Source organism: Copadichromis virginalis, linkage group LG3 (assembly GCF_057382275.1).
Source record: "Copadichromis virginalis isolate Kocher_CV1m ecotype Utaka linkage group LG3, C_Virginalis_male_GT1.1, whole genome shotgun sequence".
In the NCBI taxonomy this organism is placed as follows: domain Eukaryota; kingdom Metazoa; phylum Chordata; class Actinopteri; order Cichliformes; family Cichlidae; genus Copadichromis; species Copadichromis virginalis.
Genome location: NC_140620.1, coordinates 9,275,368 through 9,383,642, shown reverse-complemented (window position 1 = coordinate 9,383,642; position 108,275 = coordinate 9,275,368). Strand labels below are relative to the sequence as shown.

The following is a 108,275-nucleotide window of genomic DNA, read 5'->3' as shown; positions in this document are numbered from 1 at the left end:
TAATATCCATTGTTTCATAATGATTTCTCTTTCTTAATGGGATGTTTCCAAACTCTCCACATGCTCTTACTGTTTCACTCATTGTTGGAAGCTCATCATTTGAAAATGTTTAAGCCATATAAGCGGGAAATATTGGCTTAATAGTGTTGAATGCAGTTCTAAGCAGAATCTGATTGTATCATAATGCATGTGGCTTATCTAATAAACAGCAAAGGTCTTGTGTTTTTCAGATATTTTCAACAGTAATATTTTGCAGTGTGTTGGAAACAGCTTTGTTTGAATGTTCTTAGAAATGTGTAAACATTCCTATATAGCATTGCATATGTTCTGTATCACATTGTTTCGTTAAAAAGTTTGTCCACTGTGCTGAATCGATGTGCTAAATAATGAACATCGACTTTTATTAATCATTTCTTTTCTTTGTGTTTGTCATTTTTGATGTCAAATAAACTTGGTTGCTTTCTCAGTGTTGTGTTCATATGTTACACAGATATTGCACAGACTATTTTTTATTGTATTTTTTATATGGCTGTTTTGTTTTTGTTTTTTTTTAAACTGTAATCTTGTCAGTGAGCTTCTGACAGTCTGTCCTGATATGTGTTGTGGTGAAGTGACTAAAGTATGGTGGTGGTGTGTTGACAGTGTAACAGCACCACTGGCATGGCGTGAGAGTCCAGCTTCAGCCTATGTTTATGTTGGACACTAAGATCCATATATATATATATATATATATATATATATATATATATATATATATATATATATATATATATATATATATATATATCAGCAATATCAGGAAGAAGGAACACGAGAAGCTGGAGAAATACCAAGGGCTCAGAGAAGAGCTCGAGAGGATGTGGAGGGTGAAGGTAATGGTGGTCCCCGTGGTAATCGGAGCACTAGGTGCGGTGACTCCCAAGCTAGGCGAGTGGCTCCAGCAGATCCCGGGAATAACATCGGAGATCTCTGTCCAGAAGAGCGCAGTCCTGGGAACAGCTAAGATACTGCGCAGGACCCTCAAGCTCCCAGGCCTCTGGTAGAGGACCCGAGCTTGAAGGATAAACCGCCCACAGGGGCGTGCTGGGTGTTTTATTTTTATATATATATATATATATATATATATATATATATATATATATATATATATATAATAAAAAATAAATAGAAAAATAGTAAACAGCAAAATATTAATAAGATGTAGTAAAGGAAAAAAGAGATTTTCAGTTAACTGACTGAATATAAATATATGTACACACTAGTGATTAAATAAAGAAAATCTTAAATAGGAATGTGTGTGTGTGTGTGGGGGGGGGGGGGGCAGATTGGATGTTGCACAGGAATGAGCAGCAGTACAAACTAAACAGTACAAAAAAGTTTTTTTGTTTCTTTAGTGGCAGTTATTACAGTATTGCACTTTTTAAAATATAAATATCAATAAAGTGGAGTGACCAGTGCAGATTATAGAGAGTATTTGTGAAGCTGCAGGGTAGCTTCTGAGTGCGTCCTGTGGAGTGTGTGGTGTGTGTTTAAGTGTTGTGGTTGAGGTGTCGTATGGCTTGGTGGTAAAAACTGTTCTTGAGTCTTGTAGTCCGAGCAGACAGGCTCCTGTAACGTCTGCCAGATGCTAACAAGGAGAACAGCTGATGTGCGGGGTGGCTGTGGGCCTTGATGATGCTGTGAGCTTTACGGAGCCAAACTTCTTCAGCCTCCTCAGGAAGTAAAGCCGCTGGCGAGCTTTCCTGATAGCAGTGTCTGTGTGAAGGGTCCAGGAGAAGTCTCGGTGATGTTGACTCCAAGGAACTTGAAGCTGCTGACCCTTTCGACCTTGACACTGTTGATGTGGATGGGCTGGTGTTCTCTGACTGGTCGTTTCCGGTAGTCCACTATCATTTCTCTAGTTTTGCTGATGTCAGGTTATTTCCAGGCACCACTCGTACAGCGCCATCACCTCCTCTCTATAGGCCATCTCATCGTTGTCTGTGATGAGGCCTATGATGGTTGTGTCATCCGCAAACTTGATGATGATGTTGGACTCTTGTTTAGCAACACAGTCGTGTGTGAACAGGGAATATAGGAGGGGGCTAAGCACACAACCCTGTGGCGTACCTGTGTTTAGGATGAGTGATGAGGAGGTGTGCTTACCAACTCTCACCACCTGGGGCCTGTTTGTGAGGAAGTTTAGAATCCATCTGCAGATGGATGAGCTTTGAGGCAAGTTTTGAGGGGACGATGGTGTTAAATGCCGAGCTGCAGTCGATGAAGAGCATCCTTGCATATGTATTCCCTTTTTCCAGGTGAGTGAGGGTGGTGTGCGTTGCCAGGGCGATGGCATCCTCTGTGGCTCTGTTTGTCCGATAGGCGAACTGGAGAGGGTCCGGTGTGTCAGGGAGGGAGGAGCAGATGTGACCTTTGACCAGCCGCTCCAGGCACTTCATGATGACGGATGTCAGTGCAACAGAAAAATGACAGATGCCACCACAGAGTCATAGAAGGTCTTTAAAAGCGCTCCCTGGACTCCAAATGACCTCAGCCGCCTCAGCAGGTAGAGTCTGCTCTGACCCTTCCTGTAAAGAGCATCGGTGTTGTGGCTGCAGTCCAGTTTATTATTCAGGTGAACACCGAGGTACCTATAAGAGTCCACTATCTCAATGTCCACTCCCTGGATGTTCACCGGTGTCAGTGTGGTGGGTCTGCGTCTCCGGAAGTCCACCAACTCCTTGGTTTTCCCGGCGTTGATCAGCAGGTGGTTCTGCTGACACCAGTCCACAAAGTCCAGAGTCCACTGTCTGTGCTCTGAGTCGTCCTCACCTGTGATGAGGCGACTATGGCAGAGTCGTCAGAGAACTTCTGTAGGTGGCAGCGTGGGGAGTTGATGGAGAAGTCTGCAGTGTAGAGGGTGAAGAGGAACGGTGCCAGCACAGTTCCCTGTGGGGCCCCTGTACTGCAGACCAGCGTATCAGAGACACAGCCCTGTGTCCTCACATACTGTGGGCATTCTGTGAGGTAGTCCAGTATCCACTGGGACATGTGGTGGTCCACTCCCGATATCTCCGGCTTGTCTCTCAGAAGTCGTGGCTGGATGGTGTTGAAAGCACTGGAGAAATCAAAGAACATGATCCTCACAGAGCTTCCAGGCTTCTCCAGGTGAGTCAGAGCTCGGTGCAGGAGGTAGATGATGGCGTCCTCCACCCTGATGCCAGGCTGGTAAGCAAACTGCAGCGGATCCAATGAACTCCTCGCCAGGGGGCGCAGAAGATTTAGAACCAATCTCTTGAGGGTCTTCATCAGATGTGGCGTCAGGGCTACCAGCCTGTAGCTGCTGAGGTCCTTGGGATGGGAGGTCTTTGGTACCGATACCACACAGGAGGTCTTCCACAGCTGTGGTACTTTCCCCAGTGACAGTCTCAGGTTGAACAGATAACCTAGGATGCCACACAGTTCATGTGCGCAGCATCTCAGGAGCCTGGAGCTGACGTCATCTGGACCTGCAACCTTACGCAATCTTGCCTTCATATATTGTCTTCAGCTTCACCTGCACAACAGCTGTCGTGCCAAGGTAGGTGTCCCCAAAAGAATTGGTTTGCCCTGCGTCAGGAGCACACACTGGGCTCTCCAAATCACAGACAAACAGTATTCCCCATTTTTGATTTTTAGTTCACAAACACTTCTTAGAACGACCAACTAATCCTGAAACTTTGGAGGTTTTAGCTCTCTGTACAGGGAAGTTACAGGAGGATAAAAATAATTATCAGGCAAAATGTCATTCGTTTGTTAAAATAATCCCGTCTGATACCACGTGAGAACAATAAATATATAATTTTCTATTGTCACCCTAAAACTGAATGGTAATGTAACGATTATTATTATCATTATTGTCATAGGTTTTGGATGGTTCTTGTGACATATTAACATCACCTGATGCGAGATGTATGTCGGGTTTTAGGCACCTGGGAAGGATCTCAAAGCTGGGTTAATTCTGCTCTAGACTTCAGGGTAACATCAGGATCCTGAATCTAAAACGATGAATTACAACACAGTTTGGTTTTCATGAGGCAGTTTCTCAAAAGAGAAGTCAAAGGAAGTGAAAGAGCTGCTGCAGCTATTAAAAATATCTTTCATTAGTAGGAATCATTTCAACACTTGTTCATGACCCATCATTTTGAAGTCAGAAGCTGTGAAGAAGTGCTGATGAAGCAGGACATGAAGAAACTCTGTAAGTGAAGGCAGTGACTCTCTGAAAGGCCGTTAAACATGACACTCTCACACATGCTCAGCAGTTTTCCTCACAGTATCCAACAGTTACAGTTTCTCAGCAGACATCAAATTAATTCTCCGTGAAGCCATTTATTTCTTTAGAAGTCTGAACACTGTACACATTTCACAGCAGTCAGTGTGTAAACAGCTGGAACCTGAAAGTCCATCAGGAGTTTCTTTTTCTTTAGAACATTAAAGATCTGGATGAGTTCAACTCTGATGTTGCTGTGTCCTCTGAAGAAATGAATTTAGTCTGAACACAACTCGTTTCTTTAAATGTTCAGAGGTTTTGTAAAAGCTCATCATTCACTTCCTGACTCCATCAAAAAGCTGCTAAGATGACAACGACTCAGGTCAAGAAATGTCATCTCAGAGTTCCTCACCTGCTTCCGTCATGTCCATCACGAAGATCCCAGTAGAAGCTGAATGCATGAAGGTCAGTTTGTGAAGTAAAATAAAAACTGAAGGCTCTGCCTCCCATTCTACTTGTGAAGATGATGTCAGATTTTTTCAAAACATTTAAATGTTACAGTGTTTCAATTTAGTTCAGTTTTATTTAAACAGTGCACCTCAAGGTGTTTTGAACATCACTACTGGGTAGTAATGCAACCTTGGTCTGCTCACCATCATGACCCGACACACAGTCCTGGAGATGAATTGCGATTCCCGATAATATCGTCCGTGGCTCTTCCCACTGCAGGAAGCAACAGTTTGATACCAGTTAAAGATGGGGAACATGAATACAAATCAAATCATTAAAAATAATATCAAACTTTCCCTCCTTCATACCAAACTTCTCACTTTCCCTTCAGGAACCTAAAAAGAATCCAAATTGACCTGGACTGGTGGGGCAGGTGCTGGGTTCAAACTAGATAGAGGCTCAATGTAGTCTTAAGAAACTGATCAGACACAAATCTTAAAACCAGTCCTTTTGTTTAAACTTGCTTCATGGGTTTAGTAGTAATGTGGCAGCTGTGAAAGACAGCACAGAGGCACTAATCATGGCAGCACAGGAACAAGCTCTGAGCACAAGATCCAAGGAGGCTGGGGTCTATCACACCAGGCAAGACCCCAGGTGCAGGCTGTGTAAAGATGCCCCTGAGACAATCCAGCACATAACAGCAGGGTGCAAGATGCTAGCAGGCAGAATTATTGCGCTAGGATCCTGTGAGACTTCCAGATACAGAAGGACAAACTGGTGATTGTAACCAGCTGGACATAGTGGTGTTGGACAAGCAGAGGAAGATAGACATAGTGATGGATATAGCTGTACCAAGCAGCAGACTTTATATTGCATATCCTGCCATAAATTGTGTATGGTATGATTTATTAAGGTATGATGGAGTGCCTTCTTTCACATTCAGACATGGATTGATCTTGAGCTAGGCGGATGCAGGCCCCCAGTCTGCGTATTGCCTGGTGCATAGAGTTCAGAGCTATAATACAGAGTTCCAATGTGGAGAGTCTTCAGTGTGTATCAACGTCAGCACCACCAAAACTGGACTATTTCAGAGACACAGATGTTTAAACTTTTGGTCTGTTAAGTTTGGCCTTCAGCAGGAACCAAGGGCAGTGATAAGCACCCGCTTTACACGTGTAGCTGTACATGTGTCTGCAGCAGAGTCCCTCTGTGCTGGTCCTGGGCTTTCTGTTCAAACTTAAACATTTAGATCCTGAATGACCTTGTGTGTCCTTGCTTGAACGAGCATTTGTATCAGTTAGTGGGACTGACAGCAAAGGATTATAATGAAATTTATTTTTGAATTATTGATAATTATGTGATTCTCAAACTAGAAACCCTGGATGACCAGCCAGATCCGCACACTTCTCAAAGCCCAGGATGCTGCCTTCAGGTCGGGCGACTGAGTTCTGTACAGGTCTGCTCAACCTGATCTGAAAGAAGCTAAGACGGACCATAAAAGTAGCATAGAGTCCCACCTGTCCAGCAACAACACACGGGGGGTGTGGTTGGGCATACAAGACATCCGAAACCAAAGAGGCTGCACTGTGAAAACAGGAAACTTAAGTGCGCCACTGCTGAAGGAGATAAACACCACAACAGCAGCACCCTGCTCCCATCCTCATCCTCACCTGGTTCCTGCACCGCTCCATTTACTGTAATGGAACACGATGTCAGACGTGTGCTGCTCATGGGGGATGTTAGCTCGCTCGGCGGTAGGCAGAACAGTGGAGCCCCTGAGGGCTAACAGCTGATCCCTGCTGTAAATAATGGGAGGTCAGACCTCCATGTGCTCTCCGGACACAGATGCCGTAAAAATGTGATAAAAAACATGATTGATCCATAAAATTCTGAGATCCATTATGGAGTAGTACAGTCCACAATTTAAAAAACAATAACGAGAAACACAATAACAACAAAGAAAGAGAAAAAAGGACTTCGTCAGGTCGGAGCTGCTGATACTGGCTGCCAGCTCGGAGCGGCGCTGGAAGTAGAAGTACTGAGCATCTCCATCATAGTCAGCAATGGCAGTGAAAACAGGTATTTTTTACAGATATTCAGATAAAAAACAAACAAAAAAAACATTTCAGATTAATATCTCTGAGAAATCAAACTTCACCTTCATTTTTCATTGATATATTTAATCCATATGTAGCTACCGACAGTCCACACAGTGCTCAAATGTGTTTTTATTCATTAATATACAACAGATTTTTTTTTTTTAATTCATGTTTAGCTCAGTTGATCATCATGTGAATGCAGAGAAGCAGGAAAGGAGGAGGGCTGAAACTGCACGTCAGAGATGATTTCACAATTGTACTGATGCTGTTGTGTGTATAAAGAACGATCAGCAGCTTTCAGCCAGCCAAACGCTGTCTATACACACGTAAGTATACAACTGCTCACACAGCATCTCTGTTTGCTCTTTACGTTCCTTTAAATTTGGCAAAAAATTACCCTTTTTTACCCATCTTGAGGTAATCAATTAAAAATCATTTCTCGGTCCAGCATGTTGTACAGTGCGTTCCCAGACAAGTTTCTTGGGGAGGCAGAGAGCATAAAATCTTTATGAGTAGTTCAATTTACAGGTACCTTAATGTGTTTGTGGTTTAAGGAGGAAGAGATGGAGACTATGAAGACTCTGCTGAAGGTTTATCTGCTGCTGCTGATCGGACCTCCCTTCACTCTGGTAACGCTTCGTATTCTCTTTTGTGTCCAGTCTGTGTGAAAATGTGCTCTCTGCAGCTTTTCAGTTTTTCACACATTTATTTCATCGTGTGGGGTCAAACTTACTTTTTAGCATAAAATACAAAAACATTCAGAACAATTCAAATTTAATTAGCTACACATTTTAAAAAAAAACAACTAACGATCTGTTTAGTAGCAAAATCATGTCATTTTATTATATCTCAGAAAAAACTGTAAATGTAGACAAAGTAGTAATGCTACAGCAGTTTCAGCTGCCATGCACATTCCTGATTTCAAACTTTTAAAACAGTTTTTAAATCTTTCTGTTTACTCATTAATCTTTTAACTTTGACGCAGCAACAAACAGTGGGCAAGTACATCACCGAGCTCCAGGTGTCTCTGGATGAAGCTGAAGAGGCGTGTCTTAGCAGTCAAGGTTTCAGCAAAATCGATGTTGATCTGAACAAAGGAGCTGAAGGAAAATACATCTACCTTTGGTACAAAACAGGCAGCAGCTCACCAATCACCAAATTCATGTCTCTATAGAAGCAAGGGAGGAAGCCCTGATGTTCGCATTTGGATGGGAGAGACTGGCCTGTGATCTGAACCGGAAAGCTAGAGGAAAATGGATCTACCTGTGGGTGAAGAGGGAGAGACCAACATACATCTGTGACATCACTGCCAATGCTGACTATGATGGAGATGCTGACTACTTCCGGAACGGCTACATCAGAGTGGACGAAGATACCAACAGAGGTGCAGGAGGATCCTTTGTCTTCATCTGGTACCGTCAGACCAATAACTCTCAAAGAGCCATCACAGATCTGCAGATCTCCATTAATGATATAGAGAAGATGTTGTTTCCGTATATGGGCTTTACAAGGGTAACTACTGATCTAAGCAAGGGGGCAGGAGGAAGTTACGTGTACCTGTGGTACAACAAAGGCTCCAGTCGTCCCATTCGGGCGGTCTCTGTGATCGTCAACACAGCAGCTGTGGAGGCGTACAGCAATCCCAGGGTCTTCATTAGACAAAAAAACCTCAACAGTGGGAACGAAGGTAATACACTGTACCTGACCTTCAGTTCGTTTTAGTAACAGGAATGCTCACTGGGCAGAAACCAAAGAGTCTATGGTGTTCCTATTCAACCAGTTTGATTGTTTTTCTTTCCTTTCTGAAATGATTTGACTCCAACAATGATCATTGATCCTACAGTCAATCTGTTCGATTAGCTCTGTCTCGCTGTATTCTGATGATTGTCACTGTTTCAATAAAGTCTGTTCAGAATATGAAATATCTTTGTGTCATGTGTAAAACCTCGGTTCATGTCAAGAGAATCTGAAGAAGTGAGAGAAGAGAGCAGCTCAGCAGGATCACTGCATGACTTCATTTAGCAGAAACTTTACTGTGTGGACATCACGAGTTTACTTCTCATTATTCTCTGTGTCAGGGTAACAGGACAGCTAAAGAATGATTCACAGGTACCAGCCCCAGAAACACCGCCCCGAGGCAGCCACCACCCTGAAAGGAAGAGTAGCCAATCACCGATACTCAGAACTCTGTATTACTGGAGCTGTTACTGTATGTTTTACTGATATTTTACTTTTTATTAACATGAGTATTATTGGTAGCAGTAGTTGTAGAATTAGCAGTGTCGGGTAATTTCCTATAAAAACCAGTTCAAAACAGGGTGCACGTTAAGAACAGTTACCACATGAACCATTATACACACTCCAATATATATAATGTTCTAACGCATGACAAAACTTCAATTTATTTTTTTTATTTTTTTAACTTTTTATTTGGTACTTTTCCAAATTTATAGTACATGCAAACAAAAATATGAAAAAGGAACACAAAAGAAACAAATAAAAGGTATAAAGCACACCTAATCTGTGGGGAAAAGAAAACAAAGAATAATTTTACACCTATATATAGAGATGGGGCCAGGGAATACCCAAAGCAGGGGCGATTTTAACCCATTTGGAGGGTGCTTCAGCACCCCCAAAAATGAATCAAAGCACCCCCAAAGATTTCTTGCTTGTTTTTTATACTTTTTCGACAATATTTGCTGTTTGTGTGACATACTACTAAAAATATAAAAAGCATACAGTACTTGGTTGAGACCAATGTTCCCTCGAAGCTACGCACGTGCGCAATTGCGCACTGCTGGCATGGTCTCTGTGCACAGAAAATCTGTGTTGCGCACAAAAAAAAAAAAAAAATGACAGTACCTGAATTGAAATTCAAAATTAAAACTTTAACAATTCTGTTTTCCAGTGTTAGTCAGTGAGTGACTGGCTGCTCCTGTATGGGATTAGAACGATGCCACCTTATCCCATAGTCCAGCCAATGATGCGATTCACATTCGTATATACGCAGCTAATCAACGTGGTTGACAGGCTATGACAGCGTCCTTATGTGCCGACCCCGTTGTTTTAGCGAGCAAAGCGGCTGATGTGGAGTGAAGCCACGTTAATGACAACGTGTACAACCATTGGAGATGTGAGCAGGACAGACGGAACAACTGACGGACAAAGTGTGGACTTTATACCAGTTTTTAAATTGTGTTGATCGGCCACGTAAAACCAGCGTTATGATAAAAATATCTGCAATGTTTGGTTTTCTTCCTGAATACTGTCGTTGTTTATATTTACTGCGGGAAGAAACGATAAAAACGGCATTTTATAAGAAAAAAAGCTCGAAAGCCTGTGAGAAAAGACAAAACCCCCCGCTTCCACTTTCATATTCGTCCAAAAAAAGTACCATGTCGACCAATCAAAAAATGATATGGCAACGATGCATCTAGTTGTTAAGAAACGGGGGAAGTTTTAGGAGTGACGGTGGTGTTTTGAGATGTGAGAGATTTGCGATGTTTAGCACAAATCTTGTGTAGTTAGTGTGTAGTTAGTGTGTAGTTAGTGTGTAGTGTAGTCAATAGTTTTGTTGTGTGTGTCAGAACAATGAGGCGACTGCTGAATGTTACAGGTGTTACAGCAGTGATACATCTGCTGCTGTCAGGCCTGCAGGTATCAGGCTGTTGTTCTCCTTCATCTCATAGTGGACAGAAATTAGTTTTTGGAGTGGCACAAATAATTTGTGTGGCATCAGATTTGATGCAGAACAGCTGATTGTTCTGTAAATAGTTTGAAATGTTTGTTTTAAAAAAAAAACGCCTTGGCTGCATTTAAAATAATAGCTGCAAAAAATCCTGTTGTTTGCATAACTGAGTAACTTTTTTGAAGAAGTAACTATATGATTAATTGTCCAGCATTGGTCATTATTTACTGTATTTTGCAGACAGAGTTACAGACTCTCTCCCAGACCACAGACTCATAATACAAGTCAGAGCTTTATATAAAAAAAAAGTTGTGTTTTCAAAATTGGAGTTTAAGTTATTTTTACTTCCAATAGTCTTAACAAGGTCAATGACTAGATTTTTTTTAACATTTTCATTGTAAGTGGGCTAAAGCAGTTAATTAAAGGTAGTCTAACATAAATGTAAATGCTGTAATTTGGTTTTATTTTTAATAAACATGTAACTTGGGTGGATTCGATGCTGGCGTGACCATAGTGCACACGTCTGATGTCGCAGTGGTCCAATGGACCGCTCAGGGAGTTTGCGTGTTCACTCAGACGCATGAAAAATTAGAGGGAACATTGGTTGAGATGTAACATTTTAACAACAAAAGTATAGATACTCCCCCCTCCCAAAATGTTTTCTTCCAGCTCACCTCTCCCCTACTCTGACTCTAGCACTGTCTGCCAGAGGGATGGTGGCTGAGACGCAGCGGAGCGGAGGTGTAAGTGCCTGGCTTAAAACAGGACATATTAGCTGCATTTAACCTTCAGGTACTCTTTAAATAGTTGGGTAGGGATCAGACCATGTTTCTTTTAAGCTGAAAAACATTACACCAGGTAACCTGCAGTGTTGAAAACTTGTTTTTCTACGATGTTTGCTACCCTACAATCCGTCCTGCTCTCTAGTAAAATCAGCGACATTTGGCCGTCCTGTTGCTCCCATTGAAATTTATAAAGTAGCCTGCTGTTCTTACCACTGTCCTGTTTGAAATGGATATCCTTTATTAGATGTTCATGTGGTTTGGTTATTTGCCTTTTGGTCTAAAATACACTGAGAGAGGACTTTTTGTTAGTGATCTTAATAGAATTTTTTCATATTAATGTAATTTATCATCTAATTGAATACAATCTACTTGTGTATGATTGTCAGTCCAAAGAGGGAGAGAGGAAAGAGGGAACGTGAGGAGAAAGTACAAGGTCAGGAAGAACCAGGTAAGCAAACAGACAGAGAACAGTGACGGGCAGAAACTGTTGAACTGACAAAGAGAAAAAACCTGATTTTACTCACAATCTGAAGTTGTGTTCTCTCTATATTAAAGCTGCTGTACAGAATCTGCTAAACAAACTGGGTTGAAACATTTTGAGCCTCTTTAACAACTTTCCAACATAACATTATCATTGATCGGGGAGATTGAAATTCATGATATATTTTTATGTGGTTCAGCCACAACTCTACTGAAACCTCAGTCAGTAATCGCCAACTTTTGGACCGTCCAGTTGTCTGTATGACTGCTGCAGTACTTACATCACATTTGCTCACTATCAGAAATGCCAAACAGCCCTGGTGGAGTGAGGAGCTGTAAAGAGAAGCAGAAGCTCTGTTTCTAAAAATGTTTTAAGCTTGTTTCAAAGATTCTGTACAGCAGCTTTAAATGTTTTCCAAAAGCACACATACACTTGTCAGTGTTTCTCACTTTTGTGTTTCAACTTTTTACAGTATGTACCAAGGACCACTATGAAAGCATGAAACTCATAAATCTTACAACACAAAATTAGTTTCTGCAGTAAAGATTTTTTTTTTTATGTATCCAAAAAATGCCCTCAGTTTACTTTTTACTCACTATGAGCATCATTCATTATTCTCCCCCAGTAATGAAGGTTAGGATATGTATTTTTTATTCCAATCCATTCTTCTTTAGCAGCATTTAAATAACCTTTATCAGATTTGATGGTTTTGTTACAGACTTTAAAAAAAGTGTTTTGCTTTTCTTTCACAAATGTGGGATTAAATTGTGTTAAAATGTACAAAACAGTGATGTCATGTTTTGTGACGAGGACCCAGGCACAGAGAGACTTGATGAATTTAAGAATCTTATGATTTAATAAAGAAATTTGCAGACTTGCACAGAGATGGTAAAATTATTATGACTGATAACGGAGATGGAGATGAAGACAACAGACGATGAGGACAGGGAGGAACAGGGGTTTAAATGCACCAAGGAGACAGTCACAGGGAACTCGGGACAACTGGAGACATTTAAGGATGCAGGGACTGACAGAGACAGTCTCATCGTGGCGAGTAAAGTTTATCTTGCCTGGCTGGGCAGCTCTCTGGGTGCTCAGCACCCCCAAAGCTCTGATCCTAGAATCGCCCCTGATTAGCACTAAGGTGACATTGGATGTCCTGGTGGTTTTTGTCCATAAAACTACTCATCTAAGATTAACACAAAATTATTATTATTATGTGCTTGATGTGCCTCACCTTTGGCCCTGGCTTTTCCCGTCTGACTGCACTAGGACATATTGCCACCTGATAAAATAACACATTGATTCCTGCCATATAAAAAGTCAGACTTGGCAATTCAGATTCTTTGTCAAATGTTCACTAATGAATCAATTTACATCAGCAATGGGATGGGTTTAAGGGGAACAGGTGGCACCATCTGATCAGTCTTACCCACAATCTGGAAAATCCTGCATGTTTTACAATCTGGCGACATCTTTCTTCAGACCTTCAGACCAAAATGCTGAAGAATGTTGACATTGGTTTTAGTGATTCCTAAATGACCTGACCAGATGGTGATCATGCTCAAGCTGCAATGTGCCACCACAATATCCCTCAGGAAGGACTACTTGGTGTACCACCTTCCAACCTTCATCCCGGTGAATGCAACCTTCCTGCTCTAAAGGTCTTGAGACCTATTTCTTTAGCAGTAACCCATGCTCAATATAAAACTTGTGCCTTTTTATTGTTTAGATTTTAGATTTAAGTATTTATTGTCATTGTCAGGAACAATGAAATTGCGTTTGGGGCTTCCATACAACCCATAAATACAATAATGAAGAAAATAATAAATACCACTTAAAACCCAAGTGTAAAAATTTAACCCAGTGTGACTCCAGTGCAATAAGACAATCCTTAGCAACAACATGAGAAAATGACAAGTAATGTTCATAAGAAATTCAGACAAAGACCTGAGAAACGTGACAAAGTACAACAATGCAACCCATTCAATATTATTGTACTGTGAGATATGATGTCAGATATGATAGTTATCTATTTAAGAAAGAGGGGGGGGGGGGGGGGGGGAGCAGGAGGGGGGAAAGAGAATAAAGATATGATGCACCAATGCAGACCAGTTCAGTGCTATTAAGAAGTTGGATATGGTTATTGTCCGTGAGAGGGCGGCAGAGAGTTCAGGAGCCTCACAGCCTGTGGATACAGGCTGTTGGCCAGTCTGGATGTTCTGGCCTGTATAGACCTGTACCTTCTCCCTGAGGGCAGCAGATGGAAAAGGTGGCGTGCAGGGTGATGTTGGTCCCGCAGGATACTGTGCACCCTCCTCAGACAGCGAGTGGGGAAGATATTACTAATCTCTGGCAGACTTGTTCCAATAATTCTGCCAGCTTCTTTCACCACCCGCTGGAGTGCTTGCTGATCGGCCTTGGTGCAGCTGGGGAACCACACTAGAAATCCATACGTCAGAACGCTGCTGATGGCACAGTTGTAGAAGTTCAGCATCAGAGATCTGGGAATGTGTGCGCGCCGCAGTCTCCTCAGGTAGTAGAGGCGCTGTTGGGCCTTCCGTGCAGCTGAGGTGATATGGTTGCCCCAGGACAGGTCCTCGGTCACAGTTACCCCCAAGAATTTAAAACTGCTCACCCTCTCCACTGCCTCACTGCCAATGAAGAGAGGCAGATGGTTGTTATGACCCTTCTTCCGGAAATCTACAATGATCTCCTTGGTCTTTTTGGTGTTTAAGACCAAGTTATTGTCGTGGCACCATGACTCTAGTTGTTGCACCTCTGTCCTATAGTTTGTCTCATCATTGTTGGATATAAGTCCGAGCACTGTAGTGTCATCTGCAAACTTAACAATGAGATTGGACGCGCAGGAGGAAATACAGTCATGGGTGAAGAGAGTGTATAGCAGAGGGCTCAGAAGACACCCCTGAGGGGCACCGGTGTTGACCACAAGGGTGGAAGAGGTGTTCTTACCCACTCTGACACTCTGTCTACGGTTAGTGAGGAAGTCCACAATCCAGTTGCACAGAGAGGAGTTAAGTCCCAGTTGGTGGAGTTTGGGACGGAGTTTGTATGGCCGGATGGTATTAAAAGCCGAGCTGTAGTCTATAAAGAGGAGCCGTGCATAGGTGTTCCTGTGTTCCAAGTGCTTCAGTAATGTGTGCAGCACTGTGGCGATCGCATCCTCGGTTGACCGGTTCTCCTTGTATGCAAACTGGTGCGGGTCCAGGGATGGTGGAAGAGCAGCTCTGATGTGTTTAATGACCAGTCTCTCCAGGCATTTGGCGGGAATGGGGGTGAGTGCCACAGGTCTGAAATCGTTCAGACATGTGACATTTGACTGTTTTGGGATGGGAACGATGGTTGCTGCTTTGAAACAGGATGGCACCAGTGAACAGGACAACGAGGTGTTATATATAGAGGTGAAGACATCCGCCAGGTCCGCAGCACAGTCTTTTAGCACCCGGCCCAGCACTCCATCCGGCCCGGCCGCCTTCCTGGTGTTAATGCTCCGGAACACACGCCTCAGCTCATGAGTGCTCAGGACTGGAGCAGGGTCGGTTGAGGGGAGAGGGGGCAGGACAGGGTCGGTGTTCTCCCTATCAAAACGGGCATAAAAGAGATTTAGATCCTCAGCCAGAGTAGAACTTTCGGCTGAGGGTGATGGTGTTCTCCTTTTGTAGTCCGTGATAGCCCTGATGCCCTCCCAGACCTGCCTTGGGTTTGTGTTGTTCTCAAACCTGGCCTCGATCCGCCTCCTGTGCTGCTGCTTGGCAGTCTTGATGCCTCTTCTCAGGTTGGCCCTGGCAGCACTGTATGCCTCCTGGTCCCCGGATTTGAAAGCGTTGTTCCTCGTTCGAATAAGTTGTCGAACTCCGTGTGTCATCCAGGGTGGATTATTAGGGAACACACGGAGTCGTTTCCAAGTTGTTACATTGTCCACACAGAAACAGATGTAGTCCAAGACAGTGGAGGTGTAACTGTCCAATGCGACACGATTGTCAGTGTCCTGCACCTTGAATACATCCCAGTCTGTGCAGTGGAAGCAGTCCTGAAGCATCGGAATAGCATCCTGCGGCCATGTTCTCACGGTTTTGGTTGTAATCCCAGTGCTCTTGATCTTTTGTGTGTATATTGGGTGTAGCAGAAGGGAGAGATGGTCTGACAGACCCAGGTGGGGATAAGCCTGGGCTCTGTATGCATTCGCCATGTTGGTGTACACCTGGTCCAACGTTCTATCTCCTCTGGTAGCACACTTCACATTACGGTGGAAATTGTGAAGTACAGATTTCAGGTCCGCGTGGTTAAAATCCCCAGCCGCAATAAAGACACTGTCCGGGTGTGCTACCAGGCTGTTATTGATGCTGCTGCTCAATTGTGCTAACGCTAGCTTAGCATTAGCATCTGGTGGAATGTAAACAGCGCAGATGTAAACGGCAGAAAATTCCCGAGGGAGATAGAATGGACGGCACTTTAACACCAACAGTTCTATCTCTGTACTGCACAGTCTTTCCGTTACCGTGACGTTCGTGCACCAAAAGTTGTTAATATAGATGCACAGCCCCCCGCCGGTCTTCTTGCCCGAGTCCGCAGACCTGTCGGCTTGATAGGCGGTGCGGCCTGCTAGATCAATAGCCGCATCGGGAATGGCGCTGTCCAGCCAGGTTTCAGTGAAAATCATGCACGAACAGTTATTAAAAGTCCGTCGAGTGGCGATCTGCAGTCGTATTTCATCCAGTTTGTAACGGATTGAACGGGCATTGGAGAGGAATATGGTCGGGAGTGGTGGTTTAAACGGACTAGTCTTTAGCCGTGCCCACAGGCCTCCCCGCCTGCCTCTCTTCTGCCTCCGCTCGCAAAAATGGCGCCGGTGAGGTCGGCTGCCGTGCTGGATGCTCTGCCCTAACTTCTCCACTTTTTGCAGTTTTTTCGTCACTTTTTGCTATATCTGCGATAATCTTGCATGGGCATCATGCAAAACACACAAATCCGCTACAGTAGAGACACTTTGGTTTCTATTGGTCTGCAATACACGAACATTTCACCATGTTTAACTCCGGACCCAACCTGGCCAAAGGAGATCCTGAGAGAGAACAAAGGACGCAACCCTAAGCGACGGCCTCGAGGTAAAAGAGCCGGCATCAGGAACAGGCTACGGGCTCGCGCACACCGCGCACCCATGCCCAGTATCCTGCTAGCCAATGTTCAATCCATCGAGAACAAGCTTGATGACCTCAGAGCCAGAATCAAGTTCCAGAGAGACATTCGGGACTGCAACCTCCTCTGCTTCACCGAGACTTGGCTGAACCCAGCAATACCAGACCACGCTGTGCAGCCGACGGGGTTCTTTTCGGTTTACCGCATGGACAGGACAATGGAGTCGGGGAAGAAAAGAGGTGGTGGAGTGTGTTTGATGGTGAACAACAGATGGTGCGACAGCACAAACATCTCCCCACTCACACGCTCTTGCTCGCCCAATCTGGAGCTTTTGATCGTTAAGTGTCGCCCTTTCTATCTCCCTCGGGAATTCACTGCGGTCATTGCCTGCACTGTTTACATTCCGCCTCACGCGGACTCGGACACTGCCTTATGTGAGCTACATGAGGCTCTCACACATCAACAAACACTTCACCGAGATGCCGCACTCATTGTTATGGGAGATTTTAACAGAGTGAATCTCAAAAGGACATTTCACAACCTTCACCAGCACATCAACTGCCCCACCCGGGGCACGAGGACATTAGACCACTGCTACACCCCGTTCAAGAACTGTTATAAGGCTCAACCCCTGCCGGCATTTGGAAAATCGGACCATTCCGCCATCTTCCTCATACCTGCTTACAAACAAAGGCTAAAGCAGCAACCACCAATCAGGAGGGAGGTCGCTCGCTGGACGGACCAATCGGTGGCCGCGTTGCAGGACGCACTGGATGACGCAGACTGGGACATGTTTTGGCGCAGCTCTGATGACATCAACATGTTTACGAAAGCGGTTGTGGGATTTATCGGGAAACTAGCGGACGACACAGCAGAAAGAACTATCATCCGAACGTTTCCCAACCAGAAGCCGTGGGTGGATAAAAACATCCGCGACGCTCTGAGATCACGCACCGCTGCCTACAATGAAGGGCTCATCTCCGGTAATATGGACCTATACAAGGCTGCATCCTACAATGTGCGCAGCGCGGTCAGAAAGGCAAAGCGGAGCTATGGGGAAAAACTAGAGTCACAGCTACGACAGTGCGACTCTAGGAGCCTGTGGAAAGGACTGCGGACTATAACGGACTATAAACGACCAGCTTCTTCAATGATGAATGCAGATGCTTCACTGGCTGATGAGCTGAACACGTTTTATGCTCGCTTCGACGCCGCAGCAATTAAAACAACAAACGGCTGCGCGCGCTCGGAGTGCACCAGTGAAGAAAATGCATTCGTCATCACAGAGCATGCCGCGAGGAACACCTTCAGGAGGGTGAACACCAGGAAGGCAGCAGGACCAGATGCAATCCCTGGCCGGGTCCTGAGAGCCTGCACTGACCAGCTAGCACCAGTGTTCACGGAGATCTTCAACCTCTCCCTGGCCCAAGCTGTGGTTCCCACGTGCTTCAAACGGTCCATTATTGTCCCTGTTCCAAAGAAACAACAGCCCGCTTGCCACAATGACTACCGTCCAGTAGCACTGACTTCAATTGTGATGAAGTGTTTTGAAAGACTGATGAGAGATCACATCACTTCTTCACTTCCTGCCACCATCGACTCACTTCAGTTTGCTTACCGGACTAATCGTTCCACAGACGATGCCATATCTCACCTGCTCCACACATCCCTGAGTCACCTGGACACTGGCAGAGGGAATTATGTTAGGATGCTGTTCGTGGACTACAGTTCAGCATTCAACACAATAATTCCCTCTAAGCTTTTCACCAAGTTGACGGATCTAGGACTCAGCTCATCACTGTGTCAGTGGATCCTCAACTTCCTCACAGACAGACCCCAATCAGTGAGGGTGGGAAAACAAGTCTCCCCCTCCATCTCACTCAGCACTGGAGTGCCTCAGGGCTGTGTTTTAAGCCCTCTGCTGTACTCACTGTATACTTATGACTGTGTAGCCACATCAGACACCACCTCCATTGTCAAGTTTGCTGACGACACTGCTGTTGTGGGCCTGATCTCAGACAACATCGAGATGGCCTACCTGGAGGAGATTAGGAACCTGGAGACCTGGTGCCAGGAGAATAACCTCCACCTAAACATCAGCAAGACTAAGGAGCTGATCGTGGACTTCACTACAAAGCAGGCGAGGAATTACAAACCCCTCATCATCAGTGGCACATCAGTGGAGAGAGTGGACAGTTTCCGATACCTGGGTGTCCACATCACTCAGGACCTGTCATGGTCCTGTCACATCAACACCCTGGTTAAGAAAGCCCGTCAGCGTCTCTTCTTCCTCAGAAGACTTAGAGACTTCCATCTGCCACTGAAGGTGCTCAAGAACTTCTACTCCTGCACCATCGAGAGCGTCCTGACGTCAAACATCTGCACCTGGTTTGGGAACAGCACCAAGCAGGACAGACGAGATCTGCAAAGGGTGGTGCGCTCGGCAGAACGCATCATTCAATCAGAGCTCCCTGACCTGCTGTCCATCTACACCAAGCGGTGCAAGTCCAAAGCTAGGAAGATTATGATGGACCTCTCCCATCCCAACAATGGACTCTTCTCACTGTTGAGGTCTGGGAAGCGCTTCCACTCCCTTAAGGCCAAAACAGAGAGAATGAGGAGGAGCTTCTTCCCACAGGCTATTCGGGGCCTGAACCAGGTGCAGGACTGGACTCTCCCAAACACGTCACTATAAGACTGGACTCTCACACACGTCACCACACGCACCACCACACATTTCCTATAATCCTATAATTCCTATAATTTATAATCCTTATCTTTATAATCTCTTCTGCTATTTGCACATTCTTTAATGTAAATTCCTAAGTTACTTTGTAAATTTTTGTAGTAAATTGTAAATATTGTAAAACTTTTCTTCTGTCATTTAATGGTCGGGCATTGTACAGCTACAAGCATTTCACCCCCATGTCATACTGTGTATGGTTGTGTGTGTGTGACAAATAAAATTTGAATTTTGAATTTGAACGTCTCCTCCTGCGGCTTGCTGTTGCGGGTAGCCCCGGGGGTTGCTTAACGATCTCCGGGGGGATGAGATACTCGGATGTTAGTTGAAGATCTCCACGGCTTAGTTGTAGTAGATCATCTCTGTTGTATTGAAGTAACCCCAGGCTGTGTGAAATAATACCCAGTACCACCAAAAGTGCAAAGTGTTTGCCTATTTTACCTCTTTAAAACACTTTTTGAGTGTTTGATCCTTTTTCTGAGCATATGGCTCAAAGACTCACGTGAGGAAGAACCTCAGAGTAGCTGGATTCTGCTCATCGAGTCCTGATTTGAAAGGCAGCTCTCAAGCTATTTGTACACACAAACTCATCCAGGAAAAGATGGTTGGATAGATGTGTGACCGTGATGCACAAACACTTCACATTACACACACATCCTACAGTGGTGATCACACCCCTGCTAAAACTGGCTACATTATTCTATGATCCACCTCAGTTAGAATAGGTCCAAGAACAGTCTCACTCAAGTTCACTTCTGCCAGCTTATGTACTTGCGATCCGGTAAGGACACAAACAGAACCAAATGATTGATCATAAGGGCAACGATGGAGGAGGATCTCTGGAACAGAAGGACGGGTAAGTGAGGGCGAGGCTAAAGGTGAGCAGTGATTGTAGTGGCCTTTGCTCACATGCAGGCTGAGATTGAGACACTTGGAGGACGTTGCCTGTGGAACTGAAGCACAGAGAAACTAAATTACACACGCAGACTACAGGCACAACGCTAAACTCCAGGGAGGCCTAGTTGCCGCCATAGGTAGTAGGCCAAACTGGCAATAAGTGGATGACAGTGCTGGCCTAAAGAATCCTTCTGCTGATTGATCGTGGATGAGATACAGGTACGGAACCGAAAGCTCCGCCCCTGAGGTGAACCCCGTGACCACACCAACTCAGGCTGGAAAATTTCCAGACACTCCCACAGACCGAGACAGCCTCACTATGAACACATGAAGAAAGTTTATGGATGTGGTGGCTCCACAAATTCGAGGACTTAATACAAAGTACTTTGCTTTTTGTTGTTGTGAACTTCTGATGAACCTCTTTGTTGGTTTGAACTTCCTGTTTCTGCATTCAGAGTCCTGCGTTTTGGTCCTGCATCCACCCTGATCATGTATTTCTCTTTGATTCTGCTTCCTCTCACCTGTTTCAAACTGTCTCCATGGAAAGAGCACTGAAACACCTGAAAGACATCTGTGTAAACGAGGACATAAATGGAAGACTGGGCTGGGTGAGTGGGACGGATCTCAGTACTCACAGTTCATAAAGACATTCAGCTGCTGAACAGCAAAACATTCAAACATGGGCGATGTCTGTGTTTGATGAAGCAAATGAAAGTGTTGCTTCAAGGACAGAGAGCTGATAAAGCGCTGAGGTCAGCAATGGAAATGATGAGATTTGGTTAGACTGACAGATGAAGCTTCATGTTCATTTACCTCCATGTGAAGCTTAGAAGAGAGAAACCGTTATCCAGCTGAGCTGCTGTTTATCAACCATTTCATGTTGTTGGTAGCACAGAGTTGCCCCGGTGGATACGAGGAAGAGTCAGAGTGCTGTGTGGCTGTGATGTGACAGCATCAGGTCACTAGTTTAAATATTCTTACTGTGATTTTGATTCATGAAGCAGCACAAAATCAAATATTTGGCTTGTTGCACAAACTCTTTGTCCACTGGACTCTGATAAACAACGTGACAGGAGTACCAGGACCACACCTGCTCACTCCCTCATGCTCTCACTGTGTGCTGGATGGAGACAGTGAGCAGCGCTGTGCATCAGACTTTACTGTGGAAGATAAGATGTGAGCTCACAGCTGTGCATGGAGAGCACAGAGTGAGGTTTTGCATACATCAGCATTTCCAGTGAAGTGATGAAGCAGCTTTGAATGTGTGTAAATGAGTCTAAGCAGCAAACAGAGATCAGTGAGTGAATCTGCTGACACAGAGCATCCAGAGCAGCAGCATCATGGAGAGGATCCTGCTGTGTGTCTGCTGCTTCTCAGGTAAGTCCAGCTGTTTGTCGTCTACAACAGCATTTATTACTCAGATCAGTCTCAGCCCCTGATAGGTCCAGAGTCTCAGATAGACTCAGTGTCTCTACAAACTGACCCAGTCAAACGTTTTGCCTTTCAGGCTGGTTTGTCTCCACCAGTGTGTGAATGTGAGAGTGAATGAATAGTGGTATTGTAAAGCGCTTTGGGTGCTTAGAAAAGCGCTATATAAATCCAATCCATTATTATTATTATTATTGTCTCCACATGCTGTCCCCGTCAGTACCACTATGTTGATGATGCAAAGACTTGGACTGAAGCTCAGAGCTACTGCACACAGACTCACACAGACCTGGCCTCCATCAAGAACACTGAAGAAATGAAGCAGCTGAACAGCACAGTTTCACCTGCTGCTCGCAGCTCTGAGCTCTGGATCGGTCTGTACAGTCAGATCAGCTGGAGGTGGTCAGATGGGCTCACAGGGAGTGGAGCTGACTACAGGAACTGGGACACTTCTGAATATGAACCAGATTTTTACTCTGGGGTTCAGTTCTGTGTGTCCTCTTTAAAAGGAAAATGGTGGGATTATAACTGCAGAGAAAAACTCCAGTTTATTTGCTACAGAGGTAGAAAAAAACCTACATTTGATTTTAAACTTTTAAACTTTAACCTTTGATTTCAGGGCACCATTACAAAGAAAAAATTCCATTCCAAAAAATGGATTATGTTCAACTAGACGTAGCGTTTTCAGTGGGAGAAACGTTTCATCATCATCATCATCAGCTGACTGCGGGTTTCCCAAACCTTATAAACACCTTTGCACAATGGAAAAACGAACCCAATGCATAAACAAAGGGCTTTGAGGTCAGTTTATGATCATTAATATGCAAATTGTCATGACCATTGACCAGCAATCAAAGGCCATTACATTTGGTTTCATGCTAGTTTCAGTCATTGCATAAAAGTACTTTTTAAAAGGTTAAGGAAACCTGCAGTCAGCTGAGACTGAAGAAGGCTTTTGGGTGATGATGAACCGTTTCTCTCACGGAAAACGTCCAGATGAATACAATCAACTTATTGGATTTCCTTATCTCGATGATTGAGCATGCAACAAGACAAAACGTTTCTACATTTTAACTTTCAGGATCACGGATGAACCCTGAGTTTGATTTGGTGGATAAAGAAATGAGTTGGTCCGATGCTCAGAGGTACTGCAGGGAGAACTTTTTGGACCTGGCCACTGTCAAGAACACCGGAGAGAACCAACAAGTCCATGAAAAGGCTCAGAGTAAAAGGGTGTGGATTGGCCTGCACAGAGAGCCACACATTTACTGGTCTGACGGCACAAAGTACTCATTCTCAAACTGGGCCAGTGGGATGAACCCGTTTAGGGGTATGAGTACGATCTGTGCAGCTTTGACTCGTTCAGGAGAATGGAAGACTTTGTCCTGTGAAACAAGATTACCGTTTGTCTGCTACAGCCTCCCTACACCTGGTGAGCCTTCATTGTCTTTCCTTTAAGGATCGCAAGCAATTTTAGACACACGGTGTTGTGCAAAAGTCTTGAGCCACCTGTAATGTCTGCATTTTCTGGAGAGTAATGGGAAACAGCTGCAGAGACTTAATAAATTTCCAAAACGGAAATATAGTTTTTATAAGGTAAACCCTCAGAGAGTTCAAGATCAAGGTATTTTATGCTTGAGTTATTTGCAGGTCAGAATTAGGTGGCTTAACAAACCAAACAAAAAAAGACTTTTGCATGGTGATGTACATTTAAGATAACAAATACTAGATGAAAGACACTTAAAGCATATGTTACAGGTCTTCTATGGATCCTGTTTTTAAACAGAAAAGCAGACCAGGAGTCATGAGCTGCGTTTGGTCTGCAGGCCTTTCCTTGTTTGAGCTACAGGAGCATTGCAACGGCCTATCGCACCCATAGCTCTCTCCCCCTTGTGACATCTTCACAACTTTAAGTGAAAAGTGCAATACCACAATGAAATTTGTCGGAATTTTGTGAGGTTTAACCTGAGATTCTAGCATTTCGGGCAAAATAAATTAATATTTAAAAATCTATTCAGGATTGTAATGAATCGATATCGCGTTATTAAAGCTAGAATTGATTTGTATCGGAAAATCGATAATTAAAACCCACCCCTAGTCAGTATAACCCAAGGTGAAAATGTCCAAATTGTGCCCAATTAGCCATTTTCCTTTCCTGGTGTCATGTGATAATGTTACAGGGCCAAGGTGCAACGGGGGGGGGGGGGGGGGGGGTGTGCTCAGACCATATGCCACACACTGCATCACTTGGCTGTTATCTCAGAAGGAAGCTTCTTGTGAAGATAATCCAAAACAAATCCCACAGTTTGCTGCAGACAAGCAGACTAAGGACATGGATTAGCTGTGGTCTGATGAGATCAAGATAAACTTATTTGGTTCAGATGGTGTCAAGAATGTGTGGCAGCAACCAGGTGAGGAAAAAGATAAGTGTGTCTTACCTACAGTCAAACATGGTGGTGGGAGTGCTGGTGGCACTGGGGGGCTACAGTTAATCGAGGTAATGCCAATATGTAGTGTGACATACCGAAGAAGCTGAAGCAGATCATGATCCCCTCCCTTCAGAAACTGGGCCAAAGGGCAGTATTACAAATGATAACAACCCCAAACACACATCCAAAAGTTAGTGTGGCACAAAGACCATGTTTGTGTGAGACACTGTTCAGGATGAGAGGAAGCTTAAAAACACATCTACACAAACAAAGTCAGACACACTGCGATTAATTTTAATAAAGTTTTTAAGAATGCATCCTGAAAAGGAGCTTGTCTTTTTGTCAGCCTCGTTTTGTGCGAGAGACTTGTTCATTTCTCTAAACTAGATCAAATTAAAATGTGGGACATTGTCTGGACCTGTGTGATATGGAGAATGAGGGCTAAACATGCTCTGCAGTCCCAACCAGAGCATTCACTGCTGCCTGCAATCACAGCAGCAGCAGTGATGGTTTAAATGATGGTGGCTTCATTTAGCTTCTGTTTCTGTGTCTGCAGTAAAGAGGCAGGTAGTGAAGCTCACAGTACATGTGGAGGACTCTCCTGTGGATCTGAATGACTCTGCTGTGAAAGCAGAACTGCTGACAAGGGCAAGTTCCCACAGTCCACCTTTACACTCACACCGTTTATATGTATATGAATTTGCTGATTTTGAATGAAAAGAACAAACATTGTGGCTGCTGTCTGACAGGTGAAGGAGCAGCTGAAGAAGAAAGGAGATGGAGTCAGTGTGAGGTGGAGAGTGCAGCCTGATGGGAAGCTCTTGGCTGGAGATGGAAGAAGAAAGAAGACTCTGAGAGGAAAAGAAAAATGTTTCAGAAGCTTTTCTGCTTGAATCATGTGACAGCCAATTAAACTTTATTATCCACACGTCACTCTCCCAGCTGTGTCTGAGCACAGATGTGGGCTAACATCTGTTTTTAGGCTCTTCTGTCACAGTTTTTGTGGGCGTGGCCTCTTCTTTGGCTTTCATACAGATAAATGCAGACGTGTTTGTGAGCCACAGGTTTCTGCTGACACACGTTCACTTTTGGAAATCAGAGAGACAAACATGCTGTCACCATGGAAACAAGCACAGGAAATACAGCAGGCTGAAACTGTCATGGTCCTGGCTCTTTGAGTTTCTGGACTTTGTGTTTATTATTAAATATTTTCTATGTGATTATTAGTTTGCTGATTGTTTCTATTTCATCTTCGTGTTATTCCTCAGTGTTTCAGTCTGGAGTGTTTATTTCCAGTTACTGTTGATGTTGCTTTATTTTATTCCTTCACTGTTTCCCGTCTCATCCTCCTGTGATAAGTTCTTTCATGCGTCTGTGCTGTCATGTACTTAGGGTTCTCCCTTCCTGTTTTATTTTTTTGTCATTGTTTTAAATCACATGACAGAAACCAGCGACGGCCAAATAAAGCTTTATGAAGTATTGAAGCTCGTATTTAAAAAAGGGTTTGTTACTCAAAGCTTTCTAACACAGTCCTCTTTTGTGGCATCCAGTGGACAAAATGCAAAGAGCAGCTTGAATCTACAAATTAAAATGAATGCTTCATTATGATTGCCTACTCTGCAGAGCTAAGTTGGCAGCTTCTATTCAATATCATGTTACAGCTCTGATATTGGGCTACTGTTTGTTTTCTGATTAATAAATAATTATGATGAATGAACCATACTTGTTCAAACATGTGCCCTCGTGTAGTCTCACTTTGCTTTTGATTTCCTGACCAGATACATGCATTATGTATAATAATATACAACACACTCATAAAATAGGTTGGAAGTGTATTTGTGCTGCGAGATCCATCATTCCAAGTAGTTAAGTAACTAATCAATGGACAGATACATTTATACAGTGTATGTTTTTATTTATTTTTGACCTGGTTATAGAATTGCTAAAAAAAAAAGGCAAATAAAAACCACCGCAGATTCTTCAGCATCCTTCTCATTCTCAGAAGCCTTAGGAACTCCTGTGCAATCACACACTGTCCCAGTAGCTCACGAACATACATGCAGGGGTCCTACACTGACAATACCAGACTTTGTGAGTTTACCACACTGAAGATAGCTCCTAATAACTTTGTAACTTTGTGCCTCCAGATGCTACAGAGCTATTCAGACTGATGGATTGCCTAAAACTAGAAGAACCTCATCTATTCCCCTATCCGGTCATTAAGTCTGATGTCACTAGCCGTGTCTGGGCCTAAACTCCGCTGCAGGTCCATATATCAAACGATCACTATGGGATTACTGAGAGTTGAAAAACTGTCTAAAGTCTTTCATCTTTAATAAAATGATCCGCGTTCTGCTCTACCAGGTGTAACAATTGAGTTTAACATCCAGGCATCCATGAAAATGGAATTTATGACATTTAACGGAGTTAGAAGTTAGCAGGGAGTTAGCTCGCTAGCTTCTATCTAAATACAATATAGCATGTCCTGACTGCGGGGTTTTGGAAACAAATTAAAACGTACAGCTCTGCTATCACTTCCAGCATAAATGAAGACAGAAAACTAAACAGCAGTGACGTTTGTAGGGTTACTGAAGTTGGGCTAGCTGGTATATAATGATGTGCTACGTGACCGCTAGCGACACAGCTATGTTAGCATAATATAAACAAGCTAACTTTTTTCCACTCGATAAAAGTTAACGTGAGTGTTCTCGGTGGTGAGGAACAAATGTAATCGTATGGCAGGATGCTGTAAAAGGACCAAACTTCAGCCAGGAGAACAACTGAGATAATCCATCCACAATACGAGGTTAGTCATTCATATACTGCTGCATGGGCTGGGCTGTAGTTACATCCTAAGGTTTTAAAAACTGAGCTTAAATAAATGATTAGCAGTAATAAAAGCTGATGGAGGTCAACAGTGATCACTGACTGTTTTAGGAGCTTTTTGAGATCAAATAGAAGAAAATACAAAACATTAAACATGTTAACAACACAAAAGCCATATTAAACGCAGACTACTTTAGGCCCGGAAGTAGGATTCATCACGTCATCACTGAACAATCGGATTCTGACACATTGGCTGCTCTGAATAAGAGGTATGGCAAACCGCATAAACTAGCTCTTATGACTGTTGATGTGATGGATTCACCAGACATTCGATGGGGAGATACTAAAGAATTTGAGATAACTGCCCTGTGAATAAGGTCTCTCATTCGCATGCTCAACACTCTTAGCACAGAATGTGAAACTAAGGTGACATCTGCGTCACATTTGGAGCTACTTCTGAGTAAATTGCTAGGTGAGATGAGATCAGAGATTCGCTGAAAGATGGGCTGCCAATGTGGAATAATGTATACCCTCTTTGACCTGTCAGGATGGCTCAAATATTAGGCCTGGTGTCAGGCAGTCTCCTCCAAGCTAAACCAGTGTGTCCACAAAAAAGTTTCACTTAGGATCTTCTGTCCCTATCACAACAAAGTGATCGTCTTTGTTGCGATAGGGACTTCATGTAAGATCTCCAGATTTGCCACCTAAACTCAGCAACAGAAGTCTTATATCTGGACAGCTCCATAGATTACACACAAGTTCTCCTTAAGGTAGTCAGCCCCCCCCCCCCGACATTTTTTTCCCCCAGGGGGAAGGGCCCACTCCTAAAGACCTTGTATGACTCTGTGGTGGCCTCGGCCATCTTTTATGGTGTGGTCTGCTGGGGCCGCAGCATCTCTGCAGGAGACAGGAAGAGACTGAACAGGCTGATCCGGAAGGCCAGCTCTGTTCTAGGATGCCCTCTGGACCCAGTGGAGGTGGTGAGTGACAGGAGAATGGTGGCTGAGCTGTCATCCCTGTTGGACAACATCCCCCACCCCATGCAGGAGACTCTGACAGCAGTGTGGGATGGAAAGATTTCACAGGTCTTTCCTCCCCACTGCTGTCAGACTCCACAACAAAGACTTCAACTGATCAAACTCACACACACACACACCAAGGGACTATTTTCTGTGGTGGAGACACTGCGTTCAAAGATTCTTTCAGTCATTTTAGTCCTGGCCTGCAGCAGATCAGCTACCATTCCAACCCTCCTGCAGCACCACATTTTTGCAGAGTATGGGAGCTTATGTATGAGATTTATTTGGTTAAGACCTCAGTTTATACCACTTTTGGCTCAGGGACAGTGAGAGACCAAGTCCTAAGGCCTGTCCTCACTGAAATTGAGGTCATCCTGAATTCCAAGCCCCAGGGAAATATCTCAGCAGACATTGCAGAACTTGATCCTCTGACACGCAGTTGCTAGTTGGTGGGGCAGCTGGATAGCTCACTACCCCAAGTTGTGTATCCCAAATATTGTTGGACTGCAAACTTGTTTGGACTGCAAACCCAAGGAAACTGTCAAAATTCCTCACCAGACATCAATATTTGGAATGGTGGTGATGCTGGTTGATCCTCAGTTACCTCAGATTAGGAGAGTGACCAAGGTATTTTCAGGGTCGGATGGACGAGTGAGATCAACTGAGGTAAAGATAAAGCTCTGTGTGTACACAAGACCTTTCACCCACTTAACCCTTGTGTGGTGTTCATATTTTTGTTACTCAGCCAGTGTTCATGGGTCTGGTGGACCCGCTAGATTTTTGGCTTTCCAAATTAACACTATCAAACAATTTTATGTTAAATTACTGAACAGATGTTTACTTCATCCCAATTACAAGCCATATGAACAGCAAACATGGTTAATTTTTTCCCTTTACCTTTGTTAGATCACATTTATGAATTAATGTGCTTCTCGTTTTTTTTTTTATAAAATGTTATAAAAAAAATAAATCAGTTATAATCAAGTGGAGTGAGTGGAAAGACACAACACATTTACACGTGAAGCAATATGTTTCACAACTAAATGGCATCAGCTGCTCATCAATGGTGACATTAGGCCCAGGGTTGTAAAACAGGGGGAGGTGGTGCACACACTTATCCCACACTGTCCTGATGGCAGCTAGCTTGTCTCTCTGCCGTCGAGCTGGTCTGTCGTCTCGGTTATCAAAACGGATAATCCTGGAAATTTTGTGGAAGTTTTCCAGAGACACTGATGCACCGAAATGTTCTTGCCGGTTTCTGCATCCCACAGGGATTCTGTGGATTCCCCTTTGGACCTGAAAACTCCTGCAAGGATAAGAACCCCAAAGTAGTGCTGTAGATGAATTTGGTCCATCTCCTTCCACCTCTCTCCAAAAACACACCTTCCTTCTAGATTACTGCAATCCAGAATAATTTTCTGGATGGAATCTGGGATGAAAAGCTCAAATGAAGACTTGATGTCCTGCACATGAGTAACTGTCAGCCGTGTTGGCCCTGGCTTATCACAGTAACAGCTCTGCAGGGTGGCTCATTTCTTGGGCAAGAAGACCATTCAATTTCACCAGTTATTGACATCCTTATTTCTTCACTTGCTGTCTGGTGGGCTTGTTCTGGTCCTGGAGCTGGCTGCAGATGGGGTACTCGTCTTCGTTTTGTTACTAAATGGTGCTCAACCTCATCCTCTTCTTCAAAGTCACTGTCAGACTCTGAATTTTCAGAAATGTGAAATATTCTGAAACCTCTTTGTCAACATCATCATCTGAAGCCCCTCTCTCTTCCAAAATCAATAAGGCCCTCGCAGCAGATAATCTTTTGCCATCTTGATCAGTTGTGATAAAGAACCACACTGGCAAAGTCTTATTTATAGTATTATGCCCCTAATTTGCAGGTGGGACAGGGTATGAGAAAATAAAATTTGGATTCCTCAAGAAAGAGGGTAAAATGTGTGGGAATGTCAGAGCAGACGGTGTTGATAGTTGAATTTTCAATAATGTTGCAACTTTGTGTGGAGCAGGAGGGGAAGAAAACACTATCAGCAGCACCAGAAAGGAGGAAGACAGAGTGTGGGAACACAGGACCTACACTTTCAACACTTTTATTAGACCTGGGTCCAGTGGACCCGAACACCTTGTATGTAATGTAAATGCGTGGGAGGTACAGTATGAGGTCATTGAAAATTAGTTCGGATTTATGTTCTTCACAGAAAATAAGCCAAAGCCAATGAATTTCAGGTTGAAAAGATAATTAATTGTTTAATTTTTCTTTTGAAAAAAACTGAAAACGGGTCTCACAGACCCGAACACCATACAAGGGTTAATAGTGCTCCTAGAGATAACAGCTCACGAGGGTTAGGTGTGCTTGCTTACCTTCCTCTGTAAGCTATGTTAGCTGCAGGTGTGTCTGATGTGTTGAACATGAAACAGGAAGTTTTGAGCTGAAATCAGCTCAGAATGAATCCCGATGCAGGTGTGTCACTGGAATATTTCTAACATTTTGAGTTATTTTCCAGTGTTAGAAAATCAGCACTGCTCAATGTTAGCCATTGTTAATCTTCAAAACTGACTAGGTTACTTTTAAACATATAACACTGTCAAAAGTGTTAATTTAACACTCAACAGTGTTGTATTTAACACTCAGAGGTGTGGACCCATATAGACACTCTCCAGTGTTAATTTAACACTGGAGATTTTGCTGTGTAGTGGAGATTTTTTTAGACTATTAGTTTGAGTATTCATGAAAGCATAGATCCTTTTATTAACCTCTACTTATTTTTAAATATTGCTTATATGCGATGGAAATTTTGCTGTTTTCAAATGCAATGACAATAAAGTCTTTGAATATGAACTTGATTACTACCATGCCGTGTTTAGGACCACGACCACTGAAGGCCACGCCCCTCTGGTCATGTGATCATGTGGTTTGTAGGACGCTCCTCTTCCTCAGAGGATCCACCTGTGCTTCCTCTCCTCTCTCCTCCACCTGTTACAGTGAGGGAACGTCCTCCATGATGGAGGAGCTGCTGGAAAGTGCTGAGAGTTTCCTCCAGAGTGAGACCTCTGTCACAGTTCAGAGGATCTACGGCAGCAGAGACCTTCATGGACACTAAAAGTCTCAAACACACAACAACAACATCACACTGACTCCACTCTGACATCACTGATCAATAATCAAAGAACACACAGATCAAACTGATTGATCAGCCATCAGAGGAGTCGGATCAATGGAGCTGCTTCTGTTCCTGATGTCCCCTGTTTGATCCTGGACTTGAACTCTCCCTGCAGAGGAGACACAAGACAGTCAGAGACACACACACACACACACACGCACACACACACACACACACACACACGCACCCACGCAGACATACAAACCTCTGACTTTGAGCTGCACTGTTTTGTATCTCCTGGCGAAGAAGATGAAGATGTCTCCATGACTCCAGACTCCACATCTGTATTCTCCACTGTCTCTCTCTGTGGGCTGTTTCAGGGTCAGACTGAGGTCTCCAGTTTTCAGCAGGTCTTCATTCATCTTCGTTCGGTCTCTGTAAACCTGGTGCTGTTCTTCAGGCTGGTCAGAGCCGTTCTCATACACGTGGACCTTCTTATAGTTGTCCATCCACTCCACTTTAACATCTTCAGGCAGGTGAAGTGTGGTGTTGAAGGGCAGCTGGACAGACTCCACCCCTGAATCCACCTCCACCTGGGGGACTGAGAGGACAACAAAGCACAACATGAGCTTGGATGGAGACATTTGTGTTGACTCTAACAGGCTGAATGCTGCTGCTTCACTGGGAGCTACACGAACAAACTAAGTAACATATACAGCTACAACATTGTCCATGTGCCAAGACTGCTAACAGGGTAACATGCTAACCCTGATTAGCATCTCCATTTTAATTCACAGTGTTATTGAAACACTGATGCTTTGTGGGGTTAGTTAGTAAACTAGTTAGTAAACTGTACATGCTGCTTTCACGTGCAGCATGTACGTGCATCTATAATCATAACTGATTATAGATGAGGACCAAAGAAGGTTTTTACTGATGTTTGAACTGACTTAGCTTAGCCTGTGTTTTAGCCACATGCTAAACAAACACATGTTCAGAAACTAGAAGATGTGACCTTTCAGATGAAGTCTCACACATGAACTTTGCTCCTACAGTTCATCTGCTGAAGCTTTTACATTTGGCTGGAAATCAAAGAAAAACCAAAACAGCCACAAACATCAGACATGCTAACACTGTGACATTATTGGATGGAGCCACTGAGACTGAACCACCATCATGAGTCTGACCTCTGACCTTTGACCTGTATCTACAGCACTGACCTCTGACTTTCAGCTCCACGTCCTTCTTCAGCAGGATGTTTCCCTCCCTGTTGTAGACGGTGCAGGTGTAGGTGGAGTTGTCTCCATCTGTGGGGTATTTCAGGGTCAGACTGAGGTCTCCAGGTTCCAGTAAGTTTCTCTTCATCTTTGTTCGGCCTTTAAAATCATCATGCTGTTCTCTAGGCTGGTCAGAGCCGTTCTCATACACGTGGACCTTCCTGTTGTTTTTGTCCTTCCACTCCACTTTAGCGTATTTAGGCAGGCAAACCATGGTTTTGCAAGGCAGCTGGACAGACTCCACCCCTGAATCCACCTCCAACTTGTAAACTGAGAGAACAACAAATCACAACATTTGCAATAGTAAAGGTTACTAGTGATCTTCTGATGGCCTCTTACTGTGGACTTATTTCTGTGCTTGTCCTGTTAGACCTCAGTGCACCATTCAATGCATTGATCATAATATTATACTACAGAAAACATGCTGCAGGTTTCAGAGGAATTATAGCTTTTAATCTGATTGATTACAATTTGTTCATGTAAACTGGGAGTCTTCTTAACACACTCAGCGTGTTCCACCGGGCTCTTTGCTGGGAAAAATAGTTTTTATTTTATTTTATACATGCTTGCTTTACACAATATTATTAAAGATTACTTTATACATTTTCGTTGCTATGCCAATGAATCCCAGTTATAATGAAAAGATGTCACAAATCAGAAATTTATGGGCATTATGGGTAGTGTAGTAGGAGAGACTCACCTGACATGAAATACTGGCGGAAATAAAATAAAAGACCTCCAGAAGTGATGAGAACAAGAACCAGAATAACTATGAGAGCTTTGAGCCAGGATGGAAACCATTCTGTGGAGAAAAAAAAGAATAATATGATCTTTGACTGAATGTCATTTATAAATGTAATGAGTAGACCTTTGCATAAATCAAAGGGCCAACATGGTTATTCTGACACTGTTAAAATAATAAAGCTTCATCTGATTGATGTGACATGTATCTACAACAGGTGTTTGTTGTTGACCTTTGACCTGCAGCTGTACATCTCCCAGTTTCCGGTTGCCATACTTAAGGTCTATAACGGAACAGGTGTAGGTGCCACTGTCAGACAGTTGGAGGTTGGTCAAAGTGAGGTTGAGGTCTCCAGTATCCAGAGCGTCAGCCTTCATGGATGTTCGGCCGCTGTAACGCTGGTTTTGATCTTTCAGTTCGTCTCCTTGAAGCTGACGCTGACGGTGGACGGTTGGAGGACTGAGGTCGGAGCGACTCCACACCACTGTGGGGCTGTCCAGTTCAAAAGTAGAAAAATCGCAGGGCAGCAAGACAAATGGCTGTCCCACATAAAGTTCCACAGCCGAGGCATATTGGGAAACTGAGGACACAGAAAGAGACTCAGTATATTAATTTGACATTTGTTTCAGCTGCAGATAAAAATGTTTTGGTGTCCACCAAAGGAGAATCAGCAGTACTGTGATTTTACTGCATTTTAGTGCACTTTCATTGAAACTTAAATACATTTTAGTTTCTCAACGGGCCAAAATAATAGTAACAGAAACAGACTGCTGTAATATCAGCTCACACTGACTCTTTGTGTTCACTACTTGCAGATCAGCTGTGGCCATATGATGTTTAATTACAAGGATTCCCATCAGGCACAGGGAGGCACGTCCCCCGAACTACTCATGCTGATTAACACAACACACACACGTTACATGCACTTCTCTCCACCACCACTAGATCTCTCCACACTCTGTGCTGACTCCAATGATCAGAGCTGCTGAGCCTGTTTGCAGACAGAGGAGGAGCTCCTGGTGATCCGTGTGGCACTAAAAAGCTCTGATAACGTCCATCCAGCAGCTGATAACAGGGACATTTGGTGCCATGTCAGAGCTGCACAGTCAATCATCCGTTTGGCTCTTTAGTTTGAAGAGTTCAAAGCAGCAGCAGAGAATCTAAAGTGTGTCACACAGCACCAAGTTTCCTTTGGTCACATATGAAATGTGAGTCAGAGCTTCAGCTACACAACAACACACACAGCAGCTGATTGTAACACGAGCTCATCTGAAAGGCACCAAGAAGAATCCAGAGATTTGAAAGTTGCTGCTTTGGATTGTTAGTTTGATCTGAATCAGAATCCAGTGTTTGATGGAAATCTCCTCCTGCTGCACTTCAACACATTAACACACTTTTTCTTTTTTTTGGTTTGTTTTTTGCGCCTGTCGCTTTTGGTTCTTTAGCCATCAGAATTACTGTCTGAAGGCCAGAAAGATGCCCAATGGATTGACATTGCCAAGTGGATCATTACGGTTTTGCCATATTGGCTTATTTGATTGATCTTTATTCTTGTTATTGTTATTTTAGTTTCATTTATTAGAGACGCTACCTTCACCCTCCACATCTTCATCTCCATCATCATCTATATCTGGAAGTCCCGCAGGATCTCAGCTCAGTCATTCTTGACCCTTGTCTCCCATTTTGACCTCGGGACTTTCAGGCCATAATTGACATAAATGTTTTGGTTTGGTTATGGCGTTACATGTATCCCCTGCCTGCTAGCATCTTGCACCAGCTGTAGTGTCTTAATAAAGTCTATGTATTGATAGATAGTCACAAGCGTGTCTTAGATATTTTGGTTTTGGAACTAATTTTACCCCATTAAAGAGCACATTTATTCCACATTTTGTAAACTTCCAAGCACTTTGGGTTTTCATTAACTGACAATTATGAAAAATCCTTGTTGGCATAACCATTTAACCATACTGATTGTGACTGCTGGCCATTTCATATTTTATGTTTCTTTTTTTTTCTTTTTTTTTTTTGAATAATTGCAAAATTGTTGCAATTGTCATTTTCTCACCAAGCTTCTGGCTGATGGTCTTTTAGCCCATTGCAGTCTTTTTCAGATCTATGCCCTTAAAGTCCTCGACGTTTGGGAACCACTGGTGTAGAGGATGGACATCAGCCAGGATAAGCAGCAGAGCTCTCAGTAGAAATTACTGGGAGTCATGATTCGCTTAACCACCTACTGAATCCACATAAACCCCTGACTGTGCACATTTTCCTGTTTAGAGGCAAAGTCTCCCTCTACAATGTAGCAACAGAAAATATAGTCTTTTATGTTCCTTCTTTTTCTCTGCTCATGTTCTAATTAACTCAATCAAGCTGAGCACACTTATTAGAATAATTAAAATAAAGTTTGCATTTCCATCTGTTAATATTATTTATTATCACATTAATGTGGGACAAGGCTCAGGTTGCTTTGCATAACTGCTTGTAGCAAGAAAGTAAAAGGAGCTACTTTTACTTTCTTACTGTCGGTGTTCCTGGGTCATTGACCGAGTGTTCTCCGTTTTGGACTTTGTCACTGTTTAGTTTTCACGTTTTTCTCTTTTAGTATGTAAATGTTAGATTAAATAGTTAAAGTTTAGACCCAACAGTAATCCTCAGTGTGTGTGCATTATTTTCTGTTCCACTTCCTGTGTGTGATGAGTCAGATTCAGTTCAGCTGTGTTCTTACCTGTTTTTAATCATAATCATTATCCATTATTATCCACTGAGTATTTAAGAACTCACCTTTCCTCAGTTGCTTGACTTGTCATCGTCAATCCCATGTGTGTGTTTTTAGTTCCGCCAGCCCTTCAGTCAATCAGTCCATCTCATGTTGTATCCATTCTGCCTTTATAATAAATATAAAAATATGGCTGTGGACGATGTTTATTAATAATAATAAACACCACTTTTAGTACTTTTATTAGAGTATTTTTTAAAAGCTAGCATCTGTACTTCTACTTAAGTAAAGAATGTCTGTTTATGCCACCTCTTCTTGCTGGTGTCAAAGGGTATAATTGCATAGTGAGTTTCTACCAGAGGCATTTTAAAACAGAAACTCAAAAATGAGACGTGTTGTAGCTGTGATTTTTCTGTAAAAAACCCTTAAAGGTTATCTCCATGTTATGAAGGGCTACACAGAAATGAAACTGAATACCAGTGTGCATGTTTCATTAATCCATCCATTTTCTGTTTCTGTTCCATCCAAACCCTGGTTCAGGTTGTGGGTCAGCCTCTGAGCAAAGAGCCCAGACTTCCCTATCCCCATCTCCTCCATCTTATCAGTGCAGCACACTTCATTAATGAGCTGGAATGCAGAAATGTTCCCAGGCTAGCTGAAAGACTTAATCCCTCCAGCATGCCCTGGGTCTTCCCTGGGCCTCAGCCCGGTGGGACACAAAAATCTCACAAAAGAGGTGTCCAGGAGGCCCTTTGTCAGATGCCCAAACTACCTCAAATGGCTTATTTCAATGCAGAGGAGTAGCAGCTCAATCTGAGCCCATCTTGGATGACTGAAATTCTCACGCTATCTGTAAGGAAGAGCCATATTTCTGCTGCTTGTATCTGAGATCACATTCTTTCAGGCACCACCTAGAGTTTACAATGATAGGTGAGGGTAGTGATGTAGTGAACTTCTAAATTGACAGTTTTGCTTTTATATTCAGCTTTCTCTTTACCAGAACAGACAATTGCATCATCTGGATCATTGCAGCCACGGTCCAAATCCATCTGCCCATAATCCTCCAACCGTCACTTGTTAAAAAGACCCTTTGATACTTACAGTCCTCCACTTGGTGAATATCTCCACCAGTGGAAACATAAATGTTAAACTATTAAAACGATACTCTTAAAGTAAAAGTAAAGACAAAAAGGATTGGTGCCCTTTATTTATTCCAGTCACTTAATTAAGTCATTTAATCCATAAGAAGCAAAGAACACAAAGAACCAAACCGCTTATTTTGCCTGTTGGTCATTTTTGCTGGCAATTTTTGAATAAAAGTCTTCAACCTAGCTCATCTGACTGTATTCATGTTTGGCAGTCACAATCAGTATGAATGTAGGAGTGCAATGTAGTCTGTGCAGTCCAGCATATCACAATTACTAAATGGGGGAGGACCCTGTGGAGGACCCAGCAGCAGAGAAGCAATTTAGAGTGAGAATTTGATCAAGGCGACGAGAGGCAGACCAACCGAGCGGTGGTGTATCAATCTCACAATTGGCAAACAGGTGAGAAGACACACCTCCAGCCATTCAGCAGAAAGGTAAGCCATGCCCTCTATCTCTCACACACACACACACACACACACACACACACACACACACACACACACACACACACACACGGAAAGGGAGGGAGGGACAGAGAGGCTGGGCACCAAAACTACAACACATATCAGGAAAGGATGCAGTATTTTGCAGCGAACATTAAGTGACAAAGAGACTTGTGGAAGATCCAGATCCAAGCCAAGTACAAGAAATACTACTCAGTACGGTGAGTGTGGAGTTCTTTAAACTATATTTATTAATGCAAATATGCTAAACTGTTAGATGTGGACGTTTAATAATGTGCTTCACTTTTCATTCGTCAACAGGAAAAATTATATTTTTCTGACTTCTGCTTTTAAGTTTAGTTTCACTGATAGACAACATTCAATTGAATACAGTTCACTTCATATAGAAACATTTCAGAAAAAAGGAAGAGAGCGGAGAGAGGCAGGACAAAAGCCAGAGTTTAGTAATTACTATTATTAAATGCAACAGTGTTGTATGAAATCAAGAATGACGTGTGAATGAAAAAGAAATGCTCAGTGCATCATGGGAAGCTCCTACCAGCCAGGGGAAGGTTTTAAATTAAGTTCTTTAAGATGTGATTTTAGATTTAACAGGGTGTGGCGACACGGCAGTGTGGTTTTTACCACTGGTGACTCACAACAAGAAGGTCATGAGTTTGACTCCACCATCTGGCCGTGTGTTGGGTGAACTGGTGATTCTAAATTGGCCGTAGTTGTAAATGTTTTTCTGCCTCTCTGTGTGAGCTCTGTGACAGACTAGCAGCCTGTCCAGGGCCTAACTGACCTCTTGCCCTATACTAGGATATGCTGCAGCCCAACTCTAACCCTGAATTGGATGAGTAGAGTAGTAGAGTGGATAGATGGGTGCACCAGTGTTGGGACTAACGTGTTATTAAGTAACGCATTACAGTAACTACGTTATTATTGTGGTAACGAGCACGGTAACTAGTTATTATGCCAAAATCAGGAACGCGTTAGTCGTTACTGGGATTTAGATAGGCTCATTACTCGTTACTTCGTGTGGTGGCTATCGCGGAGCTTCCACAGATTCAGTAACATTAGCAAGTGGTGGAGGCAGCAGGTGGATGAAGGAAAGGGAGGCAAGAGGAGAGACCCGAAGCGGCACTTGTGGCAAGTAAGCAAGCTAGAAGACTGGCAAAGTTATGGAAGCAACACATTAACAAGAGAATTCTGAGTAAAACCAAAGTTACTTTCCCTAGTAACTAGTTACTTTGAAAGTAACGAGTAACTTGAAGTAACTGAGTTACTTTTGAGAGAAGTAACTAGTAATGTAACTAAGTTACTATTTTAAAGTAACTTACCCAACACTGATGTGACTGATACTTGGATTTTACAAACAAGCAATTCTCACAGATGGCAGCACCACCTCGGCCAGAACTGTTCGACTTCCATGGAGTCCCCATGATCAACATTTTCACTGATGACTGGGACAACATTCAGAACTTCAAAGCGAGACCAGATGATATTGTTATTGCTACGTACCCTAAAGCAGGTAATGATGTGTAAGAGCTCTGCAGTATTTTTTCACGAAGAAAAATAGATCGACATATCTTGCTAACCAGTATCTATTGATATGTTTGTTTGTTTTATCTCAGGAACTACATGGGTCTCTTACATCTTAGATCTTCTGTATTTTAGCGATATGGGTCCAGACCGTCAGACATCCATCCCTATTCATGAAAGAGTTCCCTTCCTGGAGTTCTGTCTACCTCCTATACCTTCAGGTTAAATCCTATTTTATGCTATCATATTACACCAAAACAAAAAGCTCAAAGTCAATTTCATTTTGGCTATATACTTAAACAAAAATATTAAAGGGCAGCCATTATACCAATTCCCAGAAACTGTTGTGAAACAGGTTCAAAATGTTTGATCTATTATTGGATGTTTCTGTTTCACATGCTTAAGAAGCAGCTGCTAAAATAGCCCTTTATTCAGTGGCTTTCTAAGAGCCAGCAGTTTGTCAGTGTGTAAACATGTCAGGTTATTTAAAACATCTACATTTTTCAGGCCATTAGTATTATTGACATGTAATCTAAAAGAATCTTTCAATCAGTTGCAAACAAACCCCTTCTTATCATCCAGGCACAGACTTGGCAGAACAACTTCCCACCACTCCTCGTCTCATTAAAACCCACCTTCCTGTCCAGTTTGTACCAAAGTCTTTCTGGGAGCAGGACTGCAGGGTAAAAGTCATGGATATACATTAATGAAACCCACAGATTATAATTTAGTGTGGTGTCTTTCTGTAGATAATCTATGTGGCCCGTAATGCAAAGGACAATGCGGTGTCCTATTTTCACTTTGACCGGATGAACAGCCTTCAGCCAGAACCAGGAGACTGGAGCACCTTTCTACAGGGATTCATGGAGGGAAACAGTGAGTCCAGTGTAGTTTCAGGTTCCAGGAAAAAAAATGTCATCTCATTTTGCATGTAAAAATTCCTCTGTGCATTGTTTTGTGGCTACAGGGGCTTTTGGATCGTGGTATGACCATGTGAATGGCTGGTGGGAAAAGAAGCAGACTTATTCAAATCTCCTCTACATGTTCTATGAAGATTTGATTGAGGTACTGTGGCTTGTGCTAATGTCTTTGCCATTGTCAGCTGAGCTCTTTAAAACTGTCTTGATTGTGACTGTAACAAACAAAGATCCACAGGAACATCTCATTTTTATCAGCCTATACATGGCTAAAGCTATAACGGTTAACTAAAAGATTTTCCTTCTTGGATGCAGGAAAAAAGAGAGCAGCTTTCCAGGGCCTGTCTCTGCAGATGATGAAGGAAATAGTGTCACACACAACATTTCTGTAAAGCCATGGCCAAAGGTTTTGCTGCTATTCAACAAAGAAAACAACATTTGCCTTAAATTACAATTAATTCCGACTAGGTGCCCAGATATACCCAGTTTTAAATGGGTATTTTACTTTTCTTTTTTTTTAAAAAGCAGCGTGCTGTGCAAGTGATAAAGATGTCTTTGAGTATGCTTATACTATACTCTATAATCAGGTTGTTTGCATGGAACAAAAGAACAAGTATCAGTAAATGCCCGAAATATCAAAATTACAGCTTTTCTTTGAGTGGAGACTGAACATGTGCATGGAAACATGGTAAGCGTCAAACTGATAAAAGCTGAAGAAAAGAAAAATCTGTTTGACCGATCACTACATCAGTCTTTGTCGTGTGTTGTTCTAAGTAGCTTTCTAGACCTAAATGCAGACTTGTGACACAATTACAGTGCGAAAAGCAAACCTTTATTATCAGGACCATGACCATATTTCTCAAGTAACTTTTTTGAAAAATGCAAGTAAGCTTATTTTCCCCAAGACACTAATGCTGTCGCTTAACTCAGAATACTAGTTTACACAGGGCAGATATCATATACATATACAGATGTCATATGCTGTAAATAGGAATGGGCAGTGGTAAGAGTTTAGTGATTTAATTCCATTATGGACACCACATATCGATTTGATTCTTTATCGACTCTCACTGGCTCCCCTTTAAGAGTCACCACCATTTCTAAGCAGCACAGCAAAGAGATCACATTCATGCAAATTAAATACATGCTGAGTGATCAAATGTTTGAACATGGTTGAGGTATCTCGCCTCTTTGTTGTGATCTTTGTGGTCATTGGTGCCCATATCACACAGAACTCTTTTCTTTAAATGAATGCAGCACCTTACTTATTTACTCCCAGCACAAATACATTTGTTATACTACACGTTACTCCTTTTACTCTGTAAAGGCTCCACACACCAACACACTCCCCTATACTAATGAGGACACATGGGATCTTTCTCTTAGTGTTTAGGTATGAACACAAATGAAAGGACAAAACAGGATAAAAAGACTTAAAAGTGCAATAAATGTGTTATAAAAATAAAAGCAATGGCCAAAGCCACGCTGTTGATTATGCCACTATTTTTCTCTTCAGTCAAACAAACTGAAATCAGCTGATTGTAGTGAGAGAACTGATTAACGGGATTAATAGCCAGGCAGACTAACAATTCCAAGTAACCGGACTCCTGAGAGCTCTACATTCCCATCTATAATTATAAATCAGTTACTGTACCAGATTTTATTTCATTTGTACTTTGAGCACCAATGAAATTTAATTCCATTGTAATTCGGAGAAGTTGGACATTTTTAAATATCTCCAAAAGGCCTAACAACACCAGATCAATCTAGACAGATAAGAGAGGATAAATTTGATTTTGGGTTGAAATGTTCCTTTAAAGGTGATAATTATTTTCAATATTTATGTGAACAGGACTCGGGACGAGAAATAGAGCGACTGTGTTCCTTCCTTGGTTTGTCTCCTTCTGCTGAGGAGAAGGAAAGAGTCCGAGTCAGTGTGACGTTTGATAATATGAAACAGAACAACATGACCAACTACAGCACAATTCCTCTGTTGAACCAGACCGTGTCTCCGTTCATGAGAAAAGGTAAAGTTCAGCATCACTTTTTTTCAGTACCAATATTTTCTCCATATATAATTAGGTTGATTGGTTACTCTGAACATTTTGTCTCCAGGGAAAGTTGGTGACTGGAAGAACCACTTCACTGTGTTGCAGAATGAACAGTTTGATGAGGACTACGAGCACAAAATGAAGAATCCTGCTCTCAAGTTTCGTTTTGAAATTTAGATGCCCAGCGTGACTCGATGGAGCTGTGAAGTGATGAAAACGTTAACATAACATTTCAAGATTCATCTGCACCTCTTATGTAAAATTACAAAGAAACAAAACTTAGAGTCATGTACTGTCAAAATGATGCGTCTGCTAAGACTGACTTTGAATCTTTGACTTTACCATTTGTTTTTTGATTGATGTTGGTATTATTTCCTTAATGTTATGCCAGTCAATAACTCTATTTAATCTATTGTGCAACAAAATAATATAAACATATAAACTATTCACCTTTTTTCTCATCTTTAGCAGTGATGTTGAATGGATTGACTTAACCTGGCCGTCTCCCTACTTTAGTTTTTGAATTGAGAGGTACAGTTTCGGGTGATTTTAAAAAGAGCTGTGCTTAAAGTTTTATAAACATGTTTGTTGTCTCATTCTGAGGGACTATTGGTTCTAAAAGAAAGTGTGGAGCATTATTAAAATCACTACACATGATTCCACCACCACCAACCTGAGTAGTCTTAGTGAAGACACTGGCTACCACCAGGAAACCATACAGATGACATCAGGCCAGGGTTAAGATCACTAACATAATATCTAAACCGGACACTAAGAAGAAAAAAAAACCATGAAAAAGTAGTAACAGTTAAACAGTAGCAGATAATAATCAGCATATGACAAACACATGAATCCCCACAGTTCACAGCTGCAGGTTAGGAAGATCTCTAAAGAAAACATCCAGACCCTCAAGGTATCAGTTCAACTCAGCTGCAGTGACTCATCTAGGTGACAGTACAATTACTGCGTATCATCAGACATGGTAAAGGTCCGCCACACCTGGTGCACAGCCTTTTGTTACCTGAGCACCTCCCACTAATACACCCACTGTTCTCAGTACTACTGATACTCCTGGGGACATGGGAAGTCCCAGACACTACATATTAATAATAAAACATTTCGTATTTAATAATAATACCCACTGTTAGTCCCACAGTGGTGGTGATCATGATAGTCGATACACACTGACAACAGTGATGTGCGTTACGCTATCAATGCTTTACTACTCAAATGGCCGGGGTTGCACCACCTATCATTCACATATTGTATAAAGCATCACCTTTATTTTTCCCACAGGCATCCATGTCCCTGTCAGCACTCATCATGATAAAAACCAGCAGCTCCTCTGCAGCTATCTAACACAGGATGATGGGCTCTGACAGGATAGTTAATGAACATTTTGCTTTTTGCTTTGTGCACCATTTATTATTTTCATTTATTAAACAGTTCATATTTGCTCCCTTTCACATTTGTGCTTTGCCCAATAACATCATGGCAATCACTCCCCTCTGAGCTGCAAAGACTTAAAACAAATAACGGGAAATGAGATGTACAGAAGGTAAGGTTACAGGGAAATACTCAAAAACATTTGGTGTATTGTGTCTATATTGCTGGTAGGCCTACAGTGTATAGGTGATGCTGTTGCACTCTTTTATACACCAAACATATGTTGCTCGTTTGTGAAAACTCATTCTTTAGTCTTAAAACTAACGTTTGCTCTATTTCTATTTTGTTTGCAAAACGACATTTGTGATGAAGAGGGGTGGATCTGACTGAAACTGCTCACTCATTGCATAGAGATGTGTGACTGCAAACTTCTTAGCCAATGAACGAGGGGAAAATATGACAGATAATCCTGCTCCTGAAACGTAGTGTAAGCTTCTACAGACTGGAAGGCTTTGCAGTCACAGCTATCGATATCTGTTGGCCTTACGTTACAATGCAAGTTCATGGCACTTCCATGTTGGCTTATTTTTTTCTAACCAGGAAGATATAAAAACTGAACATACACAGAAGCTTTAATATGAATTTATTTCCCACCTCGGCCTTAATTTCTGCACAGCCAGTACGCCCCATCTTCCACTCGCCTACACAATTCTACAAAGTTCTAGATCGGGAGTCAAGTAAAAGTAAAGGCAATTTACTATTAGAAAACGGGGAAAAGCTCTGTTTTAGTACTTTACCCATTTTTAAACACACAGACACACAAGACAATCGAAAGAAACAAAGACAAATCCAAACGATCCATCATCCTGAGTCAAAGTGATCACAGGTCTGCTTTGTTGGAGATGAGCCTTCAAAGTGGAACATGTGGACTGTTCCTTTATTACTACCACTGAAAGCCACGCCCCTTTGGTCATGTGATCATGTGGTTTCTAGGAACGCTCCTCTTCCTCAGAGGATCCACCTGTGCTTCCTCTCCTCTACTCTCTCCTCCACCTGTTACAGTGCAATATGAGTCCTAAGCATCCCAGAAACGACACAGAAAGCCATGAAGTCAAACATAACGTTTAAAAACACAAGTATAAGCTCATGAGGCCACGATGGTAAAAAAAAAAACTACATTTCCGCAAAATGACATCACTTCCGGTTTCGGGCAGGTCATGTGGTCATGTGATAGTTCACGCTGATGGACGTAGGAAGTGTTACAAACAGCTGATCGGATCGGCAAAGCGTGTTTCTGGAATATTATGTTTTTGTTGCTACAAGCGCTTTTTATGCAGTTTTTGCAAAGCTATATGTGGGAGGAAACTGTGACCGAGGACAAGCTGATGGCATAAGATGTAAGTACAACTCCTCCGGTTTCATATGCAAAGAAAAATATTGCGCTAGCTCACGTGGTTGCAGTGCTACCGGGATTTAAAAATAGTTACGCAAAATGGAGCGTGTCCGCTCCTACCGGTTCTAAAGGGTTAACCTCTACTTATTTTTAAATATTGCTTATATGCGATGGAAATTTTGCTGTTTTCAAATGCAATGACAAAGTCTTTGAATATGAACTTGATTACTACCATGCCGTGTTTAGGACCACGACCACTGAAGGCCACGCCCCTCTGGTCATGTGTGGTTTGTAGGAACGCTCCTCTTCCTCAGAGGATCCACCTGTGTTTCCTCTCCTCTCTCCTCCACCTGTTACAGTGAGGGAACGTCCTCCATGATGGAGGAGCTGCTGGAAAGTGCTGAGAGTTTCCTCCAGAGTGAGACCTCTGTCACAGTTCAGAGGATCTACGGCAGCAGAGACCTTCATGGACACTAAAAGTCTCAAACACACAACAACAACATCACACTGACTCCACTCTGACATCACTGATCAATAATCAAAGAACACACAGATCAAACTGATTGATCAGCCATCAGAGGAGTCCTGATGTCCCCTGTTTGATCCTGGACCTGAACTGTAGAGAAGACACAAGACAGTCAGACACACACACGCGCACACATATATACACACAGAAATAATCAAACAAACCTTTGAGCTGTACTGTTTTATATCGTATCCGTCCGTTCTTTGAGACTTCACAGATGTATCTCCCACTGTCTCCATCTGTGGGCTGTTTCAGGGTCAGACTGAGGTCTCCAGTTTTCAGCAGGTGTTCATTCATCTTTGTTCGGCCTCTGTAATCCTTGTTCTGTTTTGTTGGACGGTCAGAGCCGTTCTGATACACGTGGACCTTATTGTTTGAACTGTCTCTCCACTCCACTTCAGCATCTTCAGGAAGGTTTTCTGTGGTGTTGAAGGGCAGCTGGACAGACTCCGCCCCCTCCTCCACCTCCACCTGACAGACTGAGAGGACAACAAACACAACATGAGCTGTACAGAGTGTGATTGGTGTTCAGAGCAGCATCATGTGACTCTTGTTCTGCACTAAATTCAACCGCTCTTCCCGTGACAAGTCGCTTAAAGGATACCAACAGTATGTTACATGCAGCACACATCAGGGGAAGACTCTGGATAAATGCTATGGCTCTGTACCAGATGCACTTAAAGCCCTACCCCTCCCTCCTCTCTCTCAGCAGACCACCACACCATCCTGCTGGCCCCTGCTTACACCCCAGTCATCAAGAGGATTAAAAAGGTCATCAACATCTAGCAGTGGACAGAGGAAAGTATCCTCACCCTACAAGGATGTTTCAGAGCCACTGACTGGGACAGCCTTCTTTCTCCCTCTGATGACATCGACGAACAAGTCAACAGTGACATCATACATCTCCTTCTGTGTTGACAACATTATCTCCTCAAAAACAGTCTCCATCTACCCCAACAACAAATCCTGGATCACCAAGGAACTCAAGGAAATCCTTAATAAAAAAAAAGAGGATTTTCTTTACCAGCTCTGCACTGGACAAAAAGGAGATCAACAGGGAGGGCAAGAGGGCCATAAAAACTGCTAAACTGGAGTATAAAAACACAGTTGAAAAAAATTCACCACAGGTGATCGCCACTCAGCCTGGCAGGGCCTCAAAACCATGGCCTCTGTGAATACTGTTCACCACCCCCAGAACCATCCAGGTGGAGGGCAGCAACCGCTCCTCCCTCCCTGACGACCTCAACACTTTCTACACCAGATGTGAGACGGACAACATGGCCCAGCTTGAGGAGTCCAGATCCTCACTCAAAGCTGGCAGCTCTGCACTCACCTTCAGGACTGAGGACGTGGTGAGAGCCCTCAGGAGGACCAGGGAGAGGAGCTCACCCGGCCCTGACAACATCAGCAGTCGAGTTCTGAGGCACTGTACAGGGCAACTAGGAAGTGTGTTCCAGACTCCATTTCAACACTCAGTTGACAGTCACACCGTCCCCAGCTGTGGAAACACTCCACAGTCACCCCCATCCCCAAAAGAAACAACCCAAAGTCTCTGAATGATCTTCGTCCTGTGGCCCTCAGCTCTCTGGTGATGAAGACCATGGAGAAGATCATAAAACAGCACATCGTAAGAGCAACTGACCCCCTGATGGACCCGCTCCAGTTTTCTTACCGTGCATGCAGAGGTGTCAATGATGCAAAAATCTTCCTCTTGAACTCCATCTACAAACATCTGGAACTCCCTGACTCGTCTGATTTCTCATCAGCGTTCAACACTCTGCAGCCTCAGATCCTGGCCACTAATCTTTCCTCCCGATTTCACCTGGATGATCAGCTAATCCTGTGGATATTGGACTATTTGACAAACAGGACTCAGAAAGTTCGGGTGAACCATTCTCTTTCCGGTCTCAGTTCCACTTCCACTGTCTCCCCCCAGGGCTGTGTGCTCCCCCCTGCTCTTCATCCTCTACACCAGTGGTTCCCAAACTTTTTTTGCTAGGCCCCCCTTTGTTTAACAAGAAAAATCTTGCGACCCCCACATGCGCACAAACACATCCTCCAACTATACACACTCATATTTTGTTTTCAAACTCCATCGCGGTTTATTTCACACCTCAAACATTCAGTAAACAATTAAGCAAATACAAGTAATCTGCAATAAATTACAGGTAGTAATAAAATAAACTACTAACTCTTTTACACTATGTCCACACCTACACGATATTTTTGAAAACGCAGCTGTTTCTATGCGTTTGGACCTTTCGTCCACACGTAAATGGCGTATCGAATCACCGAAAACTGAAAAGATTTTTTAAAGCTTCTTTTTTGCGTTTACGTGTGGACGAGGAATACAGAGTTCGTCACGCAACGTCAAAGGTATGTGCCTTCTTCACGTCACGCTGTGCGCCACGTTATTGTTTACATGAGATGAATTGCAGAATGGCAGATAGAGACGAAATACTGTTACTGTTGTATAGGAATTTCTTTTATTTATGTATTAATCCCATTATTTTACCGTATAATGCCTTGGTGCCACTGGATTTTAACATGTCTCACACTCATACAGTAAGACAAATGGTGGGGGTCTAGTAAGGAAGTTGGGGGAAGCAGACAGCTCCACATGAAGAGTCTTTTGTCTCTTCGAGGACTCTGGGAGGTAGCAAGGGAGTGTGAAACAGCTGTGTACTACCTTTTGTTCCTGGAGAAGGTATTTAACTGAGAGCCATGCTAGGCTCAGAGAGACTCTGCTAACCGTCTGCAATGCGATCATGCAGGGGCTCCACAAGCTTGGTTTTTCTGTTCTTTGTGTTTTGATTAAAGAATGTTTGCTACCGCTCACCGCTCGTCTGCAGGCTTTATTTAAATGGAAAACTTCCACAACACTGTAAATCTGACTATCTTCAGGTTTTACAGGCTTACATATAGAGATTGACAGACCACGTGACTTTCGCGCATTGCATGCCGGGAACTCGTGGCAAAACAATCCAAGTACCGCATCAAATGCAAGCATTTGCAGCACCGCAAAACGTTCATTCTTCGGTTCCAATAAATTCTTGCTTATTCTTTGCCCCCCAAAAAGGTATGTACAAAACGAAGGAGAACAACGCCGGTCCGTACAAAGACAGACTTGATGAAAAGTCAAAGAAAAGATACGAGGAAAGGGTCAGACCCTTACGAGCACACAGAGTGGACAAAATACGTTAGCGTGCTGCCCAACTTATTCCACGCTCATATTTATAATTATACGGTTCTTGGAGTGAGTGCATACACTCATGAAGTTTAGTAACTTCAGGTCACTGCAACAAGCCCAGGTACAGTTTACCGACGGATGGGTACAGGACCTTGAAATGCACCGTGTAGAAAGTAAAGACCATCGTACATATCATAAGTTTACCAGTCTCACAAATCGTCTTCATAAATACACATTCGTTAACCGTTTATTAATAGGACCTTTAAGCTCAACGGTAATTAATTAGTAGTGGAAATAATTTCTGGTAGCATTACAGAAATGTAGCAGTGACAATAATATTGTATGCTGTAATCGTACTGGGCAATTGAAGATACAAAAAAACTGTTTTACCCTGTGAGTAAAAGTATATGTTTTTGTCAATGTACCATGGTAATAACAGAAGCGAAACGCAATATTGTGTCAGGACAATTCACTATTTATGCACAATAAACAAAGGAGCATAGCGCGACAATTTCAGCGCCAGACTTGCTTGTAACCTATATCACCAATTATGTTAAGAAAAATGACGTATTTGTAATGATAGTTGCTATTGTTGAAGCTACCCACAGGGGGCGCTCTGTAATCAATAAGATATACAGTATAGAAGAAGAAGTGATCGTTGAAGTAAGAACAATAAACAGCTAGCTGAAGCTAGCACCAGGAACAATTCTTGATGTTTTATTCATAGAGGAATAAGAACATTACATGGTACCAGGAGACGGGTTAAGAATAAGAAGCAACGCAACAAGATGGATGCAATAAAACCGCCAAGTCCGTTGAAACTGACTGGAAACGTGGATGCAAGTTGGAGGACTTTCAAACAGCAGTTCAAACTGTATATTGCAGCTGTCGGAGTGGATCGACGGGCAGATGAAAGGAAAATAGCCATGCTGCTCACCATTGCCGGCACAGAAGCAATAGAGGTCTTCAACACTTTTGTGTTTGCTCAGCCCGAGGACAAAGATAACTTTGATGAAGTCATGAAGAAATTTGACGAGCACTGTCTGTCAAAGAAAAATGAAACATACGAAAGATACGTCTTTCGCTCACGCTTACAGCATCAGGGTGAGTCATTTGATACTTTTCTCACAGACCTCAAGATCAAAGCTCAGTCCTGCAATTTTGGTGATCTCAGAGACTCTATGATACGAGATCAAATAGTGTTTGGAACTAATGAGAAGAAGCTCCGAGAGAAACTGTTGAGAGAAACAGAACTAACGCTGGAAAGTGCTATAAAGATAAGTCAAGCCAGTGAGCTAGCACGACAACATGTACTGACGTTTAGAGAGCCTGTTCAAGGAGCAGCGCAACAAGAAAATGAGGCAGTGAACGCAGTGTCGATTAAAAGAAAGCCATGGAGTAAATTCAAAAACAACGACAACAAAAACAAAACGTGTGACAATGAAATGTTCACATGCAAGAGATGTGGAGAGAAACACAGACCAAAACAATGTCCCGCATATGGAAAAAAATGTGCAAAATGTAAAGGACAAAACCATTATGCAAAAATGTGTCTCTCCAAAAACAAGGGACAAAAAGTACACACTGTGCAGGACGACACAGATGACAGTGATGATCTAAGTGAAACATTTTTCATTAAGATGGTGTCACATGAAGAAGATGTCAATGCACAGTCTTCAAGACATAACACTGGCCAAAGTGTTAGTTCAGTCACAGATGATAAATGGACTGCTCCACTGTTAGTCAATGGGACATTGGTAACATTTAAAATTGACACAGGGGCCAAAGCTAACTTGATCAATGAGAAGGATTTCAAGGCACTGACTGAGAAGCCTAGAAGATTTACAGAGAAAGTCACGCCGCTGAGGGCCTACAATAACCAGCCAATACAAACAAAAGGAGGATGCAGACTTAAAGTGACAGCAAAAGGCAAACAGCATAACATTTTGTTCACCATCGTGCCTGATGGACATGAGTCACTTTTAGGAGATAAAACATCTGAGGATTTGGGACTAGTAAAGAGGATCTATCAGATTAATACTGACACCATGAAAGAAGCCAAACAAGGCAAAAGACAGGAACACCAAGGGCATGAAGGAAGTTCAGACATTATCAGTAAATTTCCTTCAGTCTTCAAAGGACATGGAACATTGCCTTACACCTACAAAATCCAGCTCAAGGTTGATGCCGTGCCTGTGGTGCATGCCCCAAGGAGAGTGCCTGCTCCATTACGGACAAGTTTGAAAAAACAGCTTGAAAGAATGACTCAAATGGGTGTCATTGAACGAGTGGAAGAGCCCACAGACTGGGTGAACTCTATCACTTGTGTCAAGAAAAAGAATACAGGTGCCTTAAGAGTCTGCCTTAATCCCAAAGATCTAAATGAAAACATTAAAAGAGAGCATTATCAGATCCCTAAGAGAGAGGAAATAATGAGTGAAATGGCAGGAGCTAAGTTTTTTAGCAAACTGGATGCATCACATGGATTTTGGCAGCTGAGGCTAGACCCAGAAAGCAGCAGGTACACTACCTTTAACACGCCATTTGGGCGTTACTGTTTCTTGAGGCTCCCATTTGGAATTAAATCAGCACCAGAGATCTTCCACAGGGCAATGGAGTCCCTGATCGAAGGGCTGGAAGGCACCAGAGTCTACATAGATGACCTCGTAGTCTGGGGAAATATAAGGCAACAACATGATGAAAGGCTGGAGAAACTTTTGTGGAGAGTTAACAAGAATGGACTTAAACTGAATAGAGACAAGTGCCTCTTTGGTGTTTCAGAGATGACCTTCCTGGGAGATAAGGTTACAAGTGAAGGCGTGGAACCTGATCAGTCAAAGGTACAAGCCATATTGGATATGCCAGCACCCACTGACAAAAAAGGTGTCTTGCGAGCAATGGGGATGATCAACTTTCTGGGTAAGTTCATTCCTAATCTTACCTCCAAGACAGCATGCCTAAGGGAGCTGCTACAGCACAACACAGTGTTCGAGTGGACGGCCCGGCATGAGAAAGAATGGAAAAAATTGAAGGAAACTGTAACTACAGAGCCGGTCTTGACATTCTTTGATCCATCAAAGCCAACAAAAATTTCAACAGATGCCTCAAAAGATGGCTTGGGAGCAGTTCTGCTCCAAAGGAACAAAGACAAGTGGCAACCTGTAGCATATGCGTCCAGATCAATGACAGAAACTGAACAACGCTATGCTCAAATTGAAAAAGAGACTTTGGGCTTAGTGTTTGGGTGTGGAAAATTACACAGCTATGTATATGGATTACCGACCTTTACAGCAGAGACTGATCACAAACCTCTCATCTCGATCAGAAAAAAGAACCTCAACGACATGTCACCCAGAATTCAGCGCATGATGATGGTGTTGCAGCGCTATGATTTTGAGCTGATCTACACGCCTGGGAAATATATCGTACTCGCGGATGCTTTATCCCGAGCGCCAGCACCAAGTGGTGACAGGTTAGTCAGCACTACAGCCGAGGAGGCTGAAACACATGTAAACATGGTAATTGCCTCACTCCCAGCATCAGATGTCATGTTGCAGCAAATTGTGCAGGAGACGACAAAAGATCCAGTGCTGCAGAAAGTATCCCACCTCATACAGAATGGGTGGTCAAAAGGAGTCTGTCCAGGGTTCTACTCTGTGCGAGCTGATTTATGCATGGCTAATGGGCTGGTGCTGAGACAAAACCAGATTGTCATTCCTCAATCCATGCGGAAGGACATGCTTCAGCATATCCATGAAGGACATCTTGGAGTGGAGAAATGTAAAAGGAGAGCGAGAGAAGCAGTTTACTGGCCAGGCATCAACAGGGATATTGAGGAGATGATACAGAAATGTGAAACATGTCTCAAACATCACTACAAACAAACAAAAGAGCCAATGCTGGCAGCAGATCTACCCACTGCACCATGGCAAAAGGTAGGCACGGATTTATTTCATCTGGATGGCAAGGACTATGTTTTGGTGATTGACTACTATTCTAATTATCCAGAAGTGGCACAGCTTTCCAGTACATCAGCACAGTCAGTCATCACACACATGAAGGGTTTTTTTGCCAGACATGGAATTCCACAGTGTGTCATCAGCGACAATGGTCCACAATATGACTGTAGGGAATTTAGTGACTTTGCAAAACAATATGGATTTCAACATATCACCTCTAGTCCCTTATATCCCCAAGCGAATGGACAGGCAGAAAAAGGAGTCCAAATAGTAAAGAGATTGTTAAAAAAAGCAAGAGACAGTAAGACCGACCCTTACCTGGCTCTGCTAAGCTACAGAGCTTCATCACTGGAGTGTGGGGCATCACCTGCTGAGCTACTCATGCATCGCAAGCTCCGCACCACACTTCCACACATTTCCAAGGAAAATGACAATGCACATGACAACAAGCTGACCGACAAAAGAATGAAACTCAAGCACAGACAGAAAAGGAACTACGACAAAACTGCAAGGCGTCTGGAACCGCTTCAGGAAAGAGATGTTGTGAGGATTGCAGGTCCAGATTTCTGGGACAAAAAAGCAACAGTTCTCAGCGAAGTAGGGCCCAGATCGTTTGCTGTTCAGACAGAGAATGGACAAGTGTTAAGAAGAAACCGGAGAAGTCTGTTAAAGAGTTTTTCCTTCCCACTGTCGCCAAAGTGCTTGCTCATAGGGGGTCATATGATTGTTGGGTTTTTCTTCTGTATCTACTGTACAATATAAAGCGCCTTGAGGCGACTTTTGTTGTGATTTGGCGCTATATAAATAAAATTGAACTGAACTTTTATTCCGTGATTTAAACCGGAGGAACAAATCATGGCAGGATCAGCCTGATATTATTTGTATCCCACTGTAACTTAACTGTATAAAGAGCAAACATCTTCAAAATGTCAGGAGTAGTTAGTCATTACAACAAGTGTTTGTGAACTAAAAATCAAGAATGTGGGATCCTGTTTGTCCGTTATTTGGAGAGCCCAGCGTGTGCTCCTGACGCAGGGAAAACCAATTCTGCAGGGAGACCTACCTCGGCACTTGTGCAGGTGAAGCCAAAGGGAAGATATGCTTCATCATATTTTCTAGTGTTTGGCTTGGAAGGAAGTTGGTTTGGAAACACATTCAGCGATGCTTCATCTCCTGCTTTGCGTTTGTGTGGGCACCCCGTCAAAAACCTGTTCATTCATACTGCCGTTTTGACGAGCCATCAGGCAGCCTTCACACCTCCAACGGCCCCAACAATAGAGGCACTTTGGACACTCATTCCCCCACCTCTCCCCCCTCCATAGAGCCATCACCACCTTCAAACACTTCACCTACAACACCCCCTCCTCACCCCACACAAAAGAGGATTCCACACCACCTCCTCCCACCACAACTCTTCATATTCATGAAGCAGATGTGAGGAAGCAGTTTAAGAGTCTGAATGCTCGGAAAGCTCCCGGCCCAGACGGTGTGTCTCCTGCCACCCTCAGACACTGTGCAAACGAGCTGGCCCCAGTGTTTTCTGGCATTTTCAACTCCTCACTGCAGGCATGTCATGTGCCTGCCTGCTTCAAGTCCTCTACCATAATCCCTGTCCCCAAGAAACCTAGGATCACTGGACTAAATGACTACAGACCCGTGGCTCTGACATCTGTGGTCATGAAGTCATTTGAGCGCCTGGTTCTCTCCCATCTCAAGACCCTCACGGCCCCCCTCCTGGACCCCCTGCAGTTTGCATATAGAGCCAACAGGTCTGTAGACGACGCCATCACCATGGCCCTACACTTCATCCTGCAGCATCTGGACTCCCCAGGAACCTACGCCAGGATCCTGTTTGTGGACTTCAGCTCTGCCTTCAACACCATCCTTCCAGACCATCTCCGAGGCAAGCTTTCCCAGATGAATGTGCCTGATCTGCCGGTGGATCACTGACTTCCTGACGGACAGGAAGCAGCATGTGAGGCTGGGAAAGAATGTCTCGGACTCCCGGACCATCAGCACCGGCTCCCCTCAGGGCTGTGTTCTTTCTCCTCTGCTCTTCTCCCTGTACACCAACTGCTGCACCTCCACCCACCAGTCTGTCAAGCTAATCAAGTTTGCAGATGACACCACCGTTATTGGACTCATCTCGGATGGGGATGAGTCTGCCTACAGGAGGGAGGTTGAACGTCTGATGTCCTGGTGCAGCCACAACAACCTGGTGCTGAATGCCCAGAAGACAGTGGAGATTATTGTGGACTTCAGGAAGCACACAGCCCCACTCCCCCCCATCATCCTGACTGACACCCCCATCACCTCTGTGAACTCATTCCGCTTCCTGGGTACCACCATCACCCAGGACCTGAAGTGGGAGCCCACCATCACCTCCGTCATCAAGAAAGCCCAGCAGAGGATGTACTTCCTGAGGCAGCTGAAGAAATTCAACCTGCCAACACGGACGATGATGCAGTTCTACACTGCAATCATCGAGTCCATCCTCACCTCCTCCATCACCGTGTGGTACGCTGGAGCCACTATCAGGGACAAACAGAGACTGCAGCGTGTTGTGCGCTCTGCTGAGAAGGTGATTGGCTGCAGACTCCCATCTCTGCAGGACCTGTACACCTCCAGGACACTGCGGCGTGCAGCTCGGATCTCAGCTGACCCTTCTCACCCTGGACACAGTCTGTTTGACCTGCTCCCCTCAGGCAGGAGGCTCCGGTCCATTCGCACCAGAACCTCTCGCCATAAGAACAGTTTCTTCCCCTCTGCTGTTGGACACATGAACAATAACCACATGACTGTCCCCGCCACTAACACATGACCCTACGCTGTGTCACTGCATCATTCCATGTTTGGCACTGATCACCACCTGCACTCATGCACATATCTATCTACGTAGCACTTTTAATTCTTATCCCTACTTTTATTTTTTCATGTCTATTTAAGTGCTATTTATGACACTATGTTTGCACTGAAGCACCGCAGCAATTTCCTAATGTTGTAAACCTGCTCAACATTTGGCAATGAACACCTTTCTGATTCTGATTCTGATTATGCTAGCAGTGTCCAAGCGTTCTTTTTTTTCCTTTTCACACTGCATCCCCCCCGCAATGGCTCTTCGCCCCCCCTAGGGGGTGGGCCCCACACTTTAGGAAGCTCTGCTCTGCACTGATGACTGCAGATCCACACAGCCCAACTGTCACCTGGGCTAAGTCTTTTCTCCAGCGGCCTCAGCTTCTTCCTCTTTCCCTGTCTTCTTCTGCAGACGCTCCTCTGTAGCTTCAAGTTGTTTCTCTTTACAAGGAGAGCTACAAACCTTTGCATCCAGCCACAAACACCCCATGGGCTCCTCTGGATCATCACACGCAGCATTTTCACAATAAAAGCCTGATATTTATGGCTGCTCAACCCTGACATGTGACAACATCCAAATGACTGGATCAAAGTGTTTGAATGATCTCAGCAGCTTTAAAACTATTGATATTTATACATTTACACTGATTTGGACTAAACTAACAAAACTATTGATTTGATCCAAACTCACATCATGCCAGAGGATTTTATTTTGAAGTTAGGATCATTTCAACTACATTTGTAATGGTTTTCTTAGTCTGTTCATTTAAAAACACAGTTGCACCGCCTGGCATTTTTGGATTATTCATTAAAACATCAAAGAATTTATATCCTTTAAATACTTTAAATAAACTAGATTATAGAAAATAGATTCAAACTAAAAGCTTTTAGAGAATAAACTCCTACATGACCTCTGACATTTGACCCGTGTCTACACCACTGACCTCTGACTTTCAGCTTCACTTGTTTCTTCAGCAGGATGTTTCCCTCCCTGCTGTAGACGGTGCAGGTGTAGGTGTGGTTGTCACCATCTGTGGGGTGTTTCAGGGTCAGACTGAGGTCTCCAGTTTTCAGCAGGTCTTCATTCCTCTTTGTTCGGCTTCTGTAAAACGGGTTCTGTTTTGTTGGACGGTCAGAGCCGTATTCATATACGTGGACCTTCTTGTTTGAACTGTCTCTCCACTCCACTTCAGCATCTTCAGGCAGGTTTTTTGTGGTTTTGAAGGGCAGCTGGACAGACTCCGCCCCCTCCTCCACCTCCACCTGACACACTGAGAGGACAACAAACACAACATGAGCTGTACAAAGTGTGATTGGTGTTCAGAGCAGCATCATGTGACTCTTGTTCTGCACTAAATGAAGCGATGGAGTGGCGCCTCCTTCAGGCAGAGAAACAGCTCATGGAGAGAAATAATTATTAGAGCAAAAACAAGAGTGGAGCTGCAAATAACTCTAAACTTTGGCCTGTATCTACAGCACTGACCTCCGACTTTCAGCTCCACTTGTCTCTTCCGCAGGATGTTTCCCTCCCTGCTGTAGACGGTGCAGGTGTAGGTCCTGTTGTCTCCATCTGTGGGGTGTTTCAGGGTCAGACTGAGGTCTCCAGTTTTCAGCAGGTCTTCATTCATCTTCGTTCGGTCTCTGTAAACCTGGTGCTGTTCTTCAGGCTGGTCAGAGCCGTTCTCATACACGTGGACCTTCCTGCAGTTGATCTCAACATCTGTGTAATTGTCCATCCACTCCACTTTGGCATCTTCGGGCAGGTGAAGTGTGGTGTGGCAGGGCAGCTGGACAAACTCCACCCCTGACTCCACCTCCACCTGGGGGACTGAGAGGACAACAAAGCACAACATGAGCTTGGATGGAGACATTTGTGTTGACTCTAACAGGCTGAATGCTGCTGCTTCACTGGGAGCTCACTGTTAGATAGAAAGTGGTCAGTGTGAAGAGGAGACGCAGCAGAAAGATGAAGACTGACAGGAAGAAAGCAGTGAACAGACTGTTCATCATCATCATCATCAACTTTATTTATAAAGCACTTTAAAACAACCACAGCTGACACAAAGTGCTGTACATTGGAACTGTAAAATAAAATTACATGAGATATAAATAAAAAACAAATAAAAGAAGAGTGAAATCATTAATTAAATAACTACTTCAATTAAAAGAGAAACTAAGTCTCACTGAGGTTAAAAGCCAAGGAATAAAAGTGGGTTTTAAGACAGAGTGGACAGTGAAGGGGCCTCTCTAACATGCATGGGCAAATTATTCCATAATTTTGGAGCCACAATAGAGAAGGCCCCGCCCCCTCTGAGCTTCCTCCTGGATCTCGGTACCTCCAGGAGCAGCTGGTCAGCTGACCTGAGAGACCGACAGGGTGTATGGGGATGAAGAAGCTCAGAGAGGTAAGGCGGGGCAAGACTGTGAAGGCATTTAAAAACAAACATAAGAATTTTAAAATTAACTCTAAAAGACACAGGCAGCCAGTGCAGAGGCCAGCACGGGGGTTATATGCTCTCTTTTTCGAGTTCCTGTTAGGAGTCGTGCAGCCGCATTTTGAACCAGCTGCAGATGTGAGAGCAACGACTGACTGACCCCCACATAAAGTGAGTTACAGTCCAGGCGGGAAGAAATAAAAGCATGGATCACTGTTTCAAGGTGCTGCCTCGAAAGAAAATATTTTACTCTTGCCAGTCGCCTTAAATGATAAAAACTGGACTTCACCACTGCTCTGATTTGGTTGTCCAATTTAAAATCACTGTCCAACTTAAAACCAAGGTCAGTAACAACCAGTGTTGGGACTAACGCGTTATTAAGTAACGCGTTACAGTAACTATGTTATTATTGTGGTAACGAGCACGGTAATTAGTTATTATGCCAAAATCAGGAACGCGTTAGTCGTTACTGGGATTTAGATAGGCTCGTTACTCGTTACTTCGTGTGGTGGCTATCGCGGAGCTTCCACAGATTCAGTAACATTAGCAAGTGGTGGAGGCCAGCAGGTGGATGAAGGAAAGGGGACGCAAAGGAAAAGAGACCCGAGGCGGCCGCCGGTCCAAGTGTGAACTGAACTTCAGGTAAGAAGTTATGACCTGCAGTCTCTCTGGGTCAGATATAAACCAAGTTTAGGCGGAGTTTATTTTCGTTATGCTGACTTTTTCCGTACTGCGTGCTAGCTAGCATGACGGAGTTTCTATACAGCTGGGTGGGTGCTATGTTACTGATGTTGAACTTTATTTTGTTCATAAGTTATTAGAGTTGTCAACCGTCACGTCTGGTATTCAGAGAAAATATTACGCGTTTCTTATTGAGGTGAAAAGGAACAGAGTTTGTCCCGTAATTCAGCTACAATGAAAAAGACACAAAGCTGGAGCTGCACAGCTGCCTCTTCTTCTTTCATTCTCTCCCCTCCCTCTCCTGTTTCTACTTCAATCATGAAACTGATCAGTGATCAGCTGATCGTCTTTTCTCTCTTGTTTGTTTATCGCCCACTTTGCCAGAAAGAGGAAACCAGCGGATGTTGCGCTAAACAACAGCAGCACGTTTAAGCTTGATCAGCTGTTGTTAGAATGTGTTTAATATTAATTTCTAGTATCAGCTTATGTTTGCTGGAGCCACAGCTGCAAAAAAGCTGCTGGTCAGGATGTCGGTTTGGATATGTGGTGAGAGGGAAACATGAAGATGAAACCAGGAGATGTCCTTACTGAACCATCAGAGCTGAACAGGTGATGGAGAAACAGGTTTACCTTTTAGGTGACATGAATGAGTTGAAGGGAAGTTATGAACTGTTTCTGAGAGACAAATAACACCAGGATCCTTTTCTATGTAGCTGACAGCTGGTAACTGTGCAGGTGCGGATCTAGCAAAGTTTTGCCAGGGGGGCAGGTAGGACATTAACAGGGAAAGGGGGCACAAAGAAATACTTTTCTTTCTTATTCTCATTTCAAATGTCTCGCTTTTAAAAAATAATTATCTGAATCTTACAACAAACAATTGATAGATTCATACATATATACCATCAACACAGTGTACATCACTGTCACAACAGCGTTTGTTTTCATTCAAAGGCTTTATGATTCTTCCGGTCTCTAGTCAAAATGCCCGGGTCATTTTTTTCATTCTTTTTTTTTTTTCATTTTTTTTCATTACATTCAGCTGAGACTGAAGAAGTCACCTGGATGAGTGACGAAACATTTCTCCAACTGAAAATGTCCAGATGAACAAAATCAACCTTTTGGGATTTACTTACCTGGATGATTAAGCACGCATCAAGACGTTATTTTATTAAAAATTTTGAAATGTTAGCAGGGCTGGTTGACCTCTGATGACCTCTAGAAATTTTTATTAATATCTTTAAAATGATAGTAGCACAAACGAAATTTTTTGCTGCACAAACCAGCACAAACGTAGCACAAACGTTTGATACCACTTTTGTTGGATTTGAAGAAGGTGGGGGGGCCAACTTCACTCACATAGAGGCAGCTCGTGCATTAGCTAATTATGCTACAATTGAGTCAGAGATGATAATGACGCCTGGAAAGGCTCACATAGAGTTCAAGCTGAACACCTCCTGGTATGAAGGGGAGGAGGAGCAGCTGTGGATGAAGCCAGAGTCCTTGAAGTTGCATCAGGAGTTTAACCAGAGCAGAAAACCAATTTTGAGGAGGGCGCTGAGTGAACGCACCAGTTTGTAGCACAGCAGTGATGCTTCTATCAGAAACATGCTGCTTCTCCTTCATCCTCCTCTCATTGATCTGAATCAGCAGTTTTCACAGAGAAACGCTGCACAAATCCTTCACTCCACTGTTTCTGTCAGCAGATAACTCGCTCTATCATGGCTGCACTCATTTGTGCTTCAATCAAATCTGTTTTTCCATTATCACCAAGAACAGGCTGCTCATCAATCAGCACATAACCTGGAGATCACCTGCACACCTTACCACTCCCATCCAGAAATCGTGGCTATCGTCACCTTCTGCATTAAGTAACGTGCAAGGAAACAGTGGACCTTAAGAGCTGCTGCTAGATGCTGCTGCTTTCACACGTTAATGAGTGAAAATAACAGGCAGCAGATCAAAGGTCATCACAATGAGGAAGACCTTTACTTCATTCACCTGAGCTGTGTTTTCGCTTCCACTCGCTGACCTTTAACCTCTGACCTCACCTGCTGAAGAGAACTTTTCTTCTTCTGTTTGATAGAAGAATCAAACAGTGGTGTCAAAATAATCCATCAGTCTGTTTTGGCCCTGATCTCTTAAATTTACTGCACTACACTCTTTATGGAAACACATCATTTCCTGTGTGCATTTCAAAATAAAAGCACTCTAACATGTCAGTGGACACAAACACTTGATTTCTAAGGGTCCGCGTGGTCACAGTGATGTAAATGTAATCAGACGGTGAGCGTGAGGGGTTGTGCAGACGCCAGTGTTTTCCTTTTTTGTTACCGGGCAAATTTCAAGCGGACTTCTTTGAAGTCCTCATGTGGATTACTCCAGCCATCCGCTTACCAAAGACCTTTTATCCTGCCTTGGTAGCTTTAGTTTTAAACAACACATAAACTTCCCTGTTCACACCAAGGGCCATACTTTGGACCTAGTCTGCTGCTCCGGCCTTACTCCTTCAAACTGCACAGCCGACGAGCTACCAATCTTTGATTATCTGCTTCTCTCCTTTAATGTCCAAATGACCTTCTCCATAATCAAGAACTCCTGCTCCATTTCTTTCTAGAATATCAAGAAAACAAATCTTGATATCCTTTCTTCTGCTTTTTCTAGTTGTCTCTCTCTCAGCAACCTGTCTACTCTAGATGATCTTATAATAATCATAGCCTTAGTAGTATTTTGAACTCTCTCGCTCTACTAAAAACTAGACCTGTATCCTTTTCTAACTCAGCACCTTGGTACACTTCTGAATTCTGACTTTTGAAAGCTAAAGTCAGACGACTAGAGCACCTTCAAAAGGAAACTGGCCTTACTATTCATAAGGAAATGTTTAATAATCATGTTCTGTTTTATAAGGAGTGTATTAGCCAAACTAAATCTGCCTATTACTCCACCATTGTCTGTTCAAGCGAGGATTCTACTAAGACACTGTTCTCACTATTAAACTCTTTTCCCAGGCTACCTGACTTTCTACTCGATCGTCCCTACTCGTCTAACTTCCGTGATTCTCTAATGCTATTCTTCACTGAAAAAATTTAAAATAAAATACACCAAGACCTGGCTCCTGATGTTCCATGTAGCTCCTCCATCTCAACCCCACCCCCATTACGTTGCCTTTCTGCCTTCCAACTTCCCTCTGTCACTGCTATCTCTGATCTCTTCTGGAATTTAAAGTCCTATACCTGTCACCTTGACTCCCTTCCTACAGTCCTAGTCAAGGCCTGTCTACCCTCCCTCCTTCCCCTAATATCTGCCATTATCCATTCTTCACTCACCTCTGGAACTGTTCCTGCCTCTTTCAAAGTTGCTGCAATCACATCAATACTGAAAAAAACAGATGTAGATCCCAACACCTTTAATAACTTTCGTCCCGTCTCCAAGCTACCATTTCTCTCAAAAATTATTGAAAAAATGGTTGCTTCACAAGTTCATCTACACCAACAATAACCTTTACGGACAGTTCCAGTCTGGTTTTCGTCCTTCTCATAGCACCAAAACTGCTCTTATAAAAATAACGAATTACCTTCTTATGACAGCTGTCTCATCTCCATCCTTATTCTCCTCGATTTGAGTGCAGCCTTTGACACCGTCTCTAACTTCCTTCTCAGCTTCTACAGCCTCTATTGGGGTGCTTCAGGGATCTGTCCTTGGGCCCCTCCTTTTCATTATTTACCTCCTCCCACTTGGACACATTTTCAGTAAATATAATATTCAGTTCCAATGTTATGCCGACGACACTCAGCTTTACCTGTCCACCAAACCCAACTCTACTCTCCCTCCACCCTCCCTCACCCTCTGCTTAGCCAAACTTTCTTAAACTTGGACTTCTTCTTCATTTCAATGAGATTTACATTTCAGGGAGTTCCCCTGGAAAAAGAGCCATTTTGAAAGCTGTTTGCTGACTTCATCAATAATCTGCTTCAGTCATCCAGATGAGAATCCTGAGAATGGAGCAGCCCTGATAGCAGCTCATAGGATCACAGTGTTTTTCATTCAGCTGACTGATAATACCTAACCTAACACCTAATAGTAGGTATTATTTAGGTATTGTATATATGTATATGTATACGCCTTTAGGACTTTTGGGTGACCAAACTGTAATGGAATGTCACCTATAGCATCTACATCTATATTCTAATGTACGCTCACTCTGGAATAAGATAGACGAACTGGCCCTGATGAGAAGCATGAACAGAGACTTTGCCTCCTCCTGTGTCTTATGTTTTATGGAGTCGTGGCTCAGTGAGGACATCCCGGACTGCGCGCTCAAGCTGGAGGGCTTTCATCTGCTGCGCGCGGACCGGCAGGCCGCTCTCTCCGGTAAAACCAAAGGTGGAGGTGTCTGCTTCTACATCAATAGTGGCTGGTGCACAGATGTAACAGTGATTGCTCAGCACTGCTCTTCCTCTCTGGAATATCTTTTTATTCACTGCAAACCGTTTTATTCTCCGCGGGAGTTTGCTTCATTCATCCTGGCCGCTGTTTACATCCCGCCAGACGCGGATGCGCAAGCAGCTCAGTGCGCACTCGCAGAGCAGATTCTCCACACGGAGCGGACATACCCGGGCTCTCTCATCATTGCTCTTGGGGACTTTAACAAAGCCAATCTGAGCCATGAGCTTCCGAAATACAAGCAGTATATTAAATGCCCGACCAGAGAGGAGAGGACATTGGACCACTGCTACAGCACGATCAGCGGGGCCTATCGTGCGGTGCCCCGCGCTTCACTCGGACTTTCTGACCACGTCATGATCCACCTGATCCCCGCGTACAGACAGAGGCTGAAGCTCTCCAAACCTGTCGTGAGGACCAAAAAACTGTGGAGCAACGAGGCTGTGGAGGAGCTTCGCACGTGTTTGGAGACCACAGACTGGGACACAATGAAGGCTGCTTCTAACAGCTTGGACGAGTTTACGGACACTGTCACCTCCTATATCCACTTCTGTGAGGACAGCATTGTGCCATCACGCACCAGGGTGAGTTATAACAATGACAAACCCTGGTTTACTCCTAAACTCAAAAAGCTGTGGCTGGAAAAGAGTAAGGCGTTCAGAAGCGGAGACAGGGACTGCTACAGAGAGGCCAAGTACAGGTTCACTAAAGAAGTGGACATTGCCAAACATCAGCACTCTGAGAAGATGCAGCAGCAGATCTCAGAGAATGACTCGGCCTCTGTGTGGAAAGGTTTTAGGAATATCACCAACTACAAGCCTAAAACCCCCCACTCCACTGATGACTTGCTCTTAGCCAACACCCTTAACGACTTCTACTGCCGTTTTGACGAGCCATCAGGCAGCCTTCACACCTCCAACGGCCCCAACAATAGAGGCACTTTGGACACTCATTCCCCCACCTCTCCCCCTCCATAGAGCCATCACCACCTTCAAACTGTTCACCTGCAACACCCGCCCCCTCACCCCACACAAAAGAGGATTTCACACCACCTCCTCCGACCACAACTCTTCATATTCATGAAGCAGATGTGAGGAAGCAGTTTAGGACTCTGAATGCTCGGAAAGCTCCCGGCCCAGACGGTGTGTCTCCTGCCACCCTCAGACACTGTGCAAACGAGCTGGCCCCAGTGTTTTCTGGCATCTTCAACTCCTCACTGCAGGCATGTCATGTGCCTGCCTGCTTCAAGTCCTCTACCATAATCCCTGTCCCCAAGAAACCTAGGATCACTGGACTAAATGACTACAGACCCGTGGCTCTGACATCTGTGGTCATGAAGTCATTTGAGCGCCTAGTTCTCTCCCATCTCAAGACCCTCACGGCCCCCCTCCTGGACCCCCTGCAGTTTGCATATAGAGCCAACAGGTCTGTAGACGACGCCATCAACATGGCCCTACACTTCATCCTGCAGCATCTGGACTCCCCAGGAACCTACGCCAGGATCCTGTTTGTGGACTTCAGCTCTGCCTTCAACACCATCCTTCCAGACCATCTCCAAGGCAAGCTTTCCCAGATGAATGTGCCTGATCCCATCTGCCGGTGGATCACTGACTTCCTGACGGACAGGAAGCAGCACGTGAGGCTGGGAAAGAATGTCTCGGACTCCCGGACCATCAGCACCGGCTCCCCTCAGGGCTGTGTTCTTTCTCCTCTGCTCTTCTCCCTGTACACCAACTGCTGCACCTCCACCCACCAGTCTGTCAAGCTAATCAAGTTCGCAGATGACACCACCGTCATTGGGCTCATCTCGGACGGGGACGAGTCTGCCTACAGGAGGGAGGTTGAACGTCTGGTGTCTTGGTGCAGCCACAACAACCTGGTGCTGAATGCCCAGAAGACAGTGGAGATTATTGTGGACTTCAGGAAGCACACAGCCCCACTCCCCCCCATCATCCTGACTGACACCCCCATCACCTCTGTGGACTCATTCCGCTTCCTGGGTACCACCATCACCCAGGACCTGAAGTGGGAGCCCACCATCACCTCCGTCATCAAGAAAGCCCAGCAGAGGATGTACTTCCTGAGACAGCTGAAGAAATTCAACCTGCCAACACGGACGATGATGCAATTCTACACTGCAATCATCGAGTCCATCCTCACCTCCTCCATCACTGTGTGGTACGCTGGAGCCACTATCAGGGACAAACAGAGACTGCAGCGTGTTGTGCGCTCTGCTGAGAAGGTGATTGGCTGCAGACTCCCATCTCTGCAGGACCTGTACACCTCCAGGACACTGCGGCGTGCAGCCCGGATCTCAGCTGACCCTTCTCACCCTGGACACAGTCTGTTTGACCTGCTCCCCTCAGGCAGGAGGCTCCGGTCCATTCGCACCAGAACCTCTCGCCACAAGAACAGTTTCTTCCCCTCTGCTGTTGGACACATGAACAATAACCACATGATTGTCCCCGCCACTAACACATGACCCTACGCTGTGTCACTGCATCATTCTATGTTTGGCACTGATCACCACCTGCACTCATGTATATATCTTTCTACGTAGCACTCATAATTCTTATTCTCATGTATATATCTCATGTATATCTCATGCACATATCTTTCTACGTAGCACTCATAATTCTTATTCTCATGTATATATCTCATGTATATCTCATGCACATATCTTTCTTTCTACATAGCACTTTAATTCTTATTGTCTGCACTGAAGCACCGCAGCAATTTCCTAATGTTGTAAACCTCAACATCTGGCAATAAACCCATTCTGATTCTGATTCTGATTGTCAGCATCTATATTAACAGCCTAATGTGTGCAGCTTTTTAGATTCACCTAGGAGAGCCTGGAGGTGTCATGGCTCGGCTGTGTGGCAGGCAGGATGAGGACCCAATCGCAAAACTCACAGACTCAGGGGATGAACTCAAAAAACAGCTTTATTGCTGAAGAGGCAGAACGTAGGAAAATACAAAACTAAACCGGGAAAAGTAAACTAACACTCGGAGAGAGACACAGGGAAATCCACGCAGCATGAGGGAGAACGCGACACAGAACTGAGGGAGACGCAGACATAAATACACCGAGGGTTAACGAGCGGAGTGGGAGCACATGGGGAACACAGGTGACACTGATAATAATCACGAGACATGGCAGGAGTGAACACAACACTGATGGGAGACGGGCAAAGTAAAACAGGAAGTACAGAGGTTCAGACAGGAGGAGAGAGAGAGCACGGGCATAGTAGGCTGGGGAAACATGGAATGAAACACGAGGGGAGACGAGGGCTCACAGATACATAGAGGGGCACACAGGGGATAAAAGTCACAAGGGGAAAACACATAAGGAACAACGTAACAGATCAACCCAGGAAGCATGGCTTAAATAAGGAACAAAATACAAAAATACATGAAAACTAAGAATACTGGGCCAACATGGCCCAGGACCATGACAGGCGGTCAGCGGAGGCTGAGTTGGGGAAATGCAAAAATATCTTCCACATGTGAAGGATTAAGGTACAGACAGAAGGATCGGAGCTAGTAATGATACCCTATAATATTGTTTTTAGGATTTTTTTTAAGTAATTTTGTGCAGGTAGAGTAGAGAGGTCTGTACTTTTTTATATCTATATGTTTTCTAAAGTTTTATTAATAAAAGGATTAGCCAAGACTATACGGTTAATAAAGGTACTGACCGGTAAAACAGATCTTCCATCACATCACAATGTAGCTTGCCATCGCCAGTGTGTGAATGTGTGTGTGAATGGGTGAATGACTGAATGTAGTGTGAAGCTCTTTGGGGTCCTTAAGGACTAGAAAAGCGCTATACAAATGCAGGCCATTTACCATTTTACCATTAGTTTGACTATGAGTTTGATATTTGCTGTGAATACTAACAGCTGCATGAGCTCTAAAAATCACTAATAAACACAAACAAAACAGAAAACACTAAAAAAACTAAAGTTCTGGAGGTGAAATCCTGTCCTTGGAGGTGCTGGAAAGTCTGATTACCTGATAATGGTAGGCAATCTTGTAAGTTAATTTTAATTTTATTTAAATTTAATTTTTATTGATTGTAGGAGTGCTTGGACTGCCCACCTTGTTGTTTGCATTTTATATTAAAAAAACAAGCAAACAAACAAAAACAGGACTCTATGGATAAATTATTATGTGGATAAGACGATCAATACAAACCCAGCATGACCACACAAGGAAACTTCCTAATACCTAATCATAACCTAATTGTAACCCAGACACTAAAACCATAATTTAAGTCTGAAAAATGCCTTCAAACCCCCCCACCACACACACACACACACACACACACACACACACACACACACACACACACACACACACAAACCTTTGACTTTGAGCAGCACAATTTTGTGTCTCCAAATTCTGTGTGTGCGGTTGTCATCCCTGTTGCTGACTTCACAGCTGTATTCTCCATTGTCATCATCTGTGGGGTGTTTCAGGGTCAGACTGAGGTCTCCAGTTTTCAGCAGGTCTTCATTCATCTTAGTTCGGTCTCTGTAAACCTCGTCCTGTTCTTCAAGCTTGTCAGAGCCGTTCTCATACACGTGGACCATCATTTCATCAGATTGCCACGCAACTACAACATCTTCAGGCAGGTTTTTTGTAGTTTTAAATGGCAGACAAACAGACTCCATCCCCTCCTCCACCTCCACCTGACAGACTGAAAGGACAAGAAACAGAACGTGAGCTGTACAGACAGCAGCAGGTTTTCATGGTTGTAGAAAAAAGCTGAAAGAAAGATCAGAGGAGAAAGGAACAGGGGACTGAAATCTTTCAATTCAATGCTCAGTCACTCAATCAATGTGATTATTTTAAGTTAATTTGGCCACAGAAACTGGATCAATGTAGTTTTATATCAATTCTATTTAACTTTACTTATAATGCATTATATCACAACAACATTGGCCTCAAGGTGCGTCATACTGCAAGGTAAAGACCCAACAATAATACAAAGAAAGCAGAGAAAACCCAACATCTATATTTTACATTTTTTCAGTCTAACAGGATGATTAAAGTGAAATTTGCCCTCATTTTACTGTTTAACTGTTTGTCTCTAATACAGAACTGTGAGCACTGTTTTCTGCCGTCACCCTGTGACCTCTCTCAGAGCTTCTCTCACTGACCTTTAACTATGTGATTGTCTTCCTTTCAATATGCATGTATGACCTGATACTACTTTGGCCCCATCACACCAGATCAACAAACCACAGCTAGATACTCTTCTCAGCCCCTTTCTACTACACCTAACCTAACTAGAAAATGCTATATGTCTAATACTCAAACACAGAACAGGAGGCTTAATGCAGTAAGCCAAAGGAATACAGAAAGTTTAAATGTTTGCAAAGCAGGGAAACCAAAATATAAAAATGTGATGATCAACAGGAGAAGCTGATGTAGAGCACAGAGGTCGGAGATGACAAAGGCCAAGAAAAGAGGTGAGGTTATAAACACACACAAGTAATTAGACAGATAGAAAACACCAGGGAACACATCTGGAACTAGTCAGGGAACAAGACTGGAAAAGTACAACTGAACAATAAACACAGCCAAAGGTTACCAAAATAAAACAGAAAACAGTATAACGGAAATACTTAACACAGAAGATGAAGTAGAAGGACGCATGAAGAAGGCAGAAAACTAAACTAAGAGTACAAACAACAACCCCAGCAACACAATGCACACACTCATTTCTCCACAGTGTTCTGTTACTATTCAAAACAAAGAGACACAATTAGCAAAAATAATCTTCACTGTTGGCAACACTATTACAGATCCAGATGGTAAATTTATATTCATGTATTCAAAATTTGGATCTGAGTATTGCTAGTATACATGGACCAAATGCTGATGACCATCCTTTTTTCATACATTCTGTTCTTTGCAGTAACACCACACTTGTAATAAGAGAAGACTTAAATCTGCTATTTAATCCAGAAAATGACAGTATAGCAGTGAGTGAAAGGATCTGGCAGTGTAAAGATGTTTGTTTAACAGTACATGAATGATTTCCGTCTTTGTGATGCTTGCCATTCACAGCACCCCACTCTCAGGGTTTACAACATCTTTACATCTTCTTTAAAGCCCCAGGTCCAGATGGTTTTCCAGCAGTTTTATGAAGAATTTTGACCTACACAAATATCTACTCAGATCCAGCTACTGCCCGATTCCACTCACAAAAAATAGGCCTTAAAATACTCTGCTAAACCCTTGCCAGAAGATTGGTTAAAAAAAAAAAATTCATCCTGACCAAAGATGTATTAGAGTTTAGACCAGGGGTGGGCAATCCCAGTCCACGAGGGCCGGTGTCCTGCAGGTTTTAGATCTCACCTTGGGTCAACACACCTGAATCACATGATTAGTTCGTTACCAGGCCTCTGGAGAACTTCATGAAATATTGAGGAGCTAATTTATCCGTTTAAATCAGCTGTGTTGGTTCAAGGACACATCTAAAACCATTCTACAAAAACCGAAACACAATAATGATCTACAACTACCAAATTCTTTTACTACTACTGCTTATCCAATAGATTGTGTTGTGTGTTTCAGACTGTACTGAACTTATCAGACAGCCCATAGCTGGATCTAGAACTTCAGAAAAGTAAAAATCTGTAATTTGCCTTTCAAAAGCTGAAGTAGTAATTATCATAACTGCTTTCAAAGCCTGAACATAAAAACCTCTCAGATGTAAACTGAAACCCATTTGGAACAATCCAATAAATTATCAGAAAGACAAAGTGAGGCAATTGTACTCAACCCTAAAACTGTTAGGAATATGGTATCTAACCAGATACTTAGCCTGAATGACATTACCTTGGCCTCCAGTAACAGTTTGAGGAATTTCAGAGTCATTTACTTACTTCTAGATCATGTTTGTTTAAGAAGAACATCCGCCTTCGCATAATAACAACTGGATGACTTTGCTTCTCTCTGGTCATTAACCGGATCAGCTGACCACCATCAGTGAACTAGATGGTCACTGATGGTGGTCAGCTGCTGTCTTGTCTCCTTGTTTGACTTGCAGGTAGCTGTGGGGGAGTTTCTATGACTGTGGACGTTTGGTGGACGTTTCCTGAGGGCTGGGAACTACATTTGCCATTTTGGGCTACCTATGTGTCTGCCTCAGTTGGCGGTGATAGATGTGTTTTGTTTTGGTTTTTTTTGGGGGGAATAATGACCCCAACTCGCAACAAAGAGGAGAAGTACCTCCAAAATACACAAACATAACTGAGTCTATCCCAGCTGTTGTAGGGCTAAAGGCAGCACACAAACTGTATAAGATAGTAGACTACTGTAGGCCACACACACACACACACACACACACACACACACACACACACACACACACACACACACACACACACACACACACACACAGAACACAGTGTGTGAACAAATAGAGTCATTTAAATCTCTGACCATTGACTTTCAGATTAACTGCTTTCTTGAACATGATTTTTCCCTCCTTGCTGTAGACGGTGCAGGTGTAGACTTGTGTGTCCCTCTCTGTGGGGTATTGCAGGGTCAAACTGAGGTCTCCAGTTGTCAGCAGGTCTTCATTCACCTCTGTCCGGCCTCTGTAATCCTGATCTTGTTTTTCTGGTTTATTAGAGCCATCCTCATACACATGGGCCTTTTTGTAAGTGTCTCTCCACTCCACTTTAGCATCATGAGGCAACTCAAGTGTGGTTTCACAGGGCAGTTGGACAGACATCTCCCCTGAATCCACGGCCACCTGGTGGACTGAGAGAAAAAAGAAGCATTTATAAATGGTACAGACAGGAACAGCAGCAGTGATGGTAACAGGACCTCCCCTCCTTGTTTCATGACTCAGATTTGTGATATTTCCATGTGTGTTCACTTTGATGGTTCTGGTAAAAAGCATGGATGACGTTATTCTGACTGGGATGTGAGTGCTAACAACATAGATATATTTGAACTGACTTAGCCTTCACAGTATGCTAGCTAAATGTTAAATAAACATTATCAAAACCTCATGAAAGTCTCATGGATGATGTGGACTCTCACAGTTCATCTTCTGTGAGCTTTTACAGTGACCTTTGACCTGTATCTACAGCACTGACCTCTGACATTGAGCACCACTTGTTTCCTCAGCAGGATGTGTTCCTCCCTGTCATAGAGGGTGCAGGTGTAGATGTTTGTGATTGTGGGGTATCTCAGGGTCAGACTGAGGTCTCCAGTCCTCAGCGCATCTTTATTCATCTCTGTTCGGCCTCTGTACACCTGATCCTGTTTCTCTGGCTTAGTCGAGCCATCCTGATACACATGGACCTTCCTGTAAGCGTCTCTCCACTCCACTTTAGCACCTTCACGTAACTTAAGTGTGGTTCTACAGTCCAACAAGACAGACTCCACCCCTGAATCCACCACCACCTGGGGGACTGAGAAGACAACACAGCATGTGTAAGTGGAACAGACTGCAACAGCAGCATGTTAGGGTTTAAAAATTATTACATTGTTTATAAAACTATTAAATAAAGCTGTTTTTATTATTTTAATATATACACAATGCAAATGTGCTCATAAACATTTTGGCCCTCCGTGTTTGAGGGTTGAGAGCTTCATCCAGCACTACTGTCTGGATTTGAAATATTGAAAGAAGAAGCAGAGTGCTTACATACACATGATAAAGGTTAGAATAGTCTCTGGGTCAGAATGTCCAAACAAGTTGTCATGAACTAGATTTTAGGATCTAGGATAATATTAAATGCCGTATTTTCCGAACCATAAGGTGCATTAAGTGAAACCAAACAGTTAGATATCAAACTTTACTCAACTCATTCTTCTTGCTTCTGCTACTTCTGTACCATTGATTCATTACATTGATTGTATGTTTGTGTGGTGATTACATTATTGATCTTTGTAAAGAGGCAAATGATAAGGCTGCGTCACATTTTATTGAGTTATTATTTGGTAAAGGATTTTATCCTTTAATTATAAAGCCGAGTAGAATAACGGATAAATCAGAAACACTAATTGATCATATTTTCATTAATAGTTTGGAGAGTAATATTATGAGTGGCCTCATCATAAATGATATAAGCGATCATCTACCAGTCTTTTTTACTTTTGATTTAAATATGAAAAGAAAGGCTGCGACAGACTGGCAACCTGTCCAGGGTGTACCCCGCCTCTCGCCCTATGACAGCTGGGATAGGCTCCAGCGCCCCCCGCGACCCTGAAAAAGGATAAGCGGAAGCGAATGGATGGATGAAAAGAAAGGAAGAGGTTGGTTTCGTGAGTTATAGAAGGTTAAGAAATAACGAGGCAATTAAAGAGTTTAGACAAGATCTCATGGAAGTGGACTGGAAGGAGGTTTATGTTAATGAGATCAACGTTGCACACGGAGCATTTTTAAATACTTACTTGGCCTGTATGATAAACATTGTCCATTGGTATCATTTAAGTATAAGAAAAAGAATAAGAATATGAAACCTTGGATAACTAAGGGTCTTGCAAATGCGTGTAAAAAGAAAAATAATTTATATAGGGATTATATAACACAGAGAACTAAGAATGCGGAAATGAAATACAAAGTTTATAAAAATAAGTTGGTATTAATATTGAGGAAAGCCAAGAAAGACTACTATAATAAACTTTTTCAGGAAAACAAGAATAATATTAAGGGCATTTGGAATATTTTTAAGGAGGTATTGGGTAACAAGAACACACCCTTAGATCGCCCTAATTATTTTATTAAGAATAATCAAGTTGTCGAAGACAAGACTGAAGTAGCAAACGAATTCAATTGATTTTTTTGTAAATGTTGGACCCACTTTAGCAAATTTAATTAGGAAAAATTACGAAGCCTGGAAAGCAGAAAGTAGAGTGGTTAATTCCACATTCTTGGCTGATATTACCATAAAAGAAATAGTAGCAATTGTAGAAAACTTTAAAAATAAAAAATATACTGACTGTGATGGTATAGACATGGTTGTAATTAAAAATACTTTAGATTGTATAAGTATTCCTCTTTGCTATATTTTTAATCTTTCGTTACAATCAGTATTTCCTGATCGAATGAAAGTGGCAAAAGTGATACCCTTATATAAATCAGGAGATAAGCATAGTTTTAACAATTATAGGCCAGTGTCTCTTTTGTCACAGTTTTCAAAAGTGCTCGAAAAACTTTTTGCGCAAAGACTTGATAGTTTTATTGAAAAATATCAACTAATAAATGAAAATCAATTTGGATTTCATAAAAATAGATCAACGGCATTAGTATTGTTGACTTTCATTGACGATATTTCATCTGCAACCCATAATAATAAATATACAGTGGGGGTATTTGTTGATTTAAAAATAGCTTTTGATAGTTACAACATTCTATTTTGATTTCTAAAGTGTATAATTATGGTGTGAGAGGCGTGGCATTGAATTGGTTAAGGAGTTATTTAGAAAATAGGTTGCAATATGTACATTATCTCGGCAATACCTCTGAAAGATTGAAGATTTTATGTGGCGTTCCTCAAGGTTCTATTTTGGGACCTAAACTTTTTAATTTATATATTAATGATATCTGTGACGTATCAAAAAGGTTAAATTCTATTTTATTTGCAGATGACACAAATTTTTATTGCTCTGGAGAGAATTTGAAAGATTTGGTTGAAATTATGACTTCTGAGATGTTAAGATTGAAAAAATGGTTTGATGTTGCCCACCTCTCAATTTTAAATACACTTAGACATGGAGGGCTATCAGGAGGGACTATGCGCTTACCTGCTGCTCCTTGGCAGGTAGCTCCATGCCCTCCTGGGTTTTAATTGCACCTTAGAACACACATGCATCAACACTACAATGAGCAGGTGGAGGGAGGTTTGGAGTCTTCTCCCACCCCCGTTCTCTGCGGCCGGCTGGAGCGGGAGGGCTAGGAGGAGTTGGCCGTCCGACTGCGGTCTGGGGTGTGGGGCCTCCCTGCTGCTACGGAGTCGGGGTGGTCTGCCTCTCCCCACCGCAGGGAAAAGGGTAACAGCACCTGGGTCTGGGTGCAGTTCCCCCCTCCAGGGGCAAGGGTACCTAGACCCGGTTTGTAGAGTACGCTTGGGGAGTGTGATCGTGTGTACAGCGTCTCTTTATGTCTGTCTCCACGTTGGTTGAGTGTGGAGTAAGTGCACATGAGAGCATGAGGGTGGGAATGGATGTTTGTGTCTGTGTGTGCCTGTATGTCTGTGTCTATATGTCAGGTTGGGTGTCAGACGCCACCTCTCTGGGGACACCTCAGGCCCTCCAAGGTTTGGAGGCCTATCTCCACCCACCACCACTTCCCCTGCCGGTGGCGGACTCCCTCAGGTGTCGGTGCGTTGGTGGTTCTTTGTGTCTGGGGGCAATGGCGTGTCCAGTGGGGTGGCCTGGGGGGGCACAGGCCACCCCCCAACCAGACTGGCCACCCCAGGTGCCACCCCGAAGATAAAACAATAAAATTTAATGAAATATCAAATGCACGATTATGGTTTCACAGTGAAGCTCAGATATCCGAGTGTAAGTGAATGCAGCATCGGCTTCTGCACTATGCGCATCATGTTAGCAAAGGTAGGAGAGCCAAGCACGAAAGACAGCACCGCAGAAAACATTTTTTCGGCGAAAGATTAACAAGTTAACATAGCTGGACTAGCCATCGGACGTTTGCATGGTGGGCTGATGACTTATTTATGAGAGGTGGTGGATTGGCCAGATGCAGGCCGATGTGTAAAAATAAGTCAGTTGTTTGGTGGTGGCTATGGCGGAGCTTCCACAGAGGCAACAGGTGGATGAGGGAGGGAAGGTGAGGCAGGAGGAGGAGAGACCCGAGGCGGCCGCCAGTCCGACTGTCAGGTGAACTGAACTTCAGGTAAGAAGTTATGACCTGCAGTCTATCTGGGTCACATATGAACCAAGTTTAGGTGCAGTTTATTTTCGCTGTGCTGACTTTTTACAGTCAGTTACAATACCTCATACTGCGTGAGCTAGCATGAGACTTTATACAGCTGTTCGGTTGCTATGATGTTACTGATAGTGAACTTTATTTTATTCATAAGGTTAGTTAGTAGAGTTGCCAACAGCTCCTTAAAAACATGGGATGGTCCATCATTCAGAGAAAATATTACGCGTTTCGTATTGAGCTGAGAAGAGACACAGTTTGTCCCGAACTTCAGCTAGGATGGAAAAAGACACAAAGCTGGAGTTATTCTGTCTTTACAGCTGCCTCTTCTATTGCTACTTCAATCATGAAACTGATCAATGATCAGCTGATCGGCTCTCTTGTTTGTTTATCACTCACTTTGCACCAGAAAGAGGAAACCAGCAGATGTCGCGCTAAACAACAGCAGCACGTTTAAGCTTGATCAGCTGTTGTTAGAATTTATTTAATATTAATTTCTAGTATCAGCTGATGTTTGCTGGAGCCACAGCTGTAAAGCTGCTGGTCATGATGTCGGTTTGGATATGTGGTGAGAGGGAAACATGAAGATGAAACCAGGAGATGTCCTTACTGAATCATCAGAGCTGTGATGGAGAAACAGGTTTACCTTTTAGGTGACATGAATGAGTTGAAGGGAAGTTATGAACTGTTTCTTAGAGACAAATAACACCAGGATCCTTTTCTAAGTAGCTGACAGCTGGTAACTGTGCAGGGGCGGGTCTAGCAAAGTGTTGCCAGGGGGGCAGGTAGGGCATTAACAGGGAGAGGGGGGCACAAAGAAATACTTTTCTTTTTTATTCTCATTTAAAATATCTAGCTTTTATTAAATAATTATCTGAATCTTGCGAACAAAGTTTTTATCTGACGTAAAATGTATAGAAATCATACATATACCAAAAAGACTGTACATCACTGTCACAACAGGGTTTGTTTTCATTCAAAGGCTTTATGGCTTTAATACCTGGTGGGCCGGTCTGTAATCAAAATGCCCAATTTTTTGTCCCAGTCCAGCCCTGCAGGTTAATACTGGCAGTGTCACCGTGCCAGCTGACTGTATTTTATCATCAGCCAGTGTTGTTCTTTATCAATATTACCAAAGTTTACCATAAGGCAGCATAGAAAGTATTTACTTGCTTTCAGGTTTTATTCAAATGTTAGTCTTTTCAGTTGTTTCTCCACTTTTTTCCTGTTTCAAAATCAAACACCAGTTTGTGAGAAGATTATCTTCTTTTTTTTTTTTTTAACAGGCATTGGTTTTGCATTGGCATTGGCTAATTTGCCAGTTGTTTGTTAAAAATGTTCGTATTTTAATATTCAAAAATGTTTTTGCCCAAAACATATGTGCACTACATGTCAGTAAAAATACTATGCAAATATTGATGTCCTTGAATGTTGAGTAAACACTGACTGATTGTATCTCTTGTACTTTATCAACGCAGTATCTAAAAACTTTGCACCGTAGTGGTTAAAATCTCATTCTAATAAGAGTTAAAAGCGCATTCGGTTATTAGGTTTATAGGATTATTGAATTATGGTTAACAGTTGGTAGAATTGTTTTTAACATTATCTGCCAATTACATCTGCCACCCTTCTCCAAATCTGTGCCCCTACCTGGCCCCCCCAACAAAAATTTTCTAGAAACGCCACTGTCTGGGGGTGGGTGTCCAGGTACACACCAGCTCACTCCTTGGCGGCCGCTTATCGGGGCCTGGAGCCTGGGGCTCGCTCGGGCCCCTTCGGAGGTGGGGTGCCCCCGGCCTCTCGGCCTGGGGCTCGGTCACTCAGGCACAGCTGGGGGCCGGCGGAGCTCACGGGCGCGTCACTGCAACCCCCCCTGGCTTCTGCTCCGCGGCTGCTGAGTGAGCCCTCATCTGGGACTCTCCTCAGCTCTTTCCGCTACAGTGGCGCAGCTGCCCCTCTGTTGGTCTTCCATGGTCTCTTGTGTTCTGGGGGCCTCTGGATGTCTGGAGTTTTGATCTCCTCCATACCTGCTTCATACCCTGGAGGACGGGGCTGTGGCCCCCCCACACTCCCTAGCAGATCGTTACATGGAGAAACCTTTGGAATACAAGCATGCTGATCCACACGGGTGTTCACTGCTCGTAGACCCAAATTACACCTTTCTTGGCTACTACTTCGAAGCACATCTGTCCTGCATGCTGCACAACAACATTGAATATTTAGTATTTACTGCTGTTTACACTTAGCTAGATTAATGCGATGGTGTTGTGTTTAGTATGTTGCTTTGTTTTTTTTGCTTGTTTTCTATTTTTCTCTCAACAGGTGATCCAGGAGATTTTTTTTTCTCCCCCCCTTTCTCACTGTCCCTCTCCCCTTCTGTTTTTCCTTTCCTTCCTCTTTCTTTCTCCCTTTCCTATCCCTCACTCATGTCTGTCCCGTCTGTAACATCTGAAAATAAAATATAATAAATAATAAAAACAAAGATCGACCAAATGGACCAATACGGCAATGCCACGATGATCCATTTGGCAAAGTAAATCCATTGGGCATCCTTGTTGGTCTTCAGACAACAATTCTGATGGCTAAAGAACCAAATGGGACAGGCGAAAAAAAAAAAATAAAAAATAAAAAATGGTTTGATGTAAATAAATTATCTTTGAATCTGACAAAAACGAAATTCATGATATTTGGCAGTCATGCAAAGGAGGATGAAGTCATTATGTCCATTGATGGAGAATTGATTGAAAGAGTTACTGAATTTCGTTTTTTGGGTGTAATAGTAGATGAAAATTTGGAAATCTAATATTGAGTATATTAGAAAGAAGATGGTTAAAAACATTTATATTTTGGGAAATGTAAGAGATTTATTAGATTATAAAACAATGCACATTTTATATTTTTCATTGTTTTTCTCATATTTTAGTTACTGTGTTGAAGTCTGGGGGAATACATATGAGAATACTATAAAACCTCTAAACTTATTACAGAAGAAAGTGATACGAATGATTCATAATGTTAAATATAGAGAACATACAAATAAATTATTTATAAAATCAAAATTATTAAAATTAGGAGATTTAGTGAAATTACGGACACTATTAATTATGTTTAAGGCTAATAATAATATTTTGCCCTTTAAGTTACAGAGTATTTTTGATGTGTTCAGAGGGAGAAGATAGCAGAAGGAAATTGTATTTTAAGCATCAGTTAGCTAGGACTACACAAAGATTAATGAGTCCAACGGTTAGGGGTATACGACTGGAACTCACTTCATTATAATTTAAAGAATTGTATAAGTTTACATTGTTTTAAAAAGTGTTACATGCTTAAAGCGATAACTCAATATGAAGAATGTGAATGAAATTGGAGTTCATTGAAAATGGATCCATTATAATTTTTTGTTTTATTTATTTTATTTTTATTTTCTCCTTGTTATTATGTGGAGTGGTATATTCTGATTGTAAATTTGTTGTTTGGTTTGGGTTAGGACCGGAGATAAATGTTAATGTTAGTTTGTTCCCTGATTTTTGGTGCCCACTTGTAATATAAGTTTGAATGTAGATAGGGGGCAGGGTTTAATAAGAATATTTTCTTCTTCCTGCTCCTTTTCACACATGGTTGTAGTGCTTTATTGATAGAAAGTGTGGTTGGTTTGTTTGATCTGTTGTACCAAGTGTGAAATAAATAAATAAATGAATGAATGAATGTTGAATTCTCTCACAGCTGTTCTATTCCTATGTTGTTGCAGTAAATTAATGACTAACCTCGTATTGTGGATGGATTATTTCAGTTGTTCTCCTGACTGGAGTTTGGTCCGTTTACAGCATCCTGCCATGCGATTGCATTTGTTTCCGAATTCAGAACCCTCACGGTAACTTTTATTATAATGTGTATATATTATAATATTATTACGAGGCGCACTGTGGATTTTTGAGAAAATTAAAGGAGATGTTTTTCTTTTCTGTCTCAAAGGAGCAGACACCAGGCAAGGTCGGACTGAATGAGGAGGATCCACAGCAGACTGCCACATTTGGTGCTCGGAGAAGATAGCCCTAATAATCCTTTGTTATTGTAATTGTTTGTTATTGTAGAGCCCGTTTCAAGATTATCCTTTCTGTGAAGCAGACTAATGGTTCACACAAAGGTACAGCGCTGTAAACTTGTAATTTCAACTGCTGAAGCAAATTAAATGTTTTTAAATGACAGATATTTTTCCTAAAGTCTTGAAAAATTTTGAACATGACAACCAGTGATGGTAACAGGTCCTCCCCTCCTTGTTTCATGACCCAGATTTGTGATATTTCCATGTGTGTTTATGAGGAAAGTTGAACGGTTCTGGAAAAAGCATGCATGTAGTTATTTTCACTGAGATGTGAGTGCTAACAAAATAGATATATTTGAACTGACTTTAGCAGTGTGCTAGCTAAATGCTAAACCAACATTATGAGAAACTCATGAAAGTCTCATGGATGATGTGATGATGTGAACCCAGTTCATATTCTCTGAGCTTTTACAGTGACCTCTGACCTCTGACCTGTACCTACAGCACTGACCTATAACAGTGAGCACCACTTGTTTCTTCAGCAGGATCTTTCCCTCCCTGCTGTAGATGGTGCAGGTGTAGCTGTTTGTGTTCGTGGGGTATTTCAGGGTCAGACTGAAGTCTCCAGTTTTCAACAGGCCTTCATTCATCTTCGTTCGATCTGTGTAAAACTCGTCCTGTTGTTCAGGTTCATCAGGGCCATTCACATACACGTGGACCTTCCTGTCATTGTTGTCCATCCACTCCACTTTAGCATCTTTGGGGAGGTGAAGTGTGCCTTTGCAGGGCAGCTGGACAGACTCCACCCCTGAATCCACCACCACCTGGTAAACTGAGAGGACGACAAAGCACAACATGATGACATCAGCAGCAGCTGTGGTGGTCACATGACCTCCCTGTCCCCATCCTTGTCTTCTAGTCTCAGTCAGATTGTATCTCAGTTTGTTCCTGATGTGTTCCTGACTCGTTCTTTGGTAACTAGTCTGCAGCGTCCTGTAAAGTGCTGCAGACATGTTGGATGAAGAAGAACAGACAGACTGAGCCTCCACAGTCGGCCATGTCTCACACACATCAGCACAGAAACCATGAAGATCTCATGTGTCTGAACATCTGAAGCTCTCCACCACATGACTGAGCACAACTCAAGGAGGAACATTTACTGAAGCTGCTGCAACATTTACTGTCAGCACATGTTTCCATGTCAGCTGCTGTTTACCACCACAGAAGAAGAACAGCTTGTCCACATGCAGCCTCTGTGTCAGATCAATGCAGTGAAGCACACACACTGTTTAGTAAAGTCATGTTGTGGAGCTGTTTCACTGATCAATGACTGAGTCTGAAGGAGGTTTTCTGACTTCTGGAACAAACCTGGAAGTTTCTCTTCAGCTCTCTGTATCAGCTGTTTGTAACTCTCAACTCTTTCAGCTTCTGGAACAAGTTTGTGTGAGCCGCAGTCAAGGAGCCACCAGAGGACACCTGCTGACCATCGGCATTATGGGTAGTGTAGTAGGAGACACTCACCTGACATGAAATAGTGCCGGAAATGAAATAAAAGACCTCCAGAAACCCCAAGAACAACCAGGATAATTGGGAGAGCTATGGCCCAAGATGGGAATGGCTCTGTGTAGAAAACAATAATAGACCATAATATTAAAACATCATCATAATATTATGACAACATCTACAGCACCACTGACCTTTATCTACATCTCTGACCTTTGACCTGCAGCTCTACTTTCTGTCTCAGGATGTCTTTGTCCCTGTAGATGGTGCAGATGTATCCTCCACTGTCTCTCTTTGTGGGGTTTTTCAGGATCAGACTGAGGTCTCCAGTTCTCAGCAGGTCTTCATTCACTGTTGTTCGGTCTCTGTAAAGGCCGTCCTGGTCATTAAGTTGGTCGCCTTCGTTTGCATACACATGAACCATCATGAGTTCTGGGTCAGAGCGAGTCCACTCCACTGTGGTGTCCTCAGGTAGGTAAGATTTTGTTTTGCAGGGCAGGATGATAGACTCTAAGCCTTCATTCACCTTCATCTCCACCTGCTGGTCTGAGAGGACAATAAATCACAATATGAAATAGTCATCTGGGATATGAGCATTAGTAATAATAATAATGGATTGGATTTATATAGCGCTTTTCTAGGCACCCAAAGCGCTTTACAATACCACTATTCATTCACTCTCACATTCATACACTGGTGGAGGCAAGCTACAGTTGTAGCCACAGCTGCCCTGGGGCAGACTGACAGAAGCGAGGCTGCCATATCGCACCATCGGCCCCTCTGGCCAACACCAGTAGGCAAGTAGGGTAAAGTGTCTTGCCCAAGGACACAACGACCAGGACAGAGAGCCCGGGGATCGAACCGGCGACCTTCCGGTTACAGATGCGATTCCCAACCCCCTGAGCCACGGTCGCCCCCCATTAGTGTTGCTAATCTATGTCTCTGTGGTAATACATCATCATCTGGCCTCTTTTTTTCCCATTGAAAGCTAAACTGGATCTTTAACGTTAACAATTTAATCATCGTTTGATCATTTCCAGCATTAAAAAACCCTTGATGCCATGGAAACATTGTTTAATGCACACAAAATCTTTATATTAGACACTTATAAAAGTTTTTATAATTTAAATGTAATGTATTTTAAACTATGTTTTCTTTTTTTGCTGTTTGTTTATTTTTTGACTGATCAGAAATCTCATTTTGAATTTGATGACAGCAGGATATCGCAAAAAAACGTTGGAATAAGGGAACAAAAGCCTGTAAAAGAAAGTTGTACTGAAAAGAAAAAGTCCACAGAGCAAGGCAGATGTACATACAAAGCACTAAATTGATCTAGCCCATCTAGTGGTCTATATGTAAGTACAGTGGAACCTCGACTTACGAAATAAATTCGTTCCAGAGCGTCTTTCGTAAGTCAAAATTTTCGTTAAGTCGGAGCACCTTTTTCCATCGCCTTTTGAGTGAGGCGATGCTGGCTGAAGACAAAGTTCTTGGTGGAGGAGGACCTTGCTCATATTTGTCAATAATTTCTCTCTTTGTTTCCATCGAGAGCACCTTACGCTTCTTCTTTTCACTCGAATCACTTGCAGAAAGTTTTTTCGGCCCCATTATGAATGAACGGTAGGCTAATTGCATATGAGAAGCACACGAAATAGCGCACTGCAACAACGATACGTCTTTCACATGGAACAGCAAAACGCAAGTACAAAAGCCAAGGGGTTATCACATGATTCGGAAGGCATTGTGGGAATTCTGGTCTCTGCCAGCGGATTTCGTTATGCGGGCATTTTGCCGTACCATGGGCAGAAATACTGCCATTAAGAGCCTTCGTAACTTGAATTCTTCGTTAAATGGGGTCTTCGTAAGGCGGGGCTCCACTGGATGAGAATTTTATATCTAATTATAAAATCAACTGTAAAGCAGATAAATAAAAAGCGCTTCAAGGTTGCTTACTACAATGCATTGGGAGCCTGGCTGCAGCATTTTGTATCACTTAGAGATATAAATAAAGCTTTTTTTTCTAAGCTTGTAAACTAGACATTACAGTAATCCACCACAATGACACAAATGCATGAATACATTTATGCATTTACGTACAGGAGACTATAACAATTTAGAAATGTTCTTTTAAAGGAACGTCAAAGAGATTTTACATATAAGTCAAGAATCAAATACAGAAAGATTACAAACACTGGACAGAAATCCTTTGACTGATTCTTAAAGGCATTTATGGAGAAGCTGTAGTCATAGTCTGAGTCTTGTGTGAATATAAAAAAAAAGTTTATTAGTAGAGAGCAGTTATCAGGGACACAGAGTGGACTGTGGAGGATAGTCTATCCAGCTGTTGAGGCTTAAAAGACAGACACAGTTGGGTGTCATCAGCATAGAATTGATATCATTTAATGACATCAGCTAAATAAAGGATATCAAATTAAAATAATGGACCCAGAATTGAGCCTTGCACTACCCCACAGATTAGAGCAGCAGTGTCAGAGGAGGGTTTGCTTACCCTGAGACAAAAAGTCTTTCTAGACGAGTAGGAGGAACCTTCCTCCTACTGTGCTGAACCAGAGATACCAGCCAGCATCTTAAGCATTAAATAAAATATTATAGTCAACGGAATCAAAGGGACTTCCACCCACCAAGGAAGCTAACATTGCTGATGACAGCAGGACATCCTCAAGCAGACCCAATGTAACCGTAACCTGCTCTTTGGAAGCATCCCACATTCCAGACAAGTTTTAACAAAAGATGGTTAAATACAGTGTACCGAAGAACTCAGCACTTTACTTTGCTTGTTAGCTTGTCTTTACTAAATCAATTCTTAAGTTTCACTGGGAGCCAGTATTTACTAGAAAAGGCTTCAGCAAGTGGTGAAAAACCTCAACATTTCTGAAGAGTGTTACACAGTTTTGACAACTAAATACGGTCATCAGAAAATATAAAATATTATGTATTTATGTATCCTCGGGGGGGTGGCTGTGGCTCAGGTGGTAGAGCAGATCAGCTACTGATCGGAAGGTTGGTGGTTTGATCCTTGGCTTCCCCAGTCTGCATGCCAAACATCCTTGGGCAAGATACTAACCCAGAGTTGCCCTCCGATGCATTCATCGGAGTATGAAAGTGTGTGAATGTAGTTTAGTTTGCACTTGAGTTTAGAAGTGCTTGTATGAGTGGGTTTGAATGGGTGAATGAGGCATGTTGTATAGAACGCTTTGAGTACTCCGGGAGAATAGAAAAGCGTTATATAAGAATCAGTCCACTCTACTGTTGTGGCTAGGGATGGGTGTTGATTTCTATAATCGTTTAGATTCTGATTCATAAGGTCTCGATTTGATTTGATCCTCGATTCAGTTCAATTTTGACTTAGACAGTGAGAAATATTATAATTCTGATCATTTATCAGTACATTTCCATATTTTTATATCTATATATAAAAAAAAAAGCTGACACTTGGACACGTGTTCTTGGAGTTAAAATTGGGGATAGACAACATAAAATTCTGCTCTATGCAGACGATATTCTTCTGACACTGACTGACCCGGTTAACTCTTTACCCGTTCTTACTAGGTGTATCAAAGACTTTGGTCTTATATCTGGATACAAAGTAAATTTTGATAAATCTGTTATAATGACTTTGTGTAGTGGAGGGGATAATGAACCTTTATATGTTAAACCTTTTCACTGGGCACCATCAGGTTTTGTATATTTGGGAGTTAAAGTTACACCAAATGTTGGTCACTTATATGGAGAAAATATTAATGGAATGGTTCAAGATCTTCGAGAGATGCTGACAAGATGGAGGTCACTTCCGATATCATTTTTGGGAAGAATAAATCTCATTAAAATGGTAATCCTACTGAAAATATTATATCCCACAGGCATGTTGTTTGTAATTTTGAAATCAGAAGATATTAAAGTAATTAACAAGGCTATGGTGGATTTCATTTGGGCAGGAAGAAAACCCAAAATTAAATTGGAGACACTACAGTTACCGAAAGATTTGGGCGGGTGGGGAGTGCCAAACATAGAAAATTATGTCCTCTCAATACAAGCAAGGATTCTTTCTTCCTGGATACATGAACATTCTGACCTACCATGGCTAAATATTGAGGAAGTATTATGTAAACCATCCTCACCTGTTAACTTCTTAGGGAAACGTCTAAATGACTTACCTCACGTAATAAAGCATAACCCACTGATATATAATGCTATGTGGACGTGGGGAAAACTGAGAAAAATTTTTAACAGTAGTCTTCCGTTTAATATCTTGTCAACATTTATAAATAATCCAGACCTTCTGCCGCAAAACATAGGGTTGAGCTTTGTGGGATGGCATAAAGTAGGTGTAAAGAGGTTTTATGACCTCTTTAAACATGGTGTGTTTAAATCATTTGAATCCCTGAAGTCCCAGTATTCTATGTCAAAGACTGAGTTTTGTAAGCATTTGCAATTGAGAAATTATGTGCTAAAAAATGCTAAATCATTACAAATCTCAACAGCCTCTTTTCGGTTGGAGAAATTTTTTCTGGATAATAGGGAGCATAAACATTTTGTATCAAAGTTTTATTCTGAGATTTATGCCCTAATTGTGGATAAACTGACATGGTTGAGAAAATCTTGGGGGACGCTGCTTAAATGTGAAATAGATATACAGGCATGGGAAAAAATTTTGCTCCTTTCATCCAAAATCTCTGTTTGTAACCGATTTAAAGAACTGCAGTACAAAATCCTGCACAATGTGCATATTTCTCTGTATATTTATAGTAAGTATAATATGGGAATATCTCCAAACTGTCTCAAGTGTAAGGTCAGAGTGGGCACTAGATTCCACTGCTTGTGGGAATGTGCTATTATCCAGTCATTTTGGAAAAAGGTCTGCGCCAATATTAGTACAGCCATTGGTCATCAGGTGACAGAAAACCCATTAATGTGTATATTGGGATATATCCCTGTTTCACTGGTACAACATGAGCATGTAATTCAGTCACTGTTAATGTTGGCCAGGAAAAGCATCATGTTGAGATGGGTGGGGGCTGAGCCTCCCTCCATTTCTCTATGGAAGTCGCTCATCATTGAAGTTATGACTCTGATTAGGCTGGGACATTATATTGATGGGAGCCTTCGAATTTTTGTGGACAAATGGAAGAAACCACTGGAAGCACTGGGAGTAACCTGTAAACTGGATCCTAGCGGACAACAATTATGGACATAATGTTGCAATATTCTAGTGCTGTGTAGTGTTATTATTTTGGATGTGAACCAGTCTTATATTTGTTGGGGGAAAAAAAGTTAAATAAAAGTAAAAAAAAAAAAAAGCTGAGACTTGTGAGACTTCAGAGGTGTGAGCATCACAGCGGATGCCTTTTTGTCAAAGTAAGTGAAAATAAAACACAGAAAAACCTTTTTCTAGCCTAGCTTTTTATATTACCTTATAATATTTTGCAGTAGAACAAAAATGAAAGAAAACCATGAATCAACATATTAAGTGACTGACAGAGAGCCATCCAGGAAGTGTGATTCTATTGTGGTGGAAGTAAAACGGCAAAAGTAAGAGGGAATTAAAGACAATGTTTATCAAATGTCAAGCTTAGTTTTGATCTACTTTTGCTGCTGGTTCAGTAAATTTTGGTCAGAGAGTGACAAAACCTGCAGCTTCAGAATCAGTGAGATCTCGCCTTTTAGTCCTGATGGCGTGTCTGTGTATGTGCCGTCGAGTGAAATGGTTTGTGTTTAGATGCTTGTGTGGAATCAATGTACCTGCTCTCATTTGGTGTTTTGTGTTTGGTGGTTGTTAAAATAGTTTTGTGAGCTTTAACCTGAGATTCAGGTGTTCCTGGCAAAATACATTTATATTTAAAAATCAATTCAGGATTTAATGAATCAATATCGCTTTATTCAAGCTAAAATCGTACCTTAGTTGTGGCTTCCATGGAGCTTAGATCTAAAATGTTGGTCTTTGTTTATAACAGAATTGCCAAAACACTCTTTGTTAGGCCTGCGCTCACAGGCCTCACTGAGTCAGAGACTTATCCCCATGAACGAAGCAAGACAACCAGAGATTGATGGGTTTTAACTTGCAAGGGAAGCCAGTCGGATCAGTTGTCTGGGATCTCACCTGATCCCACACAACGCCAAAGAACCAGCGTCCTCTTGCAGCCTTTATTCAGTCAACACACAACCCCATTGTAAAACCCATATGGTGTGTCATAAAGGTTAAAGGGACTGTGTGTCCGAGTCATCTCACCCCTCCTGTATACGGTTTAACCCCTTTAACGGTCTCTCATATACCAGTGCAGGTGAGCCTATAAATGGCAGGAAGTAAACATTCCTTATCAAATAAGGAAACCAGAATCTTATATGGAATGTGCCTGCAGTTAAACACTAATAGCTAAACCTCCTCCACCATCGTACATGTATGGTAGAAACAGAAAAATATCTAAACATGCAGTTTAAGAAAACTGCATGTCATTGTTGTGTTTAAGACAAATTTAAACACAACAATGGCAACTTTTAACCAAATCAATCTAACCTGTTTAACGTCTGATCTGTCTACAGTACTGACTCCTGAGCTGTATAAAGAGCAGGTGTTGGCATTTCTTGCTGACCTTTGACCTGTAGCTGTATAACTGTCAGTGTCAGCTCTTCTCTTCCAAAACTGATGGAGCAGGTGTAGCTGCCGCTGTCGGTCAGTTGTGGTTTTCTCAGAGTGAGGCTGAAGTCTAAAGTGTGCAGAGCATCACGCCTCATCGATGTGCGCCTGCTGTAACGCTGGTTTTGCCCTCTAAGGTCATCTCTTCCTTCTCGCTGTAGGTGGACAGAGTTGGGATCAAGATCATTGCGAGTCCACATCATTGTGGGGTCCTCGGGTGTAATACCTGAGTACTGACAGGGCAGCAGGACAGATCTTTCCCCCTCATTCACCTCCACCACCACAGCCAGGGCATGCTGGGAAACTGAAGACACATAAACAGACATAGAAATTAACCGCATGCTGTGGGTTTGTCTCAGATACCTCAGGTGACAAATTAATTTAAGAAACCCAAGACATGTGTTTGAATATTGAAACGTTGACTCTTGACAACACAATAGTAAGCTGGTTTGACACAGATGTTGTAGATACATTTATTGTACATACAAGTGTTTCCTTCACCACTTAATGTGACTGTGAATATGTTGGAGCGCCATCTTGTGACAAGTTTAATAACTGCTGTTCCAGTAAAGCAACATTACAAAAATTATTCTGATGCAGGTCCTTAATGTGACAGCAGTGGAACAGCTGTCAGTTCAGCCTTTATCTTCATCTTTTATACTGTGATGTTTTCCTGTTCCTGTTACACACAACACTGTACCTTCTTGTACATCACAGTCAATATGAATAAACTGCAGGCTGCTCAGCCACTCCGCCTGAGGATAACCACCGTAGTAGAATCAGTTTAAACAAGTCTCCACCATGTATACACACACACACACAGTGAGTAGTTGGCACTCCTGCAGAGGTATGTCAGAAATGTTCATCCTTGGCTCTCAGTGCCTACAGACTTGTACGGTGACTGCGATGAACGCCTGTTTGTAAGACAAGGACTGAACCACCGTACAGACAAAGGGATTTAGTGTAAAACTATTTTAAGATGTTGTTCAGCGTCTCAATGATGGAAAAGCACAACCTTTGACTACAGTCTTTCATATTTTTACAAACAAAGCTTCTTTCCTCACTATTCAAGTTACTTGTTTGTAATACAGCTCCATAAGTTTTACACACAATCGGCATTTAAACAGTATTTAAAGTGTGTATCTTACTGTTGATGAGGAGCAGCAACACCAGCAGCATCTTCATCCCCCTGTAAACAAAAATCCAACTGGCAGAATTAACCGACACGGATGGATCAGAATCAGTGAGACATTTATCTCCAAATGTTGACACATAAATAAAAGTTTGCTTTTGGTTCCTTCAAGACTCTGTTCCAGAAAACAGGTTCAACAGCATCTGAGTCCAAGTTTTACCTTGAAGTCGGTTATAAAAAAAATGTGCACAGCAATGAGGAAATAAAAATAAAAAGCAGCCTCTCTGAACACAATAACATGCAAATATGAATGTGTGTAGCACTGCATCATTATATGGATCTATCTATCTATCTATCTATCTATCTATCTCTCTCATATATATATATATATATATATATATATATATATATATATATATATATATATATATATTAGGGGTGCAACGATACACAAAATTCACGGTTCGGTTCGGTACTTTGGTGTCACGGTTCGATATTTTTTCGATACAAAAAAAATGTTCATGCCTTTTTAATTTGTCATTTATTAAAATTATAAATATATATTTTAACTCAAAAGTATAGTTTTTAAATTTAACCCTAACCCTTGTGCGTGTTTTTTATTTTGACAGCGAATGCGCACCTGCGGACCACTTATGTGCACCCCTGGTTATATAGCTCATCATATTGCAGCCACAGAAATTCTTTTGTCCATGAAACCATAAAGCTGCACTTTCTTTTTGCCTTATAGTCTGATTTGTCATAACTTCTCCGTTTTGTGGTAAGCTTTTCTTTGGCTGTCACTTCTTCACCCTGACCTGTCTTATTTGGCTCAGCAGAACTGAAATATATATCCTGCTGCTTTTACACACACACTCACATAAGTTCAGCGATTCTCTGCGCGATCAACCTCTCACATGTTTAAGCTGCGGGAGATTTCACTTGTCATGTTTGCATAGTAAGCTAACGATTGATAAGACGATGTCAGAGGAATTGGTGCGCAAATTATCATCACTCACCAATCAGTGCTGTCGCTCTCTATACGCAGTTCGCGTGATTGCAAAGTGAAAGCAAAAAAACAAGCGCAAATTCAAACACGATGTCAATATGTCACATATTGACAGTGGCTCACCGATGACAATGACATAATTACCCAGCTACATTTCTGAAAGAATGCAAAATCATTGACATATATTTTTCCTTCTTACAATAGCCCGACGGGCAGGGCAGAGATAGATTTTGGTAGCCCGACTGAAAAAAATCGCTAGCCCCGGGACGTCGGGCTAGCGATATTGCGAGCCCTGTATCTGATTGAGGAATCGCTCATCTTTGTCCTTGCACTAGGATAATGTCGGCGTAAATGTGCAGTCATATTCGTTGTGTTCCCACTAGTGCTTTCAGGTTAATCTCGTTGAAATGACCTTAACGCCACAACACGGCAAATCTCCGTTAACGAGCTACCGCCGATCACCCCGTGCATGGGGCTAGACGGCCAACACGTTAACGAGCTAACTGAGCTAACACACTAGCTCCCACCCATGTAATTGAGCATTGCATGGCACATCCAACATACTGTTTTACTTTAGTCCATGACTCGCTTACCTTCAGGGTCATACAGTGGGGCAAAAAAGTATTTAGTCAGCCGCCGATTGTGCAAGTTCCCCCACTTAAAATGATGACAGAGGTCAGTAATTTGCACCAGAGGTACACTTCAACTGTGAGAGACAGAATGTGAAAAAAAAATCCATGAATCCACATGGTAGGATTTGTAAAGAATTTATTCGTAAATTAGGGTGGAAAATAAGTATTTGGTCACCTCAAACATGGAAAATCTCTGGCTCTCACAGACCTGTGACGTCTTCTGTAAGACGCTTTTCTGTCCCCCACTCGTTACCTGTATGAATGGCACCTGTTTGAACTCATCATCTGTATAAAAGACACCTGCCCACAGCCTCAAACAGTCAGACTCCAAACTCCGCCATGGCCAAGACCAAAGAGCTTTCGAAGGACACCAGGAAAAGTATTGTAGACCTGCACCAGACTGGGAAGAGTGAATCTACAATAGGCAAGCAGCTTGGTGTGAAAAAATCAACTGTGGGAGCAATCATCAGAAAATGGAAGACATACAAGACCACTGATAATCTCCCTCGATCTGGGGCTCCACGCAAGATCTCATCCCGTGGGGTCAAAATGATCATGAGAACGGTGAGCAAAGATCCCAGAACCACACGGGGGGACCTGGTGAATGACCTGCAGAGAGCTGGGACCAAAGTAACAAAGGTCACCATCAGTAACACACTACAACGGCAGGGAATCAAATCCCGCAGTGCCAGACGTGTTCCGCTGCTGAAGCCAGTGCATGTCCAGGCCCGTCTGAAGTTTGCCAGAGAGCACATGGATGATACAGCAGAGGATTGGGAGAATGTCATGTGGTCAGATGAAACCAAAGTAGAACTTTTTGGTATAAACTCAACTCGTCGTGTTTGGAGGACGAAGAATACTGAGTTGCATCCCAAGAACACCATACCTACTGTGAAGCATGGGGGTGGAAACATCATGCTATGGGGCTGTTTTTCTGCCAAGGGGACAGGACGACTGATCCGTGTTAAGGACAGAATGAATGGGGCCATGTATCGTGAGATTTTGAGCCAAAACCTCCTTCCATCAGTGAGAACTTTGAAGATGAAACGAGGCTGGGTCTTCCAACATGACAATGATCCAAAACACACCGCCCGGGCAACAAAGGAGTGGCTCCGTACGAAGCATTTGAAAGTCCTGGAGTGGCCTAGCCAGTCTCCAGACCTCAACCCCATAGAAAATCTGTGGCGGGAGTTGGAAGTCCGTGTTGCTCGGCGACAGCCCCAAAACATCACTGCTCTCGAGAAGATCTGCATGGAGGAATGGGCCAAAATACCAGCTACTGTGTGTGCAAACCTGGTAAAGACCTAAAGTAAACGTTTGACCTCTGTTATTGCCAACAAAGGTTATGTTACAAAGTATTGAGTTGTATTTTTGTTATTGACCAAATACTTATTTTCCACCCTGATTTACGAATAAATTCTTTACAAATCCTACCATGTGGATTCATGGATTTTTTTTCACATTCTGTCTCTCACAGTTGAAGTGTACCTCTGGTGCAAATTACTGACCTCTGTCATCATTTTAGGTGGGGGAACTTGCACAATCGGTGGCTGACTAAATACTTTTTTGCCCCACTGTAAACAACAATTATAACTAAACAATTTGAGATAATGTTAGTTTCCATTAACATTAAATTAGGTTACTGAATTGGCAAACACCTTCCTATTAACATTACCCATTTTACCCCAATAACTAAAGAAATTAGCACTTGCAGGTCAAAACCTTTATTCAAGAGATGCAAAAATAACATTGATACAGTGACTGTCAAAAATTACAGCACTGATCATACTGTGACATGTTGGTTCAAAACAGCACACTTAGAAATATTCAACGTTCTTTACTTCAACTGAATGAAACTGAAAACACCATTTCACACGACCCATATGGGATATTTAGACTGTATAACTGTTCACGCTACATCTCTTCACTAGTAAAAGAAAGAAAAAATACAAAGAGAAATTTAAAAATGCTGCCAAAATGCTGCACAGAGCAAAAGGAAAAACAAACAACAACAACAAAAATGGCCCTGTCCTCATGGCTGATGACGTGCAACCCCATGACCCAATCTGGGGCAGTGATGTACCAGCGGAGTTCAAGTTGTGGACCACCAGACAGAAGGTCCTGCACTCACTGTTCCCATGGGTCGGAACTGGAAAAAACACGTTAAGAATTGAGACTCTTGACTACCGATTTGGACTTTTCCTGAACAGCTCAACAAAGATAAATAAGGCTCAGAATGAGGAAATCGACGCGATCAGAATAGTGGTCATGCAACACAGGGTCGCCCTGGACATGATTCTCGCTGAGAGAGAGGGCCTCTGTGTCTTATTCAACACCACTTGTTGCACCTATATCCTGGACAACGTGCACTCCTTGACCATGACCACCGCCCTAGACAAGTTGCGACAACTGAGTAATGCGCAGCAACAAGACTATGTCACGAACAATGAGGACTGGCTGACCTGGCTGCTGAGTGGCAGCTGGAAGACCCTCGTGATAAAAGGACTCGTACTGATAGGAGTTCTGCTTCTATTATTGTGCTTGTTTTCTACATGTATCCTACCATGCATAAGATCCATGATTGACAAAATGGTACAGGCCACAGTAATTACCTATGTTGGACTGCCACTAGAAAATGAACCGGATGTAGAAGATTTAGTATAGAAACACACACACACACATACTGAATGATGCTACAATTGAAAATGTTATAAGCAAGTGATTGTTGGCTGATAATAAAGTATGATTAAGTGAAAAATATTAACATCAGGAGGGGATGTTAAAGAAGAAACGCTTTTATGAGATTTATGTTGCATTAAAGTACATGTTCATATTTTACTCTTAATAGGAAAAGAACAAAATGTACTACTCGCTCTGTTTATAGAAAGAGGAAGTTCACCCTATGACATTTATATGAACTTAGACACACACACATATATGCAAAATTAGAGGAAACTGCTATGCTTGTTTCACCCTGCTATAAATAATAAACGACTACTGCAGCTCGGTGTGAGTCCTCTCTGAGCCCTCACCCGTGCAGCACGTTAACCGTCTCCAAGTGTCTCAGTGTTGTTTATTCACCTGTTTGATAACTGTAAATCTCTGACAACAGTTTATTTATACCATCTTCACGTGAACACATTCAAGAACATAACAGATGAAGAAACATTAAAAACTTCCACACTACATAAAGCAAGAAAAATAGTTTTTCTTTCAGGTGGTTTCAGAAAAACAGAAACATCAAACATCTCCAAGACTCTCTTTGAAAGAACTAAAAACCTTTGTTCTCATGGTCCAATCATGAGTGAACTCCCCGATGAAGCCTTGTGTGCTAAAACATGTCAGTGTTTTAAAGGTTAAACATGAGTTTCCAAAATGTTTTGCTGGAGAACAATGAACTATTTGACTGAGTTTCAATCATTTACAGACGAGCAAAACCAGGACAGAGAAAAAAGGACAAAACTGACTCAGTAAAACAACAGAAAAGAAGATCCCATGTAGATCTGTATTATGTAGAAGTTCAGCCCAGCAACCAGTTCAGTTCAACACAAGTTTAAATGATTCTATCTGAACTCTGTGGAGCCTGATCTCAAGCTTTTTGAGTCTGACACAGAAACCAGAGGATCTTTCTGTGTCTTCAGATTCACTGTGATCCAGTGATGGGAGTGATTTCAGCCTTGAGTGATCACGCTGATGTTTGCACAGAGCAGACAATGAGGTGAATGTTTGGGCACACTGGTCACAGCTGTAGTTTCCTTCCATGTGTGCACGTTCATGAATGTTACGATGACCTGACTGTGAGAAGCTTCTCTCACAGTAGCTGCACTTGTAGAGTCTCTTTCTGGTGTGGATCTGTTGGTGTCGTCTCAGGTGACGTGGAGATTTAAAAGTCTTCTCACACAGGTCACATTGATAAGGTCTCTCCTCAGTGTGGGTAAATATGTGTTGTTGTAACTGTGTGTCTGTTGTAAAGTATTTGCCACACTGTTCACAGCAGTACACATCATGTCTGGTGTGAATGCGTAGGTGTGTATTTCGGCTCTCTCTCTGGCTGAAAGTTTTTCCACAGATGTCACAGCTGTATGCCTTAATTCCAGAGTGGGTAACTAGATGCCTCTGTAAGCTGCTACTTTGAGTAAAAGCTCTGCCACACTGATCACAGCTGTACGCTTTAACTCCACTGTGGATGAGTTGGTGTGTTTTTAGGGAATGCTCCCAGGAAAAAGACTTTCCACACAAGTCACAGCTGAACGGTCTCTCTCCAGTGTGGATGACCTGATGCTGTTTTAGTTTATCCCTCACAGTAAAACCCTTCCCACACTCGTCACAGCTGTATGCCTTAATTCCAGAGTGGGTAACTAGATGCTTCTGTAAGTGGCTACTGCGAGTAAAAGCTCTGCCACACTGATCACAGCTGTACGCTTTAACTCCACTGTGGATGAGTTGGTGTGTTTTTAGGGAATCCTTCCAGGAAAAAGACTTTCCACACAAGTCACAGCTGAACGGTCTCTCTCCAGTGTGGATGACCTGATGCTGTTTTAGTGAAGCCCTCACAGTAAAACCCTTCCCACACAAGTCACAGCTGAACGGTCTCTCTCCAGTGTGGATGACCTGATGCTGTTTTAGTGAAGCCCTCACAGTAAAACCCTTCCCACACTCGTCACAGCTGTATGGCTTAATTCCAGAGTGGGTAACTAGATGCTTCTGTAAGTGGCTACTGTGAGTAAAAGCTCTGCCACACTGATCACAGCTGTACGCTTTAACTCCACTGTGGATGAGTTGGTGTGTTTTTAGGTGACCCTTCAAGGAAAAAGACTTTCCACACAAGTCACAGCTGAACGGTCTCTCTCCAGTGTGGATGACCTGATGCCGTTTTAGTTTAGCCCTCACAGTAAAACCCTTCCCACACTCGTCACAGGTGTGTTTTTTCTCTCCCTTTCTTCTGTGAGGTTTGTCGGCCTCCTGAGAGCGCTGACTTCTGCCTCCATGTTGGTCCTGCAGTGACAGAGATACAAACAGAGGCAGTGAGTGAAATGCAGTCATGGAACAAACTCAACCTTCAAACTCCATTAACACTAGTTTTAAACCTGAAGGTGGAGCGTGGCACCAAACACCTTAAAGGTCTCTTATCCCCACCTGCTGGTAGTAGAAACACATTACATCCAACCTGCTGTTAAAGATAATTCATGACTGTTCAAACACTAAAATCATGCACGCACACACACACACACACACACACACACACACACACACACACACACACACACACACACATTATTTTATAATTTAGATTATTTTGTTGTTTCCTATTACATATTTCTATAATTTGTATAGATTTATACAGAATTATTCAGTGATAATAAATCCTATGTTTGTTTATTCTAAAGGAACCCCGTTAGCTTCCACAACAGATGTTGCTCGTCTTCCGTCAAATACTCACATAAAATATTACACAATAAAGTGGATTCAAGATATCCACATAATTTCACTCTTACATCCACAGTGAGGTTTCACAATTGTTCAAATATAAGCAATCAATAATAATAATAATAATATCAATAACATTGAGGCACATTACACAAATTTCAAAAACAAATCATGTCTTACAATATTTACAACAACTAAAAGCTCTGTAAATCGGCTTTTAAGTGTTCATTGAAGTTTTGAATAATTCTCTAATTTTTTAAGGCAACTTATTCCACTTAAAAGTTGCTCTAAATGCAACAGTTTTACAAAACGTTACTTTTAACTCGAGCATTTACTAAATTGCAGTTTGTTGAAAACTGTGTAATATGATGATGTATTTCATCTGGATACTGCAGCTGAGCAGAATAAATGTGGTGTGTTTAACAGAATTGCTTTCTTTAGAACTACAAGTAAGCCATAGGATACTTTAGCCTGTACAGGAAGCCAAGGAAGATTATTGTGCATTTTATCAATATTAGTATAGTATGAACATCTTCACACTAATCTGGACGCCTTATTCTGGACTAACTGAAGTCTGTTAAGATCTGTCTTATTAGCTGCTGACCAAATGATTGAACAATACTCCAGATGAGACATTACTAGTGCATTAATGACATCTTTCATAATGAAGAAGTGATACACAAAGAGCATTTCATAGCCATAGCTATGCCTTGTCGGCAGAGTTATGTGACATTAGTGATGTTTGTACTTTCAGCGTTAACTTGGTTTTAAAGCCTTTAAAATATACGCCGTTCAATAGTCGACCTTAATCTGACAGAGAATGTGATGATTTTGTGGATAATTAAAGTCAGTCATATATCCACAAACACAACAAGCTGAAAGTCAGTGATGCTGCTCGGTTTGCAGTCCTGAATATCACGGCACCAGCAGGATCCACTGCACTGTTAATGTTAGCTGTGTTATATTGCTGCCTCTGTTCGGTGGTGTCGAGCCAAACGGACTTTAACGTGTGTTTGAACGAGCTGACGGTTCACTCGTTAAGCTGAAAGAAAGATGCTTTAATCACAGCAGTCACACATGTGTCCACTGCACCATCTGGAACTCTTCTTGTTTACACTCGTAATAACACAAACACTAAATCCTCCTGTTTGTAGCAGTGTGTACACCTGAGACTGTCACCTGTCTGTCTGTCCTGCACTCTCTCTCTGTTTCTTTCTCTCTGGTTGTGGAATAAAAGTATGAACATGTGTTTATAAGTTACACTTGTGTTTGAATCCTGCAGCTTATCACACATTTGATTTCCATGTGTGACGACTGCAAGTGTCCAGAGTGAGGACAGACTGAGGGACCCACTGCTGCACATCATCTGTGAGGCTTTGCACCCCTGATGATCCACCAGGACAAACTCAGCAGTGTGTGAGGAAGAGGAGGAGGAAGAGCCAGCAGCAGCTGACAGATGGAGAGAATAGACAGACTGTTCCCTGTTTGTGAAGCACTGCTAGAATAGGACTGCTAGTTGCAGTTCTATGAAGCTTTGAGTATTTTGGATCAGTACCTGCTGTGTTTGTTGCATCATATTGCTGTAACTGTTTATATGCTTTATATATTCTGACCTAAGTTGATCTATAGTATTCTATCATATCATATTCTATAAGGATGTTATGTGTTTGTAGACTTTCTGCCCAGTTTGACCCATTTAGCAGAAGTCAGCCTGTTTAAGGCTCTGATGTCTATTCTGTGTGACTTAAAGCAGTTATGACATGGTCTGATTTTCTCACCCAATAAAGGAATATTTCATATATCAGTCTACTCTTCATTCTATCAGACACAGTTATCACAGCTTGTACATTTGCTTTTTACACATATATGTAAGCATTGAGCCAAATTTAGTACCAACATATTAAAAGAACAATATTTGTCTCTTATATATGATACATCTGTATACACACTGTCACAGATACTTGTCTGTGAGTGAAGTGATTAATATAATAACTATAATATTGGCCATATTATATTTACATTACCACAGTGAGATGACTTTAGTCTCATGAACAACATCAGCTAATTGTTATTTACAGCTAATCTTAAACGACTGTTCAGCACAGAAATGAAGCCCAAGAATCATGTTTCACAGTCCTGTGGTCTCAGCCTCAGATACTCATCAAATCACACAGAGCTCATGTAGAAACAAATGAACAAAATATTTTCTCCTTCATTTCTGTCAAACAAAGCTGTATGAAACGTTTCCAGCTGTTAGTATCATGGTTGCTAGGCAACCTGGGCAGCGCGACGGAGGCTAGACGTCCCATTTCACGAGCCTACGAGCCTCGCACTTCGGCCTTAGCGGTCTTTGAGTACGCGGCCCTTGAGGACTTTAAAGCTGCAGAACCTGAATCGGGATACAGCCATGATGTAGTCGCATTTGCGACCAAATTGGTCGCACTCTAGAGCCCTGGAGCGTGTTCTGGGGAGCTTGCAGGAGTGCTGACAGACATATTCAATCTGTCCTTGGCCCACGCTGTGGTACCGGCCTGCTTCAAATCCACCTCCATCGTCCCGATACCCAAAAACTCCAACCCATCTTGCCTCAATGACTACCGCCCAGTAGCACTCACCCCCATCATCACTAAGTGCTTAGAGCAGCTGGTCCTAGCACACTTCAAATCCTGTCTCCCCCCCACCCTGGACCCCCACCAATTCGCATACCGCCAGAACAGGAGCACAGAGGATGCAGTCTCCATCGCAATGCACTCTGTCCTCTCACACCTGGACAACAACAACACCTACGCCAGAATGCTGTTTATAGACTTCAGTTCAGCATTCAATACAATCCACCCCTCACAACTCATCAGGAAACTGACAGACCTGGGCATCAGCTCCCTCATCTGCAAATGGTTACTGGACTTCCTGACCAACCGCCCCCAAGCTGCAAAACAAAGGGAGCATGCGTGGCAAAACATAGCCGACAGAGTCAATGCGTGAGTGTTAATTTAAACATTGATCTAGGGATTTCCACCCATTTAACACGTTATTTATTATATTTTATTTGTTATTTTATACATTTTATTTTGTGATGTGATGTGAGCGCAGGTGCAACCCAACAGGCCCCAAACGTTCCTGGCAGCAAGTAAAAATGAAATATAAAAATATAGTCCAAACAGGTAAGGTGTAATTGTATTATGAGCCATAGTGCTTGGTCTGTTTGTCCCATGTAAATCAATTGCAGTTAGAGGCTACATTAATTTTCCTTCTGTAAGCACTTATTGAAATTATCTGAGCACATTACAAGTACATATTTGCTTACTCTGTATGCTCAAATGTGGCCCGTTATAGCCAACAGAAAAAAAGCGGAGGGAACTATGTACCTGCACATTAATGCTGTGGAAAGACTTCCTGTTCACATAGTCTCCTTCATTTACTGAAGGAGCAATGATTGGAATGAGAGTGCCATCTGTACAGCCAATCACGCCTGGGAACCGTTAAAATAAATGTAAAATTTAAGTAGTAGTTCAAGTATCACCACATCATACATTAAGTTTTGGTCATCCTGATACCTGCAATTTTGTGGCATCCCTCTTTGATAAATCTTGTGGGTCTATGACCGGGGAACACCACAGACGAGTACAGGAGACGTTTCAGTGCAACTGTAACATTCCTGACTGCCCGACAGACGGTAGCCTTGGAAACGTGCTCAGCGTCATCAATATTATACAGAAAGCTCCCGTTTGCAAAAAACCGAAGTGCAATACAAATAATATGTACAGAACTGAGAGCATGTCCGCGATGTGTCACATGAGGATGTTATTCAAATAAATTGTAGATTGTGCTGAAAAACGGTGACGTTCACACAGGAAATCATCAGGAAATGATAAAATGTCCAAACGCGCTCTAATCACTCTCTCCCGGCGGAGAGCTCTGCGGAGAATTTGGGCTTCAACATCTACTGGCTCTTCAAGGAAGGGGCACGCCATGTCTGACACTTCCTACTGTCAGGTTTCCGACAAAGAGGCGGAGAAAGTAAGTCAGGGTTAGTTGAAGTAAACCTGCTAGGGGGCAGGTTAGCTTCATGGAGTGTGTCGTCATAGTAACTCACTCAGGATGAATCTAAACTCGCTTTGTGAAACCGAAAACCCAGAGTTTTCGTTCACTCAGGGTATACTTACTCAGAGTTTGCACTAAACCGGCTTCCTGAAACAGGGCCCTGGACCCTCAAACACACAATAATAACATGGAGTGAACCACCACTCACAACCACTAGCACTTTATAGCCTCTGTAGAAATTATTCACACCCTCACTTATCTTAACTGCACTACTGTATAGCTCTGTGTAAATAATCATTCTCTACATTCAATAATCTTTAATCCTACAACTGTTTACAACTTGCATAGTTCCCATTTCTGTATAGCTGTATATCTCAGATTCTGTAAAGTTATTTATTTCATATTCTGTATAGTTTTTCATATTTATATCCTGTTCATAGCCTGTACATAGCTTGTACTCACTACAGCCTGTACATACTTATAGTTATAGCATATTCACAACATACTTCATACTGTGTACGTTATAACATACCATAATAGACCCATTTCTGTAATATACTTACATATCTATATTATTGCTAATATATATTGTAATATATCTATATCACTAAAGCACTTCTGGATGGATGCAAACTGCATTTCGTTGCCCTGTACCTGTGCATGTGCAATGACAATAAAGTTGAATTCTAATTCTAATTCTAACAAGCTGAAACGTCAAGACTGGGCCAAGAAATATCTCAAGACCGGTTTTTCAAAGGTTTTATGGACTGATGACATGAGAGTGAGTCTTGATGGGCCAGATGGATGGGCCCGTGGCTGGATTGGTAAAGGGCAGAGAGCTCCAGTCCGACTCAGACGCCAGCAAGGTGGAGGTGGAGTACTGGTTTGGGCTGGTATCATCAAAGATGAGCTTGTGGGGCCTTTTCGGGTTGAGGATGGAGTCAAGCTCAACTCCCAGTCCTACTGCCAGTTTCTGGAAGACACCTTCTTCAAGCAGTGGTACAGGAAGAAGTCTGCATCCTTCAAGAAAAACATGATTTTCATGCAGGACAATGCTCCATCACACGCGTCCAAGTACTCCACAGCGTGGCTGGCAAGAAAGGGTATAAAAGAAGAAAAACTAATGACATGGCCTCCTTGTTCACCTGATCTGAACCCCATTGAGAACCTGTGGTCCATCATCAAATGTGAGATTTACAAGGAGGGAAAACAGTACACCTCTCTGAACAGTGTCTGGGAGGCTGTGGTTGCTGCTGCACGCAATGTTGATGGTGAACAGATCAAAACACTGATAGAATCCATGGATGGCAGGCTTTTGAGTGTCCTTGCAAAGAAAGGTGGCTATATTGGTCGCTGATTTGTTTTTGAATGTCAGAAATGTATATTTGTGAATGTGGAGATGTTATATTGGTTTCACTGGTAAAAATAAATAATTGAAATGGGTATATATTTGTTTTTTGTTAAGTTGCCTAATAATTATGCACAGTAATAGTCACCTGCACACACAGATATCCCCCTAAAATAGCTAAAACTAAAAACAAACTAAAAACTACTTCCAAAAACATTCAGCTTTGATATTAATGAGTTTTTTGGGTTCATTGAGAACATGGTTGTTGTTCAATAATAAAATTATTCCTCAAAAATACAACTTGCCTAATAATTCTGCACTCCCTGTATATGGTGATAAATATCTTTGGTCATATGGTCCTGCTCTGTCTGTCACCTTCTGTGTTGAGCTCATTGTTTCCTCTGTAGTGGCTGAGCTGAGTCCAAGTAGCTGAAAATGTTCCTCTGCTGCTCCGTCAGACTCTCCTCCTCCTGCTGATCAGCTGGGACACAAAACAGATCTTTGTTAGGCTCCACACTGCACTGAAGAGTCAAAGTGTCTCATATGTTCATCTGACAAGTAAAAGAACACATTTTTGTTTCCCGAGGTGGGCAACTTGTTGGAAACAAACACAAAAGGTTTGAGCACTGATACCTCCCATTGCTGGCATTGAAAGATGCAACGCCAGCAATGTGGATTGTCAAGACTCAAACCAATCATCAAGCAAAGACAACAGGGATCATTTGTTTCTGTTTATTTAGCATTCACAGCATTTGTAGTTGCCTTCTGTGCAGGGGAAGTCCACGCACACTGTGTGGTACTGCCATCCGCAGAAGGTGCATTCAACCTCTGTAAGAGAAACGAGATTGTCTGAGACTGAAATGATATTCACTAAAGAAGTGGTGATTTGTAAAACTTCACATTTTGATCCGGGACGTACTCTGCATGAAAACAAGCGCTCACTCTTCCTGCTCAACAAATGACGAGGGCGGAGCCTTATACCACGTGATACAGAAGCTGTGCCGTGTGATGCTAAAATTAGCAGGAAAAAACAACGGCGAGCACGTCAGGGATGACGAGAGAGTGACAAGAGAAAATCCGTCCCGGTCAACCACCCAAACATCAATAACGGGAACCTTATACAGCGCTTCCCCATACCCGTCGAACTCCCGCAGGCACAAAGACATTACGGAGGCTGTCACTTATCACCTGACCAAAGATATGGCTCCATCAACACTGTGCAAAACGAGGGATTTAGGAAAACGATCAACACCCTAGACAAACGCTACACAGTGCCGTCCCGCAACTATTTTTCTATTGTTGCACTACCTGCTCTATACATGCAGCGTCGAGCAACAGTGGAGACGGAATTTCAAGCAGGACAACATTTTGCTGCAACAACAAAACGTGAGACATTTGTTGTTTTATGTTTATTTATTGTTATGAGAGAATCATGATCTCAATTCTAAGCCAAAAAATCATGATTCTCATTTTATGCAAAATCGTGCAGCCCTAACATTAACACAAAACTATTGTTTCACCAGAGAAACACACATGAAGAGAGAGAGAGAGACAATAACAGCTACCAAACAGTCGTCATAATTCGTCACACAATGAGAAAAGGACAAATCAACAAGTAACAATGACTAATTAATATTAAAATCTGTAACATAATGTATTGTTTGGAGTTTAGTCTGACTGGTTCAGGATGAGCTGCCATTATCCAATCACACATCTGCTTACCTGCATCTTTTCTCTTTTTTCTAACCTGAGCACCTGATGGCTTTGAACTTTTGTTGTCCATCTTCCATTGGTTTGAATTTTGCGCTCCAGTACAAACACAAATCCCCCAACCCGAGGATCAGCACAATTAACCTAACAGACCTACACCTTAGTTCACAGATTCACTTTGTCTAAGGTTGATTTCTGGGATTTCACACAACCCAGGATTCAGATCGTGAATCCATGATGGGCTTGGATTTACATCATTATAAATGAAATGTGCTCTACTTGGAAGCAGCCGGCCCCGCCCCTTTTGACGGGTTGTGTGAGACTTTAAATCATCAAACTGTAAATTATAAATTAAATTGTTATTGATCCTTTACCCCGAGTCCTAAAGTGTAGATTTATTTTCTTACTCTTCTTATATTTATTGTTTGTTTACTTGCACCGCTGTAACTGCAGCCTCGTCGTCTCGTCTCTCTATATGCTGGACTGTCTGTAGCGGAGATGACAATAAAGTTTACTTTGACGTCAGCAGCGCGCAGGCGCACCGAGGGCTCTCGCGCTCACTTTATAGAATGTAGAAAAAACATGGGTGCAGATTATAAGTCTGTATCATAATATCTGTTTGTTGTTTTTATTTTGTTTTGCGAGTTGGTTATTAGATGCCGCTCCAGCCAGCCAGAGACTCCCCGCCGCCCCGCCCTCTCCTCCCTGTGCCGCCAGCAGCAGGCGCACCTCGCAAACGGAGGGCGCCCTTACTCCCAGCAAATGGCTGATAGAAAACCGATCGGTGCCTACGAATTTCCCAATATGCGCTGGCATGACGTCGGGGAAGCATGGGTACGACCGATTATTTTATTTTTTTCTTGCCCGTGATGCCCCCCCACCACGATGCATTCTATTGGTTTGCACACTTACACACACCCAGCTGTGGTTTCCTGTTTTGCTGGACTCTGGAGAGCCCCGCCTTTAACGCTCTTCTCTCACAGAGAGCAACAGAAAACTTGGAAAAACTCCAGATTGACTGAACTCAGTTCAAAGTTACCTTGACACCTTTAGATGTGAGACGTAGTGATGGTCCGCTTGAAGCTGACGCTCCGGTGCGTGTGTCAGAAAGATCAACGCGCTGCTTCAGAAGCACCGTGTCGAGGCTTGATTCGTTTGGCCAGAGTCACGTGATCAGTGACGTCTGAAGCTTCGTTTAGAACGTACCTTTTTTTAAATCGAACTTTATTGAAACACAATGAGTATACAACATACAAACAGATGAAGTTTACAAAAGAACAGGGCCCTGTTTCAGGAAGCCGGTTTAGTGGAAAAACTGAGTAAGTATACCCTGAGTTAACGAAAACTCTGGGTTTTCGGTTTCACAAAGCGAGTTCAGCTGCAGCCTGAGTGAGTCACTATGACGACACACGCCGTGAAGCTAACCTGCCCCCTAGCAGGTTTACCACAACTAACCCTGACTGTCTCCGCCCCTTTGTCGGAAACCTGACAGTAGGAAGTGTCAGACATGGCGTGTCCCTTCCTTGAAGAGCCGGTAGATATCGAAGCCCAAATTCTCCGCAGAGCTCTCCGCCGGGAGAGAGTGATTCGAGCGCGTCTGGACATCTTATCATTACCTGATGATTTCCTGTGCGAACGTTACCGTTTCTCAGCACAATCTATAATTTATTTGGAAAACATCCTCAGGCCATATATTACGCATGTGACACATCGCGGACATGCTCTCAGTTCTGTACATATTATTTGTATTGCACTTCGGTTTTTTGCAAACGGGAGCTTTCTGTATAATATTGGTGACGCTGAGCACGTTTCCAAGGCTACCGTCTGTCGGGCAGTCAGGAATGTTACAGTTGCACTGAAACGTCTCCTGTACTCGTCTGTGGTGTTCCCCGGTCATAGACCCACAAGATTTATTAAAGAGGGATTCCACAAAATTGCAGGTATCAGGATGAACAAAACTTAATTCATGATGTGGTGATACTTGAACTACTACTTAAATTTTACATTTATTCTCAGGGTTCCCAGGCGTGATTGGCTGTATAGATGGTACTCACATTCCAATTATTGCTCCTTCAGTAAATGAAGGAGACTATGTGAACAGGAAGTCTTTCCACAGCATTAATGTGCAGGTACATAGTTCCCTGTAGCATGTCAAACTAACAAATTATTTCATTATAGTAATGGATGCTAATTTGTGTTCTCTGCACTGTGAAGATCATATATGATGCTGCCAACATTATCACAAATGTGGAAGCCAAGTGGCCAGGCTCTGTCCATGACTCACAAATATTCCGTGAATGTACACTGAGCACAAAATTTGGACATGGTGAGTTGAAAATACTTTAAAATATATAAAGACCAATTGCTTCAGGGACATTTGAACTGAAGTGTATCCTTCTGTCTTAGGAGAGTTCACTGGCTACTTGCTTGGTGATAGGGGGTATCCATGTTTACCCTATTTGCTTACCCCTTACCCTGACCCTGAACCGGGCCCACAGCAGCGATATAATCTGGCTAATTGCAGGACAAGAGCCAGAGTTGAAATGACTATCGGAATGCTTAAGGCCCGGTTCCAGTGCCTGCAAAGACTCAGGGTCACCCCAGAAAGGGCATGTGACATTATTGTGGCATGTGTGATTCTTCACAACATTGCCACAATTAGAGGAGAACACTGTCCTTCTGAACCAAACATCAGCAGTGATCCAAACCATGAACATCCTGACCCTCCCACGGACATACAAGATGGAAGAGCAGTCAGAGACACCATATGTCACAATCATTTCTTTTGACCCATCACCTCAACATGTTGAAAGAAGAATAAACAGATTTTTTGTTCAACTGGCTTTATTGGTCGCCTGTGTTTCCTGTACACAAAGTATTAAAAGATGTAAACCTCATAAAGTGTCTCTGTTGCTTCCTCCTCTGTAACAGCTGTCAATGTTTCTTCATTATTTTCCTGTAGTAAAGAAATAAACAACATTGCTGTTCTACTGCAAACTCATATAATCTGTGGAGTATTACTCACAACTGCATGTTGGTCTGGCTCAACAGGAGGCTGCACCAGATGCAGTACACCATCACCATCAACTGATAGAATATGAGGTTTATACAGGTCACTTATAACTTACAAGGGACCAAATGGCAATTAACAAACATACCAATCACCTTACACTTCATTGTCATTATGCTCTCAAAGACAACCAAGACTGAGGGAAGGCAAAATCAGTCGGAAAATAACTTCACTACAAAATAATTCATTATGGTAAAGAGTTTATCAAATGAATGAGTAACACTGCGAAGGTGACTGTGAAGAAAGGATGTATGCACATCATGTATTATTTTGAATTTACCCCCTATGTAGGCACTTGTGTCTTGCGGGGTTATTGACTCAGAGGATGTCCCCGCAGAGATGCCTTCGGCCACAGGGCGCCCACTGTTTTGGCTGAGGGCCAACTGCTCAGCCTCTGTGAGTGGTGGTGGTGGAGGACCCCCACCTGTTTTTCGGGCCTCCGCTTTTTTTCTGTTGGCTATAACGGGTCACATTTGAGCATACAGAGTAAGCAAATATGTACTTGTAATGTGCTCAGATAATTTCAATAAGTGCTTACAGACAGAAAATTAATGTAACCTCTAACTGCAATTGATTTACATCGGACAAACAGACCAAGCACTATGGCTCATAATACAATTACACCTTACCTGTTTGGACTATATTTTTATATTTCATTTTTACTTGCTGCCAGGCACGTTTGGGGCCTGTTGGGTTGCACCTGCGCTCACATCACGTCACAAAATAAAATGTATAAAATAACAAATAAAATAACATATGATAAAATAACGTGTTAAATGGGTGGAAATCCCTCGATCAATGTTTAAATTAACACTCACGCATTGACTCTGTCGGCTATGTTTTGCCATGCATGCTCACTTTCTTTTGCAGCTGTCGCTGTGTTACTTTTTTCCGCGGAATTTGCATGTTATCGGCATATGCTGCCATCAGCATTTCGGCCTCAAGCGCTGTAAAATACATTGACCGCGCCTTCTTTCCCTCCGTCTCCATGGTGACTCGCTTAATCTGTGCTCCGCTTATCAGGGCTTTATGTATCCTCGTCCGCGCGCTTCACTTGGGGTTAAAGCAACTCCGCCTTGATTGAACTAATTGTTATCAGCCTTTCTGAAACCGAATATTCCGAGTTGGACAGTTCGGGGTTACTCAACCGTGAGTGTCGTTTTTCACTCTGAGTTTTCCAAACCGGCTTCCTGAAACAGGGCCCAGAACATGAACATACAGAACCAGGAGTAAAAAAATTATGATATGAGGAGGCGAAAAAAATCTACATATAAATGTTGTTCTGAGAGGCTTTTTGTTGGTTGAGTCTGAAATTGATTGTATGTACAATTCATATCCTTATAAAAAGGCAGAAATATGGTGTTTTATTAATAAACTTACATTTATGGATATAAAATAGCTAAAAGTATTAACAAATTTTTTATAAAAATCATTTATCATTCTTCCTGGGGAACTTAAAGAAAAAGAATAAAACATTTTCCCATCGTAAAGAAAACTCCCTTAAAATATGGACAATAACAAAACTGCTAAATTCTTCCAGAATCTCTGTGTAGAGGAACCAAAAGAGATGTGCCACAGTTTCTGGATGATCCCCACAGAAAGTTCAATTAGTATTTATGTCTCTTTTAAATGTTACCATATAGTGACTGGCTGGGTAACATTTATGAAGAATTTTATATGAGATTTCCTTCACCTTGTTCACAATTAGATATTTATGGGATCATCCAGACTGTCTTCCAGGTGATATCTGGAACATGTCGGTTCCAGTAAGATATTCTATATATGGGAGAGACATGATATCTTCTTGGAATAAACTACGTATTCTCTTATTGTTGTTACCAATTTCCTGTGAAAAGCAGATTTTTCCCACTGCTGACTCAGCTGGATCAGGGAGAGTGACTGAGGCAGATATTGAGCTGTCAGTGTTTTTATATAACATTAAAGTCCCTGAGGGTATGGCACCAAGCACCATTGAGAATTCCCCAACACTGACGGGAAAATTATATAGTGTAAGGAATTCATTGTAAGTAAGTAGTACTCCCTCGTTAAATTTTAAAACTTAGTAGCGGCCACCATTGTTGGCAGCTGAAATTTGGCTGGGCCACGCTATGAATTCTGGGATATGGTGGGCCACGAAGGACACACCCAACCCATCCTTCAAACTCGGGGGAATGAAGGACGCATTTGAAGGAGTCGAGGAATCGGGACAGCCTTCGTCGCCTGGCTGTGACGTCATCGGCCTTCAAATGCGGCCTCCGGAGGATGCAGCCGACGTTTTGGGACACAGCTTGTGTGTCTTTGTTGGTCATGTGACCTCCCAGGGACTACACATGGAAACGAGCAGTTTAGCTCAAATCTGGCAGGTTTCCATCGTCTGTTTTTGTCCTGATGTCCATGAACATGAACACTGTCCCTGTCAAACACGTCCAGATAATCTGATCCAGTGTTGTTCTTCTTCTGTGGTGTTTGTGATGGAGCAGCAGCTGCTGATCCTGATGTCCTCCACCAAGGGGGCAGCAAATTCAGCTGACTGTCATCATTTATTAAAAAGATGTAACAATGTGACATAATGCAATATAATAGTGTCAGTTACACATTGTGGGTTGCACTGTGGCCAGAATGGACATTACCTCCTGCCTAATGGAAGCTGTCAGCCATCCTGCAACCATGAATTAGATAAGCAGAAGTGAAGGGATTGTTAACAACAATTTAATAATAAAATGTAATGTGATAGTTGCACTTTATTAGCTCCC

At 42.6% G+C, this 108,275-nt stretch overlaps 3 protein-coding genes, 1 long non-coding RNA gene and 2 pseudogenes across 5 annotated transcripts; 3 read left to right on the top strand and 3 right to left on the bottom strand.

Annotated features, from left to right (window-relative positions):
- Positions 1–7,337: 7,337 nt before the first annotated feature.
- On the top strand, positions 7,338–8,499 carry LOC146712625 (uncharacterized; annotated as a pseudogene). Its single transcript, XR_014919045.1, has 2 exons — positions 7,338–7,406; positions 7,763–8,499. The product of XR_014919045.1 is annotated as an uncharacterized LOC146712625 (transcript).
- A 22,416-nt stretch (positions 8,500–30,915) lies between these two features.
- On the bottom strand, positions 30,916–33,788 carry LOC146712624 (uncharacterized). Its single transcript, XM_085452189.1, has 5 exons — positions 33,589–33,788; positions 33,315–33,416; positions 32,558–32,884; positions 31,603–31,938; positions 30,916–31,506 (listed from the first exon to the last, which is right to left on the bottom strand). The coding sequence occupies exons 1-5, from the start codon at positions 33,731–33,733 to the stop codon at positions 31,415–31,417; spliced, it is 1,002 nt and encodes a 333-aa protein (XP_085308315.1). The 5' UTR covers positions 33,734–33,788; the 3' UTR covers positions 30,916–31,414.
- A 3,983-nt stretch (positions 33,789–37,771) lies between these two features.
- Positions 37,772–42,942, top strand: LOC146712623 (cytosolic sulfotransferase 3-like). Its single transcript, XM_085452197.1, has 8 exons — positions 37,772–37,884; positions 39,059–39,197; positions 39,301–39,429; positions 39,791–39,891; positions 39,958–40,084; positions 40,176–40,273; positions 41,978–42,152; positions 42,241–42,942. Exons 2-8 carry the CDS (start codon positions 39,059–39,061, stop codon positions 42,351–42,353), a joined length of 882 nt encoding a protein of 293 aa, XP_085308323.1. The 5' UTR covers positions 37,772–37,884; the 3' UTR covers positions 42,354–42,942.
- A 2,241-nt stretch (positions 42,943–45,183) lies between these two features.
- Positions 45,184–88,445, bottom strand: LOC146712621 (uncharacterized). The gene is made up of 11 exons (XM_085436762.1): positions 88,305–88,445; positions 87,113–87,460; positions 80,718–81,050; positions 79,513–79,833; positions 71,147–71,483; positions 70,501–70,952; positions 67,409–67,744; positions 56,967–57,311; positions 56,428–56,754; positions 45,646–45,960; positions 45,184–45,428 (listed from the first exon to the last, which is right to left on the bottom strand). The coding sequence occupies exons 1-11, from the start codon at positions 88,339–88,341 to the stop codon at positions 45,184–45,186; spliced, it is 3,396 nt and encodes a 1,131-aa protein (XP_085292888.1). The 5' UTR covers positions 88,342–88,445.
- On the top strand, positions 45,983–55,909 carry LOC146712622 (uncharacterized; annotated as a pseudogene).
- Positions 88,446–94,772: 6,327 nt separating the features above from the next.
- Positions 94,773–103,602, bottom strand: LOC146712620 (uncharacterized). Its single transcript, XR_014919057.1, has 3 exons — positions 103,492–103,602; positions 101,118–101,223; positions 94,773–94,921 (listed from the first exon to the last, which is right to left on the bottom strand). It is a non-coding gene; the product is annotated as an uncharacterized LOC146712620 (long non-coding RNA).
- Positions 103,603–108,275: the final 4,673 nt, after the last annotated feature.

What these genes read in the sequence shown, in the direction of transcription:
- LOC146712621 (XM_085436762.1), bottom strand. Translation starts at nt 88,341, where the DNA reads ATGAAGATGCTGCTGGTGTTGCTGCTCCTCATCAACA. An exon ending in TATACAGCTACAGGTCAAAG is followed by an intron (nt 81,051 to 87,112) that starts GTCAGCAAGAAA and finishes TTGTCCTCTCAG; the next exon opens with ACCAGCAGGTGGAGATGAAG. An exon ending in AGTTAATCTGAAAGTCAATG is followed by an intron (nt 67,745 to 70,500) that starts GTCAGAGATTTA and finishes TTGTCCTTTCAG; the next exon opens with TCTGTCAGGTGGAGGTGGAG.
- LOC146712624 (XM_085452189.1), bottom strand. Translation starts at nt 33,733, where the DNA reads ATGAAGGCTGACGCTCTGGATACTGGAGACCTCAACCTCACTTTGACC. An exon ending in TGTACAGCTGCAGGTCAAAG is followed by an intron (nt 33,417 to 33,588) that starts GTCAACAACAAA and finishes TTTTCTCCACAG; the next exon opens with AATGGTTTCCATCCTGGCTC. An exon ending in CGTGGAGCTGAAAGTCAGAG is followed by an intron (nt 31,939 to 32,557) that starts GTCAGTGCTGTA and finishes TTGTCCTCTCAG; the next exon opens with TCCCCCAGGTGGAGGTGGAT.
- LOC146712623 (XM_085452197.1), top strand. Translation starts at nt 39,059, where the DNA reads ATGGCAGCACCACCTCGGCCAGAACTGTTCGACTTCCATGGAGTCCCC. An exon ending in TCTGGGAGCAGGACTGCAGG is followed by an intron (nt 39,892 to 39,957) that starts GTAAAAGTCATG and finishes GTCTTTCTGTAG; the next exon opens with ATAATCTATGTGGCCCGTAA. An exon ending in GTCTCCGTTCATGAGAAAAG is followed by an intron (nt 42,153 to 42,240) that starts GTAAAGTTCAGC and finishes TTTTGTCTCCAG; the next exon opens with GGAAAGTTGGTGACTGGAAG.